Source organism: Nansenia antarctica (genome assembly GCF_963989245.1).
Source record: "Nansenia antarctica genome assembly, chromosome: 18".
NCBI lineage: Eukaryota > Metazoa > Chordata > Actinopteri > Argentiniformes > Microstomatidae > Nansenia > Nansenia antarctica.
In genome coordinates, this window is record NC_137691.1 from 13,915,222 (window position 1) to 14,059,400 (window position 144,179).

Consider the following 144,179-nt stretch of genomic DNA (forward strand, 5'->3'; position numbering starts at 1 on the left):
CTCTCTCTCTCTCTCTCTCTCTCTCTCTCTCTCTCTCTCTCTCTCTCTCTCTCTCTCTCTCTCTCTCTCTCTCTCTCTCTCTCTCTCTCTCTCTCTCTCTCTCTCTCTCTCTCTCTCTCTCTCTCTCTCTCTCTCTCTCTCTCTCTGAGAGATGGCCGTACTTTCCAGACAGCTGTACGGTGTACGCTTGCTCTTGACACACAATAGAGAGAGAGGGAACCGCACACCATTCACTTCACACACCGCACATCTGGTCCAGCCCTGCAGCCAGCCTTCCTTAAAACTGAGAACACATATGTTTCTCCATGGCCACAGGCCCAATCATGTCTTTTCCCTGACAGCCCCAGCTAAAAGCTCTTAAATTGTTTGGCACTGATGAAGTCCTAATTCACAACAGAGTGACAGGTAATGCATTTCTCAAGAGCGACGATTCTCTTTTTTGGGGGGGGGTGCTGTGGATTTTAGAAATTAGCATAAGCGTGACAGGTGGTGAATGAAGAAAATAATGAAGGGATTGAAGTCGCCGTTTTCACGGAAACAGGCTCGGTGAGGAACGGAAACAGGACAAAGGAGAGAAAGATGGCCGCCGACGTGGTGTTTTGAAGTGTTCTGAGAGCTTGTGTTCTGAGAGTGGGCTTTTGAGAAGAGCCCTCCAGCTAGCCAACATGAGTGGGACGCAATAAAAGTTCCACACGCTTCTTTTGTCAGCTGAAGGATTAGTTGTTGTGGGTTTCTAGATTTGCTAAGAAACCACAACTGGACAATGAAAAACACTGAACCGACATATTTTCCTGTCTCCTCACTCAGCGTGAGAACCATACTGTGGTATTTAATTTAATTTAATTTAATTTAATAGTTTTATTGCCATGCAATCAGCTTGTCAGTCAATTGTTGGAATTTGGTATTTTATGCTCTAGGCAAGTGGTTAGCCTTTGGTGGCGACCCTGGGGTTCAGTGCCTTGTTGAAGGACATCTCGACACATAGCCAGCCAGGGTTCGAACCGCCAAACTGCCAACCTTGCGATCTTTAGATGCCAGCTCTACAGTTTCTGGAGCCGTGAATGTTTCTGAGAGTCTATATCCAAACCTATTGGGTTGACTTTTTTTTATCTAAATTGATGTTATTTTCTCCGGGTGTTGCTGCTGTCAAAAGTGTCCATGTCAAGACACCTGAAATAAGCTGACATACAGTATCTACTCTAATCCCCATGAAAGGGAGCTTCCAGAAGCGAGCTTACAAAACAGGCTTGAGTGGGGTGGGCCGAGATGTCTGTCGAGACAACACTTTAGAATTAGCTTTTCAAAAGAGAGCTTTGAAACATCTGTCAAAGTGTCTGAATATCTGTCAGAGCTTTGAATATCTGTTAGTCCCTGAGTGCTAACCCTAAAAGCCAGCACAAGCCTTCCATCTGTATACTCGATATACGATTTATACTGCGATAAAGCCGCAGAATCATTATTGCCAAGTCTAATCAGGCGGGTCAACTTGACCCGGACTGTCGAGAAAGGCGATCTGACCACTAAGAGAGCTAGCTGCTGAATCACAGCCCTACTCTCTCTACTCCACCGTACACATATTGTGGTGGAGTTCCCTCCTCCATAAAAGCAATTTCCCCCCACCAAGTCGTGCTATCGTGCTATGTACTTCAATATTTCAGTAGTTCTGTTTCCCTCCATTTTCTATTCAACTATTCAGGAGAGCTCCCTGAGTCCTACAGTTGTGGGAGCACGCTAGGTCTGGTCTCCGAGAGAATATCAGCCACTTAAACTGTACGGTTACGACAGTACTTGTCTCAGACTATCAGGTCTCTTACATTGAGATGCATATGAGATGAGACACGCAATGTAATAAAGATGAAGTTGCACAGATCTGAATGGCATCACAGTGGGATAAACAAAGACGAGAATAGAAAAGCCAGATACCTGGAGGGGGAACATGTTCGTAGAACTACCATATCTAATCCTAACCATAATCTGTTAAATAATGATTAAGATGAGTAAATTCTGCATTTATCAGAATTATTCATTTGATGGCTTTGAAAAAGAGTGTGTGTGTGAGAGAGAGAGAGAGAGAGAGAGAGAGAGAGAGAGAGAGAGAGAGAGAGAAGGGTGGGGGTAGAGAGGGGAAAAGAGAGAGGGGAAGAGACAGTGGTGGTCTATGCCTGGTCTAAATTCCATGTATAACCCTAACCCTAAGCTGCAATGGAAATATGTTTAATTGAAAAAATTGTTGATGTGTGTTGAATACTTATTTCCCCTACTGTACATAATAGCAGCAGGACTTTAATGGCGTGCCGTTTGACTTTAAGTGAGAATGAGTTTGTCGTCAGGACTGACGTAAGTGTGGTGAGTAAGACATGCGGGTGTAAGCCTGCCTGGTTCAAAGGGCAACGTTGCCCTGACCCAGTGTTCACACCTCCCCGACACTAATCCAGCCCCAGGCCTCTGATTTCCATGCTAATGTCAGAAGGCCAAAAGAGCCTTGTAGACAAACCCTGCAGGTGCTGAGTTAGTCATACAAAATTATGAGTGTGTGTGTGTGTGTGTCTGTGTGTGTGTGTGTGTGTGTGTGCGTGCGTGTGCATGTGTGTGTGTGCGTGTGCGTGTGCGTGTGTGTGCGTGTACGTAGTGAATACTGAGCATGTGCACAAACCAGAAGCGTGTGCATGTGTGTGTGTGTGTGTGCGTGCAAGTGTGCGTGCACGTGTGCGTGTGTGCGTGTACGTAGTGAGTACTGAGCATGTGCACGAACCAGAAGCTTCTCTGTCAGCAGGACGAACAAAAACCACAGAAAGATTTAGATTTCTATTTCTGAAAAAGTAGGACAACTTACCATAAACACCAAGACTAAAAAGAACTCGCTTTGCATAATCCGCTGGTTTTGTTGGTTTATATTGTGAGAAGCACAAGCCAAATCACATCACAAACACTGTCCCCAGTGCTTTTCCATACTGTCCCCTGGGGTGAAATACTGTGTTAAAAGGGAGGTAGCATTACTGCCTAGAACACTTGATGGAAAAACAGTTGACTATGTCCAGGGAGGGTTCGCTGGAGCAAGGACTTTTACCGTAAGCCTGCGATTCTCTCGGTCTCCAGTCATTCCTCTTACCTGACAGCTGGAGTAGGTTTAGCCAGTGGTGGTGGGGTGGGGAAGGGAGGGAGGGGAGGGAGGGGGGGGTTAGTCCTACCTACAGTATGCCATCGCTCAACACAGTGGCAGGCGCACAGAGAGGTTAGAGAAAAATCCCCCCCCACCCTTCCATGCACAGGGGACAGTGGGGACGGACTGAAGGCTAATGCCAGGCATGTTTTTTCAATCACTCCAACAGGCAGTGCTTCTGACAGCCAGTCCATCAGGGGACCCATACAGTCTGGAACACCACGTGCACGCAACGTGCCTCGCTGCACACACTCCACTCCAACTGGCGCTAGGTTTGGACTTTTATTGCGAAAGGGTGCCGTATGGGTAGAGGTGTGGTGAAGTTGGGTGTATAGTGAAAGTAAAAGCCTTTTTAAGTAAGCTTGTAATGGGTTGGGAGTGCTATTAGTCATCATCATTATGTGTTCATGAACTATAATGGACACTAGGTAGGGAGGCCTCGGTTGAGACGTGAGATGTTGATTGATATCTAGGGAGTTAAAAGCATTTTTGAAATAGATTGCGGAGCTACAGTAAGTGTTACTGCTCTGAAACTGACAATATGCCTGAGAGAAGATGGGGGATATGAAGAGAAAGAAAATAGTCAAGGAAAAATAGGTTGTCAGTCTCTCTGCAGGAATCTGTCTTTGTTAACCAGCTTCAGCCACCCAACACATTGAAGCATGGCTCTTCTTATCTATGAAGAGTGTGTGATGGATTACGGGGGTATGTGTGAGTGTGAGTGTGTGTGTGTGTGTGTGTGTGTGTGTGTGTGTGTGTGTGTGTGTGTGTGTGTGTGTGTGTGTGTGTGTGTGTGTGTGTGTGTGTATGGGCTCGGGGTGTGAACCACAAAGAGGTTGTCTCTCTACCTCCGCCCGACATACATGTCAGCTTGCGTTATCTACAGATGAAAAAGCTATTTGGACCACGTGAATAATAACATTCTACACATTTAACCGTATCATATGACTTATTCATTTCGTTTAATGGTCTCGCGGCTGGATCTCTGCATTGATTTCACAGCCACTGCGTGTCTCCAGAGATGTGCTATGGATTTTCCAGCTGACCCCCCCCCCTCCCACCCCTTCCCCAAAGATCCACTGTGATTACAATCTGAAAAGTCCTGCCGGTGAAAGGTACGGAAAATAATCATCACTCCTCTTTATTCCGATTCCAACACTGTGCTCCTGTTTAGGGGGTTCAGCTGCCTGTGTTACCTCATGGTCACAGAGAGAGAGATCCCAGACCTGGTTTCGTTGCGGACGCCAAGGAGAGGCTGGTGGAGGTAGAAATCGGAGAACGGAGGCTCCATAATTCCATTCCATTCAATCCGTTTACAATGAGGCCGCGTCCCTTTCATTTCTACACGGCTCCAGCCACCCCCGCTGTGTGAACGCATACTTCTCTGTCTTTGGCAGCACACACACATCTTGGCTGTGTGTTTTAGGTGTCGGGTTTCCTGCTGAAAAGTCTTTACAGGATCAGGAATTAGGGTAAAATAACAATGAATAGGGGAGTTGGGACAAGAGCAAGACAGGATTTGACTGGCTGAATGGGAGCCGTTACTACTGATACAGGTCTGACAGATCCCCGCCGTCAACCGCCAAGCCCACCTGCTGGCGCTGGGTACCGAGAGGTGATTATGCAAATGCCAGGTGTGCTTACTCTGCCCAGATGAAGTATTTATCATAGGGAGCTATTATAAGAAAGAAAGTGTAATGACTCCTCGTTGATGTTCCGCTATAAAACGATCCTCGTGGTCTAATCTTCGCTAAGCTCCTGCGACTGATCAGGGTTGTAAACTGATCAGGATTGATGATAGGGGGGGTAGCTGGGCTGGGGAGGAACCCTCTGAGAATTCTAAAGGAGGCAATTGCCTTCTGTCAACCAGGAATAATGAGAATGCAAGAATAATTTGAACAAGAAACCTTGTTGTCTGAATTCGGCAGTTCCGATGAAAAAGAAACTCGAAATTGTCTGTCTGTTGTCTGTTGTTGTTGTCTGTTGTTGTTGTTGTTGTTGTTGTTGTTGTCTCCATCACAGATAAACAAAAAACCTCTCGAAGAAAAGAAAAACTCCCCAGAGGACTTTTTAAATCCTCAAAGCAAAAGCAACCGTAAAGTCCGTCACACCCCACCTGCCACCCCTTTGGTAATCTGGAACTCCGCCAGTGCTTACCAGGGCTAAGTCTGTGCAGAGAAGCAGACACTCTGGCCCAGGGCAGTTCTGAGTAATTGGACTACAGCCGATTAAGAAGACACGCAGTTTGCACCCTTCTGTTGGGGATGACCCGCTTGCCTTTGAGGTTGGTTATCTCTTAACCCTCCATTTTAGAACTTTATTTCTCTTCTTCTCCTCCTCCTGGCTAGTTGTCTCTTGTCTCTATCCACCATGCCAAGTTATCAAAATGGCCCCTGAGTAAAAAAAACACAGCGCGGCACGCCGATTTGGTCACATCTAACCCTGTGTAATTTCACCCCAGAGCTAATACCATACCCCTGCCGATGCTAAAGGTCCATGCCAGCCGGTCCTGGCTTTTCATGAAAGAAATACTCCAAAGATCGGAAGCACAGAGCGGTGACATTAGTCATTCACTACTGAGCTATTTGGGAAAGTAATGCCAGATACAGCTAGGAGCAATTCACAATAAAAATGTGTCGAGGGGCTGTTTGACTAAGTCTCAAAAAAGCTGGTGAAGTGGGTTCGGAGGATTATATTTGACTCTGGGCTCTATAACTCTACAACCAGGCTAGCCACGTCACACTTTTAGCTCCCTAGCTGAGCTCTATAGCTGTGTGAAATAGTTTTAGAAGGAGCTAAGAAAATAGCATGTATTGCTGCAAAAAAAAAATCCACATACTTTGACCATAATGGCAATTTTCGGACTTGAATCATTGTGCAATAACATTTAGTGGCACCAGGATGCCGTATATCATCTAAAAAAACGTCAACATGACGAATGTGAGCCTTTAAATCTCCCCACACTGCTCATGTTAAACCTCCCCACATTGCACATGTTAAATCTCCCCGCGCTGACTCAAGTGTAGCTACTTCTGAGCTCTTTCAGGGTCTGAGGGGTTTGGCCAATTGATTTATGCTGTATCTGAATTAATCTGGGAACAACAAAAGATTAGCTCCTGCTCTCTGGAAGCAAGTCAAGTCACCGCCACGGGCCAAATCAGTTAATGATCTGGTTTAATTCCCTCTGCACTAGGCTAATGCAATTAGATGCAAATAAATACCTCTATGCTATTTACACTTTGTACTTTGAAAGTGTTATTATTTTCGCTCTCTTTCTACGCCTTTTTAACCCCGTAAATGGCCGTGTCCTCAATCTACTGTACAAAGATTCGATCCTAATAGATTTCTCTATAATCGATAATAACTTTATTTCTCTGTGGTTTGATTTGAAGAAAAAAAAAAGTGTTTGTGTACGTCACATTTATGATGGGGAAATGTGTGCAAACATTATTAATGCAATAATGTTTTTTTTTTTTAATCTTCAGTATGCAAAGGCCTTTGTGGCCACATGTAACTTGCCGGGTCATTAGATTAAACTGTTGAACGGCTGGTTGTGTGTAGAGAGAAAACCACTGACTGAGGCGATTATTTACAGAATTCATGACTGACCCTCATTTCCATACTTCATATTCATAATTCACAAACACAGAACAACAGTCCGAATCTCTGCTTCTCTCTCTCGGGAACTACAGCCACATCCGTCCCGGAGGGCGACAGCAGCACGCGTGACAGGTAGCGGAAAGTGAGAAGTCAAACACTGAACAAAACACTCCGCTCACTGTATACGGTAGGGCTCTGTCACAAGTAACACACAACCCTCCGATAAGACGAAAAGGTCACTCCGAGCCCATGAAAAGAGGAGAGTGATAATCCCCCGAGAGGACACCCCTGACAGAGACCTCTGCTCTGTCCTACGATTGTATACGTGCCCCGTTGAACCCTCCCTGGCCGACACAACAGCCAGAAAACAGGCATCATCTGTTTCCAGGACACCGGGTTCTGCTCTCACACTAATCAGATAAAAACATGTCTGCTCCCCTGGCAGCCCCGGCCTGGGTGCGTCAGGGGCCAGGGTGCTCTCTGGCACTGACAGAGTGAGACAGAGAGACCCGGTATAGGCCTGGACAGGAGTAGAGGGGAGCCTTTTGTCTGTGTGTCTGTGTGTCTGTCTGTGTCTGTGTGTCTGCGTATTGGCGCGGAGCAGCAGCCCACCGTGGCTCACCAGCGAGAGAGAGAGAGAGAGAGAGAGAAAGAAAAAGAGGGACAGGGGTGGGGGGGGGGGGGGGGGGGATATAGAGTGTGTCAGTGTGTCTCTGCAGACGGAAACGATGAGCCATGCTGAGGCCATTACTACCGACGACGGGGGCTGGAATCGGTCAGATCTGCTGCAGCTTACATAAAGGTTGGGGGGGGGGGGGGGGGGGGGAGTCCCCGCTAAGGGAAGGGGCGTCACACTACTGCTATCGGGAGACCGCCGGAGAGACGGGGGGGGGGATAGAGAAAGACACAAAACAAAAACGAGAAAAAACTAAACAAAAGGCAGATGTCACGTGTGTGGCCAGGCAGACAGAGGGGCTGATAGACGGTGATCGGTGCAGCAGCAGACCGCCAGAGCGGAGGCAGAGGCAGTGTGGTTCAGGTAAAAAAAAAAAAGGCTTCCCTTTTGTGATGCAGATGACAACGCAATCAGCCCCTCTTTGTCTCGGCCCGATGGGCTTCTCCTCTCAGATGGGCTCTCTCTCTCAGAGGACACTGAGAGCCCAGACACTAATCCTCTGGGTTTGTGTTCTCCCCGGGTCTGCTCATAAAGGCACTGCCACAGTACCTGGGGTGTGTGTGGATGGGGGGGGGGGGGGGGGGGGCAGGGGAGGAAGGGGGGGGCTCGGAGACGAGGTCTGACCTCTCTCAGGGTATAGGCTGCGCCTCCTCCTCCTCCTCCTCCTCCCTTCTTCTTGGCTCAAAGGCTGGGTCTACCCGTTCGACGTTATAGAGGCTGCGGTTGTAACTGCAATGCTGTTTGAGGGCTTGAGAACACGCACGACGAAGACGTCGGAGGTTTTGAGGTTTTGATCCGAGCGTTAATCCACGTGACATGTGACATGCTGAGAGGGGTCGGAAGTTGTCGACGGAGAAAGATGTCATTAAGATATCTAAGCAAACGATCACATCTCGGGTCACGGTTACATCTAGGGTCCCCTAAAAAATGTCTGAAGGGTTACCTACAGTCATCTTAAGGCTAACATCAGGTTGCTGCTGTATGAAATCTATATGTGTTGTATGTAGTGGTGTTATACACAGTAAATATATATATATATATATATGCCATTTAGTTGACGCTTTTATCCAAAGCGACTTACATAGCAGTGAGTGCATACATTTTCAGTATATATGTTGTGTACACAGTACACACTGTTGTCGTAGATCAGCCCAATAAAACGGTGCAATACAATATCAACAATATCATCTGCAGAGGTGTAGCACTGGCTAGAAACTCTGGCTAAAAACTGATTAGATTATCCAGTTACGCTCATTGAATCACTCCTAACATCTGTCTGACAAACTTGATTAGCAAAACTGCTTACCAACCACATTCTGTGGATGTTGAGTTGTATACACCTTTAAGGGAAGATATCTTGCTATATACTGTATACACTATACCATAGAATTCAATAGGCAGTCTCTAAAATGTATGACACACGTTTCTTTAATGTTCAACACGAGCCATGAAAGCCATGCAATACGCTGATGGAAATGGACTTGGTCATTTGCCTCTTACATTTTGGGTCGCGCGTACAGACCAGCCACTTTGCCTGAGCACAGACTGAAACAATTATAGCCTTAGGATAGATCAACACACCTATCCTTCAACCGTTGCAAGAAAAACAAAACCCAAAACCCATAATTCAACTGATCCTGAGTAAAGAATACAATTTGATGTAATGCATAGGTCCTCAATTGTCCATTGCCACAGTACACAGTACCTCTAGTGTTAAAAAAAACTGGTTTGGTGAAACTCTACACCTTACCCCATAGAGAAATGGATATAGTATGTTCTGAACACAGCTTATGCTGTGCACACTCGACCCGTTCGAAGGCAACCCTTCACAGCATATTGGGTATAGACATGGCGTCTTTTCTTGATCACCAATTGTTTCAGAGATAACTTTGAATAACCGCTGTGCGAGTCAAATATGATGAAAATGCTTGTGAAGCCTACCAAACCACAGATGTTTACAAAAACGTTCCAGGAAAGAATAATCCTTCGATAAGCCATGTTAGAGCACCAAAACATTTCAAACAATATCCCAATCCAAAAATGACATAAATAAAAAACAAAAAACTTTAGAAAAACATGCCACGAAACTTGCCAAGTTACTTCCCAAAAAATGTCCTAATTCAACACTGACATTTTGCATACTGGACTGGTCTCTTTCAACATAAGCTCTATTATACAGAAGGGCCAAAACTACGGTAAGACTTTGAAGGGAGATCTGTTACAACAGCCTCAGCAGGGGCGCGAGGCGAGGGGGCCATGAGAGCCCCAGTCTGCCTGTTTGAGACACACTGCGCTCTCAGCCACGGCCCCACGGCCACGCCGGGGAACAGACATCAGACCGCTCAGATCTACTCACTCATTTATTTATTTATCTTTCATTATCCAAAATGGAAACATTCAGGGAGAATTATTCTCAAATCTTGATGACTAAATCATGACTAATAAAAAAATAAAACGGCAGAATACTAACACCTGTTAGTGTAAATGTTTCCTGACAATCTGTTCGTCATTTCGTACAAATAACCCCCCTTATTTATGTAACGTAATGTAAAAATCATGAATCATTGGTAACCGTAAATAAAAGCGCAGGGGGCAGGAGGGCGCTGTTCAGTGTTGCTCACCACTGCCTTCAGAATCCACCAGAAACCTCCTCCACTTGAAAGACAAGGCACGGCTTCAAAAGATAATATAACCTGCCTTTGCTACATATTTACTTCATCTCCTCCTATTCAAACTATATCTAGCCTATATCTCCTGCTTTACTAGTTGTTGATGTCTACGGATCATTTAATACTACTTTAGTGTAGTAATACAGTAGTAAGATAGTAGTAATACATTTTTACACACTAAGTACCCTTTTACACACTATTCAACGTTTAACAAGTATTATACCAAAAGGCGGGCTCTTGCTGACTGTTTTCTGGTGGACAAATGGTGGCCTGAACATGGGGGTGGGGGGGTGGGGGGGAGTGGGGTACCCAAACATGCCCCGTAACAAAAGACGGCAGCTCAAAATGCAGCGACAATGATGTCATGCCATGTCGAGAGAGAACTCGTGTTTTTTTGGGTGAAACTGGCATCCCCTCGCTATCAGCCAAACATCTCAGAGTTCCCCTGATACCCCGGCCCTTAATCTCATCCTCAAGGTAGGTAGTCCTAGATGTCCCAGAAACGTGACACCCAACCCTCAAGTGAAACAACTGGTACCAGCACTAATTGAAATTTTGCATGCAAAGTGCCAATGCCTGGGCCCTGGGCAGTGTGGATTAGGGGCTTGAATAGAGGCAGATTCTTTGTGCGAGCCCACTGTGGTGGTTGGCGTGCCGACCGGCTCCCTGCATCTGCTCATTGGGTGGACTGAGAACACACTGAAATGTGTACGGTCGCTCATTTTACCTTTTTACTTAATCCCATTTCGGAGCCCCCCTCTCTCTGCCTTTTGTTACTCTTCCAAAACCATCACGCCTCCATGTTGGGCTCACGCTTCTCCTCTAACACCCCACACACACACACACACACACACACAAGTACAGTTGAAATGGGTTTTTTGAATTAACATTTGAAAGCAGCTTAAACACCCCCTTGGCAGACTTTTCAAAACATGATAATACGCGCCTCGAACCACCATGTTAAAACAGGATGCTATGAAATAGAAATTCTGCAAAGCGATTCATAACCACACACATTGTACATTTGAAAGAATGTCCATAAAGGATTTCTTTGTAGTTATCACTGAGCTTAAAGTACACAAAAGCCAGGAGAGATTAAGTATTTTTGGGACCCAATAATTAAGCCACTCATGCAGATGAGCACAGAATTATAAATCAGTGGAAGAAAATGTTAAAATAAATCACGATTAATTCTTATTTACTTGAAACCCCAGCAGATATGGACAAAAGCAGTCGGACCAACATTACTTATTGTTAACTTAAATACTAAATCAATGTGTCCCTAGAATTTAAAGATGTGCCTGACTTTAAAGATGCGTCTGAAAAAGCGTAGACATGTAATCGTAATACATTGGTTTACGCTCAATATAGTGAGAGATTTGAAAACGTATTTTTTTTATTCTGCTTTTCTTAAGTACACCTGCGAATGCCACTGCAGCTGCAACTCAGGTAAACAAATAATGGGCTAAATACATGGAGGTGTGTGACACAGCTGGGTTAATAGGACATCTCTCACTGAGCTGTGATTCCATTAATTTATCTCGCAGGGCCTGTCTGTTCCTATTAATTATACCGAGAGGAACTCACATCAAGGGCCTGCATTAACACTGATCAAACAATTTAGAAGTACTTAGCAGTCAAGTCAAGTGAATGAACAGAATATCTATGAAGAAAAGGCACCGCCATCACAACAACGTTAACCATAAAACACACCGGGAAGCTGAAATGATTGTAGTCTATACGGACACGGTGTGGAGAACGGGTGTTCTCGTGAAGGACAATTAATTTGGACACTGTCAACACTCGATACAGTGACTTGACAAAGATAACATTGGACTAAAGAGGTACAGTAACCCAAGTGTAGGCCATTTTAAACCTCTTCGGCCTAGTACAAAATGGCGCATTTCGTGTCGTAGAGGAAGCTAGCAACTAAATTTCGCCCACATTTTTTTTTCAAAAGTTCAGGCATTAACACAAGACATTTAAATGTCACCGAGACGTTCCAGAGGTACTTCAAACACACTTGACTCCATTACAACTGGAAAATACCAAAATACTGATGGAAGGAAACCTCGCCGAGGCAGCCATGTTCTGTCGTCACACCATCAGAGCCGTCCATACGACTTAGTGTTATGTTCTTCTCTGAAGCGTGTTGTTTTTGGGATTAGGGCTGCAGTGACCTCTTTCTCAACTCTATGATTTTGTTCATTCATGGCCATCAGCTAGGGTGATACAGCTAGGGTGATACAGCTAGGGTGATACAGCTAGGGGGATACGGCTAGGGTGATACGGCTAGGGGGATACGGCTAGGGGGATACGGCTAGGGGGATACGGCTAGGGGGATACGGCTAGGGGGATACGGCTAGGGTGATACAGCTAGGGGGATACAGCTAGGGTGATACAGCTAGGGGGATACAGCTAGGGGGATATAGCTAGGGTGATACAGCTAGGGGGATACAGCTAGGGGGATACAGCTAGGGTGATACAGTTAGGGTGATACAGCTAGGGGGATACAGCTAGGGTGATACAGTGAGTAAGATGGGGGATTCGCAGGCTGGGGAAGAGACTAACCAGCCACCATACTGGAGTCTGGAAATGAATGTGAAATATGCGTAGCTTGAGGAATATGGGTCCAGAAATGTAATACTTTACTAGTTTACTTACTACTTACTACTACTACACTGCCTAATACATAGGATGATAATAAATAATAAATAATAACATATGAAATATGAAAAGGGGCTCCACACAGCCATTACTATGTCAAAATTGTTTATTGTCGTGTTAAAGAGCAGGAAATATACTATGCAACACATGCAATACTATGCAATACACCTTGATCAAACGCATTGTATAGGCCATAGCATATCATACAAAATATTTCCATTAATAGATCCCAGTGACCCTATAAGTGAAATAAAGTATTGTTTTTAATATATATTTTAAAAATACTTGAATATATTTTGCATATTTGTCTCAGGAGGAGAGCACGCCTTCTAGCCACGTTTGCATTTCAGAGAGGAAAAAATAGCGTGCCACTCTATACCATGTAATTGGTAGAAAGACATTGGTCTGTTATTATTTGTCAAGCAACAGCTTCTGTGTGGTTCTCTCCCCCTCAGCGTCCTTTGGCCTGGAAACTGTTGTTCACAGAGAGGAATCTGGTTCTAGTGCTAACCTTCGGCAAACAGCCCTAAGCTGATCCCATTCAAGCTTTTTTCTTTATTTCTTCCCAGAATGAATACAGATGACGCTCCATCACTATTTATTAGATAGCGGTTAACACATTTGAAGGGTGTAGACACAGCTGATTAATTTGCAGTTCATTATTGAATGATATCATCACTGAATTAATTTAATATTCACTTTTGACTAAGTAAACTAAATAAATCTAATGGGAAAAAACTCCATTAGAGGCCAATCATTTCCAGAATTATAATAATTTCCATAATAACAATACAAAATATTAGGAATAATCATGAGGAAGTTAGATTAAATTAAACAAACCTGATCAAGCTAATTTCTTAGAAAGATATTATGTTTGGTAAGTCTAAAAAAATTAACAAAAGTTAGGACTATAGAGCTTAACACTGTAAATACATTTTAACCGTCCTAATAGGAGTTATTGTATGTTTTGCAAATATAATTCCTCTTTAATTGATAGGGACAGGAAAGATATTTTCATGACACAAGTAATAGTATACTACTTGATTTCATTCAGAAATAAAATCTGGACAACTACAAAGTAATTAGTATTCAAAAAGTGCATTAATTATAGTTGCATATTGTCTAAAGATGTATGAATGAGACGGTAACTTATTCCAGGTCCAAGCCTGTTATCATGGCGATCAAAGGCCTACTTTGTTTATTCGAATTGTATAGTAGTTAGAACAAGAGTAAACTGACCATTTCATTTTTTTAAAACTGGCACATTTAAGTTGCCTGGCTGTCACAATTCAAGATGTATTATCCAATATATAAACGTAACTACCGGTATGCAGGTTTGATTGAATGTCATGTGATCACTGCTCACAAGGTCTTCATTGTATTGTATTGATCCAAACAGGGAATGTGCTATTCAACCTAGTCTAGCTGGCTCTTTGTTGAGGCTTACGTATGGGTAATAAAAGCAGCAATCAATGAAAACAAGACGATTATTACATGCAAAAGTGGGCATAGGGACAGGTTTACAGACAGGACAGGTTTGTTTAGTGTGAAAAGGCTCTCCTCATTTTAATCGACCATAACCAGGGCCGCATCCCTTCCTCAGTCTAAACCACTAGAGAGATGGGGGGCTGGTCACTGATAACGGACATGAGCTGCGGTACATTACTACATTATCCTCCTGCACTTTACATTCTCAAAAAAAAGTCCCTGCAAATAGAGAGACCATCGCGCTGTACTGGTGTGGACACAGTACCTGTTCCATTGTCCGTTACCGTTAGGAGCGCAGCCCTGTGTGCGCCCGGCGGCTGGATCGCACAATGACGCTTCGCACAACACAATGACACCAACACAGAGACCCCCTAAATAAAACATACTATCCTCCACACCGGGACCCGTCATCCTCATCGGGAAACGTTTGACAGATTGTTGGCCATGCATGCTGGTATTTCTCATCAACTGCTGACAATTGAGAGGGCATGCAGAAACGCCATGCTGCAATATTAAGTGGAACCCGTTTACTTTGGTGTTGCCTGCCTTTAATTGCATAGCCGAACAGTCACAAATACTGATTATAGTGTGTCTGTAAGTGACAATGTAACCCTATTGAGATGTACACCAGACACCAGATTTTGCACTTTTAAAACAGCACATTGTCAGTTATTCTGATGGCATCCCCTTCATGACTGCCTACCTACCTGCGCGGACGGACGCGGGCACGTTTGGTGCATTAATACACAACTCGTTCATGGATCTCAGTGCAGGAATCAAACGCATTGTTTCCATAATGCATGTCCCGTTTCTATAACTGCACACAAATTCTTCTGTTTCTGGTGAAAATCATCAGTCCAACCACTCAACATGCTTGTGCCTAATCAAAAACTCTAAACCCCGATTGATAGGCAAAATGCTATTCATTCAACCATCATTCTTACCTTCAACAGCTATTACGGTGGGTATTATCCATAAAATCCATAGAATATCCATTCTTGGTTTCTTCGGACCAAAGAAGTGTAAAAAGCCCATGCAGACATTCAATTAAAAATAAGTCCTGAAAGCCATTGACAGCGAATGCTGACGGGAGACAAGCGGACCTTCACCTTCTATGGAGTGAGAGAGATGCCATGGAACAGAACTCAAATCTGAACCGAGTTTGGGAGAAACCACCCGCGGCAGACAGAGGGGTGCGGTGCGCAACGCACACATGTTCGTGTCAGGCAAAGTGCTCCAGATTTGAAACTTTCTTAAAGGGTGTATAGACAAATCGATGTTACAACTATGAATCATAACGATAATAGCATAATATTGTTATAAATGCTTGCTGTTGTTTGTGCATAGCTTGCAATCGTTTGTGCTCACCCTTCTGAAACAAGTTGATATGTCCCAGCTGTCAATCATCCAGATAAAGAATCACTAAACTGCCTCATTCATGCATGTCTGATAATTCAACATTATTAGAATCACTTGCAAGTGTTACAAATTAGGCGGGAGTAGCTTTCTTTCTTCTCCAAGTGGTTTTAGTGATAGGAGGTCTACCAACCATGCAGCTCTGACCTCGACTGGGAAATTAGTTTTATTAGACTTTTAATTTACTTTAAAATTGTAAATGATCTGCCTCCCTTAGGGCAACACTAGAGTCCTCTTAACAGGTGGCAAGGAGCATGGACCTCATGAGTCATGAGCAACAAATAGTAAGTGATTGTTTGTCTATACTCTCTATACAATCATATCTGGTATGTGACCTTCCATCTCACAGACATCATAAGATAAAGTTCACTTACATTGATAAATTCTATAATAATTTGTGTGAATAATCATAACATTTAGAGATGAAGAGGGTTCAATTATTACTATGCACATGCTGTATACTAGGACTGGACGACTACTGCCTGTTAGCCTTCTTACTTACAGTACATCCCTGCATTTCACTGTGAACTAACTACTATATAGGCCTACTTTATACAATTCATATATTCAGTAAAGCGTACATCATATGCATCAGTGACACAGAATAATAATGTATATGATTATGTATTTTCTTTTACAGATACATCATATTTTCAAACCCGTAGCTTTGTAGTCCCTGCAGTACAGTAATAGTATGATGTGTCCATATCCAATCCTTGGAATATATGTTCCAAATGAAATCAAGCATAATAGGCTTTCACTGCGTTTCATTTCATTGTGTGGCACACAATGTTGGTGTGTTGCATTGTAGTTGAGGTAATAATGAAATCAACTCATCATAATTAAATTCAGCCAAATCTTGTGAACATAGTACAGTATGGTTGATGTAAATGATTTATCATATTCATAAAAGTCTATTTTCAAACATGTTTTAGCATCAAAACATTTGGGGGGGGGGATCTTAATTAAGTGGAAAAATAAAAAAATTGTTTGTTTTTTTACAAACGATTACACACTACTCTGTTTTACAAAGTAACGTAATCTTGTTTTGAAAACATCCTTAGATTAATGATGTTGTTGTGATCTTTGTTTATTACAGTTGCTGAATAGAATTCAAGCCAAATAATTACTTTTTAATTATAATTACAAACTGATGAAAGAGACTCAGTGTGAAGGCCCTTTACTGCTCTACAAAGCCAACGTAGAGGGACTGCCGAGATGATGAAACGGAGATAGTGTATCAGGGTTCATATGAATAAGGATTGTAACCACACAGTTAGACAGTACGCTACCACATCTGTAATAATCTGTACATTGTCTGTTTGGTTGGACAATTGAAAACTTTTTAGAGCTTTTTTTTCTCTCCATTAACTTTAAGTCTACAGTTACTGCTCTGCTTTGGCTTTGTAGGACAGTGTAGTTCCTCCCAGTGTCCCCCCGGTTCCCCCTGGTCTGCGTTCCTGCTGCCCTATACTGTTTCAGTTGTTAAACCTACCCACTATCACTATATGAATTAAGGGAACAACCCTGTCATCTGGTGTATACTCCTTGTGTATAAACACAAACAACTGTAAGATACACTATATTTGATTGCAGTTTCACTCGCAGAAATATGCAGATAAATAATAATTTGAATGCTATGATTAGTTTGAATTTCCAGTCCCTCGTATCAAGTAAATGTTTTGTTTTGTTTTCTTCAAATGGGTGGAACGATTGATATTCAGGTTATTAATGCCGATTGTTATGTAATAATACATTCTAGGATTTAGGGGGAGTGTAAGACCATAATGACAATCCATTAATTACCATTGAATAGAATTGACTGTCTAAGATAATCACATTTTAAACCTAGTTTTAGATGCAATATATGCCACTGTAGCTTACTAATATACTGTTCTATTATTTTCGAGATATTAGTATCAATTCATTCCAAAACGAGTCTATTACAGTACGTATGAGCTAAATTGTATCTTTTACACTTGAACAACTTAAGAAAATCAACCATGGGGTATACAAGTATTCACATTAACTGCTGTTGAAGGTAAAAGCTAATGTACATACTTTAAGGCAAGGTCAGGACCCTGAGGTAGTTGAGTAACAGCATGACCATGCTGATCAAACTAAGTATGCCAACTGTGCTGTTCAAAGTTCAGAAATCATGAAAAAATACCCGGCAGTGCATTGCCATTTTGACCCTCAATGAACAGTTCCAGAAACGTCCTGGGATTGTACCATGAGTAAAAAAGTGGTACAGGAGTAAAGGGGTACCGTTAGGTTTATCTAAAACGATGAATGAAGCAAAACATTGGAAAACTCTTTTAATTATACAATTAAGCAGAAAAGACACACACTTACAGCTGTTATGTGTAATTCATTTTCACGTGGTTGATTAGCTCAATAAGTATGCATGTATTTTGAAAACAAGCCACAATCACCTCAGGAACTCTCGCGCCCTGATGTTGGCATATCAAGTTGGCAAATTAAAGATGTCTGCCGGTGATAGCGTTGGCTTCCACTCTCCCACCTAGTCTGAATGAGTGGATTAAAGGACAGTTCCCATTATACAAATGTTAATACCATAATATCCTGCAGCCTTTCTTCAATACAAAAATGTTTTTGTCTAAGCAATCTTAAGATGTCATTTCTGGGTTGGTGGGAAAATGACATCTTAATTTATGTCACTGTGTGTGCCAAGCCACAAACAGAATCGAGGAATTTCCTTCAAGCAGTATAAAAGAGATTTCCTGCCTCAGCAGCTGGTAGTGTAATCCAAATGACTGTACCGACTCTGAGGCACGATGGGTACAAAAAAAAACTGTGAGATCAGTTTTATATATGAGGAGGTGATGGATACAGGAAAAGATGGTGTATTAAAATGGAGCATCAGCCTCTTACAGTATAGACAGGCCTTGGAGAAAATGTGCTTAATTGTGAACAGCAATACTTTCACATCAATATTGGAAACACATTATATCTTATACAACACATTTCATAAGAAGCTAGTTTAATCTATACAGCCTCTGTGTGCAGTATGCATGCATAACATGGATCATATTATCCAAATCCGGTTCGCAGCTTTTGCGGCATTTGATTGTGATGGTCATGATTTCCGGTGATTGCAGAGCACAAGATGGCAGCTTCACTGTATCATATCTCTGTGATGAATATCTGAGAGGCCTACCACATGATCAGTGGTGATATAACCTGGAACATTATGCAGTACAGTATTGTGTACATGTTAGCCATCACCATCTAAAAAGGATTAAGAATTAATCAAGGACTGAAATATTGTTTGGAAAATACAGTACTATATGAAGCTCTGTGAATCAGAGACTAGAAGGAGGAGTCAACCGTTTTCACTTTAATTGGTTAAAGTATGTATTTATAGATAATAATAATCTTTTACAGTTTACCCTGTTAAAGAAAATAGCAGTCGGTCTTATTCAATCTGGTCTTTTCTTTATCCCACACAACAGTTCATGGGTTAAACTGCTGTGTGTGATACACAGGGGAATAAAATGGTTATCCATGTCAAATATTATTTGTTTTCACATGCAAGAACGTCAACCAAAACCCAACGCTCCGAGTAGTGTAACTATACCATTATACTGTACCAGCCCACAGAGGATCACTGTACCCCTCAACAACATACTCAGCCTTAATAACCCATAAAGAAAGGGGATAACCTTTGGATCTTTTTAGAGGCAGAGTTTTATCCTATGTATGCTGGTACAATAGTATGCCAGCTCACTCACCCATAAGAAGATTCTGGTCAAAGCTAAACCCAAACTTAACACTGGAAATAGGAAACAAAAGCAGTCAAGAAAAATAGTCACTCATTGACCATCTGAGTTGTAACTAATATAGCGAAATGAATAATGTCCAATCCCATGTTTAGGGATATATATTATGACCTTTCTCTATGGTTGTGGTAAACACATTCAAAGTTTTATCTGAATAAATTTAATAAAATTAAATGTTATACTGTATACTCTAGACTTCTTCCCTTTCTTGAAAACAAAAGTCTGTGTTCATTATACTCAAGATAAGACGTACTTTTTAAACCCATAGTTGAAGCCGGTATAATTGAAACGCTATCTGGCCTGGACCAACAGTAAAGACTCTGACAGCAGTGTCAGTGAAGGAACTCAACAGTGAATAATTATTGTAACAATATTGTATTTTATGTCATAATGCCGCTTTATCAATCATGTATAGAAACTATTTATTCTGGATACGATATTTCATCACCTTTAGTAATGAAAGAAAATGTGTTTAAGTGCACATTGAATTGTTGCCTTTATTTTATTTTAATTTAATTCTTTCTTTAATGTATAATTTAATTATTCTGCATTACTGGAATAATAAAAACAGATGGAAAAGATAATATGACAGTAATAGTAATTGAATAATATAATTATTATTATCTGAGGAGATAATCATTATTATCTAAAAAATATTTAGGATGCTTGGGCTTACTGTAATTCTATTCTACTCTGTAGAAATCACATTTGTTCATAATAAACACTTTAATATCATTATCGTTGAAATAAACTAAAACATAGATTAAGTGTGATCAATAATAAAGTAAATAAGCATAAGCATAGTCCAAAATGGTATGTTACTTACAGTACATATACTGTAATTGTTGTAATTAATATAAAACACAGTATCATTTCAAATCTATTTCAATGCTATAATGATTTTACACACTGTATACAGTACGTACCAATTAAAAGAGAGATATACATCCAATGAATAAATTGGGCGTGTACAGTATCTGTTTCAATGAGTTGAAACACCGTTCGATTATTGGAATGGTCTTGTACAGTACAGTGCCCACAAGTTCAAAAAAGGGTCAGTAGAGCTAATCCTCACAGCAAGGACTCACTGGAGAGGTCTCTGTTAGCCGCTGGAGAGAGATTGATGGCGTGGAATAGCACCAACAACATGATCTATATTTCGTAGTGTAAATGTGAAAGATTTATCTCTGGATTTTAGGTGAGTTTATGGTTCAGAGTACTCTTGAAATGTTGTCTTAAATGAGAAAGTTGCAAATTAAGATTAAGTTGCAAAATGTAAGGTCTTAATGTTACTTATGGAAGGCATGAACAGGAACATGGGTCATGCTGGCATTAAAATGCCTCTCCTCAATGCTTCTAAGTTTGATTTACATAGGACACACTGGACATTTTCTCCCCCCGCCACGTTGCTTGATAATCCTTAGGGTGATTGCATCAACAGTGCCACCCAGAGTTGAGAGAAGGAAAAAACATTTACACACACACATACATATATATATATATATATAACCTACTTATTACCTATTTGTTACTTAACCTACATACATATATATATATATATATATATATATATATATACACCTATATATAGAGGTTATGTGTAGTTTAAGTTAACAGTTATAGATAGATAACTTATAGATTGCATGGCCGTGTAGGGAAATCATACTTCTTATGACAATCAGGTCAAGCCTCAGATGCGGAGAGATTAAGTACGGATTTCACGAAAGAAGGGCTCAATTGTTAGGCAACGGCTTCCTCAAAGGACGTCGTCGAATTACCCTATAGGATATTTTAAGTCAATAAAACTCTTGGATGTACGATTAACTCGAGTGAACAGTCCTGGAGATGAACTTGAGTGACTGGTTTTAGACTTCAGACTTGCGAACCTCCGTTTGAACCCTCCTGCTGGTGATGGCTCAACTCAGACACATTGAGTTACCTCTTCAAGTGAGGTGCTGACGAGGAGTGAAAGATGGGGTTGCAGGGTTAGGAGGAGTTCATACAGATCATAAGCCCTTCGTTATCCTTTAGAAATACTCTTGCTTTAACTTTATCCTTTTCATAAGTCTCTCTCTCTCGACTGGAATTGATTTCACCTTTAGCCTCGGAGGGTTTATGATGAGGTATTGCTCCTAGACAATATCAACAGCTGCGTCAAGAGAGACGACTGAGAAAACTGGCCTGCTCTGTGTCAAGTTAGTGCTTGACCCCCGACCCCCAAGGCAGAGCAGATCTAGACGGTCTAATCTACATAGACCCCCTCTTGCATGTGGATTAACCCACCTACTCAAGACCCTCACTTCCACTCCCTGGCTGGCCTTGATGAGACACAGAGACAGCTATAAAGGGAAAGACAGCCCTATAATGAACCTAGAACCCAAAAGGGTTCCTCGGCTGTCCCTGTGAAACCGTTTGGTTTATATGTCGAACCGGGAGGACCGGCTTGTTCAGGTTCCATGTAGAACTCTCTGGGAAGGGTGCATGTGAGATCGGTGAGAGAAACAAATATTGCAGTCAAACAATATGCATCAACCCATAAGAGTATATCCTTTATTTTAGTATTGTCTCCTATAAGCCTGATTGGTTCTAAATGGAATATACCGGTGGAGATATGGTAATGCTTGCTTACTATACCTGCCAAGTGTGTTGCTTTACTTCATGCCACAATCTCAATTCAACCTCAGATAAATCAGTCCAGCGAAACAAAACAAACAATAAAACTGGGGGGGTGTCTAACGAGGGTCTCCTCAACAGAATATAAAAAAACGACAATGCTGTGTAAAGAGCTCATACTTTAGTCAATATTTGTTCCTTTAACTTAACTGTGTCTTGTATTTTGCTGGGAACAAAATCAGTATTCACTGTGCGAGGGAGCACATTCACCCTGGGTGTTCTCAGCCCTCTTGTCCACACGAAAGGTAGAGAATGTAGCCTGTTGTTTATTGGTTTATTGGAAGAGGACAGGCTTGCATTAAACAGTTAGAGAGAGAGAGGCAGGCCTGGGAATGGCCGGAGCAGACGCACTTGGGAAACCAGGACGCACGTTTTATCACAATAATAAATCTAAATGCTTTGGCTGAGAAAACAGAGGCCGTAAAAATGATTCAAATGACAGTCACAGAGACGTGAATGCCTGGGTAGGATGGCTGTTATCAATCACGGCCTGCACTCAGAGCCTTAACATCCCCAATAAGCTTCATCCTAATTGATACAGCACCACTCACATAAATCGATGATGGCATGCTATTGCATTTCCAAAAGCTCTGGTGGTAATTCCTACAGCATAGAGTTGCAAGTTGAGCTCTGTGTTGCTCAAGACTTTTTCCTGCACAAAACTACAGGACACAACGGTGACCCCAGCCGTACACCGGCTTACCGGGGGTGCTGTAGTGGGCCAGGAGACTGTCCTTCACTTAAACGGTAAAAAAAAAAAGTAAATGGACTGCCTTATATAGCACCTTATTGCAAAGCCCTTTATAATGGCCTCTCATTCACCCATTCACACACACATTCACATCCCAATGGCGGCAAACTACCATGTAAGGCGCCAGCCCGCTCATTGGGAGCAATTTAGGGTTCAGTGTCTTGCCCAAGGACACCTTGACATGTGGCCAACCGTGGTTCGAACTGCCGACCCTTGCGATCATTAGACGCCGGCTCCACTTTCTGCGCCACTGCCGCCCAGCGTCCCCCCACCTCTTCCACCCTGACCTGCTAAGGACAGGGAGGGGTTAAGCAACCTGGTGAGATTAGATAGATCCCTAGATTAGATCCCAACGGGGCCTCGCGTTTCAAAGTTAGCAGGCGGCCAGGGGTCAAGTTAACTCACCCTGATGGAGAATTAACAGTCATGAAGGTGACACTTCCTAGGTCTGTAGGTTCTGAAGGGCAGTCCGCTCTGTAACGTGAACACGTTGTTCACTAATCATAGAACCTTCTTCAGGCATAAAGCAGACAAGTGAATGCAGTGGTATAAAGGGTTCACACAACATCACTTCATTAGTCAATGCACAACACCTGTGTCGAATATTTCCCCTAGTGACTATGGCATCAATGGAATTGTAGTCCTAGATTTAGTGGACTACAAAAAACATACACAAGTGTTTGTGAGACAGGAAACACCAAAATGCATAAAATATTTACAATATATATATATATATACATAGCAGAACAAAACATAATAGAGAAATGCTACAAACATGCAGACATCAGGCAGTAGCCATCATATAGCATAGAACATATAATATAGTGTCTAAAGTAATTTATTCATAGCACAACACTCATGTCGAAATCCTCATTCAAACCGAGGGGCTGTAGACTTTCTAGGGTATTATGGATTTAATACCAATTAAGATCATCATTTTAACATCTTCCCTGAATTTGAAAAAGTGGATCCTAAATTATGACAGCTGCAGTTAGTTTGACTGTACGTGCTTCTTACAGAGTAGCCCAACATCATGACTTGGAGGTAGGATGATTAATTGCATTGTCACAGCAGATAGTGACCAGAAACAGGAGAGGAGGAATAGTAGCTCTGCAGGAGAACTGAGGTACAACAATGGCAATGACATCGGTGGTGTGTGCGTGTGTGTGTGTGTGTGTGTGAGTGAGTGAGTGTGTGTGTGTGTGTGTGTGTATGTGTCTGTGTGTGTGTATGTGTCTGTGTCTGTGTCTGTGTGTGTGTGTGTGTGTGTGTGTCAGTGTGTGTGTGTGTGTGTGTGTGTGTGTGTGTGTGTGTGTGTGTGTGTGAGTGAGTGAGTGTGTGTGTGTGAGTGTGTGTGTGTGTGTGTGTGTGTGTGTGTGTGTCGGTGTGTGTGCTTGTGTGTGTGTATCAGTGTGTGAGTGTGTGTGTGTGTGTGTGTGTGTGTGAGTGAGTGTGTGTGTGTGAGTGTGTGTCAGTGTGTGTGTGTGTGTGTGTGTGTGTGTGTGTGTGAGTGTGTGTGTGTGTGTGTGTGTATGTGTGTGTGTGAGTGTGTGTCGGTGTGTGTGTGTGTGTGTGTGAGTGTGTGTGTCTGTGTGTGTGTGTGTGTGTGTGTGTGTGAGTGTTTGTGTGTGTATGTGTGTGTGTGAGTGTGTGTCGGTGTGTGTGTGTGTGTGTGTCTGTGTCTGTGTGTCTGTGTGTGTGTGTGTGTGTGTGTGTGAGAGTGTGTGTAGCAGAGGGAAGCAGAACAAACGGTAGAAGAGAAGAGTGGTGAAATAGAGCAGAAGAATACGAGTCTGACATAAAGGAATCCAGGAGAATTCTGCCTCAAGATGAGTGAGGGCTGTAAAACAGCATACTGGAGGACCCAGAGGTCGTTCCCATGGCAACCTTTGCCCAGAGAGATCGCTGACCCTCCCGGCTGCCAATATAAGCGGAGCACAGATTGTAGGTCACATATGGCACCAACCGCCCAATCAGGGACTAATCTGGCTCGACTTGTTGGGTCAGAAATTAAACTGCAAAGCTGGTTTCCACTCTGGCTTATCTCACCGGCCAACAAGGCTCAAGTCTCCGATAATGTGCGTGTTTATTATATGAATGTCAACAAATGTATTTCAATATACCCCCACACAGTAACAGACACGACTGTCGCGCCATATGGCCATTTTGTTTTGACCTCAGGTCAGGAGTAAAGGGTTCACAGGCCAAACGGATATTCATTCAAAACCAGACATTTGACAAATCAATTGATCATGTTTATTAGGAATAAATCAAACTTTCTGACAGGAACGTTTGTTCCTCGATGATTAGCCTGAGCCTTTTTGTAGCATCAATGCTTTATGATACATTGATTATACAAACATTAGTAATAGTAATGACATTTAGTAACGATTGCTAGTTTGCTAAAAAAAGTTGTAATAACCCATCTCTTGTACACTGGTCAAGGGGTGCAGGTGAGTGGGCAGGTCTTCTACGGCAAGCAGGAGCGGACAAAAACCGATGGAGAGCCTTCCTTATTACTTTTTATTACAACAAAATATCAATACAGAGTGTCTCACGTGTCTATAAACTGTAATAGTCCAATTAAGTTGACCGACTATGTAATTCACTGTCATCACAGAAACTCTATAAAAGATTTATTTTACAAGTTACACTCAATTACAAACAACCTCAATCTTTTTTTTTTATTCGTCTCGTTAGGAGGTCACGTTCTACACTGTTCGGTAGCGCTGATGTCCGGCCCAGGGGGGGAGGCTGATGGTGGAGGCAGACACCATTGATACCAGTCCTCATTTCATTCCATACATACAATACAATGAGCCTGTCCTCCGATTTCTACCTCCACCAGCCTATCCCCTGCATCCGGAGGCACTAGGTTTAGAGACTTAAAGCATAAGCCACTCTGTTCAGAATGAACGATTGACATTAAGAGTCAGGGGCAGGCAGCAGGAAAACAGATACGATTTTGAATGATTTATATGACATGTTTCTGGAACGGAATAGTCTTGGAAATAGCCAACCCTTCTGAGAGGCCTGGATTTTATATGAAGTATGCAAAGAGGTTCCTTATCCCCTCCCATGGCAGAGAGAGAGTTGGGAGTGACTGACAGACTGACTGACTGAACACAAGCTCCTATTCTCTATGGTTCACAGGGCTGTTAAATCTCTTTTTAAGGTCAAGCCAGCTTCATGGTCTGTGTCACCTAAGGTCTTAATTCTCAGCTATGCATGAATAGAACTGAGATCTGTATGTAGAAAGAGCATTAATTCGTTTCAGCCACAGGGTCAAGTGCCACTGGAGCGAAACACATGGTCACATGCACGCATGCTACACACAGATGCCCCATTCAGCTCCTATACAGTACCAGTGGAGGCTGGTGCGGAGGTAGGAATTAGAGGACGAGGTTGTTTTAATGCATGGAATGGAATAAGGATTGGCATGTTCAATATCATTCCTCATTCCATGTCATCCATTAGAATGAGTCCACCCTCTGATTCCTGCCTCCGCCAGCCTCCACTGTACAGTATAGCTTATGGGACATGTTCTAGTCTTTTGGTCCGCATATCGGCAACCAATACAAATGTTTTAACGTTGTTGAGAGTCACAACACAAACTCGCTAGTCAAGCCAAAAGTACTGCAACGCAATGGATTGGGTGAGTAATCCCCACTGCTACCTAGTTAACTATAACACTACTTTACATTGTTAGCAGGCTCACAAAACAAGCTGTGTCAGTTGACTAGCGATGTGTCATTGATTTTCAACAACGCAGAAATGTATTCACAATTTCGAATGAAAAGTTAGATCATTGCATCAGATCCGATATGCGGACCAAAGCATTAGAACGTGTCACATATTGTATATACCTCAAGAATACAGCGGAGATATCACAAGAGGAAATGGATCTCTCGGGAGGGTCAGGGGAATATGAATATTTAATAATAAATGAAAGAATATTAGTTCTGGGGGATAGGCAATGTTCAGCAACTCACTGTGTGGTGGAAAAGTGTTTTTCTTCTTCTTCGAATCTCCAAGCAACTAACTCTACATTGGCCAGATATTGGTCTGCTGTTCAAACCTAAACAAAGTGGCACTCTAGTAGGTGAGCTTCACTGAAATGAAAAAAAAGGTTCTAAAACTCTCTCTCTCCTCTCTCTTTCTCTCTCCTCTCTCTTTCTCTCTCCATCTCGGCCGCGTGGTCAGAGATTTCATGAGTGAGCTGGTAATAATCACGGGTGACTAGATTCTCACCTTCTCCTGAGAACTTCGCAGAGAATAAGAAATAAAACACAGAGACGACTGAAGGCTGCGATGGAGAACCTTTTAAAAGCCACATGTGAATGTCTATCTGGCAGAAGAGAAGGCTGGAGTCAGAAGTTACTCCAGCACCACCCCCACCCCACCCCAAACACACCCAGCCCCTCTCCCAGGTCCCCCTCAAGAATATATTACTACGCTTAGAGGAGAAGAGGGCATTGAATAAAAGTTAAATCTATCCAGCAGATTTTCAATCATTAGATTAAAATTTGGAGCAGTCTACTGGGTCATTCAACTGCCAGGACTAATCAGATTTACACATTTAAATGGTTATTACATTTTTTTCTGAGAGTGACAACTGTCTTACAGGATAAAAATATATAACCCAATCTTTGTATTTCTAATTCATAAATTAGGCAAACTCGATTAAGTGTTTAACACATTTCGTTTTCAGAGAAGTGAGGCGAGTGAGTGGGGAAAAAAAGAAAATAAAGAAAACAGTAATAAAGTGTGTCAAGTGTACGCTTAGACCAGAGTCATGAAATGTATGAGAAATGTTATGCTACCTTTCTGTTGTAAAAGCGCAGCATCTGCACAATTAATACACAATTAATTAATTAAAGTTTGTATGGCCTTATTGTACAATCTATAAATGTAGATATAGTGATCTTTGCACAAGGCTATTAAGTAAAACATTGTGTCCTGTTTTTAATATTTTACAGTACTTAATAAATGATAATAATGAAATATACGTAGCGATCTGGCAGTGCTCTGAATAAACCCAGGGTGAAAGAAGTGTTAAAGGAGCACTTATGACAACCACTATGTGCTTTCACTCGGTGGTGCCTCTTTGAACTGTGTCTTTAAAAAGTCTTCGAGGTTCATTGAACATGATGGAACTTTCTGGTACAGTCAAGTGCACCCAGCGTGAAAGATCAGAGTTGTTGTTTTTTCAGGGTTCCCCCCCCCCCCCCTGGTTTTTAACAGAATCATCCAATGTTTAACCTCTCAGACTCCCTGTTTTAGAAAGGCATCCCTGCAGAAGGCTATGGAGGAAGGAGGAGAGGTACAACTGACTTTGGGTAAAAAGGGGTGGCAAGAGAGAGGGGCTCTGAGACTAATGTGATCTGAAAGGCCCTGTAATGGCTGGCCTCTAAATTGGAGAAATTGACTCGGTGCGTTGGTGAGGTGACACAAGACTGCTCTCTGAGAGGTTTCAGGGGGCTAAGAGGCTTCTGAGCAAGCTGCAGTGGAGCCTGAAGGCCCAAGCAAATATTTCATGAGTAATTTAATATCTGGAACATGAGAGAGTCAGAGGAGCGCTGCCTGGCCCACTCAGGATACTAGCCCCGGAAACAGACAGTGATCCGGGAGGGGGCGGGGGGCGTGGGGGGTTGTGGGGGGCAAGGGTTGGTTTATACAACACTGTCGCACCCCTCCATCCTCCGTTCTACATCCTTCTCTGGCTCAGTACTCTGGGTCAATCTGTCTGCGTATCAGCACTCTCTCTCTGCAGGCCCGGGGCACACTAGGCCACTAGCTACCTGGTTCAGAGGAACTCCTTTTACGTTGTGACATCATGTGAACATGATGATGCCATTGCTGTATTACTTCTACATTGCTGTCTTACTTCTAATTTTTTAGCCCTTTTCAACCTTTTATTTCAAACTTTTATCTTTTATCTTTTAACCGGAGTGCTCAATATGTGCCTGATAAACGGAGGAGTGCGGGTGTATTCCAGAGAGGAGCTCATTGCCCTTAGGAGTCGAGCTACTGCTCCTCCAACAGGAATGCCCAGCGAAATAAAGACACGCAGACGAGGAACGAGGGCTGGAGCGTTCGTGAGGGCGAGGAGAGACAGACAAGCCAAGAGGACCTACCTGCCGTCTGTTCTTATGGGGAACGTCAGGTCGCTGGTCAACAAGGCTGATGAGCTCTCTGCTCTGATGAAGGGACAGGGGGAATATGGGAAATGTAGCCTGCTATTCCTGACTGAATCCTGGCTGAATCCTGGCATCCCAGACGGAGCGGTAGAGCAAGATGGTTTCACCATGGTCCGCGCGGACAGAACCAAAAATAGCGGTAAGAACAAAGGAGGCGGGATCGCTGTGTTTGTTAATTCCTAGTGGTGCAAGCCAGGTCATATCACAATCAAAGAGCAAGTCTGCACTCCAGACAGAACTGTTGGCGCTAGGTTTGAGGCCAGATCTCTGTCCGAGAGAGTTTTCCCATGTTGTGGCAGTGACTGTTTACATTCCCCCAAGCGCGACCCCGGCGCGCGCAAATGACGTCATCCATTCTTGCATCGCGGGATTACAGACTGCACACCCAAACGCATTTGTCATTGTGAATGGGGACTTCAACCACGTAAATATGGAAAAGACATTGACGGATTTTACCCAGTATGTCACATGTAAAACAAGGGAGAACAAAATACTAGACAAACTATATGCCAATGTGAAGGGAGCTTACACATCCACTGCCCTCCCGCCACTAGGGGCATCCGATCACAACATGGTCTGGATGGAACCAACATACACCCCTATCATAAAAAGGCTGCCTATCACCACCAGGACTGTCCAGCAATGGTCAGAAGACGTGGAGGAGGAGCTGAGGGCGTGTTTCGAAACAACCGACTGGGGGATGTTCCAGAGAGTCCACGGGGAGGACATAGATGGTCTGCTAGACTGTGTCACAGACTATATCAAGTTCTGCGAGGAGAGCATCGTCCCCATTAAAAAGGTACGGTGCTTTCCTAACAACAAGCCGTGGATAAATGGGAACATCAAGAACCTTCTGAAAAGGAAGAGGAGGCTGTTTAAGGCAGGGGACACTGAGGGAGCCAGGGCCGCTCAGAAGGAGGTGAAGAAGGAGCTGAGAGCAGCCAAAGAGGAATACAGGAGGAAATTGGAGGGCGGGCTAGTGGCCCACAGCTCCAAGGAGGTGTGGAAGGGCTTCAAGAAGATCACGGGCCACAAGCAGCCACATACTGTGGTGGAGGGGACCCGAGAGCAGGCGGATGACCTGAACTGCTTCTTTAACAGGTTTGACCAACCATCCCCCTGTCACCCCCCACAGCCCCCGACCCTCTCCTCCCCTCTCTAATGTACCGCACCCCTGGCAACAGTAGCCCCCACTCCCCCTGACCCCCTCACACCCCAGCAGCAATTGCCTCCCCTTACCAACACCAGGAGCCAGGGAGCATGCTTCACACCTGGAGACACCGGTACTCACAGCTTTATAACATCTGAGCAGGTGAGAAGGCAGCTCTCCAGGGTGAATGTGAACAAGTCCAGAGGTCCAGACAACATCAACCCCAGGGTTCTGAAGGTGTGTGCTGGAGAGCTGGCGGACACATTCCAACATCTCTTCAGTCTATCTCTATGACTGAGGAGGGTGCCACAGCTCTGGAAGACCTCTTGCATCGTCCCAGTGCCAAAGAATGGACGGCCCAGCACCCCAAACGACTACAGACCTGTCGCCCTGACACCACAGGTCATGAAGATCCTGGAGAGGCTAGTGCTGCAACACCTTAAGCCCCAGGTGAAGGACTTCCTGGACCCCCGGCAGTTTGCATACCAGGAGAGCATGGGGGTGGAGGATGCCATCATTTACATGCTGCACAGGGCCTACACACACCTGGAGAGGCCACAGAGCATGGTGAGGACCATGTTCTTCGACTTCTCCAGTGCATTTAACACTATCAAGCCATCACTGCTGGCTGACAAACTAGCAGTGATGTGTGTGGAGGACTCCCTGACGGCTTGGATCCACAACTACCTCACAGACAGGCGTCAGTATGTGAGACTGCAGGGCTGTCAGTCTGAGGTGGTGGTGTGCAACACCGGTGCCCCCCAGGGAACTGTTCTGTCACCCTTTCTCTTCACCCTCTATACCTCCGACTTCCAGTTTAGCTCCGACCAGTGCCACCTGCAGAAGTTTTCTGATGACTCCTCTATCGTCGGTTACATCACAGACGACAGGGATGAGGAGTACAGGGCCCTGGTGGAGAGTTTTGTGCAGTGGTGCGACACCAACTACCTTTTGCTTAACACCAGCAAAACAAAGGAGTTGGTGGTGGATTTTAGGAGGAAGAGAAGGACCCCAGCCCCCATCACCATCAAGGGGGTGGAAGTCGAGAGGGTGGACTCCTACAGGTACCTTGGAGTACAAATTAATAACAAACTGGACTGGACTGACAACACCGAGGCTCTTCTCAGGAAAGGGCAGAGCAGACTGTTTTTCCTGAGAAGGCTGAGGTCTTTCGGTGTCTGCAACAAGCTGCTGCAAATGTTTTATCAGTCGGTGGTTGCCAGCGTTCTGTTCTTCGCCGTGGCCTGCTGGGGTGGAAACATCTGTGCCAGGGATGCTGCGAAGCTAAACAAACTGGTGAAGAAGGCCAGCTCTGTGGTGGGGACCGGGCTGGACAGCCTAGAGGTGGTGGCAGAACAGAGGATGGGGAAAAAACTGGCGGCCATGCTGGCCAATCCCTCCCACCCGATGTACTGCTAGCTGGCGGGGATGAGGAGCAAGTTCAGCCACAGATTTGTTCTCCCCCGTCAAAGTACAAAAAGATTTGGACAGTCCTTTGTTCCAGCTGCACTCCGACTCTACAACCAGGCCCTGCAGGGTGGGGGAGACCTGGAGCTGGAACTTTGGAACTTGGAACTTTTTACTTATTGAGCCTGCACTGTTTTATGTATTTTATTGAATGTTTTTCTGTTTTCTGTATTGAATGTTTTCTGCCCTAACTGAGCTGTTTGACAACAAAATTTCCCCATTGGGGACAATAAAGGTTTTCAATCAATCAATCAAGTATCACAGTCGCATCAGTACTCTCAGAGGAAACTAGCTAGCCGTGACTTAGCTAGCTAGCTGCCTGCTGGATACAAGTACAACCGTAATACATTTTGAATGAAGACAGACAATGATTTTGAGTATACATTACATAATAATGATATGAATATGAATAATCATCATCATCATCATCATCATCATCATAATAATAATCATAATCCTGCTACCGTAGTTACATGAAAATACTTACATTTAAATCATCAACTTTAACTTGTTGCAAGCAACCACAATGCATTAACACGGTTGTTAATATCGCTCGGGTAATTGCATGGTAATGTCATTTGAGAGGGTTGCTTACTCAAAAGAGTGGTGGTTATTCCACTTGTGGTGTAACAGTACAAACCGTTCTACTCCCTTACTAAGGACATGTGCATTTACTAAGAACATGTGCAAAGGAACAGCGTGTTTTAAATCAACGTTGGTACTACATTAATTACAGAGCTTTACTACACATGTATAGATGGGCAGCCTTCTGTACATTGTGAGCTGACTGGTTTTCCAGGATAATGCAGCAGGCGATGGATGAATTACCTCTGAGAGTGGCACTTAACAAGCTGGGCTCATTGTCCCCCTGGCTAATGGGTCACTGCTGTCTGCAGGGTTGAAGAGAGTCAAACCACACTGATTACAGTCAAGGGTTCTCAGACCTGGACCAGCATCTGTTACAGGTAATCCACACGTGCACACACACACGCGCACGTGCGCACCCACGCACCCGCACACACACACACACACACACGCGTGCGCGCACCCACACACGCACCCGCGCACGCACACACACACACACACACACACACACACACGCGCGCGCGCACCCGCTCACGCACACACACACACACACACACATACACACACACACATGCACCCGCTCACGCACACAAACACACACACACACACACACACACACACACACACACTCATCAGCCCCAGGGACACTGCATATCACTTGTTTGCCATTTCAAAACACTGGCAATCAAAATGTCACACCCATGGACCAACTGGCCAATATACTTACCATCTGACCAAACACCTCGTTGCTTAATTGTCGACTCATCGATCAGGATGTATTCCATCCCATACATTACAACGATTCTCTGATTTCTACCTCCACAAGCCTCCCCTGATATAGAGTTCATGTTATCTTTTCTGTGTTGACCTTACTTCAACACTGTATTGAGATTGTTTCTGTGCCACAGTCAGTGTGATGCCAGTTCAGTACATGCATTTTGATGGGTCAAAGGCTTGTCATGACCCCAATGCTTGTCATGTCATTTGATCCGTTGAAGACGCTTGAAGACCCTTGAGAACCTATGAAAGCTACATGGATTGGTTTCATAGAACAAGTCCCAGGTTCTCCGGCTTGATTGCGGATTCTCCCAGGGTTGAATACAGTCCTACGTTTCCTACGTTTCCTCCTTTTCCACCTTTTCCTCCTTTTCCTCCTTTTCCACCTTTTCCATGCCCGACCTACAAACCGATTTTTTAACCTCACTTTAACCAATTTCCGAATTGGTTAAAGTGAGGTTAAGGTTATGGTTAATGAGATGCAGGTCGAATGTGTCCCCTCCGTGACCGTCTTCCCTCCACAGACAGGTAGTGATGAACCTGTGACTCTGCGGGAACAACGTGGTCTTCTCTCTCCTCACAGGAAGTGAAGCCGCTGACATTAAAATCAATGGCTGTCAACGGGCTGTCATCCGCAGTCCCACTAGGGACCTTGACGACTGGAGATGGAGGGAAGATACAGACCATGCGACACACACACACACACACACACAGAGGGAGAGAGAGAACGAGAGAGTCGAGTTAGTGGGGAGAGTTTGGGGATGGAGGAGGTGAAGATAGAGTGAGAGAATTCACAGATCATCTCACACTTCATTTCAAAGGACTTTTCATCTATGTGCAGTATGCATATTTTCTGATGATAGGGACAGCTATTGGTGACTGCAAGTATTTAGAGACATTACTGAAAAGGTGTCTCTCACTCTGCACCCTAAGTTTACATTTTTACATTTACATTTTTGGCATTTAGCAGACAAAGTAATCTTTAGCAGATAAAGTAATCTATTTTTTTTTATCATTATTATTATTTACAGTATAGAAACTCTACAGGGGGGTAGAGGAGACGAAGAGGTTTCAGGAGGGACAGTAAAGAGATGGAGGTCTTCAGTCTACGGTGGAAGACAGGGAGTGACTCTGCAGTAATGACAGTGGGAAGCTTGTTCCACCAGCGGGGCGCCAGGACGGTGAAAAATTGTGACCAGATAGCGCTGCTACATCCCTGTGCTGCTACATCCCTGTAGAGGCAGTGATTCTAGTCGGCCAGCAGAGGTGGAGGAGCGGAGTGAACGGGCAGGTGTTCGGGGGCTGACCATTGTTTGCATGTAGGAGGGGGCAGTTCCCTTTACTGCCTAGTAGGCGAGCACCAGGGTCTTGAATCTGATGCAAGCTGCTACTTGGGAGCCAGTGAAGGGTGCAAAAGAGAGGGGTAACATGGTAATTTGGGGATGTTGAACACCAGATGGGCGGCAGCATTCTGGATGAGCTGCAGAGGTCTGATGGAGGAGGCAGGGAGCCCGGCCAAGAGTGAGTTGCAGTAGTCATGGCAGGAGATGACCAGTGTTTGGAGTTAAACTGCTTCTCTGGTGAAGAATGGACGTATCCTTCTGATGTTGTAGAGGACGAATCTGCCGGAGCGTGCTGTTACTGTGTCGAGCATCACCCCGAGGTTCTTGGCTGTCAGGGAGGTCACCATAGAGTTCTCTGCTGTGATGGAGAAGTCCTGGAGAGGGCAGGCTTATCCAGGGAGGAAGAGTAGCTCAGTCTTGTTAAGGTTGAACTTGAGGTGGTGGGCTGACATCCAAGCAGAAATGTCTGCAAGACACGCAGAGACACTTGTTGCCATCTGTGAGTTAGAGGGGGGGAAAGACAGGAAGAGTTGAGTGTCTGCATAGCAGCGGTAGAAAAACATGTGAGGAAATTACAGAGCCAAGAGATTTGGTATAGAGGGAAAACAGTAACGGCCCTAGGACGGAGCCCTGGGGAACCCCAGTGGTGAGGGCTCGTGGGGAGTATAGCGATCCTCTCCACATCACCTGGTAAGAGTGATCAGCCAGTTAGGAGAGAAGGATCGGGTGTTTTCCTATGTTGAAGGCAGCAGACAGGTCTAGGAGAATGAGAATAGAGGAGAGGGAGGAAGCTCGAGCAGAGTGGAGGGCCTGTGTGACAGCAAGGAGAGCAGTCTCAGTAGAGTGCCCGGCCCTAAAGCCAGATTGGTGAGGATCAAGGTGGTTGTTCTGAAGGAGATAGTGAGACAGTTGGTTAGACACAGCGTGTTCAAGGATTTTAGATAAGAAGGAGAGAAGGTAATGCAATACAGTAATCGACAGTAACATTCAAATAGTAGAAATATCCAAGCAATAGCATGAATATACAGTAATCTATGCACATGATAAGTGCCAGGGACTGATCGTTCAATTGGAAAACAAATTGACATATTGACATTGAATAAAGAATAGACTCAATGACTGGTGCTACTGAATCAAATTCTAATGCTCACTATTGGGATGATCTATTGTTCTGAGCTTCTGTTAGAAATGTCGGTTTTGTTCTTGGAAACAATAGCAATTGGATTAGAGTTCAGATTGAATAACTGGTTAATTTTTGGTTAATTGTTTCCTCACCATGAGTTATGCCTGGGGAGCTGTGTTTGAGCCACAGTATAATAGCAAATCCCCATATTTGGGGAAAGACAGCTTCTCAATGACCCATATTAATTTCTGTAATAAATTACTTGCGTGCCCACCAGAGAGAGAGAACGTGTTAGTGTAAAAGCTGGGCTACATTTGCAAGACAAAAAAGCTACCCAGGCCATTTGACTTAATTTAAAACATTTCCCTTGAAAACAGTCTCATAATAATAGCAGCCACAATCGTCTATAATTCTGTTGTGCTGATTTTCAACACGAATGGCCTTTGTTTTTCCAGATAGCTGGATCCTAATTGTGAAGGCATGACTAATGTTGGGATTAACATTATAGAGGCATTTTGTTGTTATTTTCCGCGTCTAAAAAGTATATTTAATCCATTCTAAACAGCGCTGATGACATATCCTATTGTGTGTGTGTGTGTGTGTGTGTGTGTGTGTGTGTGTGTGTGTGTGTGTGGGGTGGGGGGTGTCTGCAACAGAACGCTTCACTAGCACCACAGTTGAGTTGACAACATTGACTAAAATATTGACCAGTGGTGATATCAATATCTATTGACTATTGATACAAGTGGTGTTCTCTCTCTCTCTCTCTCTCTCTCTCTCTCTCTCTCTCTCACTGACATAATCCTTTGAATCCTTCTGAAGAATCACAAAGCGCACGTTTAGCAAACGCAGAATATGATTCGAAATCCTTCATGGCTTAATTGGTATGAAGCATGAAGGAGCAGTGGATGGAATGTCCCCTATTTGCATGTCCTAAGGATCCTACATTGGTCGGCCATACAATTAGGGATTGAGCAATTAGTGATCCAACCGCACTCACACACTCACACGCACTCACACTCACACACACACACGCACACACACATGCACTCACACACACACACACACACACACACACACACACACACACACTCACACACACACACACACACACACACACACACACCCACACCCACATACGCTTCGTGGGAGAGTTTGAGGGGCCATGTGCGTGTCACTGACCTACATAGTCCCCAGTGTTGTATCATCTCCTAGAGGGCACGCCATGTCCATATGCCCCTCTCTATACCTCGCGGTGTAAATAGGTCAGAGGTCAGGGCAGACAAATGAAAAGGAGGCATCAGGACATGGACAACGGGCCGGTAGGAGGACAAAAAGCCGGCCTTGTGTTTACCCTACAGATGCAGCGGGGAGGTGGGGGCCCTTTTCATGCTGCCTCATTATCCTGCCTTCTGTGTCCATACATTACACACGATAGGCGACAATCCACTCCCAGAATGCACAGCATTCAACATTTTGGGAACAAGGGAGAGGGGAGCGGGAGGGGGGGGGGTTACACTTACACAAGAACACATTTACATTTTTGGCATTTAGCAGCAGACGCCTTATTCCAAAGCTTACAATCGATACATTTGACTAAGTAAGTGAATCATCGATCCAGCCATTGGCTGTCATCGTGCTAGAAGAAGAATGTTTTTTTATTTATTCTTTATTAACTATACTATTACTAAACTATTCGTTTTATTAGTAGGCACTGGAGAAACAGTACAAGGGGGGACAGAATGTTAAGACAGAATGTTCTAGACTTTGTCATTTGACACATCCTCATTGGGGCCGAGCTGTACAATTGATCATTAGGGAGTAATGTGTCTTAACCCCAACCGGTAGAGGTACAGTAGGTGACTGAGAAATCATGAAAACACCATCATCAATGTTCAAGATCAAATACTCGATGATATATTGGATAATATATTCTGCTCATGAATGGATCATGCTCATGAATGGAAATGTACTGTAGAACTTAGATCATTATATTCTACTCATAAACTGTGTCCAGTATGAATTGTGGGGGTCACAATTAATCAGACATTGATCTCCACCATGTCAGAATCCTAACCATAATTCATGTTTACAGTAGTCCTACAGTACACTGCATCCCTTTGATTTTTTTCCTGGAACGGTATCCCCCGTTGAACTGCTATCAAAGCGTTCCTAGCAGAAAACTATCAGTCTGTCTACACCGCCACCATCACGTGAAAGAATCTTCTGGCAACCGGTTCATTTTCCAGTTCCCCTCTCTACTACTACTCTTGACTTGTTAAGATGCTGGCATGCAGAACAAGGGTACTCTGCCCTCTGTGGAATGTCCCTAAATGAGGCACCGCATTCCCGGCTTCCCCCCAAGGATCTGTCTTGATTGCATTTTTACCATTTAAAAAAAAGAAAAAAAAGAAGAAGATATCTGGGATGGATGAAACCCCTCTGGGGTTCATGTTGGTGACAACTGCTGGTTGGGCAAGGCTGTAAAGACTTGGCATGTGAATGCCAAACACTGAAACAGTGGGAAGATGGCCAAGAGGCAAACAAGCAACCAGCGCTGGCTTAAATTGGGTTTTCCTATCTCAAGCGTAGCAGGCCCCGATGGCAGAGCATTGCATGAGTTTTTTTTGTTTTAAACACACTGAAATCCACTCATGTCAAAACACTACACTGGGTTCAAATAGTCATGTACATCGCTCAGCATGGGATCATTCTCTTCATTGGGTTTAGGATATGAAGAGCCTTGCTGTTAGTGCTAACTTCAATGGGGTCAGAGACATGTCATCTGATTGGCTAAAACTGTTTTCCAAGCCAGGCGCATTCATCTCTCTGACAATAGCTGTATTCCGAATGGCATTCTCTCCCGTGCTACAGGCGCTCAGGCTCTGGACTTTGTTCTTTGTGGCCTATTCTAGAGCTCCAACTCATGAGCATGGGAGCACGTAGCAGAAAGAAAAGGGCAAATTAATTCTGAACTGTCAAACTGAAAGGCTGTATAGGGGTCTTTCTAATTTAAACCACATTTTAAACCACATCATAATGCTCATCATCATTGGTCCACCCTACTATCTCACGTTCTTTCAACTACCCAGCAAAATCTACAAAATCTTTGTTTGTCTTTGTTTAAACTATTTCCACAAGCAAAATAAGACAAGTTAGTTCTTCTGGAACTTATTTTTCCAGTTACATGGCGTATTAACACTGCAGAATTCATCAGGGTCATAGAGTGTGTTCATCAACATGGATATCCACAGTTCTGCACACGTCATTTGCGGAGTCAACTTTTAACGCCTAAAATACCAAGTTTCAGGGTGGATCAAAGCAGCATGGGATCTGGTTTATAAACGCATTAATGCACTGGGTGTGTGCATTAACAGCTTACTGCACCAGTGCTTGCATGTCAGAAGGTGAACTGTTGAACAGGAATGGAACGCTGCCACTACCCCGCTCAAGGTGCATGAAAAGGCCAATGGAACTTGATGAACATGCTTATTTAAAATGCAAAAGAAGCATTTCTATCAAGTACCCATAGTCCTCCAAGTGCTTCTGAATTCACTTCACCCTAACCTTAACCCTCTTCACTTCAGAAACTGTTTAAAATGCTTGTGACCAGAACGTTGTCACTGAGAGATGATGAGATGATGATTTTATTCGGCTGGAGCATGGACGACATCTAGTGGCCATTGATGGAACAAACTCCCGTCCAACTCAGGGGTGAGACTAGACTCTAGACCGAACCGTAATGTTAACCAATTAGGGAATTAACATTCGTTTTCCGGTTAGTTTCCCTTAGCTTCTCCAGACTTGGCAACATTAAATCAGCTGACTCAGTTCTAGTGAACAAGCACCAGTAGACAGCGACCAGCCACAGAAAAACTGGCATTTCGCCCGTCAAAGTTTTCTCACTGGATGATGCATGTCTAGACCCTACTCATGCAATTAAGCTTTTGGACCACATTAGATTTTGCCCCAGATCCAATTTGGCGGCCAAAATCCAATTTAGCTGCCATAATACCATTATATTGTGGATCAATAAAGCATCACATCTTCTTTTTAAATAGTTTGGAACAGATTTGAAAAGTAAAAGGTATTTGTTTTCCTATCTGTTCCTTTAACATAGGTATTTTGTTTTATTCACATACTTTTGTCCACCTTCTATTCATGTTCATTGCATTAGTGTTTATGTAAACTTTAATTGAGGAGCATAGGTAAGCCATTCATGTTCTACAATATTTCGGATCTTATTTTATTCACTGCAAGTGCTTCATTTATTGGCATGACAAGGCTAGTTTCTTCAATAAACCAGTGAAACAAGCTGTGTTTAACCAGTTGTTTAATATAATAAAGTGTCTCAATTCTCAATGTATCATTTCCATCTATTATGTGGGGGTTAACATTGTATGATTCATTTAATATCTAAACACTGGCAGGCCTTGAATGGTCTACACCATGTCCAGTCATAATTTATTTATATATAGTGTAAACTTTAAAGTGTTGTTTTATAACATGTATTATTATTATTATTATTATTATTATTATATACAAATTAAGCTTTCTTAAATAAATAATTTTACTTTATGCAGTATACTGTATACACACCCATAGTCACGGGACAGAAATGCCTGTTTATCAGGGTTAGTCTTTATTATGACCTTTACAGGCAAAATAAACTCAACTGCATAGAGTCAAGACACTTGAATGTGACTGAACTTCAACATGGAGTAAAGAGCTCTACAGGATGTAGGCCTTGCGCCCATCGATGTCCCCTGAGGTGGAGTAACCCATGTCGTTGACGGGCCAGCTTCCTGGACTCGGGGCCAGGGAGCGGACGATGTGCTGGAAGTGGACTCCCTCGGGGGTGATCGCCACGCGGGACAAGTACACTCTGACGTGATTATCCTGACCCGGCCAGAATGCATTCGGGTCGGCACGGCGACAAGACGGCGCCTTCATGTCCCTACCCAAACACATACAAAGCACACATTTATGTAGCGGGGGTGATCGGTGGCTCAATCGGTAGAGCCGGTGTCTAATGATCGCAAAAGTCGGCAGCTTGCAGCGGTTCGAATCCCTGGTGGGCCGCGTGTCGAAGTGTCCCTGAGCAAGGCACTAAACCCCCTAATTGCTCCGGGGTCGCCTATAATGGCTGCGACCCGTTGCCTAGACGCCATAAATGCATTTCGTTGTACTCTGCAATGACAAACTTTGAATCCCATAATGCCTAAGACAGAATATTGAAAACCACAAATCCCAATGTGATGTTAGGTGGATGTTGCCAAGACTACTGTCGGTGGCCGCTTGCCATAGTAACAGAGGAGGATGTGACATCATTATCTGGGTGTACTCTGTCTTATGTCTGACCTCGGCGTGACCTGTCAACAACATGACCACCTTGGGCCCACGCCGCACAGGCCAAGCCAGTGGAGGACACACACACATGGTACATTAAAGTAACACACTGTATGTCAGGGGACTAATAATATGACCTGTATATCTGTACGTGGACGTGCCGATGAACGAAGCCGCTACTCACGTCTCCTTGCTAACTTGGCGTGGAGCAGCCTTCACCCCCCACGTAGGTCTGCTGTTGCTCAAGCTCATCCAGCCCCTGTGACGGCCGGACCCCAGCTGCCTCAGGACAGGACCCTCAGGATCGTCCAGGACATGGTCCCCAGGGTGCAGCAGCACTGAGGAGCAGGACAGACACACACACACACACACACACACATGAACAGACACACGCACGCACGCACGCACACTTTGTTTTGTTTGAATGGGTCAGAGTAATATAACACTCTATACTCTATAGGTCATTGCTTAGGTGCGTCTGTGCAGTCCGAGTGTTTATGCACGTGTATAGATAGCTGGTCTGTTTGCACATACTATTGGTACTATGTTTCACCTCTCTCCAGTGTGGACTGGTTGACCGTGACCCCCTTGATGTGACATCGGTCCAGTGAGTCCAGGTACTCTCTCAGACACTGCCTCCTGAACCTGTCCACGGCATGGCCCGTGGCCCCCCACAGAGAGGACGGGTGGGGGTGGGGGTGGGCTCACGTCCTGTAAACATAGGGTGACCAGGTCCCAACAACCCAAATGTGGGACAAGGAGTATGTTCGTGTGGGACAATGTGGGACACCCTCTCAACAGGCCCCGACCGAACTTTAGGTGCCCCTGGTACACCCAATGCTTTCAATTCTGCTGTACGTTTTGCAGATGATGAAAAGTGACTGAATGTTTTGTTCACTACAGACTCAATGTCAATGTTCAACCTGTCTCCAGCATGCTTTGCACTGTTGTGCACTATGTAGGCCATACAGTTAGCCTTTATGATGCAACTGTTGTCTGCTTTTAGCTTCTGGAAAACAGAATTTTTTCCCCCATAATTTACACTTGCATTGTCGGCAGTGTATGCTGAAATCAGATTGCAGGCCCTTTTCTTGTAGCTTGCTTGTAATCTGGCGGTGTATGGCAGCAGCTGACTCATCACTATCCTCATAGAAGTCAAGGATCTTACTTTTCAAACCCAACTCTGGGGTCCAATATCTCAGAGACAGTGGGAAGAGTTTTGTCGTGCCATGATTTGAAGCATCTGAAGCCACCGAAAAAAATGGTGTTGTCTTTAATTCTGTTGTATTTTGTAATTGTTACTATGGACGCTGCTTTAGTACGACCACATGACATTTGGTGCTGCTTGTGACCTTCTACCGCTGCACAGTGGAGAGCATCCTCACCTACTGCATCTGCGTGTGGTTCTCCTGCTGCACAGCCGCAGAGAGGAAAGCGCTACAGAGAGTCGTGAGATCGGCCCAGAAGATCATCGGCGCCCCCCTCCCCTCTCTGGAAGAGCTGTACAACACACGCTGCCTCAGGAAGGCCTCCAAGATCTCCAGAGACCCATCCCACCCTGGGAACGAACACTTTGTTCGGCTGCCCTCAGGCAGGCGGTTCAGGACCATGTCCGCAAGGACAAATAGACTGAAGCTCAGCTTCTACCCCAGGGCCATCCAGGCCCTGAACACAGCAAAGACCTAGGTTCTAGGCCCTGGACAATCTAGACAAATTGATGGCAGCTACTAGATTGAAATCAAGTGTAATACTGAAACACAACTGTGTACATTTCAAACCTGCAAACTGCGACACTTTAAATGAATGTGCAATAACACTATGTGCAATATGACAACCCTTGGGTACATAAGGTTCAGAGATAGGAAATGTTAGAATAGGTATAGCATAGCATAGAGTACAGCACAGTGTTTTATTTGTATAGTATAGTAGATAGTGTACATAGCCTTTATTTATGTAAACCAGCTCTTTTCCCTTCTTGTTTTAGTAATTTTTTTTCCTAGCACCAGGGGAGCCACCCCTCCTAAATTTCGTTGTTTGGTACCTGTACTATATCAATGACAATAAAGACCATTCATTCATTCATTCATTCATTCATTCATTCATTCATTTTCTTTGCTATCTCAGAGTCTGGAAAAATGGTCGGAGCTAGCTTGTTAACACAGTCAATTGAAAGGTATGATTGGGAGTGTTGCACTGTATGGTAAACATTAGTTATTTCTGCTGCTGTTACCTTATCAGAGTGGCCATCATTTTTCGGTTTGAGTAGGAATGTCTCCATAGAGTTGGATGTCTCTTTTTGAGCGACACGTTTCTTGTGAGAATCGCATTCTCGGTGTCTTTTGATGTCGTATTCACCGCCATGTGAAATTGAAAAAGAACTCTTGCAAAGATTGCAAAAAACTTTCTGAGAGTCGCCCTGCACTGGCTTCACCCACGTATAAGTGTTTTCCCAGTCTTTGTTGTAGGTGCATCTTCTTTTCTTGCTGACTGTGGTTTGAGTTTCCTCCATTTTCTATAACATGCTGCATTTGACTCGCGTTCGTTGTTGTTGTTTGGGGGGGACTTGCTTTCATTGGTTAACCTGGCTGCACTTGACCCCAGCACCTGACGTGTGCTACAGTTTGATTGACAGCAAACACAGCCCCGTGATGATAGCCTTCCCTTCTTTCTCCACAGCCATTGGATAAATCCGATTTTTTGTTTTTTTTGTTTTTTGCCAATAATAATTAAATATGCGGGACAGCGTCCCAATTTGCGGGACGCACTAAAAGTCGTGAAAATGCTGTGCACTGGCACTGAGTTGCTGTGCATATGAGACTGCAGTGTAGCTTTCATCCAGTAGAGGGTAATATATCCCAACCAGATGACTCTTTGGACATACTTCTTCTGCACCCTCTGGTGGTAATATTGTGCACTGCACATAGTGACCATTCATGACAAGCTATTATTCCATAGCTTTTATTCATTTATTACTATACAGTTATTTAATAACACATTCACCATGTTTGCAGATATGGTAACACTTAACATTGAGGTTATTAGGTAACACTTAACATTGAGGTTATTATTAACATGAGGTTTATTAAGGTGTTATAAGTAGTTTGTAGATAATCATCAATGTATTGATAGTCGATTGAATATAACTACATCATTGTTATAGAAGTATGAATGAATAAATGGTCTTTATTGTCATTGTTATAGTACAGCTACCAAACAACGACATTTGGGAGGGGGGGCTCCCCTGGTGCTAGGAAAGAAAAAAAACAAAACAAAAAAACAAGAAGGGAAAGGAGCTGGTTTACATAAATAAAGGCTATGTACACTATCCACTATACTATACTGTACAGATAAAACACTGTGCTGTACTCTATGCTATGCTATACCTATTCTAACATTTCCTATTTCTCTGCAACCTTATGTACCCTAGGGTTGTCATATTGCACATAGTGTTATTGCACATTCATTTAAAGTGTCGCAGTTTGCAGGCTTGAAATGTACACATTTGTGCCTCAGCACTACACCTGATTTTTCAATCCAGCAGCTGCCATCAATCCGTCCAGACTGTCCAGGGCCCAGAACCTAGGTCTTTGCTGTGTTCAGGGCCTGGATGGCCCTGGGGTAGAAGCTGAGCTTCAGTCTGTTTGTCCTTGCGAACATGGTCCTGTACCGCCTGTTCGAGGGCAGCCGAGCAAAGTGTTCGTACCCAGGGTGGGATGGGTCTCTGGAGATCTTGGAGGCCTTCCTGAGGCAGTGTGTGTTGTACAGCTCTTCCAGAGAGGGGAGTAGTAGTGGTAGTGGAAGTAGTGTGGAAGTCAATTAGTAATTTCCTTTGAGTGGTTTCAGCAGAAATAAACTATTATATATGGTCTTACTATAAAAACAAAAAAACCGTTGAACGAAAACAAAATCAAATAGAAATAGAATACTAACAACTCCCCTTGCTTTTTGGAAGAATACAACCTTGATATATCTGTCTGTATTTCTGTTAGGGTACTATTTTATTTTTTACAAATGGTATTATCTCCCAAACACAAAACATTGCCATAACATATTGTTGTATTGTTCATGCTTTCAACTTTCCTGAACAAGAACCAACATAAAATCAGGATGACTACGGTTTGTATACAATGATCCAAGTCTCAGGATTCCTTTGCTACATGAATGGCTATTTGCATGTGGAAATGTTGCACAATGTGTTTTGCATTGCATCGTATTAAAGCTCACAGGTAGACCTAACCCTAACACCAACATGAAACTTTATTAAAACAACAAAACCATAATATTCTGTCTGAGATTAATATATTTCCAAATGAAAAAAATCTGTAGCTCTTCCATAGGAACTGTGACTGTCTGCTTGGTACTGATAGTAACGATTGCTTAAGTGAGATACTAATTCCATTGAAACACTCACATAAAGTACCTTTATAATTATCTATTGATATGGTGCATTTCATGTATTACTCTTATACTAACTGTTTCAGAATACAGACTCAGAGAGTAGGTTTTCGCTAATGGGTTATGGCAATGAAATTAATTGTATTGTTATTATGGCTTCGTTTGTCTCCCCCAAAAGGATTAAATCAGTAGGAATTAAAATGAGGATGCATTAAATGTACATTTTCATTACGGTAAATTAATTACATTTAATAGGTCAGCCACAGATCAGATATATATGCCATATAATCATTGCTATGATGTATTTATCCTGTGGATAGGTTGATAGGAGAAAACCGACAAGCAAAACGTTTCTCCCCAAACACGTGTCTCTCAATACCCTAAGCATTCCTCACACTGACACAACCTTGAAACAAATAGTCTGTTATTATATTGGTTCCATGTCATACAAGATTGTGTTGAAGAACATGTTTTGTCATTCATGGTTTTATCTATATATTGTAGTGTATAGACTCGGACAGAGGCAGGTGATTTTAGGCCCAACGTTACACGCACCGTTCCCCTTCTGTACAATACACTTGTACGATTCATAGGCAAGGCCAGAAACGAGTTTGAAGCAGTGGCGCCCACCTTCACTTCCTAGTTGCGATTTGTAAAAGTTTTTTTTTTAAATAAACATTGTTTATTCACAAAATGCGGCTGATATTCTGTCGGCGCCTATCAGCATTCATTAAAAATCCTCCAATACAATAAACATTTTATCTGTGTGTGTGTGTGTAAAATTCACTGTTAAAATACATAGGGGGAGGAGTCGGGTCGCCGATCGAATGCAAGTCTATCGCAGGCCAAATACTTTTCGCTTACACGTGAGCTGTAGCAGCGCTCCAATTGGCTGTCTCTATTTCTCGGCCGGGGCGCAAAAAGTTGCGTCCTGAATATCCGGTTGTAATAGCAGACAATGCATTATGCTGAGGACTTCCGACTTCCGGGCTTCCGGACTTCCGGGCTTCCGGACTGCTCTCCTAACAAATTAAGTTGTTTACAATGTAAGGAGGATTTATTTCTGTAAACAAATTGAACAAATGGATTAGAAGGAGGCATCTTTTGTTCCCAACTTGAGGATATTGCAACTGGACCTATTACCGAAGTCAAACTTTGTTTGTGGTCGCAATCTCCGCACCAGCTGCTACTGTTGGTGTTTTGCGAAGCCAGAATACACAAACTCGACCTGAAGGTAAGAGAGTCAGCTAAGATAAAAGCTACTTCAAACATTTAGTAATATCGTCAGCATGGTACGTTTTATAATGTCGTCTTTTCGCTTGTTTGTTTATGTATTCACCCAGCACACGCACACACACACGCGCACACACACACACACACACACACACACACTCACACTCACACACTCACTAGAGGGGATGAAGAGGTCTGTACAGGGGGTAGAGGGGATGAAGAGCTCTGTTCAGGGGGGTAGAGGGGATGAAGAGGTCTGTACAGGGGGGTATAGGGGATGAAGAGGTCTGTACAGGGGGGTAGAGGGGATGGACAGGGTCTGTAGAGGAGGGTAGAGGGGATGAAGAGGTCTGTACAGGGGATGAAGAGGTCTGTACAGGGGGGTAGAGGGGATGAAGAGGTCTGTACAGGGGATGAAGAGGTCTGTACAGGGGGGTAGAGGGGATGAAGAGGTCTGTACAGGGGGGTAGAGGGGATGAAGTCTGTACAGGGGGGTGGGGGGGTGGAAGAGGTCTGTAGAGGAGGGTAGAGGGGATGGAGAGGTCTGTACAGGGGGGTAGAGGGGATGAAGAGGTCTGTACAGGGGGGTAGAGGGGATGGAGAGGTCTGTAGAGGTGGGTAGAGGGGATGAAGAGGTCTGTACAGGGGGGTAGAGGGGATGAAGAGGTCTGTACAGGGGGGTAGAGGGGATGGAGAGGTCTGTAGAGGTGGGTAGAGGGGATGAAGAGGTCTGTACAGGGGGGTAGAGGGGATGAAGAGGTCTGTACAGGGGGGTAGAGGGGATGAAGAGGTCTGTACAAGGGGGTAGAGGGGATGGCGAGGTCTGTAAAGGGGGGTAGAGCTATTCTCATGCTAAAATCGACTGTAAATCCAGATTTTAAAGTTGATATTCTTCCCCGTGGAGCATGCCCCCATAACCTGTGCCCCACCCAAAATGTTTAGCACCAGCCGCCACTGGTTTGAAGCCTATGAAGCAGAGATCAAAACTCTCACGGCAACCGAGGGATACAAGTAGGGATCGGAATCGAGAACCGGGTTGAGAACCGGTAACACATTCAGTTGGGAACCGGTAACATATTTTTCGATTCATCGGAATCGTACGCCTCCGAGGTTATCGATTCTCTTATCGATGCTGGCATGTGTTGCGCACGCACTGACAGTTGTGCGTCAAACTCTGAAACGAGAAGTCATAACGGCAGAGTCCTGTGGTGCTCTCTGGTCGTTCACGAAATTCACGTCCCTGTTCGAAAGCGTCTCCGTTCCAAAATCCATAGCACTATATTTTCATTCCTCAAACCACAGATGTAACGCTTTGCACAATCTGATCCTTATAGCTAGCTATCAGCTTCTCAAATAAGGATTACAAAGCTGGTCAAAGATGTGTGCGATACCACAGCTTGACACGCATTATGTCATCTGTGACTGCTTGCCACAGGAATTGCAAACGATGAAAAGGAGCATGCAAAAATGTGGAGAAGAAATGTGTTTCCTTACAAAAGCCAAATCGATGAACATTGGAGAAATGCGTGCAGTGCACTGAAGGAAATATACCCACATGATCTTCAGGAAGACTTTACAGCAGAGTTTTGCCAGTTCATCTCCATGGTGAAAAATGAACAATCAGCCATGGACATGTATAAGAAGCTCAGAGAGCTAGGCCTGAGAGAGCTAGGCCTGAGGGGTGCTTTCCCTAATGTGGACATTTGCCTTCATATGTGTCTGACATTACCTTCATATGTATCTGACATTACCTTCATATGTATCTGACATTACCTTCATATGTATCTGACATTACCTTCATATGTATCTGACATTACCTTCATATGTATCTGACATTACCTTCATATGTATCTGACATTTCCTTCATATGTATCTGACATTACCTTCATATGTATCTGATATTACCGAGGTCAAACTGTTCAGGAGAACGGTTGTTGTCTTTGTTGAAACATGTGAAACCGTACTTGAGATCAACAGTAATGGAAAAAAGAACACCTTTGCCCAGTTGGCAATTGAGAATGGATTTTGATGACATCATCGAGGACCTCATCGAAAGTCAAGAGAAAACATCTGTAAAACATCTGTAGCCTAAATGTAATTTAAATATCTAAATCTGAATAAGTAAAGACACATTAAAATGAAATGTAAAATGAATATGAAATGTATAAAATAGGGCTAAACTCCACTCCAAATAAACAATAAATAATTACAACAAACAACAAACAAATTGCGTATGAATACCGATAAGCTATTCAATGAATAGATAAGCTAAAATATATAACTAAATGAATGAGTCTAATAATCATTTGGCAGTTAAAAGTAATTTTGTTTGTATCTATCAAAGTAAATATTGAATACCTAATACCTATTATCTAGTAAATGTCATGTGTGTGTAGGCCCAAAATAATACAGTCTGCCTAGTCGTGACGTTAGAATTATAAGGTTCTATCTCCATTTTTGGTCAAAATTGAGTTATTTACATAATCTGATCCATTAGGTGTTTATTAATGCCTGTGTGGTGTTATTTTTTAAATGTTGACTTTTTAGTAAATAATCAAATACAAAGATTCCATCTCACAAAACATAATGGAATGTAAAAATGTTGACGCTCAATATCTCTGAACTACCCTAAACGGAGATAGAACCTTATCATTCTCAGCTCACGTAGTATAATCTATATTTTCTGCTTGTCCCTGTCTGTCAAAGTATGTGTCTGAAGCACTGCTGCAGCACGATGTGCATTTCCCCAGGGAGACCAATAAAGATGTTGATTCACGTTTTGAAGGGTGGTAAGTGAAGCTTGCAGGACCATGGGAAATCTCCCAAATCCTCTCTCACAGAACACACCCTCTCTGTCCCTGTCAAATAGAGTTTGCTCAGATACAATGCATTCGCAATGTATTCAGACCCCTTCACTTTTTTCCACATTTTATTATGTTACAGCCTTGTTCTAAAATGAATTTAATCCATTTTAGAATAAGGCTGTAATATAACAAAAGGTGGAAAAAGTGAAGGGGTCTGAACAGTTTCCGAATGCATTGTTTGTAGTAAATCCAGACATTGTTCCTGTGTAATGTGTAATGTCAAAAACATTATTGTCCATGTCAAAGACATTCCTTTTCGATGTCATAAACATATCATTTAATGTGTATCAGTGAGTAACTCAGATGATTAATGCATAGTATATTATAATTATAGTATAGTATACTATATACCGTATATCACTTCAATAACACACCAAGCAAACAGGTCTTCTGGCCTAGATCTTCGTCCAAATCCTCTCAATTTGATCAATCCCCGCATCATGACACTAATACCATATCTCCCGCCCACAAATCTCATCTTACAGTAATCATTTCATATATCTCTCTTATATCACCAGTGGTCTTGGAGATCAGAGAGCCCAGAGCAGGCGGACAGTGTAACTGTGGATTAGTCCCCCCGCCAGACCACGCCACTTCATCAGACCACGTGTGGTATTGCAAAGACTGAGGCCTTTGTATACACACTCCCTTAATTAGAAAACGTCCTCAGTGATTTGATTTGATTTGGGATATTAAAAAAATATACATCAAAGATGCATCTGATATCAGAGGAGAGCACATGAAAGCGTAACTGAAGACACTTATTTACAATATGGTCCTTGACCGTGACGGTGAAACAAAAGAAACATCCAATGACGTACAGCAACAACAGACAAGATAGAGATACACAACAATGAAATCAGATAGTGCCTTGAGAGTTTTCCATATAAATCAGAGGGACCTCATTATTTCCGAGAGATGTTGTTGTGCATTAGTCTAATGTTGTCATGGAAAAAGGTTCCTGATGTCAGTTCATTTCTCGGCCCCTGTCATGTTCCTCCTGATGTGTTATCTATCTGCCATCTGTGTCTGCGGCCAACTTATTAACATGCATTTGACCTGCACAACAGATGTCTTTATTTTTCTTATTCAACAGGAAATCATGGACACAGAGATGAATAGACCAGACCTTGCATATAAGCAACAATGTGAAACGTAATCTATAGGGTGAGATCTGGTTTCTCCAGCTGGGTGTGACCTTTGTGTATGTTGTTGTGTCTAAGACAACTCCGATCCACGTAAGCCTCAACATTTTGGAAACACTCCATGAAAAAGAAACTACCTGGCACCCAAACGACAACCGAACCTGTCAAGGAGAAGTACACTGGCATTTCAGGGGTCTGATGATTGTGACAAAAGGCTGTTTGTGTGTCCTTACTTTATAATTAACACTAGGACAGCTGTGCCTATTTCACCTGCTATTAGAGCCGCCTCTTTAGAATGGAAATCTGCTACTTACACACAAAGATCACAAGAGGGCGCTTCTTGTAAATTAGCCTGCCTCCTACACAGATAAACAGCAAAATAGCTTTATACTTGTCACACCCTCTACCTCGAGGTAGCGGGCAGTGCCTCTCTCTCTCTCTCTCTCTCTCCTTCTCCCTCTTTCCCCCTAATCAGCAGGAGTGTTGTCAGGTGTGCGGGCGCCAGGCTCAGCTGCTCTACATCTCAACTCACAAGTCCTCCATAAAGACCCGGTCCAGCCTCCACTACTCTGCCAGATCCTAGCTTCAGTTCCACTGTATTCTGTTCCGTCAGTCTGCTCAGTACCCTAACCCTTGTTCCCTGTGCCTGCAGTCCTTTCAGCCTGACTCCTGCCTACCTGCCCTACCAGTCCCCCTACCTGCCTGCCCTACCTGCCCTCTTGCCTGCCTGTCTGACCAGTCCTGTTACCCATCCTCCTGCCTGCCCTACCTGCCCTCCTGCTTGCCTGCCCTACCAGTCCCGTTGCCTGCCTGCCTGCCCTGCCTGCCCTCCTGCCTGCCTGCCTGCCCTACATGCCCGCCTGCCTGCCTGCCCTACCAGTCCTCCTACCTACTCCCCTGCCTGACTGCCCTACCGGCCTGACCCCTGTCTGCTTGCTGACTACCCCTCGTGCCTAGACCCCTGCCTGCCTGCCGACTACTTCTCCTGCCTGACCCCCCCGCTTGCCTAACGACCATCCTCTGCTACTCCCTTAAATAAATACACCCCATTGGGGTTTTACTTTCTAACTGTCTCTGGTCTGTGTCTGCGCTTGGGTTCTCTGTCTGATCATAACAATACTAGCTTATCCTGATGTGAATTTTAAAATGTAAGGATACTGGGTGGTAGAACGCACATATCTAGGAAAAGCCATGAAAGGAGGGTCCTGTAATGTGTTTGAGTGCGAAGGCATAAACCCCACCATGGCTGTTCTAGTGTTAACACATGAAATGTTTCCTGTTTTCAGAAATGTCTTGAGAATTTATTTTCGAGATGATCTATGCTGAGCCCCGAGGAGCTGCTAATAGAATGCCATTATCCACTCGGCCACCACTTAATAGAACCCTGTGTAATAGACCCCGTGCCTGTGAGTTATCAGAACCAGGACACAGCGGGACTCATCAGACCCTGTTACGGTAGAAGCTTTAGTCAGACCTGTCATTCCAGGACCCAGTGATGTGACATGAGTGTATTCACCTGTCAGTCACCAAACACACATTTACACACTTACACGAGCACACGTGTACACACACACACACACACACACACACACGTGCACACACACACACACACGTGCACACACACACACACACACACACACACACACACACACACACACATTCTCTTACTGCAGTGGCCCTTTATTCAACGTACCTGTCAGTCACCAAACACACACACACACACATGCACACACACACACACACACACACACACACTCACACACGCACACACACACGCACGCACACATTCTCCTACCGGGGTGGCTCCCTTTTCCTGGCCCTGGCAGATGTTGTGCACGGCTGCGCTAGTTAATCCAGGATCCTAGGTTTGATACAAGTTGGATTTAACTACAGCCATGATATCAACATCTGTCAGGACTCTGCAGTGAGGCTCCAAACACGGACACAGCCACAGCGGAATACTGTACATTTGTATCCAGGAAAAGAGGGGAAAGAGTGCTACGCACATTCAGGCCTTGGTAAGTTTATGGGAAATGGATAGATTTCAGGTGTTAGCATAGCATTTAAGGTGGCCTAGCATAGCATTTACTTTATATCAAAGTCATCATGTCTTTAGACATGTTGTTTTTGACGACGTCTGCTGCAAAAGCGCTTTTTGTGTGGGATGATTTACAAATACGGAATATAATGTGGTCATTGGTAGCGTACTTAGGGGTAACTGCAGTGACAATATCTAAGCAATACACATGAAGTTATGTTTTAAATACTATATGATATTCTGTAGGCTTTCTCTATCATTGGACAAGTGTGAGTCCTTTCATTCTCACTAAACTAACCAGGAAGGACAACATTGTACTGTCACACTGTACTGTCACACTGTACTGTCACAGCCAACTAGTGGAACAAGTCAAACGGTAGATCTGTTATTGATGGATAATAATCACAGAAAAATCATAATCGAAAACAAAGGTTATGACAGTAACAGTTATGATACTCTCTGAACATAATCAGCTGCATGGAAATGACAAAGCATTGCAAAGAAGACTAAAATCAAGAAAATGTCTTTATTTAAACAAATGTTATTCTCATGTTACAGTATCACTGGTATGGTAACAATAATAACATGTCATATTATTCAGCATACTTGTTATTCTCTAGTGAACTGTTTTGCAAAATGAACACCTTGGCAACTGTCCAACTTTTTAAAGCCTTGGTGGATGTTCTGAGATTATTTGCCTGCACAAGCAAAGTAATTACGTACCTGCTCTACGATCACATAAAGCACGGAGGCCTATTGTGTGTCAACAGAGAAAAATGATTCTTGAATATTCTAATTTAATCAGGTATAGGAGATCGTACAGAAGTAGATGTGTCTACAGTCAGTGAATCTGCTAATAGGCCAGGGAGAAAGCATGAGGTTGTTGTTCATGGGGTGAGAGTTGGGGGACGGTAAGACAGTTTGGTGGCTGTGGTGCAGGGGGTAGAACTGGCATCTAATGATCGCAAGCTCAGTAGATCAGTGGTTCGAACCCCGGCTGGCCACATGTCGAGGTGTCCTTGGGCAAGACACTGAACCCCAAATTGCTCCCAAAGAGTGGGCCGGTGCCTTGCATGGTAGCTTGCAGCCATTGGTGTGAGAATGGGTGAATGAGAGCCCATTGTAAAGATCTTTGGAATAAGACGCTATATAACTCATTTACCATTTGGTGGTATGCACATCCAATGACAACCACTTTGCTTCAGAAAACGAAAATCTATGGAGATTCTTCCCCTGTATACCTGGGGTCTCATGGCTCTTGCATGTGATTCACAATAGGTTGTGCTCTTTCTGCAAGACCATGCTGCCCATGTCACAATGTCTAACGTCCTTCTAGGAGCAAGCCTGTCATTGAGCTGGTTCTCCTCTCAATACAAAACATGATTTGTGAATGATACCAGGCAGTTGATTGAATAAGACAACGACATTGAGCTGCATGTAGTATGTCTTTCGATCGTAATTCGATTAATGTGTCTGGTGAAATAAGTCACATTATGATTTGAATTTTATGTTGATTAGCTGCTAAACATGACATAAGAGAAGTTCCTGCAATCCTGTCTGCATGATGATTGCATAAATATTATGCAACTTATGTACTGCGTATCTAACAAGATCTGCAAGAACACATTATTCCTTTGCATATGTGTAAGAGACAGAAGCAACAGCTATACATCAGGGGAACAGGGATTTTGCTCATCACCTAAATGGTGCTGACTATAAATCTCTGCAGAGGAAAATATTTCCGCCAGGCCTCCATGAGTGATTAAATCAGATGTGAGTCTATGTGGTTAAGTGGTGGCCGAGTGGATAATGAGTTGGACTGGTGATCCGAAGGTCATGAGTTCAAATCCAACCTGGGAACACCACCACTGGTGTGCCCAGGGTGAGTAAGGCACTTAGCCCTAAATTACTCCCTGTAATCTCTAAGTTAAATCGCTTTGGATGAAAGTGTCTGCTAAATGTAAAAAAAAAAAAAGAAGTCAGAAAATACAAAATGCTTTTTTTTTTAAATTCAAGTTTAATTACATGTTCAGTATACCATTTAATGACATGTTGTCAGAAAGATGTTTGATTGCTTGGACAATTCAATTAAATTCAAAAACTTTATTCGTCCCCTTTAGGGCAATTCCTATTAGGACTACAACCATACTTCAGACACATACAGTACGACAGAAATGCACAGAGACAATACATACTGTAGACAACTACATGAGAGACAACAACCTAAGTCTTTAGTGCTATGTAATAAAACAGATAATGAGTATAAAACATGTAAAAAAAAAAGGGGCACTTAGGTGGGGTAGTGGATTAAGCGCTGACCATGACCGCAGGGCTCCCGGTTCGATTCCAGCCGCGGACATATCCTGCATGTCATCCCTTCTCTCACCCATCCTTCCTGTCATAATCTCTACTATATCTGTCATTAAAAAGAAAAATATGAGTGGGACTGCCCCACTCAGAAAAAAAAACAAAAAAACAAAAAAGCAGGGAGGATTAGCTCAAGTCCAGTGTATCCTGTTGGCTGTTTGTTGGACAAGCAGATTGTCTCCGGCACTAATGAGGCTCTGCGCCTCTTGGTGGAGATAGTGCGTAGGTGCGTAGGTCAGTAGTGCATAGGTCAGTAGTGCGTAGGTCAGTAGCCAGTGCCCAAGTGGGAGCATTGCAAATTGTTCCCTTTTGGTATGTGTGAGTTTTGATTGTCTGATATGAATACAACTATGCAAGTGTGCCTATTTGTCTTTTTTGTTTTCATCTTTACAGTTTTTCTCTATCACTTTAACATGTTTTCTCAAAGCATAGCTCATTGTCTCTTAACTCTTAACACAAGTCCAAAAACTCACACACAAAACCCTAAACTCCACAAATCTCTTGCAAAAGCAAACACTGCAATCAAAATAATATTATGTCTTCTCAAAATGAAATTGTGTCGTCAAATGACAAACACAGACCATCAAATGAATAGACGCTTGTAACAACCAATATTATATATATATACTGTATATATATGTGTATATATATATATATATATATATACATATATATATATATGTATTCTGAAATGATTAATGATTGTAAATACATAAATGTAATGTTACAACTGTGTATTTATTTTTTATCTTATGTGGTGGCAGTTGTAGAAAAGCAATTTACCATTCGAGGGCTCTAGGGGAATGTTCTAGGGAGTGTTCTAGGGGAGTGTTCTAGTGGAGTGGACTAGGGAAGTGGACTCTAGGGGAGTGGACTAGGGGAGTGGACTAGGGGAGTGTTCTAGGGGAGTGTTCTAGGGGAGTGGAATCTAGGGGAGTGTTCTAGGGGAGTGTTCTAGGGGAGTGGACTCTAGGGGAGTGTTCTAGGGGAGTGGACTCTAGGGGAGTGTTCTAGGGGAGTGGACTCTAGGGGAGTGTTCTAGGGGAGTGTTCTAGGGGAGTGGACTAGGGGAGTGTTCTAGGGGAGTGGACTAGGGGAGTGTTCTAGGGGAGTGGACTCTAGGGGAGTGGACTCTAGGGGAGTGGACTCTAGGGGAGTGTTCTAGGGGAGTGTTCTAGGGGACTCTAGGGGAGTGTTCTAGGGGAGTGGACTCTAGGGGAGTGTTCTAGGGGAGTGTTCTAGGGGAGTGTTCTAGGGGAGTGGACTAGGGGAGTGTTCTAGGGGAGTGTTCTAGGGGAGTGTTCTAGGGGAGTGGACTCTAGGGGAGTGGACTCTAGGGGAGTGGACTCTAGGGGAGTGGACTAGGGGAGTGGACTAGGGGAGTGTTTTAGGGGAGTGGACTCTAGGGGAGTGGACTCTAGGGGAGTGTTCTAGGGGAGTGGACTCTAGGGGAGTGGACTCACCGATTTTGGCCTTTTTGTCTCTGCTGGCTGCCTCTTCAAATCATGTTTACATGCAGAACAGATAATGTTCGACACTGATAATGTTCGACACTGCAAGAGTGGCTTTGCAAGAGAGTCCACCTCTGGCCCTTTTTTTGCTAAAGTTATGATTGCTAATTCAAATGCAATAGGTCAGGGGTCGGCAATTAGGTTTGGCCTTGGGCCAACATTTTTTTGAGCCACTAGATGGCGGGCCAGAACATAATCAAAGGCTAATTTAAGTAATTGATTGTTAAAAAAATGTGACACGTTCTAATACTTTGACTTTTCTTTCGAAAAATGTACACATCGCTAGTCAACTAACACAGCTTGTTTTGTGAGCCTGCTAACAATGTAAAGTAGTGTTATTATAGTTAACTAGGTAGCAGTCCAATCCATTACGTTGCAGTATTTTGGCTTGACTAGCGAGTTTGTGTTGTGATTCTCAACAACGTTGAAACGTAGTTTCACCCTTTTCCATAGTTTTGAATAATAAATGTGTGGACTGACGATGTATCGCAGCCTAACTTATTCTAATAATTATTTAACATAGTTGTATTCAGATAATTATTCACCCCTCCTCCCAGACAAGGTCACATTATTTATTATTGGATTGGTTGTTTGCGTGTCGGGTGAAGTTAGCTAAACATTTAACCTGCTAGCTAGCAAGAGAAACATAATGTCACTCTCCAAAGGTGTAAAGAGGAAAGTTGACGGTGAAAACAGGGCAAACAGGAATGGACAGTGAACTATGCGTTCATCCTACCTGGTTTCATCAATGCAAAGCCGTTGTGAGAGACTCACATTTTCCGTGCTCACAATGAATGTTCCCTTTCTATACATGCGAGTCGTCCTTTTCGTCAATGAATGTGATAAAGACGCACGAGAGGAATCGATTGATGCATACAAAAAAAAAAAAAAAAAATGCCTGCGGATGGCGGTATACCCTTCAAATAACAAACAATCTCTGCATGTCTCGTGGACATCTCAACATGGATCCATGTCGTTATCATAATGGTCTTATTAATTAATCACTGAGTATGAAAGCATAGTGGGACTGTCAAATTACCGTAGTCCAGAAATCTCCTCAGTAAAGTTTTGTGTCAATCCAGGAGGAACTCCAGACAGCTCTGAACCCGTTGCATCGTAGAAAGAAGGTTGCGGCGGTGCATAAACTATAGAGTTGCGATAGTTGAGACTCTCTCTAATTAATTTGAAATACAGTGTCCGTTATTACAAACCTGCCTAAATGTCCCTTTGAAAACACTCAAGTTATCACTATTATCAATAATCAAATCAAGAATATTATTAGTTTTCAAAACAACCGCGGATTAAAGTGACGTCAATATCACCAGATATCAAGCAAATACTGACCGATGGGAGATGCCACTTTTCACATTACGTGAGTACCAAGCTTGTCGTTATTGTATTTAATAACCTAATTGTATTTTGTATATTTTGAATGAATGGCTTATGGCTCATTGTACTTATTATCCCTAATAGCGCGTTTGCTCTGTCGTTTCAGGAGCATAGGCCTACCACCACTTTTGCGCCGATTTTGTTGTCAATGTTTTTCAGAAAATTAAACAGAATTTGCTTTGTTACTGTTCATATGTGTGTTGCAGTCACATACGTAAACATTACGTTTGAATGATTTAATGAGCTGATGTTATTTTTTTCAAACCACACACGCTATTTCAGCACCACGCCTTGTCCACCTACTTATGATTCACTCTGAGGGGTTCAGCGTCAGTGCGCTTCGCTGCCTGATTGTCTGTCCCTGTGTCATTCACTCTCAACATGAATAAAAGTACAATACGCATTATTCAGGTGGAGGTAGATTCTCTATTCGGACATTATAGGCGTGGTGTGGGACTGTCGGTCCGATATTGTAAAAAAAAAAAAAAAAAACAAAAAAAAAAAAAGAGTGGATTCTCAAAATAATCTGCTGGGCCAAATATTATTGGTGACGGGCGAGCAATGGCCCACGGGCCGCCTATTGCCGACCCCTGCAATAGGTGTTAGCCCATATGAGGAGTGTGATTGTGTGATTGGTGGTTTGAGTGTAGCATTCTGAATGGTAGTGTTTTCCATGTGAACACAAGAGATTTTATCAAGGAAGACTGTGCCAAATGTAGAGAATTGTGTTTAGTGTTTTGTTAACTGTGTGGTTTAGAGTGGCAAAATGAGTGATAAGCAAGAAATGTGTTTGTCATTGTGAAGAATTGGTGTGAGATAAAACACACCAGTTTCAGGTTTTGGTCATTGTGTTTGAGGTTCCAATGTTAGTGTTAAAGCGATAGAGAAAAACTGTAATAGATCAACCTGTTCTACAAGGAATTTTATAGGAGATGTGTGTAAGTCTGTTGGAACACTGCCACCTATGGCCACTGAGGCTTGACGTTCCAAACAACAACATCCTCCCTAAGGACCCCCCCCCCCCTGAAATGGACTTGCAGTGTCGAACATTATCTGTTCTGCATGTGAACATGATTTGAAGAGGCAGCCAGCAGAGACAAAAAGGCCAAAATCGGTGAGTCCACTCCCCTAGAGTCCACTCCCCTAGAACACTCCCCTAGAGTCCACTCCCCTAGAGTCCACTCCCCTAGAACACTCCCCTAGAACACTCCCCTAGAACACTCCCTAGAGTCCACTCCCCTAGAACACTCCCTTAGAACACTCCCCTAGAACACTAGTTCACTCCCCTAGAACACTCCCCTAGAACACTCCCCTAGAACACTCCCCTAGAGTCCACTCCCCTAGAACACTCCCCTAGAGTCCACTCCCCTAGTCCACTCCCCTAGAACACTCCCCTAGAGTCCACTCCCCTAGAACACTCCCCTAGAGTCCACTCCCCTAGTCCACTCCCCTAGTCCACTCCCCTAGTCCACTCCCCTAGAGTTCACTCCCCGAGAACACTAGTTCACTCCCCTGGAACACTCCCCTAGAACACTCCCCTAGAACACTCCACTAGTCCACTCCCCTAGAACACTCCCCTAGTCCACTCCCCTAGAACACTCCACTAGAACACTCCCCTAGAACACTCCCCTAGAACACTCCACTAGTCCACTCCCCTAGAACACTCCCCTAGTCCACTCCCCTAGAACACTCCCCTAGAACACTCCACTAGTCCACTCCCCTAGAACACTCCCCTAGAACACTCCCCTAGAGTCCACTCCCCTAGAACACTCCCCTAGTCCACTCCCCTAGAACACTCCCCTAGAACACTCCCCTAGAACACTCCCCTAGAACACTCCCCTAGAGTCCACTCCCCTAGTCCACTCCCCTAGAACACTCCCCTAGAACACTCCCCTAGTCCACTCCCCTAGTCCACTCCCCTAGAACACTCCCCTAGTCCACTCCCCTAGTCCACTCCCCTAGAGTCCACTCCCCTAGAACACTCCCCTAGTCCACTCCCCTAGAACACTCCCCTAGAACACTCCCCTAGTCCACTCCCCTAGAACACTCCCCTAGTCCACTCCCCTAGAGTCCACTCCCCTAGAACACTCCCCTAGAACACTCCCCTAGAACACTCCCGTAGTCCACTCCCCTAGAGTCCATTCCCCTAGAACACTCCCCTAGAACACTCCCCTAGAGTCCACTCCCCTAGTCCACTCCCCTAGAACACTCCCCTAGAACACTCCCCTAGAACACTCCCGTAGTCCACTCCCCTAGAACACTCCCCTAGAGTCCATTCCCCTAGAACACTCCCCTAGAACACTCCCCTAGAGTCCACTCCCCTAGAACACTCCACTAGTCCACTCCCCTAGAGTCCACTCCCCTAGAACACTCCCCTAGAACACTCCCGTAGTCCACTCCCCTAGAACACTCCCCTAGAGTCCACTCCCCTAGAACACTCCCCTAGAACACTCCCCTAGTCCACTCCCCTAGAACACTCCCCTAGAACACTCCCCTAGTCCACTCCCCTAGAGTCCACTCCCCTAGAACACTCCCCTAGAACACTCCCGTAGTCCACTCCCCTAGAACACTCCCCTAGAACACTCCCCTAGTCCACTCCCCTAGAACACTCCCCTAGAACACTCCCCTAGTCCACTCCCCTAGAACGCTCCCCTAGAACACTCCCCTAGAGTCCACTCCCCTAGTCCACTCCCCTAGAGTCCACTCCCCTAGAACACTCCCCTAGAGTCCACTCCCCTAGAACACTCCCCTGGAACACTCCCCTAGTCCACTCCCCTAGAACACTCCCCTGGAACACTCCCCTAGTCCACTCCCCTAGTCCACTCCCCTAGTCCACTCCCCTAGAACACTCCCCTAGAACACTCCCCTAGTCCACTCCCCTAGAACGCCCCCCTAGAACACTCCCCTAGAGTCCACTCCCCTAGTCCACTCCCCTAGAGTCCACTCCCCTAGAACACTCCCCTAGAACACTCCCCTAGAACACTCCCCTAGAACACTAGAACACTCCCCTAGAACACTCCCCTAGAACACTCCCCTAGAACACTAGTCCACTCCCCTAGAACACTAGTTCACTCCCCTAGAACACTTCTGGCCAGTGGTAAACTAACCTGTGGCTTCCCAGACACTTAATTTTCACGCGGACCAAAACAGCGTTCATAATTAAAAAATATCTTAATGTCTGATCACTACCGATCAAACATAATCATTACAAACATTAGAGAGCATTTTTAAATTTGTTTCCGCACCGTTAAATTAATCTGTGCAATGTGAATCTGCTTTGGGAGCGCTTAATTTCAACTGCAAATACTGATACGGAGAAAAATCGTCCTGAAGAGACCGAGCTGCATCCCAAAGTGTGACCTTGGCTTTGGGTGACCTTTGGTATGACCTTTGAAGCTTTTGATAAAATCTTTAATCAACTGACTAATCAACCAATCAAAATCCATTAGAGGAAATGAAGGAGGGGGACTGGATGACCTGAGTGGATTCCTGAATTTGGATAACGTTGTTGTTTCTTTCTTGTCATTGGTGGAATCTGAGAGAGAGGTTGTTAGATGCTGAGACACAAATCCAAATATTTTTGTAAAGCTTGGCAGCAACTGACGAAAAATGTTTCTTTGTCAGGTTTAATGATAATCTTCTGGTGCCAGTCAGAGCAAGTGTTCCACTCCCAACAGTTCTCATGGCAGACTCGGTGCTGACTGACAGTCTGCATTGCGTTTGTGAAGTGCTTATCGGTTTGTTTTGATAGTTTAAGACATTTGGTATGCAGTGTGTGATCCTTCAACACACTCCAAATGCTGTTAAACTAGACACATAGGCCATAGTAGCCAAACTCCTCTATCATTATGTTTTATAGTGGGACATGATTGCTTTTATGGTGTTTGGTGTTTGTTTACAATCTAACGTATAGTAGCTTTCAAAAACTTGATGTTAATGTCAATACCATTTTATTCTAAATTTTAGAGTGTGCACTCTGAGCAATGGGGAAGACGGGGAGCAAAGTGCTTATAGAGACATCGATGGACGGGGTACATGCACAGGTAAACACACACACACACCCCCCCACACACACACATACAGTACACACAGGCACGTTCACACACACACACACACACACACACACGCACACACACACACACACACACACACATACAGTACACACAGGCACGTTCACACACACCACACACACACACACACACACACACATGAACACACACACACACACACACACATGAACACACACACACACACACATACAGTACACACAGGCACGTTCACACACACCACACACACACACACACACACACACATGAACACACACACACACACACACGCACACACACACACACACACACACATGAACACACACAAGCAGACACACACACACAGACACACACACACACACACACACACACACACATGAGTGTGAGTGTGAGTGAGTGTGAGTGTGTGTGTGTGTGTGTGTGTGTGTCAGCCTGCATTAGTCCTTATCACGCCTGTTCACCACAACTCCTGACTCCATCCAAATGGGACCAGCCAGCTGCTGTGTTGCATCGCTACACACAGTATCAGAGCTGGTTATGCAACCAGGATCAGATCCAGCTTACTTTCACACGTTATCATTAGTCCTCTGTGTGTCAGAATAGACCATGGCATTCCCCCATGGGTTAGATCACCATGCAGCGACTGATTCAACACCAGCAGGATGACACTCAGGAAGGAGATATATCCCCATATAAGGGCACTAGGGCTCTAACCGTTTCCTTAATTTCTCATTGATTTCTCTCAAGAGTCATCTTCATCTTCATGCAATGACATTCAATTAAATGAAAATCGAATTATCTCTAAAAAGTCATTATCAGTGTGAAAACACAATCTGATGTTTCAATCTGGGACAAAGACAATTTCTGAAACAAAATCGACCTATGCAAGGCACGTTTATTTGTATAGCACATTTCATACAACAGGGGCAATTCAAAGTGCTTTACATACATTCTTAAAAATACAGCAAGAGGAGCATAGTAAGAAAATAAAAATGACAATGAATAAAAGCAAATATAAGAAGTAAATGTGGTGTCAATCCTCCTGATCCCAGCCTACACTACCATGAGGAAAAGTGCTCCCATCACCACTAAGACTGTCAGAACCTGGCCAGCAGGGTCCGCTCCACTGCAGATCTCCCTAAATGACACCTCATGGCAGGAATATGAGCATGAGGACCTGGAACAGTTCACGTCGTCGGTTCTGAACCACATAGTGAACTGCACCAACTCAGTCACCGTGGACAAACGGGTCCGGGTCTACCCCAACACGAAGCCATGGATGACTGGGAAGGTCCAAAAACTGATCAATGAGAGGGACAACGCCTTCTTCGCAGGGAAGGGCACACTGCTGTACAGCACCACCAGGGCTAACCTAAAGCGCGGCATCCGGGAGGCCAAGGCAGACCACAGAGAGAAGATTGAGGAATGCTTCCTGAGCAACGACTCCAGGCGGGTGTGGCAGGGGGTTCAGCACATGACAAACTTCAGAGCCAACAGGCTCACAGCCGCAGAGGACGACCCCCTGCTGGCGGAAAAGCTGAACTCCTTCTACGCCCGGTTCGACGAGGGGCGAACGGAGGTAACCACAACACAAACACCACTCTCTCCAGCTCTCAGCAGCCTCACCCTCACAGAGCATGAAGTGAGACGCGTGCTGAAGGCGGTGGACCCCAGGAAAGCCTCAGGGCTGGATGGCGTCCTGGGACGGGTGCTGAGGGACTGCGCCGACCAGCTGGCCGGGGTTTTCACCAACATCTTCAACCAGTCCCTGTCCCAGGCCACCATCCCACCCTGCCTGAAAACCTCAACTATCATCCCAGTCCCGAAGAAAAGCACGGTGAGCTGCCTAAACGACTACCGCCCGGTGGCACTCACACCAATCATCATGAAGTGCTTCGAGAAACTAGTCCGGGCCCACATAGTCACACGCCTCCCGCCCAACCTGGATCCATACCAGTTCGCCTACAGAGCCCACAGGTCCACAGAGGACGCCATCGCGACGACTCTCCACTCCACTCTATCCCACCTGGAGAGGGGAAACAGCTACGCGAGACTGCTCTTTGTGGACTTCAGCTCTGCCTTCAACACCATCCTTCCAGACAGGCTAATGACCAAACTACTAGACCTGGGACTATCACACTCTATATGTGCATGGATCAAGGACTTCCTGTCCGACCGCCCCCAGAGGGTGCGGGTGGGCTCCCACACCTCCACAGCCCTCAGACTCAGCACTGGGTCCCCCCAGGGCTGCGTGCTAAGCCCCATCCTCTACAACCTCTACACCTACGACTTCACCCCCGTCCACCCCAGCAACTCCATCGTAAAGTTTGCAGACGACACCACCGTGGTGGGGTGCATCTCGGGGGGGGGACGAGGCGGCGTACAGGGATGAGGTAGAGCAGCTGAGCAAGCTGTGCAAGGTTAACAACCTGCTGCTGAACCAGTCAAAGACCCAGGAAATCATCGTGGACTTCAGGAGGAAAAAATCTGAGGTCCAGCCCCTGCTCATCGACGGAGAGAGCGTGGAGAGAGTCTCAACCCTCCGATTCCTGGGGGTGCACATACAGGATGACCTGTCCTGGAAGAACAACACAGCAGCCATCATCAAGAAGGCACAACACAGAGAGTCTCTTCTTCCTGAGAGTCCTCAGGAAGGACCACAACAAGCAGGAGATACTGGTGGCCTTCTACCGCTGCGCAGTGGAGAGCATCCTCACCTACTGCATCTGCAACTGGTTCTCCAGCTGCACAGCCGCAGAGAGAAATGCGCTACAGAGAGTCGTGAGAACAGCCCAGAAGATCACCGGCGCCCCCCTCCCCTCTCTGGAAGAGCTGTACAACACACGCTGCCTCAGGAAGGCCTCCAAGATCTCCAGAGACCCATCCCACCCTGGGTACGAACACTTTGCCCGGCTGCCCTCGAAAAGGCGGTACAGGACCATGGCCGCAAGGACAAACAGACTGAAGCTCAGCTTCTACCCCAGGGCCATCCAGGCCCTGAACACAGCAAAGACCTAGGTTCTGGGCCCTGGACAGTCTGGACGGATTGATGGCAGCTGCTGGATTGAAAAATCAGGTGTAGTGCTGAGGCACAAATGTGTACATTTCAAGCCTGCAAACTGCGACACTTTAAATGAATGTGCAATAACACTATGTGCAATATGACAACCCTAGTCGTTTTATCTGTACAGCATAGTATAGTGGATAGTGTACATAGCCTTTATTTATGTAAACCAGCTCCTTTCCCTTCTTGTTTTTTTAGTTTTTTTTTTTCTTTCCTAGCACCAGGGGAGCCACCCCTCCCACATTTCGTTGTTTGGTACCTGTACTATAGCAATGACAATAAAGACCATTCATTCATTCATTCATTCATTCATTCATTCATTCATTCATAATAGATAAAACATTCAATAAGAGGATAGTCAATTGATAAAAGACATTGATAGAAATGCTTGTGTTTAATCATAACTGCTGCAAAACATTAGCTTAGATTTAAATATGTTTAGGGTTTGGGGGGGATACAAACACAAGCTCCTTTAATTGATCAACTCAGGGAGTGTGTCCTTAGTTGATCTATAGAGGGGGGGGTTACCTCTCCCTGTAGCCAAGACTGACACTAATCCAAATAACTAGCCACACCCCTCTCTCTCCTCAGACACAACCTATTGGCCCATTAACACATGACCCCTGACCTACACAAAGCTACAGTATATCAACATAAGATGGATCACCAATGAATCAATAAACACCAGGCAAAATGTAAAAGAAATGCGATGAATGTCCAATGTAGTATGTACCCGGCAACTGTTTACTTGTGACTTTGTTGAATTCGAGAGAGAGGAATGGTGTTCTATCTCTGTCACAATTGTCTGTCAGCGCGTTAGTCCACTGGAGCGTCCTAACCGGGTGTGCTCATGTGGATTTAGTTGTCAACTCATGTTCTCACCAAGGTGCCCCTAGCAGGACCCCCCCCCACCCCCCACACCCTCCTGCTGTCTAGGCTGTGTTAGTCTGGGGTAGTCCTACGATGCCATGTTTCTTTCCAAGCAGAGACAACTTGGTAGGTTGGAAACAGAACTGAAGTGAATTGATTCACGGGGATTAGAGATTAAGATCCCCCTCTCCCGCTCAGCTGGGCTTTAGCGGAGTAAATCTCAAGGATTATGATGTCAGAGGCCCGTGGCTGCTGGAGAGGAAATTTAATTGTCAAGAGGAGAGCGCTGATGGCGAGGATTAGATTTATGGCATGGCCACTGAGAACATAGGGGATGAAGACACCATCTCGGTGCCATGTTCGTACCTCCCTCCTGTTTGGTTAACCCCACTGTGGAACAGCGTCAACCACTGAAGGAATCTGGAAGTTGGCCGTGCGAGATGCTGAGTGGATTGTTCATACGGTGATTCAGATAGAGAGAGAGAGAGAGAGAGAGAGAGAGAGAGAGAGAGAGAGAGAGAGAGAGAGAGAGAGAGAGAGAGAGAGAGAGATTGTTGATTCAGTTGCGTTCCACGATCTCTCTGACCGTCGAGCATCAGCATTAACATCGAGTGGTGAGTAGTCTTGAGAGAGATTGATATCTTGATTGTAGTGCAATGGGCTCTTTCACAGTGTATGTAGAACATCAACATCTCTGGTTGTAGTCGGTAGTCTTGCATCACTGAGAAGTGGGTTAGGGTTAGGAGTTAGGAGGAAATACACTGATGTATTTTGTTGTTGTAATTGCATCATGAATGACTTGTCCGTGTGTGTGTGTGTGTGTGTGTGTGTGTGTGCGTGTGTGTGTGTGTCTGTGTGTGTGTGTGTCTGTGTGTGTGTGTATATGTGCGTGTGCGTGTGCGCGTGCGTTCCAGCCTGTTCCTATTGCCCCCGCTGCTGTTGCTGCTGCTGCACTAGAGTCGCTCACCAAGACTAAACCCAGGAGTATGAAGGTGAAGTGGACCCACCTGGGCATGGTGTTCTTCCTCCTGCTCTCCCTGGTCATGACAGGGTGCTTCCTGTGGCAGTACCAGCTTCCAAAGCTCCTACCAGGTAAGAGCACCGTACAGTAGGTTCCACTTTGTTGAAGTCATGTATTTTATATTTACTCAAAAAATTGTGATTCAATGGTGAAATTGGTGTGTATAAATATAATAAACTTGAGTCACAATCCTTATACCGGTAGTGGTGTTTTGGAGTCATTTCTCTAGTGTGTGGACATCTCCCTGCTGTGGGGCGGTGGAGCACTCCGCCCCGTCGTTGCTAGGGGGGCGTGAGCGTGATTGGCGTAAACAGGGGGAATTACATTGGGTGATTGAGGCAGAAATGTGTCTGGCCAATGATTTCTGTCTAGAACACGTGGCCTGACGTGACGGATAATCACAAAGCAATTCAGTTGATCTACTGTACATGTACAATGAATCGTGTCGATTATTGACCGTGTGGAAGAGTTTGGAAGAGAAGTTGGAAATAAAACATTTAGGGCCACACAAAGCAGAAAGAAGACTTAAACACTCTACACACTTCCACCCACACTTCCACCCATCAATAAAAAATGGATCCAGGGACAGATGGCTTTCAACAGTAAAGTCATCGAGAGGTTTGCTCACACAAATAACTGCCGCGGTAACTTTCTATTCAAAGTGAGGTAGCCTATGTTTGGACATGTATGACAAATGGACATATTTGTCATACATGTGCGCCGTTCACTGTAGACTATATTGGTTTGGTTTTGTAGTCATTTTCAACATGTTATACTGGCTGTGATATAAAGTGGACTAAATGTTACATGTAGGGTTAATGCCTAGAGACCTTTGCACACTTGTTACTTGTCGCTTTCAGAACCCTGGACAGGGTGCGGGCTATATATTGATATAGCTCCGTTAATTAGCCTAGCCTAAATGTTAATGTGGCTTTTGTAGTGTGTTATAGCCTCTGCTTTGATGGTGCTTACTTTCCATTTAGAGAAATACAATTGATAAAACTTTCCTACAAGTTAGCAATGAGCCGCATGCTTGTTTTTTGATAAAGCATGCAAGTTATCGAAGACACATCTGTCTCATCTTTTTGTTGCAGTATAGGCAACCTCAATGTAGTGTTCTGTGTCGCGCTGAAGCGTATGAAGTGTATTCCGTTTTTTAAATCTTTCTGCTCCCTGGCACTCACAGCACAGCCCATAGCATAGCCTAGCATAGCCTACCAGAGACTACCTTTATTCTTTGTAATGGTGACGTGATACAAAACTGCCCCTCCAGAAATGCCATGCTAAAATCGGCACTGGTTGAAGTAGAAGACACATCCAAACTGAATACAAACAAACTGAATATCATTCTAAAACATGAAGCATGGCAACATACTATACCATTTGAGAAGACCATTTTTTACAACATTGTGTTTGAGGTAAATAGGTTAGAGGCAGTTGGTTCTGGCTTACTCTGCACTGTGAAACATTGTTACACACATTAGACAATGTTTCATACATCCAGTAGACTCCTTTGAGGATTGTTCAATATTCCAAGGGATGCAATTAGAGCACAGCTTGATTCATAATCAACAGTTTTGCCTCAGAGCTAAATGAGGACATAACGGAAGCCTCAATACCGGTCATTGCAGGGTGTCTCAGTCAGGTGCGACGGTGGAATCCAATTAGTTTGTGGGTTGGGAATGGATTAGAATTCTAAACACAGTGAGTCAGACTCTTTGGAGAACATCTAAATCCTAAATATGTGAGCAACATAACTTCAAATTAAGTTATGCTGCGTCTTCAGGAGAATAGATTTATTACAGAATTGCAGCATACAGACATAGTCTCTCGCAGCAAACTCCAACAACAAGATATTTTCACACAGACAGAAGCATAAAAGCACCCATGAGGGACCCTGACTAATTATTCCACCAGATTTCTAAGCTACACAAGGCATATACAATTATAAAATCTAACACAATGATGGTGTCCAACTATCGGCCCATACAATACAGAACGCCTCATCACACTTCTTGATTCACTGAATGATTTTCAGTTTAGGCATAACATTTTCACAAAAGGCATTTACAGTATTCAGCCTTCCTGAGTTTGAAAATCTGATGCAGCACAATGCATTTGTTTGGGTTAATTTTGGGGTGAAATTATTTATTAGTGAAGAAAGAATGCAGTACAAAACCTGTACCATAATGAATGGCCAAATGTGTCTAGTCTAGGTGCTTACTGTCGGTCTTACATGTCAACGACAGGTCATGGAAATACTTGCACACAAGGCTAACATTAAAGAAGAATGTCCTCTCACAGTATTTAAACAGGGCATCATAAAAAAGAGAAAGTAATTGCAATTCATGCTGTGATATGCTTGCTTGCCTTTATTGGCACATTCTATAACTATGTAAAGTATCAACAAATGGCACAGGATTATATCACACATAATTGCTGAATATTGATAGTTGTATTTTTTATTTTGTTGTCCATTGTGTAATGAGTTATTAAAATAATATATTAACTTGACCACAAGTTATGTTGCTCACATTTAGGATTTAGATTTGACTGTCTGATCAATAGAACTTTTCAGAGATTGAAAACCCTGATAGATTTCAAAACTGATCATTTAGCAAATGATACATTAAAAGTAGCACTGACTAATGCCAGTATAGGCTCAACGGGGTCATCCCTATGTTCCCCATGTCCTATAATAATAATAATAATAATAATAATAATAATAATAATAATACATTTATTTTATAAGGCGCCTTTCATGGCACTCAAGGTCGCCGTGCAACAACGTTTAAAAACAGTTACAAAATTCAAAATACAAAATACATAGAAATATACAGTATAAACATAGCTAGCAGCAGAGCAGCACGGGAACAGTAAATCAACAGGGATACGCCTGCGTAAACAGGTGAGTTTTGAGGTGGGTTTTGAATGAGGAGATTGAATCAATGTTCCTGATGTCGGGGGGGAGGGAGTTCCAGAGGCGAGGGGCGGAGCGGCTGAAGGCTCTAAACCCCATGGTGGACAGACGGGCTGGGGGGACGGTCAGGTTGATGGAGGAGGCAGACCTGAGGGACCGGGTGGGAATGTTGATGTGGAGGAGGTCGGACAGGTATGGAGGGGCGAGGTTATGGATGGCCTTGAAAGTATGGAGAAGGATTTTGTAATCGATGCAGTGTTTGATGGGGAGCAAGTGGAGTTGGTGTAGAATGGGGGTGATGTGACTGATGACAGGGGTTCTGGTGACAATACGGGCAGCAGCGTTCTGGACCAGTTGAAGCTTGTGGAGCAGTTTGTGGGGGAGACCAAAGAGAAGGGAGTTACAATAATCTAGGCGGGAAGTGACGAGGGAGTGGACCAGGATTGCGGCGCTGTTGGGAGTGAGTGAAGGGCGGAGGCGGTTGATATTACGAAGGTGGAAGTAAGCGGACCGGATGGTGTTGTTGACGTGAGAGTGGAATGAAAGGGTGCTGTCGAGGACGACACCCACTCTTAACCTGGGGGGAGGGGGAAACCAAGGAGTTGTCTATGGTGAAGGTGAAACTGGGGTGCTTGGTGAGTGTGGATTTGGAGCCAATGAGAATTACCTCTGTTTTATTACTGTTTAATTTAAGGAAATTTGAAGTGAACCAGGATTTGAGTTCATGTAAACAGGCACAGAGGGAGGAGGGAGGGAGGGTGGAAGTGGGTTTGGAGGAAACGTAGAGCTGGGTGTCGTCCGCATAACAGTGGAAATGGATGTTATATTTACGGAAAATCAGACCAAGTGGGAGGAGGTAGATGATGAAGAGGATAGGGCCAAGGACAGAGCCCTGGGGAACACCAGAGGAGAGGGGGGACGGATGGGATGTGAATGATTTTAACTGTATAAACTGAGTGCGGCCAGAGAGATAAGAATGAAACCAGTGTAGGGGGGTGTCAGATATACCAATGGAGGCTAAACGGTTAAGGCGGGTGGAGTGCGATATAGTATTAAAAGCGGCGCTCAGATCGAGTAGGATGAGGATGGATAAGAGTCCGGAGTCAGCTGCCATCAGGAGGTCATTAGTAATTTTGAGGAGGGCTGTTTCTGTTGCACCACATCGGACAGGAGATGCTGGTGGCCTTCTACCGCTGCGCAGTGAGAGCATCCTCACCTACTGCATCTGCAACTGGTTCTCCAGCTGCACAGCCGCAGAGAGGAATGCGCTACAGAGAGTCCTGAGATCGGCCCAGAAGATCACCGGCGCCCCCCTCCCCTCTCTGGAAGAGCTGTACAACACACGCTGCCTCAGGAAGGCCTCCAAGATCTCCAGAGACCCATCCCACCCTGGGTACGAACACTTTGCTCGGCTGCCCTCGAACAGGCGGTTCAGGACCATGTTCGCAAGGACAAACAGACTGAAGCTCAGCTTCTACCCCAGGGCCATTCAGGCCCTGAACACAGCAAAGACCTAGGTTCTGGGCCCTGGACAGTCTGGACGGATTGATGGCAGCTGCTGGATTGAAATCAGGTGTAGTGCTGAGGCACAAATGTGTACATTTCAAGCCTGCAAACTGCGACACTTTAAATGAATGTGCAATAACACTATGTGCAATATGACAACCCTAGGGTACATAAGGTTCAGAGAATAGGAAATGTTAGAATAGGTATAGCATAGCATAGAGTACAGCACAGTGTTTTATTTGTATAGTATAGTATAGTGGATAGTGTACATAGCCTTTATTTATGTAAACCAGCTCCTTCCCCTTCTTGTTTTTTAGTTTTTTTTTTCCCTAGCACCAGGGGAGCCCCCCCCCTCCCAAATGTCGTTGTTTGGTACCTGTACTATATCAATGACAATAAAGACCATTCATTCATTCATTCATTCATTCTGTTCTGTGAAGGGGGCGAAAGCCAGACTGGAACTGTTCATAGAGGTTATTGTTAGAGAGATGAGTATGAATCTGTAAAGCCACCACTTTTTCCAGGATTTTTAAAAGAAATGGCAGGTTGGAGATGGGACGGAGGTTATTGAAGATGTTGGGGTCTGAACCAGGTTTCTTCAGAATTGGTGTTACGGCTGCGGATTTGAGAGATGATGGGACAGAACCAGAGGTGAGGGAGGAATGGATGATTGCAGTTATCAGGGGCAGGAGAGAGGGGAGGGAGGCTATGACCAGGGAGGAGGGCAGGGGGTCAAGTTGGCACGTGGATGGCTTGGATTTACGGATGAGTTTAGATAAATCGGCAGCAGAGGGAAGATGGAAGCAGGACAGAGGTGCAGAGAGGGGGGGATGGGGAGATAGGGGAGATGGACAACTGGACATAAGAGGGGTCAGTTGCTGGTGGATATTGGCTATTTTTGAGTTGAAAAATGACATCAGGGAGTTACAGTGGTCAGTGGAGTAGAACTGTGGGGGAAGGGAATCGGGGGGGCGGAGTGAGTTGTTGACCACTGAGAACAGGGCCCTGGTGTTCCCAGCACCAGCAGTGATTTTGTCTGTAAGATATTGGGATTTGGCTGAGGAGAGGGCGTCTTTGTAAAGGAGGATGTGGGCATGGTGGATGCCCACATCCCAAAGGAGGATGTGGGCTATGTTCCCCGGTACCTTAGCTCCCTCCCGAAAAAGGGTCCTATGTTCCCCGGGTCCTATGTTCCCTGTCACTTCCAGGATTTTTGATATGAAATAATGTTTCGACCTAAAAGACTATTCTGACAGTTGACAAAGCGACGAGTGCGCAAGACCAAGGTGCAACATGTTGCTGGTCCCCTGTTTCGTCTTTACGTGCACAGCTATTACAAAAGTGCCTAATGCCAAGACCTTTGATGCGCACACTTGTTACTTGCCGCTTTCAAAATCTTATTCAGCCTATATAGCATATAAGTCATGCATTGAATGTAACCTCAAGTGCTGAACAGTATTAAGTAAACCACAATACATTTGTGCGTGTCCACGCCATCGTTAGCGTAAAAACACACCCAATCGCCGACCACACGACTTCCGAAAACGATACGGAAACACCCTCCCAGCGTTATCGTCTCCTCGCCGTCTCAGCTCACAAATTCGGCATAGTCGTGTAGCCGTGAGGTGCAAACCATAATCAGATCATTGCCGTTTCAGTCCATTGTGGCCAGCTCAGTGGGAATAACCTTAAAGTAGCCCTTATGTGCTGCCCCTGATGTGTGCCGCCTCATTAGGATGTTCAAAACATTGGCCTGATTTCTCTATGGATTGAGATCCATGCTTGATTCAATAACTTCCCAGGTGCAGTGGGTTGAATGAGTTTTCCACTCTCATTCTGAATTCATAGTAGGACTGACCTTTATGACTTTACACAAGTGAGTGTAACTTCTCAAATTGAATACTTTGGTGATGGACTGAAAACACAAGAGAGCATAGAGCAGAATAATTATGACAAGAACCAATCAATTAGAGAGTAATATGGGAGTCTGTTTATCATCTCATACATTATTCCATTGATATCTCGTTGGAATTTCAATGTCTACTCTTTTCTTTCTCTCTCTCTCCTCCCTCTCTCCCGCTCTCTCTCTCCCCCCCCCCCCCCTTCCCATCCTCTACCAGATGAGGGTTTGGGCGGTGATTCAAAGTCAGAGAGGATGTGCCCCCGCTTCCCCGAGCCCCTCCCTCTGGAGCACCCCATCCCCAGCCTGAAGGAGGCCCTGGAGAAGGTAAGAGCCTCAACTCCCACCCATATGAAACTGAATATTGCTGTCTAAAAAAAAAAAGGAGGGGGACGACGACGACGACACCCCATGTATGCCAGACATAAGTGATACCATTCCTCATTCCGTTCCATGCATTACAATGAGCCCATTCTCCAATGTCTGCTTCCACCGTCCTCCCCTGGATGGTGTAGTAGTGGATAGAGCATCTAGTGCCAAAGATCTATGGGACGTGCACAGCTCAAGTGCTCACTCTCTCACATTACACTAATGCTTTAGCAATCAGCCACAAAAATGGATAAGGAAGGAAAGTCTGTGTCCGTTTGCACAAAGCTTTCTGGCACTGACGTTGGCATGGCCACCAAGAGCTACATGAATTTAATTTAGACAGTGCATGTCATGTGATCGGAGAAGGAGATTGGAGTACGTACAGTACAGACATCTGTGCAGCAGTCTGTTTACACACCAGATTGTGGATAAGTGTTGATATCCCTTAACAGACCCTTCGGTGATCTTTTCAGTCTCAAAGGTATATCATTTCTGCAGCACTACCGGCATCTTCTATACTCTTGACATCCTCTTGATCTATGCACACGGAAAGACTTTGCTGCTTTGCGCCCTTTAGAAACAGAGTTGAAGTTGTTACTTAAAGACTGTCATAACACTAGAACAGCCGTGCCTTTTTTACCTACTAAAAGAGCCGCCTCGGGGGTCAAATGTCTTTACAATGCTCAAGCTGCTATTTACACACAACGACCACTAGTTGGCCACTTGTAAATTAGCCTGCAGAAAAATTGCAAAATAGCTTTATATTAGCTTATCCTGATGTGATTTTGAAAATGTAAGGATACTGGGTGGTAGAACGCACATACCTAGGAAAAGTCATGAAAGGAGGGTCCTGAAATTTCATCGAGTGCAAAGATATAACATTTTTCTTTACTCACTCGGCTGTTCTAGTTAAAGGCCATCATTTGTAGCAAGGCTTCTTCCTCGAGCCCACTCATTCTGCACAAGTACCCTTGAGTGTGAAGAATGACATTGCTACTTTAGGTTCAGTATCTCCCAGTCCTTGAAGGAAATACGCCCCGGAAGATGAAGGATCCTTAGATACTGTACATCTGGCTGCATACCAAATAAATGGAAAGTGGTTTATGTTGGTCGACAGGGATAAAAAGTCAAGCATAGAGTTGCCTTCATGTTTTTCGACCCACTGAAATGTTTGAACTCCATGTTTACTGAAATAACTATGTCCTTAAGGGGGGACCATTGAATCAATGCATTTCTTTGAGTTAGCATTTCTGTAATCGTGGCCATTTGCTATAATCTTTTCCAACAGCTAAGAGTGCTGGTTAATCTACTGTGGATATTTTCTCCTTACTATCTTTCGAGCTGGGCTGTTGCGCTTGGCACATTCTGATTCTAGTATTCTTATGATTATGCTCGAGTAAATAGATCAGGTCTCCCTCGAAAAAGAGATTTTCATCTCAAGGGACCTCCTGGTTAAATAAATAAATAAAATAACCAAAAATATATTGATCATAAACAGTACTATTGATTCTGTCTTCAACCAGGTGGATGCACTACTGCGTCAGACCGTCCACCCGGTCAGTCTTCCCTCCCTGTCGGCCATCGTGATATTCAACGACACGGTTCTGTGGACAGGTAACTTTGGCAAGAGGAATGGAAGCGACCCTCTCTCAGCTCCACCCAATGAGTACACCATCTACAGGTGAGTGCAAGTGTAAAACTGTCCCAGAGAGAGCAAGCATGATCAAGAAAGTTTTGAAATGCTGTGTTTTGAAGTATGAAGTAATGTCATCCTGGTTAATAATAAGTGGTTTTATATCATATACAGTAAATAAAGTGGTAATTATGCTCACAAGAGTGATTATAACTAACTAAGCAATGATGCTTTTATCCCCTGACCTACAAAGACATTCGACATGTTCATATACAATAACCTGATGATAAGTGGTCATCTCTATGCATGACTGATTTCTCAATACAGGCAAATAACTGTTATTAGCCGCAGCCTGGCAATGGCTTCCAATCAACCTCTTCTTTCTATTTAGCTCTAAATCTATGCCAGTGGAGGCTGGTGGATGTAGCAACTGAAGGACGGGCTCGTTGTAATGTGTGGAATGGAATGAAACACATTCATGTGATACCATTCCTCATTCCATCTCATGCAATACAATGAGGCCAGTCTCCGTTTTTTGCCTCCACCGCTGTACAGTGTGAGAGAGCGGGATACAGCTCCATGTCTGCTTGGGGGTTAGGGCTTTAACACTAGGACAGCCATGCCTATTTCACCTACTCTTAGCGCCGGTCAAATGACCATAGTCTTTAGAATGAGAAGCTGTGTGTCATCAGCATAGCTATGGCAGTTAACGCTGTGCCTCCTGATGACAGAGCTGAGGGGTAGCATGTATAGGCTAAAAAGCAACAGTCCTAGCATGGACCCCTGGGGAACTCCACAGGTTACGCTGTAATCTTTTGAGTTATGGTCACCAAGGGTCACAAATAAATCTCGGCCGGTTAGGCAAGTCCTGAACCAGTTTAAGACTGGACCAGAGAGGCCGACCCAGTTTTCAAGTCTCTCAATAATATCAAAAGCTGCACGCTGTCTAAAAGTACATGGATCAAGAGTTTTTTGGAGTCCGCATTCATTCTAAGATCATTAGTTACCGTGATCAATGCAGTTTCTGTTCTGCGGTACTTATTGAGCCTGCACTGTTTTATCTATTTATTTATTGAATGTTTTCTGTCTGCCCTAACTAAGCTGTTTGACAACAAAATTTCCCCATTGGGGACAATAAAGGTTTTCATCATCATCATCATCATCATCATCATCATGAGCGGAAGCCTGACTGGAATGGGTCATAGCTATCATTTAACACTAGAACATCTTTGCACTCGATCAGACCCTCCTTTCATGACTTTTCCTAGATATGTGCGTTCTACCACCAACTACGTCTCCTAAAGACACCCGCTTTCCCCTCTACTGTGTCCCTAAGAACTTCTATTGCCCCCCTTGTACTGTTTCTCAGTTTCTCCAGTAATATAAAAAAAAAAAAATTTGTAGAAGGCGATAATAGGGAGAAGGTTTTTCCTTCTATCAGTGGCCCCGGGCCCGAGCTAGATTACTCTTCATGCAACGAATAGTGGACTGCTGATTCACATGCTTAGTATTCAAATGTATTGATTGTAAGTCGCTTTGGAATAAGGCGTCTGCTAAATGCCAAAAATGTAAATGTTCTACCACCAAGTATCCTTACATTTTCAAAATCATATCAGGATAAGCTAATATAAAGCTATTTTGCCGTTTTCTGTGTAGGAAGCAGGCAAATTTACAAGCGGCCAACTAGTGGTCGTTGTGTGTAAATAGCAGCTTGAGCATTGTAAAGAGGGGGTCATTTGACTAGGGCAGTTTTAAGTGCCTGTAAGTAGGGAGTGAGTGATTGACAATGGCTAGTATGTCCTCAGATACAGAGTTGAACATTTCCTTAAAAAATGTGGTGGGAATAGGGTCAAGAGAACACGTAGACGGTCTGAGTTGTGACACCACTTTGCTTAACGTTTCGGTATCAACCACGGTAAACAAACTCATGGTCATGTTATGTGGTGGATTTTGTGGATGTTCAGTGCAACACAAACCTAGTCTTGCCTGAGTAATACACAGTCTAATCGTTGCTATCTTATCCCCAAAGTGGGCTGCGAATTCCTCGCATTTGGTGTCAGAGGCTGTACTGTCTAGTGTTCTAGGAGCACGGTTTACAAGGCTATCAATTGTTGAGAAAAGAACCCTGGGGTTATTATTTTTTCTAGCATTTCTCATTGCCATGTTAAAGGTAGAGAGATGTTCTTTAAAAATGACCCGGTCAACCTGTAATTTGTTCTTTCTCCATCTGCACTCAGCTTTCCTACATGTTCTCTTGAGTTGGTTCATTTCGCTGTTTCTCCATGGTGCTCTCCTCTTGGCTCCAACCTTTTTTAGTTTGGTAGTGCCAAGGAGTCTAGGGCCATTTTTACTTTAGTGTTAAAAGTAGTTACTAAATCATTCATGTGGGAGAATCATGTGTGGAGTGGGAGTTGTGTGATCAATGTTCATTAAAGCTTTGAGGTTCTAAGCCACTGCGGGGGTAAGATACATTTTTTAACAACACGTTCAGCGTTATTTTCAGCTTTACATATTACCATGGTAAGGAAAATACAGAAGTGGTCAGAGAGGGGAAGGTCACTGATATCTGATATTGAGACCTTAAGACCCTTTGTAATCACTAGATCGAGGGTATGGCCACGATTGTGAGTAGGTTCTTTGCCATGTTGGATAAAATCCATAGAGTTCAAGAGGTCAATAAAAATCCCTAGCCCACGAGTCAGCCTCATTATCAACATGTAAATTAAAATCTGCTGGTTGGCATTTCATAACTGTGGCATGATATTCAAAAGAGGAGAATATATCAAAGGATATGCTCCTGCAGTTTAGATTATATTTGACGCTATGGTAGCTGTTCCTCCCCCTTTTTTCCCATTTCTGGTTGATTGAAAAAAAAACTGTAGTTGGGGGGAGAAGCTTCAATAAGAACTGCTGATCCATTTGTGGAGTGCAAGTGTTCTCAAGTGCCTGCTGATATAAGAGTCAGAGTGATTTATACCTGGGATGGGGCTTTGATATTGTGGACTGCGTGCATTCTGTGTCTGTAACTATTGTGTCATGATAGTTCTCACCCTCTTTGATCTGGTAGACATCTGAGATCCCGACCCTTCATCTCCTCCACCTGGTGGCTAGGCTCCAGGCAACGGGAGCAAGCCATGGGAGAGGAGAGTAGTGCCACTGAGGAGAGAGAAAACCAATAAAGTTTTGGTGAGCTAGCAATATCACAGAAGCGTGTAGTATAGGAATATATAAGGCTGTTAGTAATCCGGGAGGGTGATTTCCCGATAAAAGACGTCCCATTCATAGATGTTTCGGTGGCTAGCTGGTTAGCCGCTGTGGCTAGCTAGTAGCGGTGGTAGTCGCGTCTCAGCCTCCTGGCATCGGATTTGGTGTCGTGTCAAGAGTTGTATAGGATAGGAGATTATTTAACTCCAGAGACGATTTATCGATAGAGCTTAGTTCAAACAGCAGATTTTTAGGAGCTGTCGGAGCAAAACAAACACACAGCGTGAGCCGGTCAGAGCTCTCCCTCAGGGACCAGTCATGGGCCGTGGGGGGGTAGAGAGGGAGATAACTCTGTCCAAAGTCACATAACATCCTCACAGATTCAATTTTGGATAAAAATGGTAAATGGTAAATGGACTGCACTTATCCTCCTTTATCCAAAGCACTTTACAATGGCCTCTCATTCACCCATTCACACACACCTTCACACACCAATGGCGTTAAGCTACCATGCAAGGAGCTGGCCCACTCTTTGGGAGCAATTTGAGGTTCAGAGTCTTGCCCAAGGACACCTCGACACATGGACAGGTAGACAGGAGGAGCCGGGGATTGAACCGTAAACCTTGCAATCATTAGACGCTGGCTCTACCCCCTGAGCTACAGCCGCTCCAATTCAGATAAAAATAGAGCCGTATTGAAATAGAGCCAATTCTATCAAATCCAATGTCCTTGTGAAGAGTGGTGTGATTTTATGATAACAGTCGTCAAGTCAGAGGGAAGTGTTATATTAGCGTGTGTGGTGGTCTCGAACCCCTGGACGAGAGAACTGCAGGGGGGTAAAGGCATTTCTTCCAGCCTAGAAACAAAACGCCTGACTCAAATAATCAACTAAAATGGTGTTCTTATTTTTATTTTCATTTATTAACCTTTATTTAACCAGGAATAAAAACTCATTGAGATTAAAAATATATTTTACAAGAGCGTCCTGGCCAAGACAGACAACAGCACAACTACAATGAATCCATGTCACTTAAGAGCGTTCTAAAAGCAGCCAGAGAAACCAGCTCCCGAAGGTTCTGGTCGTTTTGCAGCTGATTCCAGGTGGAGGGGGCAGCATACCTGAAATCCCTTTTCCCAGTTCAGTATGGACTCGAGGGACAGTTCAGTATGGACTCGAGGGACAGTTCAGTATGGACTCGAGGGACAGTTCAGTATGGACTCGAGGGACAGTTCAGTATGGACTCGAGGGACAGTTCAGTATGGACTCCAGGGACAGTTCAGTATGGACTCCAGGGACAGTTCAGTATGGACTCGAGGGACAGTTCAGTATCGTGGACTCGAGGGACAGTTCAGTATGGACTCGAGGGACAGTTCATAGGAACAGGTCCTGTGAGCGAAGTCCACAGTTGCCCGCACTTTTTTGCAGGATGTAGTTCCTCAGGTATAAGGAGAAGAGTGTGATCGTTACCATGTGGGGCTAGAACTAACAGAGGTCTCCTCTAACAGTCTTTGTATATCTGATATTTACATTGCATTTCTATTCATTACATTTTACAAATCGTTTTTTTCCAGTTTTAGTTTAGTTATATTACCTCAATCTCTTTGCCCTTTGCTCTTTGAAAAATGTATATCAAATGCCCATATGTTTAAATTGAAAAAGACAAAGGTCTGTGTGTGTCTGTGTCTGTGTCTGTGTCTGTGTCTGTGTGTGTGTGTGTGTGTGTGTGTGTGTGTGTGTGTGTGTGTGTGTGTGTGTGTGTGTGTGTGTGTGTGTGTGTGTGTGTGTGTGTGTGTGTGTGTGTGTGTGTGTGTGTGTGGGTGGGTGTGTGTACGGGTGCATGTCATGAATTTACTCTGCAACTGCAATGACCTTTTCAGTACCATTCAACTTGTATGGTGGGCAAGACTTTGATCTGGGCTACACTTTGATCTGAGTCACTCTACTCATGATAAACACCCTAACACAAAGGCTCTTTTCTATTTAAATTAAGCTGATTGCCTGCGGGTGCTCTTTCAAACTGTGACCAGACATCCAGTAGAGAGACCAGTTTAAAAATAACAGTACATACACAACCAAAGCTTGTGAATGTTTAAGTTTGACTTTGAGTTTTGACTTTGATCCCCTTAGGCTAGGGACCAATCAGAGGTCTGGAGAATTTTAGATTAGCTGATCTGGCTTGATCCTGGACGGAGCGATGCGAGAATGTGCTCGCAATAATTCTGTTTTGCCAGAGGTGTGCACAAAATTGAGTGGATGAGGTACTTGATTGCTCTGAGTTTTCAGTTCTCAGACAGGGCTACCACATCACAAAAGTGTGATTAATTTTTTAGAGGTTACCTTTTCTGAGTGGGGCAGCCCCACCCACATTTGTACATTTCACTAGACAGACACAGTGAAGACAGACAGGAAAGCAAGGAGAAGAAGGGAGAGAGGGCACGTCAGCAGGGCATGGGCCGGACTCGGAACCCATGCCGACATGGGCACGTGTGTGCACTGTAGACCGCGGTGCTCGACCACCGGACCACCCCAGGCCACAAAAGTGTGATTTCTAATCACCTCCGCTACATTAAGTTGTTTTTTGTCTCATTTCTAACCGGCAGGATCGCCAGCCTCTCCAAGATCTTCCCCACGCTGATGCTCTACCGTTTGTGGGAGGATGGGAAGGTGGCCTCCCTGGACGACCCTCTGGAGAAATACGTGGACAACTTCACCATAAAGAACCCCCTGGGCAAGACACGCGACTCAGAGCTTAAGTACGTGACGGACGGCCTGATCTTCCTGGACAGCGGAGAGGTCCAGATCCGCTCGTCCTCAGTCACCCTGCGCAGGATGGCTAGCCAGCTCTCTGGTAAGACCTGGCTGTACATTCGAGGACAACTAATTCTATCCACTACCCCCCTCCTTCCCTGTCTCCCTTTATGTCCCGTCTTCCCGTCTTCCCTCCCCAGCTCCCTCCTTCCCCCCCCCAGCTCCCTCCTTCCCCCCCCAGCTCCCTCCTTCCCCAATGTGTTCCATACATCACAATGAGCTTGTCTTGTCTCAGTTTCTATGATATTACGTCTACCTATAATACAACTGCGAGGTCAGTTTTGTGTCTAACTATGCCCAGCTGTATAGCATTGCTCTATCATGACCAAAGTGGCCACCTGAGTGGCATGTTTCATTCAATAACACAACTAGGTAAACACAACCATGCCGGGCCTGCTGGGGCCTCATTCTCATTCAGTGCAAATACTCAAGAACACCAAAGCCACCTTAAACCTCTAGAGCCACCTTAAACCTCTAGAGCCACCTTAAACCTCTAGTGCCACCTTAAACCTCTAGTGCCACCTTAAACCTCTAGTGCCACCTTAAACCAGTGTGCCAGATGCCTGTTGTGACCAACTGAGCGATACTTGTTTGGCATCAGAAATAGGAAGTGTTAATCACAGTCACTAACGAGTGAAACCTGGAGTGAAATAGAACTTGGTGGGAAAACCGGGAGCGTGTCTATGTTCCCACAGCCTGATGGTCCCACATTTCTAAGTAATCTAACGAACCCTAACCCTAGCCCTAACACTGACCCTAACCCTAACCCTAGTCCTAACCCTATCCCTAGTCCTAACCCTAACCCTAGTCCTAACCCTAACCCTAGTCCTAACCCTAACCCTAGCCCACCTATGAAATATTAGAAATATGGGACCATTGGGCTTTAGGACCACTGGCCTGTGGGAACATAGGGCCTAATTAAACAAAAAAAACAACAACAAAAAAAACATAGAAATGTGGAACCATTGGGCTGTGGCACCATTGGGCTGTGGGAACATAGGGATGACCCCAGAAAACCTACACGAAAATACATACAAAGGTGCCAGTGACGTCATCGTTTAGTATTCCCGATCACGTCTCTTCACAACACTGGCTCCCCGCTGGTGGAATGAGCTTCCCACGGCTGTCAGAACTGCAGAGTCACTGCCCATCTTCCGTCGTAGACTGAAGACCCATCTCTTCAGGTTACACCTTAACTGCTCCTCCTGAGACATCTTCCGCCCCTCAGCACTGCATCTCCTAAAGACACCCGCTTTCCCCTCTACTGTGTCCCTAAAAACTTCTATTCAGAGTGAGACTGAGTTCCTGTGTTAGAGTTTGAGTTGGACAGCATGTTGTGCTTCAGAATAAGTGGACAGATGTTTCTTTTCTTTATTTCCCTCCTACTGCACCAATGATTACTTACTGTCAGAGCAGATGAATGAGAATGCAGTACGAACCTCCATGATACAACTCAATTATACACTGCATATAAGCTGTTATGCAGCTAAAGTGGAAAGAAATACAGTGTACCATGGGTTATTATTATGGCATGAATACATATCATTCAGTAGGAGGGAAAAAGATCCTGGTTCTTTAAGAGTCATGAAGCTCTGATTAATTCATTCATGGGGAGTTTACTCAGCTGGCTGTTAGATTGAATTAACAGTGATTAAGCGTGAGAGTGAGCTATAATCTCAGACCCTGTTTGGCACACTACAAACATGGATTGAATTGGACAAAGTGTTATTATAGTGTTATACGTGATGAGTATGTGACTGTTACTGTTATTACATAAATACACTACTGCCTGGAAACAATCTCTCAAGACACTTGCTCAGTTTTGTGAAAATAAACTTTTTCTTCTTGCATCAAAAGTCAATGTATTTACTTTTCATTGGTGATGAGCACTAAAGCTGTACTACTGTTTGTCAACTCCAGGTCTACCCAGAAGGCTTAGAGCTACTAATCTGCTATGGAAGGGTAAAACGCAGGCTGCTGTCAACCTTCTGCAGGACGACGTCCTTGTTGCGGACCCTGGCACCAAGTAAGACTGTCTGTTGTTTGTCATTCATGGTCACATTCCAATAAAGTATTTCAAATTGTGCGTGTTGTGACAAGCCATGAGCACTTAAACTCTTGGTGCGTGTGTCATTTTTCCATTACCTATCCAATCTTTCTGTCAATACCTTCAAAGGGATCTCAAAGGGAAAGTAACCAGGTGATTGCTTCCGTCATTCCCAGTTTAGTAAATGCTGTCTGTTCCTCCACCGTAATGGCTTCCCTTCTCTACTGTCTTGTAGATGCCACTACAGCAACCTGGCCTTCTCCTTGCTGGCCCACGTCATGGCCGAGAGGGTGGTAGGGCTCGACTATCAGAAATGGGTCAACGACAACATCCTGGACCGCCTGGGCATGGAGGACACAGGTTTCGACATCACCCCGGCGGTCCAGAGCCAGATGGCCGTGGGGGTCTACTCCAGCGGCCAGCCGGCGCCGCTCTACGACCTGGGCTGGTACCGCCCCTCGGGCCAGATGTTCTCCACGGCCGCCGACCTGGCCAAGCTGGCGATGATGCTGCTGGGGGCCTACCACCGCAAGCTCCTGGAGCCCGACACGCTGAAGATCATGCTGACGCCGCTCTTCCGCTGCGACAAGGACTACTTCGCCAACCGCACGGGCACGCCCTGGGAGGTGAATGAGCAGCTGGGTTACGAGGTGGTGCGGAAGGACGGGGACCTGGACGGCTACTCCGCCACCTTCTCCTTGGTGCCTAAGATGAAGCTGGGTCTGGTGGTGCTGATGGCCGGGACCAGGCCCCAGAACCACGACGTGGTAGCCAAGGCCTACGGTCACATCATCCCGGCCATGGAGAGGGCCTTCAGGGAGGCTAAAAAGGTCCTCACTCCTCCCCCGAACCCAGCCCCTTACATAGGCTTCTTCACGTACAGCAATATCACCTTCTACGAGATCAGAGCCGGACCGGACGGGGTTTTAACTATGCAGCAGTTCGGACCTCAAATCGAGGACCTGATCCCGGAGAGGTACCGGACCATAAAGCTCAACTATCTGTTGGACCGAGTCTTCAAGGTGGTGTTTGAGAAGGAATACCCCTGCGTCTTGCGGGTCAGTACCGCCGCTGTGTCCCTCGAGGCCCAAGACGGGCAACTCTTTAACTTTTACCAGTTCAATAAGAAGGATTTGTCGCCAGGCTTCGACGCGCCAGGATTAAATACGTATAATGTGGTCAGGATTGCGCGCAGGCCAACCTTCTCGAACTGAACCCCCTGAAGCCGTGCTTCTGATGAAGGCCAGTCGACATACATTATGATAGTATCAAGTGTGGATAATTATGCTAAACTGAGAGAAACAAGATTACCGCAGCACAGAGCTCCGGTGGATGGTATGAAATTGGATTGCTAAAGGAATTGCATAGGCAGAATCAGTATGCTGTTCTCCCACCAATCTCAAATTAAATCACAGTATCAGGGGAGGCTGGTGGGGATAGAAATCGGAGGATGTGATCATTGGAATGGATGGAATGGAATTAGGAATGCATGCATTACAATGTGCCATTCTCTGATTTCTACCTCCACTAGCCTTCCCTACAATATATATAAGTTTCCTTTTTATACAGTCATTGACCTGGCCATGCTTTACTGTACTGTACTGTGATGCAGTACTTGTGTTTTATCCTGTATTATGCCCATTATAACTTACAGTTGTGTAAAGTTACATGTGGTGTTTGTCAGCTTGTTCCATCCTTATACCCCCTAGGAAGGAGTCAGAGATGACAAGCATGCTAGAACATTGCATGGAATTCTGTTAAACTGGTGGTAATCTGTTCCCAAACCTCAATTATTCATACCATTTGCATATCATTTGCATGTGGATATTCATGGCTTGTCTCTCTAAGATTTTCTTTCTGATTCTTCAGGTTACAGAGATATTTGCAATGCAACTTTCTATGTCAGGAAAAATGTGGATATACTGTATATTTTTGTTTGTATCGATGAATCTCCTGTTTATTTTTAGCCTGAGAAAACTCCATAAAATGTGTTGCTTGCCAAACACAAATAAAGTCCGGTTTTTAAAATAGTGATGTGGTATTCTGGTGGGAGGAGAGAGAGTTGACATAATGTCTCCAATTGTATACTCTATGTGACACAAGGCACAACAATATTTTGGCAGTCTAGCCAGAATGCACTTAAAAAAGGGGATTGGGGTCATGTGGTTGTACACGGTTCCTGGAATGACTGTACACTTAATAATCCCAAGTACTGACAGTTCCAATACTCCATCTCTACTGTAACCTCCATTTGCGGCCTCAAGGGCTCTGCACACAGCGTGCGATTTCTGTTGCGCATCAACGTTCCATTTTGAAGTTTGAATGGAAGTCTATGAGAACATCGCATTTACCCACACACGGCCCCGATTTTAATCGCACGGCGAACATTCGATTCCATTCATTTTGAATGGGACAAAGCAGTGCGACAAAACTCGCACGCCGTGTGCTTTGTCCCATTCAAAATGAATGGAATCGAATGTTCGCCGTGCGATTAAAATCGGGGCCGTGTGTGGGTAAATGCGATGTTCTCATAGACTTCCATTCAAACTTCAAAATGGAACGTTGATGCGCAACAGAAATCGCACGCTGTGTGCAGAGCCCTTCAGAGTGTTCCAGTAGTCTAGCACCATGGCCTACAGTGCACACATAATATTATGCCGATGTCGGCATGGGTTTGAATATGGCCCATGCCCTGCTGACATAGCCTACAATTTCCTGTTTTTCTCCACTGTTTAAATTAACTAAAAATATAAGAGGATCTGCCCCACTCAGAAAAGAACCTTAAAAAACAAAATAGATGTGTCCATGACGTAAGTGGCAAAGTGGGTAAACATCAGCAGTCCTGGCTCACAACAATTTTGAAAACCCCATGTTTTCTGCTTTCAAAGGGAATTGTCTGACAGAACACTGTTCTGCTGTTATTCAGTCAAATTGGAATTCACAACGAAAATATTGCTCGTCCCAGGAGGTGATGCCAGCTGCTGCGAGGTGCTGTATGGGATGCATTTATCATTTTATTTACTAAAGGAAACCTGGCTGAGACCAGAGTCACCTTCAGCAGGGCCCTGATTTACATAGATCAAGGTGAAACATAAGTCTTTCCAGTGCATAGAAAGTCAATATCCAAGTCAATTTGATAGGAAGAGAACCAACACGAGGGATGTAGTTTTGCAATAATATGCTACAGTATGCAATTGGTTACAGTCCTGTCCTCATTACACGTAGCTGAACATAGCTAGACAGCCAGCTAAACACCTTCCATCCTTAAGACAGTCTGGAGGCAGTAGGCTATGTTGGTTTGACTTCAAGTTTATTGAATTAAAAAGGGTGAAACTAAGAAAGAGAAGCAATAATCAAGTATATGGTTTCACATCCACACATTGCCTGGCCATACATCACAATAGAGAAATTAATCGATAGAAATAGATAGAAATAGATAGAAATAGATACAATAGCTAGAGCTATGTTGTATTAACATTGAAATAAAGTATCCCCTGTTAGCTAACATAACCAAGAATGCTTGATGTATTATTATATAATGCTAGTATGGCCTCACGCAAAGAAATACAGGGTAAGTTTACATAATCAATCACCATGAAAACACCATGAATATAGCTACAAGATAAACTAGCTTGACAACGATTTGTACAAACATAATGTATCTGTGTAATCTATACATTCAGGTAAGTAGTCAAAGAATGTGTTACATACCGACAATGCAACCAAAGGCATAACACGTTTGAAGATTGAACTGGATTAGAACCATTAATGAGCCTCTTCTTAGAAAACAACACACTTCCCCAACACCGAGGTCAGGTGACAGCTCAGGTCACGGGGTCACATTAATTAAGAGAGTAACAGGTTATAACCACTAGGGGGAGACAGAAACATCTAAAGGTAAGTGTCAATACTTAGTAAGCAGAACAGTTACCATCCTTCATGATCCTCTCTCCTTTAGATTCTGACAAAGACATGAGCAGGAAAGGTTATTTGTTTCAAACATTTCAATGACAGAAAGAATTGATAGTGACATTAACATTTGCAGTACATACAGCACACTCAACAATCGATTGCAAAGCAGTGTTCCTGATTAAATGGATAGTTGTTTTTTCTTCACTGTCATGTTAGGCACAACTAGTCAACGGCCATTACTCATAGCCAGTGATAAACACATAAAGCATGTTATATCAAATGGAGCAACTGAATGCAACTGAATGCAGCATAACAAAAAGCAATTACTGGCATATTCACAGTACAGACATCTGTTGTTTCCTGTGTTTACACAGCTATATTTTAATGCTGTAAAAAACTGTCTTAAAAGCGCGAATACGGGCACCATCGGGGGGATTGGAAGTGGTGGGTAGGAGGTGTGTGAAATGTGAAATATTAGTGCTATTCTCAAGGACAGATTCTTCAGCACACACACCTGAACACTTGCTGCTTATTGTCATGAACACACCTCTATCTACCACTACTCCCACATGAGTGCAACGCTACATCGCAGTGGTATTTTCACCTGTTACCACAAACACAAATGTGCCAATGTGCCTGCATTTCGGCTTGCATCCGGCTGAAAATAAAGCCCATAATGTCTTTGAAAATAGAGAACATGCACTTTAAATCGAACTAAAGCAGACAGTAGCCAATAATCCCAGTTCAGTACGAGTGCAAGTCCAATACCATAGCCTACAGTATCAGAAGATGACTCAAAATCACCGCCACCTCAAGCTGAAACTAATCCAGGTCTATTAAGCATGGTATAATCTTCTTACTAATAGCATCAAGTCCACTAAGAAGTCTGAGACCAGTTTAAAAAGCAGAAGTAAAGTCTGACTCTTTGCACATGCATGTATGGGTTGCTGTCTCTGTGCTCCTGCTTCCAGCCACTGTTGGAAACAGCAGAGGGGTGAGAGTGCTAGGGTCCCTGGTCTGGGGGCCAGGGATGGGGCCCAAGGGGACCCCGAGGAGGAAGTCAGACTCTCTGCACATGGACGCATGCGTAGACATCTCAGTACTGTCACTCCCAGAGACGGTTGGGAACAACAGAGGGGAGAGGGTGCTGAGGGTGCTGAGGCCCCTGGTCCGGAGGGGTCCGTGGCCAGAGGAGCGCTCCAGGAGGATGGCAGGGAAGGGCGGGGAGTCTTTCCCTGAGGTGCTGTCCTGCTGCTGGGTGAAGACCAGGTCCCTGAAGCACTCCCGGAACCTGGTGGAGAACAGGTTGTAGATGACGGGGTTGACGGCCGAGCTGAGGTAGAAGAGGATGCCGGAGAGGATGTGGACACACTGGAAGACGGAGTGGAGGAGGTCTGTCCACTGGGTGATGGAGCTGTAAAGGAGTCTGTCGATGTGGAAGGGAGCCCAGCAGAGGCCAAACACCAGCACCACCACAGCTACGTCACCACCAGTGGAAGAGGGGGAGAGGAGAGGAGGAAGAGAGGGGAAAGTGAGAGAGAGAGAGAGAGAGAGAGAGAGAGAGAGTGAGAGAGAGAGAGAGAGAGAGAGAGAGAGAGAGAGAGAGAGAGAGAGAGGGAGCGAGGGAGGGAGTAGAAGACAGAGAAAAAAGAACATGAGAGAGGAAGAATGAATTGATGGGGGGGAGAGAAAAAGTGAAGAGATGAAAAGAGATGAGATTATACTTTTATTAATCCTGCAGGGTAATCGTTTTGTCGATACAGACACATTAAGCCACCATAAAAACAACAGACAGACAAACACAGCATTCAAATACAGGGTGTTAAAAGAGAGATGAGGGAGGGGAGTAGATGAGTGAATAGCAGTCTCCTGTCTCTAAACTGCTGGAAAGGTACAGTACCAGTGAAAAGTTTGAAGTGCCATTGAAGTGTGTCCAAACTTTTGACTGGTACTGTAGTTCTACATTGAATTCATATTCCTTTTACTGCCAAAAACTGGCCACGTTAAGGGTCCCAGTGAGAGAATCGCAGAGAAAGAGGTAGATTCTTAACAGCCTCTAGATACTAGAGCGAGGAGAGATGATGCTTCAAAATGCTTAATCTCAATTATTAAGTGAATACAATGTATGTATATGATTGCTGGAGAGAAAACGAAAAAAGAACTGATACACTTAATGTGTTCTGCTACTCAGAGCTATGCCAAAGCTAAGAGATCTCATCCTCTGGGGAACCCAGAGGGGGATGGAGAAGAGAGGCACTTCATAGAATATCAATCTCCTGTAAGTATGGGACATGTGCAATCATAATCCGTTTCCTCATGTGTTTTTGTGTTTGGACCATGTCTTGGCATTTATACGGCAGATTAGATGTGACCTAGTTTCACACACCAAGAAATCAGTCAGGAAAAACACTGAGATATGACCGAGCAAAATATAATTATCAGCAGACTCAGTTAATGCCTGACGTCTGACTAAAGTTAAGTTAAGTTAATTCATTATTAATTTAAAGGTCTTCCTTATCACTTTTTATTGAACGTTTTTAATGACTTAAAGAACACATTTTTAGAATTCTTGACAAATGTTCAACCTTTAAAGTAGAAACTCAACTCACAGAGCATCTTGGTGACCTGCCTCCTGCGCCCGCACTCCTCATGGATCCTCCAGCTGGTTGAGGAGCTGCAGTTCTTCCCCAGCCTCCCCAGCCTCCCCAGGGGGTGTCTGCTCTCCCTGCCCAGCGTGAGACCCATCACCAGGTACAGCACGCTGATCACCATCATGGGCACGAAGAAGAAACACACCGTGGTGACCTGGATCACCAGGTTATAGATCCACATTGGCTTGAGGATGTGGCATATGGCCGACTCCTCCACCTTCTCCGGTTGGTATATGTACTGGACGCCGTGTAGGGAAGTGTTGGGGATGGCGCAGACCAGCGAGACCACCCACACGCAGGTGATGACACGCCTGGCGTGCTTGTTCGTGGAGACGTAGCGCGTCTTGAGCGGGTGGACCACGGCGATGTACCTCTCCACGCTCAGGGCCGTGACGTTGAGGATGGAGGCGAAGCAGACCGTCTCGAAGAGGAAGATCTTGAAGTAGCAGCCTCCTTCGCCGAAGGGGAACGGGTAGTTCTGCCACAGGTCGTAGATCTCCAGGGGCATCCCGAGGAGAAGCACCAGGAGGTCGGACACAGCCAGGCTGAACAGGTAGAGGTTGGTCGGGGTGTGCATCTTCTTGTGTTTGGTGATCACCGCACAGGTGAGCAGGTTGCCAGACAAGCCAACGAGGAAGATGAGGAGATAAACCAAGGTGACGGGGAGGAAGAAAGGGGAACGCCTCGGCCCTAGATGTTCCAGTAGAAAGTCTTCGATAGATCCGATCCCTGTGTCGTTCACTGTTGTGATGTTGAGCCAGGTGACGTTGCACATCATGCTCTGAGATTCTGAGCTGTTTGAAGGAGATTCTTCCAGGCAGTGTTTGGCCATTTCAAAGCAGAGGCTGTCACGTGTGTGAGGAAGAGGGTGACTAGAGTTGTCAGGGACATCTGCCGACCACTTTACTTGATGCTGTTGACCTAGAAACAGAAACGCAGAATGAATGAATGAATGAGTGATCTTCATTGTCATTGTAACAGGTACAACGAAATATAAACATCAAAAAATAAACTGAGAAGCAATTTTTCATTTCCAATCCTGTTTCGATTGCCAAAACACTTGACTAAAATGAACATTTTTCAGAAAGCAGTGAAAAACCACATCAAAGGGTTTTTAGTCAAATCACACTGTGTCTGAGACATCACAAGTAAACACGAGTAAAAAGCCACTAATTCACACTCTGAAGAATCATGTGTGTGTGTATGCGTGCTTGTGCGTGTGTGTGTGTGTGTGTGTGTGTGTGTGTGTGTGTGTGTGTGTGTGTGTGTGTCTGTGTGTGTCCCCTGGTATAACATTGTTAGTGTTAGTTTGTAGCTGCTGGGGTTGCTTTAAAGGTTGCTTTAAGCGTGAGAGGGACAGTTATATATAACATCAAATATCAAACTTTGAATTATTCATTTACTGGAACACAACTAACTACCCAGGGATCCATTATGAATTATATCTTTCAAATGAATAACAAAATAATTGCCTTTGATTCCCTTAAAGTCAGACCTCCGACTCTTAAAGGTCAGATGTCTGTTACACTAACAAGGAAATAATAATTGGCTAGTAAACCTAATTAAAAGTATCATTATTTAAAGAAAAACAATTCAATGTTTCTGTTGATTGAAACAAGCGATAAAACATATTTTTACATATATTTACATTTAAATGAGGAAAGACTAAATTATCTGGAAAATGGATAACCAGCTAGAAAGGTCACAGATCTAAAACACAATTATAAGAAAAAAAAACTATATTTAACACTGTAGGGACAATTGTACAACCTGTTGATATTTAAGTGGAATTATAATTCAAAGAAAGTATACTATTGTTTAGTTGTGTCTATGTATATATAGGTATTTACAGTACCAGTCAAAAGTCTGGACACACTTTCTCATGAATGAGAAGGTGTGTCCAAACCTTTGACTGGTACTGTCCACTCCTCTACATGGATGTAAAGGCAAATGATTGGAGTAAGAGCCAATGCTTACACCAATCCTACGCTTTTAAATCCATGAAGGTGACTGCACAAAAGCACACTCCAGGTGCAAAAGGGTGAAGATTCATATAACCTCCACACTGCAATGCACATTATGCTGCTGTCTGAGTTCAGGGCTTACTTAATAAGAGATGTGAATCTCAATGGGATATCACTGGTTAAATAAAGGATACATAAATAAAAAAATACACATCCAACCATGTCAATAAGACTAGACACAGCACACCCAACTCCCAGACGTCCTACCGTGTTCTATCTGCCAGATCCCCGTTCACTCCAGAACTGACAGCAGAAACACAACGTGAGGTTTGAATTATAAGGTTCTATCTCCATTTTTGTCAAATTTTAGTTTTTTTACATAATCTGATCCATTAGGTGTTTATTAATGCCTGTGTGGTGTTATTTTTAAAATGTTGACGTTTTTGAGTTAATTCATAAAATACAAAGGTTCCATCTCACAAAACATAATGGAATGTCAAAACTTTGACGCTCAATATCTCTGAACTGCCCTAAACGGAGATAGAACCTTATCATTCTAAACGGAGATAGAACCTTATCATTCTAAACGGAGATAGAACCTTATCATTCTAAACGGAGATAGAACCTTATCATTCTAAACGGAGATAGAACCTTATCATTCTAAACGGAGATAGAACCTTATCATTCTAAACGGAGATAGAACCTTATCATAAGCTCACGTTGGTAGCTGACTGACGCCTAACGGAGGGAGTGTTTAGAAGATAGCTGGAGTCCATCAAACCTCACTCATTTGAGCGAAACGATACTTCTTTACTCTCGCTCGCACTTTTCTAATAAATAACGGTCCCGGTGAATGTGTGCGCTAATTAATGGATTAATTAAGGACGCAACCTCAGCAAATATGTTCATGTCAAGACCTAAAAACCCATCTTTTTAATATTGCTTTTAAATGACTAAATTGTTACATGATGATTATATAATGATTAAAGCATTTTAAGCTGCAACGTTTGCAGGAAAAGTGCTATACAAATAAAGGCTATTATTATTATTATTATTATTATTATTATTATTATTATTATTATTATTATTATTATTATTATTATTATAGTAGGTAATAGCCAGGCTGATCAAGCTGATGACATGGTTCACTGCTTTCCACATGCATGTCTCTAAACAACAATCAATTTCTCACTTCTTCACTTCTCACCTTCTCCAGTTGTCGCACCGCGGCCGGCAGAGGATTAGAAAAGGAAGAATTTGCGCTAATTCCTTCAAACGGCTAAAGAACAGTGTTAGGCTACTCCCTTCATTGCGTCAGAAAATCACTGAAAATAGTTGCAAAAGTTGTTGAGATCAGATGAGATAAGTTCATCTCTTTACAAAGGCGGCTTCTGGGTGTCCATCTGAGACGGGGACTGAAGAACCCGCGGGAAGGGGAGGAAAGGGAGAGAGAGATTGGAGAGAGAGAGAGAGAAGAGAGAGAGAGAGAGAGAGAGAGAGAGAGAGAGAGAGAGAGAGAGAGAGAGAGAGAGAGAGAGAGAGAGAGAGAGAGAGAGAGAGAGAGAGAGAGAGAGAGAGAGAGGGGGGGCGACAGAGAGAGAGAGAGTGATTTTCAGGGAAGGTGAAAAACGAAGAAAAACACTTACACAACACTTACACTGACACTTAAGATTACTTCCTATGTCTTACAAGATGTGATTATTGTCTTACTATGTGTGTGTGTGTGTGTGTGTGTGTGTGTGTGTGTGTGTGTGTGTGTGTGTGTGTGTGTGTGTGTGTGTGTGTGTGTGTGTGCGTGTGTGAGTGTGTGTGTGTGTGTGTGTGTGTTTGTGTGTGTGTGTGTGTGTGTGTGTGTGTGTGTGTGTGTGTGTGTATGTGCGTGCTTGCGTGTGTGGGTGTGGTGAGAGCTTAATTAAGTTGTCAGCTTAATTAAGTTGTGCCGGTGACCATTCTGCATACGGTATGCCTGTGTCTGAATGACAGCTATGGTATTACTACTACTACTAATAATAATAATTCATAACATTTATATAGCGCTTTTCCGAGGCTCAAAGACGCTGACAATATGGGAGAAATGGAAAACACAGAAGGGAGATGGCTAGGGGTAGGGAAGGCTGTAAGCATGGGAGAACAGGTAGGTTTTGAGGTGGGATTTAAAAGTGAGTGTGAGTCACTGAGTGGTTGAGGGAGAGATTTCCAGAGGCGGGGTGCAGTTTGTGAAAAGGCACGGTGACCGAACACAGGCTTTCACACAGACTGACACAAAGACATGATAGTGGATCAGGACAGGGAGGGAGGGAGAGAGAGAGAGAGAGAGAGAGAGAGAGAGAGAGAGAGAGAGAGAGAGAGAGAGAGAGAGAGAGAGAGAGAGAGAGAGAGAGAGAGAGAGAGAGAGAATACGTTTTTCATTTATTTACTGTAATGCACCATGTCTTAAGAACAGAACAAGGAGTTCTTCAGTGGCTATCCCAGTCACAGGATCTGAATCCAATAGAACACCTTTGGGATGTGGTACAACGGGAGATTCGCAGCTTGAAAGTGCACTTGAAAAATCTGCAGGCGATGCAATCATATCATGGACAGGAATCGCAAAGGAATGTTTCTAACACCTCCTACCTTAAAGAGAGACGTTTCTCTGTGGCTGTCGGTCCTTTCAAATCTGACCCCACACCCCTTCCGTGTGGTGCCACAGGGATCTGTGCCAGCGCCACTCCTCTTCGCACTATACATGCTCCCCCTAGGCCTCCTCATCAGCGAGTTCAGGGGTATCTCTTATCACTTCTACGCAGACGACATCCAACTCTACTTCTCCTTTAAACCAGACAAACTGGAGAAACTCACCAACCTACAACAGTGTCTGTCCACCATTGAGAGCTGGATGGGCAACAACTTTCTCCAATTCAATGCAGCCAAAAGAGAAGTACTGATTGCAGCCACTGAAAACATTTCCTCTAGAGTAGCCACGCACTTAGGGTCCCTTAAAGACAATGTTCGCCCCCATCTAAGAAACCTGGGTGTTATTTTTGACCAGCCCATGCATTTGGATAAACATGTCAAATCCCTGACATGTACCATTTTTTCATCTCAGAAACATCGCTAAGCTCCGGTCCATTGTATCCCACTCTGAATTAGAACTGTCTGTTCGTGCCTTTATCTCATCTAGACTTGACTACTGTAACTCACTGTTTACCTGTCTCAACAAATCATCTGTAGAACAACTTCAACTGGTCCAGAACGCGGCTGCCAGGCTTCTCACCAGGTCCAAGAAATCATGCCACATCACCCCCATCCTAGCATCCCTGCACAGGCTCCCGGTACAGCTTAGAATTCATTTTAAAGTGCTGGTGTTTGCGTTTAGAGCCCTTCATGGCCAAGTCACTGAGGTCCTCCGACCAGGAGCCCCTGGCTGTACCCAGGACCAGACTAAGAACTAAAGGGGACAGAGCGTTTGAGGCGATGGCCCCAAGACTTTGGAACGCCCTCCTCCCTCCTGACCTAAGAGCCGCGCCCTCAGAACTAATCTTTAAGCGGCAACTAAAGACTCATCTGTTTAGGCAGGCCGGCAGTCACCTTTAGCCTTCTTTTTGTTTCTGTTTCTGTTTTGCTTATGTTGTCTCCTTTGTTGTTTTTAATCATTGATGTTTCGAAATTTGCACTTTTCGTATTTTGTTTTATTTATTCCTGTATGTAAAGCACCCTGTGCATCCAGGCTGAGAAGGGTTCTGTATAAATAAAGTTTTACTTACTTACTTACTTGTGGAATCAATGCCACAAAGGTTTGAGGCTGTTTTGAGAGCAAAGGAATTGTTTACACACTAACACTGGAACTTGAGCAAAACCTGAAAGTCGTAGGCCATCTTATTTTAAACCAATTCTGCACAAATATAAACACATTTGATTCTGATCCTGATTTCCTGCTTTTCACTCATTTTGCAGTTCTAAACCACATGTTTTGCAAAACACTACACACAATTCTCTAAATTTGGCACAATCTTTATTGATAAAATCTTTTGTCTTCACATGGAAAACACTGCCATTCAGAAATGTTAAACTCAAACCACCATTGACTCCTCATATGGGCAAACACCAGGGGCCTCATTAAAAAAGAACGTCATCTTTGACTTGCACGTAAGCACATTTTTCTAAACGGACGTAAGCATTATAAAACTGTCTGCGCTTGTTTAGAATTGCGTACGTATTAAAGTCTATAAATACCAAATATACTTGAGAATGAGCTTTGAATTTACGCCCTGTGACAGCGGCTCAATTATAGCGGCGGAATTAAGCCAAGTGAGCGGGAGAGGGCAGAGAAGGGTGGCTTCTCGGTAAGTTGCATTTATAAGTAAGTAAGTAAGTAAATGTTATTTATAAAGCACCTTTCAAAACGAAGTTACAAAGTGCTGTACAGTGGACATCACATAAAAACAATCAGGTAAAAACAAGTTCACATAGGGCACATAATGGCATAAGAGCAATAAAACAACAAGAGATAAAACAAAACAATGACCTATAGAAGTGGGTCAGGTGAAAATATCATAGAATAAAGTGCAAACAAAACAGGTGTGTTTTTAACAAGTTCTTAAAACAATTAACAGATCGAGCATTCTTTATCGACACTGGGAGGGCGTTCCACAGTGTGGGAGCCACTACTACAAAAGCTCGGTCACCCTTGGTTCTGAGGTTGGTCGAGGGTATGACCAGGAGGCCCTTGTCCGAGGACCTGAGAGATCTCACATTGGGCTTTGCCTGTAATAATTCCGAGATAAAGAGAGGGGCCAGCCCGTGTAATGCCTTATAAGTTATTAAAAGGATTTTAAAATCAATTCTGGATTTAACGGGTAGCCAGTGAAGAGCGGCCAAAACCGGGGTTATATGAGCTCTGCGATGTGTATTAGTGAGAATTCTGGCAGCTGTGTTTTGTACTAATTGTAGTCGGTTAATAGAAGAGCGGCTGAGGATTACAGTAGTCTAGACGTGAGGAGATAAATGCGTGCATAATTTTTTCGAGGTCTTGAGAAGTAAGGATTGGTTTGATTTTTGCGATATTGCGAAGATGGTAAAAACATGACTGTGTGACCTTTTTTACATGGTATTCAAAATTCAAGTGGCTATCAAAAAAGACTCCCAGATTTTTGGCGGTGTTACTTACATTGGATGCCAATGAACCGAGGGACCGCCGAATTTCATTCGAGGTACTCTCAGGGCCTATAACTAGTATCTCAGTTTTATCTGCATTTAACTGTAGGAAGTTTTGTGCCATCCAATTATTTATTCCAGCAATACAGTCATGTAAGATGGTGAGTTTGCTGAGATCACTTGGTTTAAAAGAACATTTGATCATGACAACCAGTACTCAAGTTGTAAAAAAAAATCAGGGGGGATGGTGGATTTTATCATAATGTGAGGACAATAGCATCTCCACAGCGTCAGTGACTTCAGTGTCAGTGACTTGGTAAAGATGTCAGTGCGTGCCCAGTATAATTTAGCGCATTAGGCATGTTGAAGGAGAGATGGCGTTGCCTTTGTGGCATAAGGCACTCAAGGCCCCGAATGGTTGCGGCTAAACAGTAGATGAATTCACTGCGAGACAACGCCACCTTTTTGTTACACAAGGTGAGGTCCTCGGGACTAAAGCAAAGCACTCAGGTGTATGAGGGAGGGAGACATGAAACCAATTTATCAAAAAGAGAAAAACGTTATTAATTACTTAAGATAAATGCTGTAAAGGAGAGAACCTAAAAGAGGGGTTATGATGTAATAGAAACATAGTTTATTTAACAGTTATGGTTTTAAAAGGTTTACTTTATTAACATACAATAGACTACAAAGGACTATACTTGCGTAAGACAACAAAACGAGGGTAGGACGACTGGCGGTAGAGAGGGATACTACTACCCCGACAGTCGCTGGACAGGCACACCAGAGAATCTGTGAAATGGACACACACACACACCACAAAGAAACCTGGGTGCTCACAGCATCCACACTACAAATGCACAGCAGACAGTGGGCTGGTGTTCCCCAGTGATTAATCACACCAAACACGACACGCACACACAACATGCAGTGCAAGGAGACTAAACCTGGGAACCCCGACTACCCTCTCCACGCCGGCGCCCCCCCGCCCTCCCCAAATGGCTAACCCGGCTAGTGTTACAAACAGAATTACCTGTGGGAACTTCAGAGCTCCGGGGGGGATAAACCAACCAGATCAAAATTTGATCCAAAGTACTTTCTATAAATGAGGCCCCTGTTGCTTTTCAATTAGCATAAGTTTAGCTTAGCAATAAAAGGGCCAACGGTGAGCTCACTTTTGTTGGAGAACAATAGATGCCAACTTTGCAGAGAGAGGTACAGTGAGAGTCGAGGAGGATGAATAGAAGGAGTGGGATAAGGAGAAGCACAAGGAGAAGGAGGAGGAGGATGAGGAGAATGAGGAAGAGCAAGAGGATGACCAAGACTACGACCTAGGAGAGTAATGATTGATAATGATTGATAATGACCTCTGATGAAGGTCATGGGCCACTTTGGTTGACCACGTTGATGAAGTGGGTTTCAACCTCGCAAAAAGGCAGCAACGTGAAAGGAACATCATCAGCTAGCATGTCATTGTTGAGATTCCTGGCCAGCGAGGGGGGGGAACATCACCATGTCCACCGCTATAAATCACCAAGGCGTCCTCCATCACCATTCAACCCTTGGCCCCTACAATAGTAATAATGGAAGGCCCAAAGCAGCCCAGGTCAATCAAGAGATTTTAGTTTAGGGTTTTGTTTATGTGTTTTTGGATTTGTGTTTAGAGTCAAGAGAAAATGAGCCATGCTTTCAGAAAAACGTGTGGAAGCGATAGAGAAAAACTGTATTATATTGCCTTACTGTTTTTCTTTATAACTATTGCAGTTATTACATTATTTTTTCTCTTATACTTATGTATACTTCTATACTTATATATGTATAATGGGATGTAACAAAAAACGTCTGATACCGTGTTCATAATAAAGTGTTTGTTGAGTGTATAATGTGCCCCTCATCAACTGTGAACTGTAAACTGCGCCCTGAAATATTAATTGATTCAATTGCTGACAGCCTAATAGCAGCTGTCATAGATCTCCAACTGTGCTTGTGACTTGAAAGCAAAATATATATACAAGAACATAGAAAATGTGCTTTTTGCTTTTTAGTCCTTTCTCTATTCATGCCAAATGGAAAACCACTTACCGTTCACATGGACCAAGATATCACATTTGAATACTTGATGTAGCCTTGGGAGGTGCTTTGAATAAGAATGTAATAGAATTGTATTGCCATGTCTGTGGTTCATTATTAGGTGTAATCTCAAGTCTCTCAGAAAAGTACTTTCTGTCAAATGTGTCTGCCTCTCATGTGACAGGTCCTACATGCCTGTACTGCAGCTCAGCATCCAGTGTACAACTTCCACATTACAAGATTAAAGATTAATTAATCTTAAATCTTAATTCTCAAATTCTCTTTTAAATCTCACAATCAAAGTTGGATGTATTATGGTTTGCGGTCCCATATGATGCTCTTTTTCAACAAGTGAATATAGGTCTCTGGGATCACTAAAACATGTCTTTGAAGTTTTTTGCTGAAAATAGCCTACCAGTCCGATTTTAATCTACAGGTATTCTAGCATCTCTGCCTCTGTTTCAGTCGTGCTTTTAACAGGTTGTTTCTGTGTGTTCAGCATTAAATGCAAATGAGCTGCAGCTCCCCAAGCCCCCCTGTAGACTCAGAAGACATAGATCAAACTAGTAAATACACTTTCCTAACTTAAATAGTTTTGCCTGTGAGAGGATGCCTTTTTCCAACCAATTTATTGAGTGCAAAGTTTACTAACGCAACAAATCATAGAGCATACAAGACTCGTGTTATTGATTGATTTTTTTCTCTGGGGCACCTCTCAGCATGCGTTCCATAAATTCCTCAGTTCGAACGGAAAGTCCTATCTAGTCCATTCAAAGTGTTTAGCCTTCCCTAAATATAAGTTTTAATAATGTACTAAAATGGATTTGCAGTGTCAGATATGAGCTGTTGTGTTTCTGCTCACACAATTCGAAGAGGCAGCCAACATAGACAGAAAGGCAAAAAATCTGGATAATCCGTAAATTAAATATTTCTCAATAGCAGCCTGTTGGTGAGTACGTGAGGATCGGTGTTCAACGGGATAGTTTATGACAGTCTTATGGTTGTGGTGTAGAAGCCAGACAGCCTGCCAAACAGGAGCAGGGGAAACAGTCCGTATTTGGGGTGTCTGGAGTCTTTGAGGATTTTGTTGGTCTTCCTCAGACATCTGTTGATGTAGATGTCTTTGAGGACAGGGAACGCTGCTCCGATGATGGACTGAGCTGTTCAACACCCTCTGTAGAGCCTTACAGTCTATTGTGCGGCTGTGGCTCAGGAGGAAGAGCGGTGTCTAATGATCGCAAGGTTGGCAGAACCCCACCCCAGGTAGCTTGTGAATGTGTGTCTGAGGGTGAATGAGAGGCCCTTGTAAAGCGCTTAGGAATAAGTTTGAAGTTCATCATTAGAGGTCGATCGTCATTAGAAGGAGATCGTATTGTGTAAGTGGAGGGTTGCTATTTTACATTATACAACAGTTAGTTTCGACCAAGTCATTTGATTGGATTTGATTGGACAAGAGGCATTCCATGACTGCTGATATACAGTATAACAGCACTGGGACTTTTAAGGGTTAGGGTTAGTATGTATCACTCCGCCGCACAGATGTTCTACTAAACCATTCAATTAAGCAATATCACACGAGAGGGAGTGCTGTTATACTGAATATCAGCACGGCTGTGATTGTCTTCGGTACTCGGCCTGCGGCTTCGTACCTACGAACGAATCACAGCTGTGCTGATATTCAGTATAACAGCACTCCTTCTCGTGTGATATTGCTTAATTGAATGGTTGAAATGACACAACGCCTGACCTGTGACCTCCTCCACCTCATCTCCCTCTGCATAATACCAACTATACTAATTAAAAGTTTGAATGTTTACTCATTAACACTAGAACAGCCATGCCTTTTTAATCTACTATAAGAGCCGCCTCTGGGGTCAAATGACCATAGTCTTTACAATGGTAAGCTGCTTTTTACACACAATGACCACTAGTTGGCCACCTGTAAATTAGCCTGCCTACTACACAGAAAAACTGCAAAATAGCGTTATACTAGCTTACCCTGATGTGTTCTTCATACAGAACAAAAAATAGAAAAAGAAAATATATGCATATACTCTACACAAAGGCCACAAGACCTTGTCAACCTCACAGGCAATGTTCTCCCTGGCCAAGCAGAGGGGAAAGTATTGCCAGGCAGGACGAATCCAGCCCTGATATACCCTGATATATTTCAACACAGGAGAGCTCACCTTTGGCCCTTTATTGCTAAAATTATGATTGCTAATTCAAATGCAAGAGGTGTTTGCCCATATGAGGAGTGTGATTGTGTGATTGGTGGTTTGAGTTTAGCATTCTAAGGTGTTTTCCATGTGAAGATTTGATCAAGATTTGATCAAGGAAGATTGTGCCAAATGGAGAGAATTGTGTTTAGTGTTTTGTTAACTGTGTGGTTTAGAGCTGCAAAATATGTGATAAGCAAGAAATGTGTTTCTGTGTCATTGTGAAGATGGTGTGAGATAAAATACACCAGTTTCAGGTTTTGGTTATTGTGTTTGAGGTTCAAATGAAACCGCTTTGCTTAAGGTAACTAATGACCTTAGGATAAATGCAGACTCGAAAAAACTCTAGATTCTTGTACTCTTAGACTTAAGTGCAGCCTTTGTTAGACCATTCCATACTTATTGAGAGACTTGAAAACTGGGTTGGCCTCTCAGGTCCGGTCTTAAACTGGTTCAGGACTTACCTGGCTGACCGAGACTACTTTGTAGCCCTTGGTGACCATAAGTCAAAAAATTATAGCGCAACCTGTGGAGTTCACCAGGGGTCCATTTTAGGACCGTTGCTTTTTAGCCTATACATGCTACCCCTCAGTTCTGTTATCAAGAGGCGTAGCGTTAACTACCACAGCTACGCTGACGACACTCAGCTTTATATCTCAGTAACTCCCAACGACTACAAGATGATTGACCACCTGATAGATTGTATTGCTGATATTAATATTTGGATGACACAAAATGTTCTCCAACTCAATCAAGAAAAAACATAGGTATTGATCATCGGCGAGAAAACTGGGGGAGAGAAATTATCTGCACACTTGAAAACACTAGCTCTTAACACTAAGTGTCAGGCTAGGAATCTTGGTGTCATAATTGACCCAGATCTAAATTTTGAAACTCATATAAATAATACTATTAAAACATCCTTCTACCATTTAAGAAACATCACTAAGGTACAATCATTTCTCTCCCAGGCAGACACCGAAAAATGTATGCATGCGTTTGTTACTAGTAGGCTAGATTACTGTAATGCTCTCCTGACAGGTCTCCCCCCAAAAAACATTAATAGACTACAAATGGTTCAGAAGGCTGCTGCTCGTGTCCTTACTAGGACCAAACGAAGAGCGCACATCACACCTGTCTTGAGATCACTACACTGGCTCCCTGTCAGTTATAGAATAGACTTTAAGATCCTTTTACTAGTCTATAAATCACTCCACTGCGATGCGCCCAATTACATGGTGGACATGCTCATAAGATACACACCAGCTAGACCCCTAAGGTCTAGTGGCACGGAACTTCTAATAGTGCCAGAGGCTAGGACTAAGAGATCTGGAGGATCAACTTTTAGCATATATGCTCCTAGATTGTGGAACACCCTACCTGAGGGCCTGAGGTTGTCTAAAACACAGAAGACCTCAAAACCTACTTATTCAATGTCGCCTTTTGCTACTAAGGGAGACATTGGACATTATAGAACTAGGATCACTAGGCCATTACACCATACTCGTGTTTTGAGATTTGTGTTGACAGGAAAAAGGACCTGGGTGCTGATGAGGCACTGTCAGCTCCCAGTAGCACCTAGAGCAGTACTGGAACCGGTACCAGGATGTAGCTGGACCACCATCAGGTTGTATTGCTGTCATCTTTATTGTGTTGTTGCATCATAACTGCGCTTAAGGTTCTCTTTTGGCAGGACCTGTGCCCATGCTGGATGCAGAACGATGCAGATATAACACTAAATTTATGGACAGTGTGTACGCCAATAATATGCAAGGAACTTTTCCTGGATACATGGTGTACAGGTTCTTCGCCCTTGCTTGCTTTCTTTTGCGCCGGTGGTCCTTGGGCCTCCCCTTGGGGGCCCCCGGCTGCCCCGTGTGCTTGGTCTGTTCCACCGCCGGGGCACCTGCTTGGCCGTCCTTGTGCGGGGCCTTTTGTGGTCTGTGCTTGCTTGGCTGGGCTGGGTGTGCTGGTGGTGGGGCGGGCTGGGTGTGTGGGGCGGCGGGGGCTCCCCGGGGGGGGGAGGCAAACTGGTGAGTAGTCGCTCCGCTGGGTGCTGGTAGGCAAACTGGTGAGTAGTCGCTCTATGTGTAGAGGGCTGCAAGGGAATTTTCCTGGCTACAAAGTGTACAGGTTTTTACTTTTCCCTGCTTGCGGCTCTGTCAGTATTGATTGATTGATTGATTGATTGATTGATTGATTGACTGAGAATGTTCATTATGTGAAGCGCATTGAGTTGCTGCTGGACTGAAAAAATCAGGTGTAGTGCTGAGGCACAAATATGTACATTTCTAGCCTGCAAACTGCGACACTTCAAATGAATGTGCAATAACACTATGTGCAATATGACAACCCTAGTCGTCTATCTGTACAGTATAGTATAGTGGATAGTGTACATAGCCTTTATTTATGTAAACCAGCTCCTTCCCTTCTTGTGTTTTTTTTAGTTTTGTTTTTTTTCCTAGCACCAGGGGAGCCACCCCTCCTAAAATTCGTTGTTTGGTACCTGTACTATAGCAATGACAATAAAGACCATTCATTCATTCATTCATTCATTCATTCATCTTGTAAGAAATGCGCTATACAAATAACATTTGATTTGCTTTGATTTGAAATGTAAGTGTTAAAGCGGTAGAGAAAAACTTTTCTTAACCTGACGCCACAGGGGAGGTCTACGCATACAGAGATGCAATAGTCAGGGCCGGATATAAAAACAAACATGCAGTGGTATTCTTTACTGTCTATGTGTATCATAATCATCATTATTCTGCTCGTCAAACTTGCCTCTTGAGGCTGATGTTCTTCAGAAGATCACACACGTTTTTTATTTCATTTGAATTGTTTGTGCTTGCAAGTATTATTTCTTGTTGGGAAAAGCATGTCCTCTGAAGTACTGGTTCAATATCACAGTAAGAAACTGAGGTGCTGCAGTGGCAACATGGTCCAAGTCCAGCGTTTACCAACAGAGGGCAGACTAAGTTCAGATTGTGTTCAATGTCACTTGACACTTGGCCCCAGTGGTGATGATGTAAGGTTTAGAGGCACATGGATCTGTGTGTTGAGCCACACAAGTTTTACTCGACTCCACACCTTCCCTCACAGCTGCCATCCTCAGACAGCCTACATGCAGAGTGTGAGGAGTAATTCAGAGGCGAACACAGACAGTACCATTGATCTTGCATAAAGTCCTATTGACAAGCCCTAAGGGATAGCACATTTCTGTTCTCTTTTGAATGGAGACATCATAGGTCTCTCAAATATGCAATCAATGTACTCTATTTTAGTTTCAGTTTATTTGAGTGCAGGCACGTACACAGGTAGGGGTGAAAGGGGCAACGGCCCCTGCCCCTTTACCGTGCCACTCACTAAGTGCCCTCCTGGATGGTATTTATATATATGTATATATATATATATATACAGTACCAGTCAAAAGTGTGTGTCCAAACTTTTGACTGGTACTGTATCTATACACAGTGGGGGAAGTATTCGATCCCCTGCTGATTTTGAAAGGTTGCCCACTTACAAAGAAATGAACGGTCTATAATTGTAATGGTAGGTTTATTTTAACAGTGAAAGACTGAATATCAACCACATTATATAAAAGTTATAAATTGATTTGCATTTGATCGATGTGGAAACTTTGGGGTTGTTTCTCTGCTAAGGGTACAGGACGACTTCACCGCATCGAGGGGATGATGGACGGGGCCATGTACTGTGAAATCTTGGGCGAGAACCTCCTTCCCTCAGCCAGGACACTGAAAATGGGTCGTGGATGGGTCTTTCAGCATGACAATGACTCAAAACATACGGCCAATGCAACAAAGGAGTGGCTGAAGAAGATGCACATTAAGGTCTTGGAGTGGCCTAGCCAGTCTCCGGACTTTAATCCTATAGAAAATCTGTGGAGGGAGCTGAAGCTTTGAGTTGCCAAGCGACAGCCTCGAAACCTGAAGGATTTGGAGAGGATCTGCAAAGAGAACTGGACCAAAATCCTATCTGAGATCTGCGCAAACCTGGTGACCAACTACAAGAAACGTCTCACCTCCATGCTGGCCAACAAGGGTTTCTCCACCAAGTTCTAAAAATAAAAATAATAAAAAAATAAAATAATAAATAACTTTTATATAATGTGTTTTTCTGGATTTTTTTTGTTGATATTCAGTATCTCACTGTTAAAATAAACCTACCATTAAAATGATATACCGTTCATTTCTTTGTAAGTGGGCAAACTTACAAAATCGGCAGGGGATCAAATACTTATTTTTTACTTATATTTCCCCCACTGTATATAATAATAACTTTTATTTGTATAGCACTTTTCCTGCAAACGTTGCAGCTCAAAGTGCTTTATATATATATATATTTTAAAATATTGTCAGTGCAGCATAGGAGTTGTTGACCCCCCCCCCCCCCCCCCCCCCCTGTGTGCACAGTACACATCAATCAACGTCTCTGTAAATGTGGCAGATCTTCTCAGAAGGCTAGTCTAATTTGTATCTGTCATCCCTGTAGAAATCACTGCTTAAGGATGCCCTTGGAAAGTCTCAAAACACTTAAAAAACGTCATGTGAGGGTGTGTATACAATGCAGTTTGTGAAGAGTGACGGTGCAATTTGCTCAAGTCAAGCTCAAGGCTGAAAGATGAAAAAAAAAAAAAAATCCTGAAAAGATTCAGATCAGCTTGGCAACTTTGGTTCATTCAAACACCATGAGGCCTCTCCATTCAAGATTCAAGATTCAAGATTCAATATTCAAGATTGCTTTATTGTCTGTCACACAGTGACAGAAATTCTCCTTTGACAGGCAGAAGTGCAGTTCAAGAATACAGTTTCCACATTAAAAAAACACATAGACATAGGTCACATACATACAATAAAAACAGACAGACATAACAGTGCTTATAAAACACTGACATAGGACAGGTTCACTGGAATGAGGAATGGTGTCAAACACGTGTGTCTGGTGTCAGACAAATTCCATGCATTACACTGAGTCCGTCCTCCAATAAGATTAGATTAGATTAGATTAGATTCAACTTTATTGCGCCAACTGGGTGTTGAGGGCACCGCCCTGGACTGGCTCACCTCCTACCTCACCAACAGACACCAGTTCATCTCCCTCTCCGGTCACACCTCCTCCTCCTCCTCTGTCACACAGGGGGTCCCACAAGGCTCAGTCCTCGGCCCCCTGCTCTTCCTCTGCTACACACTCCCCCTCGGTCACATCATCCGCCAATTCAACCTGGACTTCCACTGCTACGCTGATGACACACAGATTTACATCACCACAAACTCCACCCAGAACCCACCCCTCACTCACATCGAAACCTGCATCTCCGCAATAAAAACCTGGCTCACACACAACTTCCTCAAACTGAACAGTGAAAAGACCGAAGTCATCCTCATCGGCACCAAATCCACCCTCAATAAAACCGGACCCATCACACTCACCATTGACGACACTACCATCACCCCCTCCCCCCTGGCTCGCAACCTCGGCTTCATCCTGGACCCCACCCTCTCATTCGATCCCCACGTCAGTTCCATTGTCAAGACATCCTACTTCCACCTCCGAAACATTGCAAAAATCAGACACTGCCTCTCCCCCCCCGCTGCTGAATCCCTCATCCACGCCTTCATCTCCTCCCGCCTCGACTACTGCAACTCCCTACTCACCGGCATCACCTCCCGCTCCCTCCACAGACTCCAGATGGTCCAAAACTCTGCTGCACGCCTCCTCTCAAACACCCGCTCCCGTGACCACATCACTCCTGTCCTCCACTCTCTCCACTGGCTCCCCATCAAAGAACGTATTCAATTCAAAGTCCTCATCCTCACATACAAAGCCCTCCATAGCCTGGCCCCCCCTTACCTGACTGACCTCCTTCTCCCCCACCGCCCTACCCGTACCCTCCGATCCTCATCCATTGTTCCCCTCACTGTCCCACCCTCAAAACTCAAAGGCTTCGGTCACCGTGCCTTTTCACGAGCCGCACCCCGCCTCTGGAACTCTCTCCCTCAACCACTCAGAGACTCACCCTCACTCCTCACTTTTAAATCCCACCTCAAAACCTACCTGTTCTCCCACGCCTACAGCCTCCCCTACCCCTAGCCATCTCCCCCATCCCTGCCACCCCCGCCCCCCCCCTGGACATGCATACAACCTTCCCCGTTCGTTAACTCTGTGTTCTATGTGCTCATGTTCTTGTTCTTCCCATATTGTCAGCGTCTTTGAGCCTCGGAAAAGCGCTATATAAATCCAATGAATTATTATTATTATTATTATTATTGTCAATAAACACACTCACTCACTCACTCTAGGCCCGATCACAATTCACCCCCAATTCATATTTCATTGAGGGCTAGGGAGAAGGGGGAGGGCTATCCACGGCTCCGTTTGGAGATTTTCGGGGACCACGTTTGATTCGGAGCCATAACCCTACCACCCAGGATGCATTGTGAATCATCTACAGAAATCAGATTTTGCTCTAGGCAATGCGGAAGACACTCACAAATGTAATTACGTTTTCTTTGTTACAGTTTTTCTCTATCGCTTTAACACGTTTTCTCTAAGCATAGCTCATTTCTCTCAACTCTTAACACAAATCCAAAAACTCACACGCAAAAACCAAAACTCCACAAATCTCTTGCAAAAGCAAACACTGCATTAAAAATAATGTTATGTCTTCTCAAAATGAAATGTTGTCGTCAAAACACACACCAAATGAATAGACACTTGTAACAACCAATTGAACACTGATGTGCACATTGGAAAACACTATGATCAGTGGAAAACATTACTATGATAAGATTATCAGTAGGACTTTTGCATTTTCAGTGTTACACTACATACATACAGTAGCCTGTTATAAACTGTTTGTCATGTTTTCATGCTCAAATATAAAACACACAAATACAAGAATAGAACAGTTTATTTTATTTTATTTGTTAAGTGTTCTTCATACAGAACAAACAACAGAAAAAATAAAATAAGCCTTCTGCATATACTCTACACAAAGGCCACAAGACCTTGTTGACATCAAAGGCAATGTTCTCCCTGGCCAAGCAGATGGGAAGGTATCACCTGGCATGACAAATCCAGCCCTGATATACTTCAGATACTGTATATTTCAACACAGGAGAGCTCACCTTTGGCCCTTTATTGCTAAAGCTATGATTGCTAATTCAAATGCAATAGGTGCCCATATGAGGAGTGTGATTGTGTGATTTAGTTTAGCATTCTGAATGGTAGTGTTTTCCATGTGAACACAAGAGATTTTATCAAGGAAGTGTGTGCCAAATGTAGAGAATTGTATTTAGTGTTTTGTTAACTGTGTGGTTTAGAGTGGCAAAATGAGTGATAAGCAAGAAATGTGTTTGTCATTGTGAAGAATTGGTGTGAGATAAAATACACCAGTTTCAGGTTTTGGTCATTGTGTTTGAGGTTCGGATGTTAGTGTTAAAGTGGTAGAGAAAAACTGTAATAAAGATTAGAAAAATTATGATAACCATCTTATTATCTTAGTTTAATGTAATTTCAATGCATTATAAACCTTTTCTTTATAACAAGCATAACAAAAAAATGCTATTATGCAGATGTGCTGTGCCTATGCCGTTCCACCGTAGTCCAGCGCGCTTCAGCCAAGTTTAGGATCCGAGGGTTTTGGTGCTCAGCAGTAGAGGACAATAATAGCAAAACTATTACCTGGGCACTTCCATTAGACTACCCAAAGCAAGACACCGGAGCACTCATATCTGCACGTTTGTCACCCTGTTCTTCTGCAACAAACGTGGAGGTTGTATGAGCGTCCCAGTCCAATGGAAGCGTTGGGATCGGGCCTATGTCTCTGTAGCAATGATTTGGAATCACGCTAGCCCTGACTGCAACTTCTAAGCTCAGATATAGCTCTCATATGTCATATCACAGGGATATCCTCTCGGTATAACACTTTACGTCTGTGGCGTCCATGCAGGACGTCACCAGTTCAGACCCCCGGCCGGTAACATCTATAGCAGTATCTGTTTGCAAACGGAGGGAGTTAGGGTTAGGGTTAGGAGAACCAAAAACAATTGAGTTGGATAATGAGTTACCTCACAGAGATAGTTAATGACTGCTGTGATTATTTGGTGCTAGGTGTATGCTGGTACAAGCCTTTGCCAACTTCGTTCTTGGGTGATTAGATAACATGTACCAGGCTTGGATAACCAAACCTGCAGCAAGCAGGCACTAGTGGTCTGTGTCAACATTCACTTCAAAACCAACCATCGTAGGACAGTATACAATGTTTATTATTTATGAATTAAGTTTATCTCACATTATTTTTCTTAAGTTAGAGTAATAACATGACATACAGTACCAGTCAATTTAATATAATTGATAAATACAACTTATAAGAGACTTCATTGAAGGTGATTACATAAGCAAGGAGCCAAGGACATAATCAGTCGGATGTTGCATAATAATAATAATAATAACTTTTTATTTGTATAGCACTTTTCCTGCAAACGCTGCAGCTCAAAGTGCTCCAATCATTATATAATCATAATAAAGTATTGAGTTAATTTAGGCAATATTAAAAAGATGGATTTTTTGTTTAGACTTGAACATATTTGCTGAGGTTGTATCCCTAATGCCTAACCCTAAAACTGGCAGTGCATTCCGCAATTTGGGTGCATAAAATGAGAATGCAGCCTCACCAAATCTCTTCTTTTGTAGGCCTACATGTGGTACACAGAGAAAACCAGCGTCATAAGACCTGAGAGCTCTATTGGGCTGATATGCTAGCAGAAGACCTGAGAGCTCTATTGGGCTGATATGCTAGCAAAAGGTCTTTCAGATGTTCTGGTGCTGTGCCAGTGAGAGCTTTATAAAAAAGCAGAAGGATCTTGAAATCTATTCTGAATTTAACAGGAAGCCAGTGTATAGTCTCTAAAATAGGAGTTATATGAGCTTGTCTGCTTGTTTTGGTTAAAACTCTCGCTGCAGCTGGCCAATAGCTTTCTTCGGAAGACCAGAAAGGAGACTGTTACAATAGTCCAAACGGGTAATAACAAAAGCATGGATTAACACTTCTGCATCAGCTTGCCAGAGAAAATGTCTAACTTTTGCAATATTCCATAGATGATAAAAAGCATTTCTAGTGATAGATTTGATGTGAGGCTCAAAGCGCAAGTCAACATCTATAATCACACCTAGATTCTTAGCGTCATGTTTGCAGTTTGAAAGCAAGGTTCCCATGGTATTCGACAATTTGTCTTTTTGTGGTTTATGGTTAATAATCACTGGTATCTTTCAGTCCGCACGTTAAAGAAGGACTATTTCATTCACATCACCTGACTGAGAGAGAGAGGCATGTCACATCTATGTGAACAGGAAATCTAATGGAAAAAGTTAGTAATTCTGACTTCTAGCCTTTATTAATAAAAATATCAATAGAAAAGATATAAACTACAAATGAATGTGATACAGAAGCGGTTGCCTGTCAGACAGGGTGTGTTCAAGATGTGGACAGATTCCTTATTGTAGTCCACAACTCCACACACCACTCATTACCGGGAGCAACTAACCTGAACCATAACCCTAACCCTATTACTCTTGAACAGCATCCCATTAACCCTAACCCTAACCCAGAGGTTCTCAACCCTCTCCTCTGGGACCCCCAGCCGCTCCACATATTTGATCTGTTCCACCACCAGCACACCTGATTCAACTGATCAAGTATAAAGCAATTATGGTTTGTACTTGATCAGTTGAATCAGGTGTGCTGGTGGTGGAACAGATCAAACATGTGGAGCGGCTGGGGGTCCCCGAGGAGAGGGTTGAGAACCACTGGGTTAGGGTTAGGGTTAGGGTTAGGCCCTATGAGCCAAACCGAGGGAACGGATTCACACATCAAATATTGTTTTTCTACCATGTGACCCCAGGGGGGCTCCATACTTAGCCTTTCCCCTCACTGGGAAGCATTCATTACGTTTCATATCCATGAATGGGACTTTCTCACTCATTGGCTGCTCCCACTCCTGAGAAGAGGATGGATGAAAATGTTATGGACCCCGTATAGTCACCTTCTCTGTGCAATCTCACGATAACATTAATTTATGATAACAATAATTTCATAATAAAACTATATGACATGAACCATTTCACGTGAATCCAAAAACAACAACACAGATTTATTACCTGGGAGTAGCAAAGAAATTACGTTTACAGCGGTCGGCTTTGAGTCGTTTTATCTATAAAACGCCTGGCTTTATAGCTTTGTAGTAAAGACTCAGACTCACACCTGTCAACCCATGTACGCAGCAGCCAGACTGAGCAATCTCAACGTGATGTTTATACTGCTATGAAATCGCATGTCTTACGCACACCTAGCTCGAAAAACTATTTGAATAAACGTTCAAATACTTTGAGTGCGTTTGCTTGATCCTGCCTCGAGTGCCCAATTGGTGGGCTTACACGAGCGCATCTAGACATGGAGAGATTCCCCAAGGTTGCCAAGATACCGAAATACCTTTGATCATTCATTCATTGATTCATCCATTCTTTGATCTGAAAAATGAGGGGCAGCTACCTGTGTTACCTGTGGGGTGTCTGATTTGATGTGATTTAACTTCATTTGGGATACAAAATGAAACATACATCAAAGATGCATCTGATCCTAGACGGTAGCAGATGAAAGCATTACAGAAAAACTTAATTCCAACGTAGTCAGCAGTGGTGAAACAAACAATAATGTACAACAGCAGACAAGACAGAGATTAAGTTGACTGAGATTAAGATTGTAGTTTACCTAATTGAAAGCATCCTTCATAGACCACCATAGACCACCATAGACCACCATAGACCACCATAGACTACCATAGACTACCATAGACCACCATAGACTACCATAGACCACCATAGACTACCATAGACCACCATAGACTACCATAGACCACCATAGACTACCATAGACCACCATAGACCACCATAGACCACCATAGACCACCATAGACTACCATAGACTACCATAGACCACCATAGACCACCATAGACTACCATAGACCACCATAGACCACCATAGACCACCATAGACCACCATAGACCACCATAGACTACCATAGACCACCATAGACCACCATAGACCACCATAGACCACCATAGACTACCATAGACCACCATAGACCACCATAGACTACCATAGACCACCATAGACCACCATAGACTACCATAGACCACCATAGACTACCATAGACTACCATAGACTACCATAGACCACCATAGACCACCATAGACCACCATCATACACACACTACTACGTCTTGAAATACCATCCTGTCCAAAATTCACATACAACATTAATATATCTAACTGACCTCTCCACCCACAAGAGAGAGAGAGAGAGAGAGAGAGAGAGAGAGAGAGAGAGAGAGAGAGAGAGAGAGAGAGAGAGAGAGAGAGAGAGAGAGAGAGAGAGAGAGAGAGAGAGAGAGAGCGAGAGAGAGAGAGAGCGAGCGAGAGAGAGAGAGCGAGAGGGGGCATTTAATGACATTTTCTCCCAATGACGTACATATGTACTGTACATAATTAGTATCAGCTCTTTTGTTAGTTGAGTAAATCTCCACTTTGGCTTGAGAGGAGTGACAGCAGACGTAGCTGGAGGGTTATTGATCTTAGGGTTATTGATCTTAGGGTTATTGATCTTGGTTATTGATCTTGCTAAACCATTGTTGCCTCACTGTCGTCACCCTGAGATCCTCCTCCCTCTCCCTCTGCTGCAGTAAAAATCTTCCAAAAACGTTTTCAGTGGTTTTCAGTACGCCCTCAACACCCCCTCACTGACTCACACTGCTGGCCTCGAAGCTTCAAACTGGGCTCTGTTAGACCCATAAACAGCAAGAACAAATGTGCTGGTGCCAATATATTTCTTTACCTATTCAATTGAATGATGGGGAAGTGTATCCAAACTTTTGACTGGTACTGTAAGACATGGTGGTCCGCCCACTAATAACACACACACACACACACACACACACACACACACACACACACACACACACACAATATGATAGTGTTGCACACATGCAAACCCACGTGTAAGCAAAGTGCACTAAACACTGATGTTCCAATTACTGTCCAACTACTGTACTCCTACTGTAGGCCTACCAGTCTCAGGAAGAAGGCATCCTTTGAACTTGATATCCTGGTTGCATCGTATTCAATAACTGGCTGTTATTGACTTCAATAAATTGGCTGTTAGATTTCAGAACCTGAACAATACTCGTTTCTCAGTGTTGATATAACAACATCAGAGGTGTCACAGGCAAGCTCCCTTTATGATTCATAATTTGACAGAGATTATTTGCTCAGTTTACAGCCTAGCCATGACGATACTGTATAGTGAGTTCAATAAGACCATAGGCTACAATAAGCAGAAGGTTAAACACGTGGAAATTAGCTACAGTATGAATCAGAATCACTTTTGGAATTGTAACCCCCCAATGTAATAAAAAAGTACACAAGAGTACCGTATTTTCCGCCCTATAAGGCGCACCGGGGTATAAGGCGCACCTTCAATGAATGGCCTATTTTAGAAATTTTTCCATATACAAGGCGCACCGGCTTATAAGGCGCACCGGCTTATAAGGCGCATAGAATAGATACCGCAGTCAAACGTTTGACTGGGGTTGCGTTACGCCCAAGCTCCACCTACTGCGTTGCGTCACCTCTCCATCGGTGTTGTGTCAACTTCCCGTTGTCCAAGCTCCACCTGAGCGTTGTCACCATCAACGTTCTACCTGCTCCACTGTCAAAAATATATATTTTTCCACCTCAAGTATCAGCCGTTCGTCATCCATTTTTGCAACAAGCGTCAAGGACCTGCGGTGATTCACAGCTGACTCGCGTGAATAGCAATTCGCAATAGCTGCAACCACGAGATATAGAGTAGTTAGCTACAAGCATTTTCAATCTGCTATTATCTCTATTAGTGGATTAACCGCTGTGGTGATTTAACAGCTGATAAAAATACATCAAGTAGACTACAAACAGAGCAAAACAACACCAGAAAACAACCAATAGGCTATACAATTATAACCAACAACCAATATGTGACAGCTCCTGGTGAAATGTGCAACGTACTTTTTCAGTTTTTACACATGCTTAAACTACAGATTGTAAGCTTTCAAATGATGTGTCATACATTCAAATCAGAGAAAGATTGAACACGACAGGCGTATTTGAATGTTGGTTCATCTCAAACACTGAATGGGAGAAAAGTTAATCTGACCAAACCACAACAAACGCTGCTAGCGGCTAACAGCTAACAAAACACATCGCTACGAAGGTCTAAACTGTATTTTAATAACATGACAACATACTGGGAGAACATCGACATGCTAAAAACACATAACTACACATAACTAGATGAACACACAGTTCTTGCTTTTGAACACGAGCTAAAACGAAAGTATGTTTACAAATCAACCCTCCCTTACCGGTAGCCTCCGGCAAACGAGAATAATGAATCCAATACACAAATGAGTGTTTTGGATTACACAAAAAAAAAGTGTTTAGTGATCGTTAAACTGTTGTTTATTATATCGAGTGGGTACTTTAAAACTTCAAGTTGAAAGCACCAAGAATCTCACTTTGTTCCCTCGGAAACTCTGTTTAGTCTTCTTTACACAGCTAGACGTTTATTGACAGACATGAACCAGTTGTTATCACACACTTAAAACAGGAACTAAAACTCAGTACCACCCACTTAACCCTCCGTACGGAACAATACTCCCAACTATTAGTTCCGGGGGTGAATTATGTTAACCCACCACAAGCATAGCATTCGCGGAGATTCCAAGATGGCGGCCGTCGTTTACTGATTACCGTAATGCTGCAAGCGGTGCGGCTTTGTAGTTTACCAGTCGTACTGAAACATTTTATTATTATTAAAAAAAAAATATTGGTCATGTAATTTTTACATTTTGATCCATATATAAGGCGCACCGGCTTATAAGGCGCACTGCCGTTTTTTTTTTTTTTTTGGACTTTTAAGTGCGCCTTATAGGGCGGAAAATACGGTACACTTTTTTTGGCTTTGGTTCCTCAACATTGGCATTGCAATGCTGTTGCAAAGTACAATAAGATGAAATGCAATATAGTACACTAGTTAAGTATTCAAGTAATGTACAAGTAATCCAGTATACAAATATGAAGATCTTTTATAAAAAATATTATGAAGAAGGTTTGGGGGTGTCTTTTGATTTTTTTCCAGTGCATTTCTCCGGGAGCCTGTAAGTAGCTGTTTGACAGCCTCTGGGTTTTAGCCTAGAGGCTTCGGTACCGTTTCCCCAATGGCAGTAGCTCCCTAATGACCCTGAGGGCGTTTCTGACACACCGGTCCTTGTAGGTGTCCTGGATGAAGGGAAGCTCACATCCACTGATCCTCTCAGTGACACTACCCTTTGGAGCGTTTTGTGATTTTGGCGCAGTGCAGTTCCTGAACCAGGCAGTGATGCATCCCGTCAGGATGCTCTCTGTTGTGCCTCTGAAGAAGGCCTCCTAGGATCTTAGGCCCTAAGCCCAGCTTTTTCAGCCACCTAAGGAAAAAGAGGCGACGTTGTGCTTTTTTTCACCACCTGGTTGGTATGCTCGTCCCAGGTGAGGTCGTCGGTGATGTGGACCCCCCAGGAACTTAATGCCGTTGACCCTCTCCAAAGCAGACCCATTGACGGTGATGGGATCTTCCTTGCCTCTTCTTCCTGAAGTCCACCAGCAGCTCCTTGGTCTTGAGAGCGAGGTTATTGTCCTGGCTGTACTGAGCCAGGCGGTCGACCTCGCTCCTATAGGCCCGTCTCATCGCCGTCTGTGATCAGATCCAATCACCGGATTAATTTTAATTAATTTTGCCATTTAGCAGACGCTTTTAATCCAAAGCGATTTACAATTACGAATTACAGGGACATTCCCCCTGGAGTAACTGAGGGCTAAGTGCCTTACTCAAGGGCACACTAGTAGTGGTATGGTTTCAGGCGGGATTTGAACTCACAACCTTCCGATCACAAGTCCATCTCACTATCCACTAGACCACCACTACCCCACCATTGGATCTAGGGTGAGTGGCAGCATTCTGCATAGCAGGACCTTAACGAGCTTCTCAAAGCATTCGCTCACTATGGGTGTGAGAGCAACAGGGCGCCAGTCGTTTTGGCATGTTACCTAGCACAGGTTCCTACCGTCTGCTCTTTGTACCGCACCTGGGTCCATACACCACACCATACACCACACCGTTACAGCTGTTGTTCAATCAACGCACACCCACGTGCAACCAACGTGCACACATCAACAACAGACAGGTAAAGCTTATTATGACTTTGGTCTATGACTATGGTCAGCGGGAATCGTTTTCTTTTTTCATTCTTTTATCACCTTTAATAAGTTTACAAAGTTTCTTTATCAATTTCTTTATCAGAAAAATAGCTAATTAAAGTAATCAATATCATTTGTTATGGCCACGTGTGCTGGGTGTGTCTATGAAAACATGTGCAGTTGCTTGTAGCACAGCAGTGATAACTAACCCTTAGGATAAATATAGCACCACGTAACAAGGAAGAGGACTTCCAGGAACAGGCCAGCCGCAATGATGAATAATTAATTAATAATAATAACACTCACAGGTGTTCATTCATTCACACAACAACAACAATTTAGTATCTATACACACTGTACTCCCATTCTGATAAAAGGGTTTTGGCATTGTAGTATATTTTGAACATGACTATCAATGCATATGCATATTCCATTTGAGGCCTAGGAGCTTTTTGAACCAGCCATAGTTAGTTAGGAGAGATTTCCACCATAGGTTGAGTCCCAGCCTATTGTGAAATTACTATGATATGAACAGAACATGTGGTTTAGATTTAGAAACTATAGAAAGACCCCCTAGAAAATTATATAAAACTGAATCTCGTGTAACATGGGCTGATAGAAGGCCAGGCTAGACCAATCAAATAAGAGATGTATGCAGCATCACATGAGACATAAAGCACTATAAGAGACAATGTTCTTAGTTCAGACGGCAGAATTTGGATCGTTAGCATTTGGATGGTTGGATAATGTAATGTTACTTGGTATCAATAAAGAGATTCAATTGTGTTCAATTAACATCGGACCTGGTTCAAGTATTTCTTCACCATTCATAATTAAGATGACCATTTTAAACAATAGCATGTCAAAGATAGTGAAGAGGAGTGGACCGAGTACAGAGCCCTGAGGAACACCATGGATGACTGGGACCGGGGGTGAGCTGGAACCATTGATGGTGACAAACTGTTTCCGGTTGGTGAGATATGACTGAAACCTGGAAAGGACCGTACCGGTGAGGCCTAGATGGTCAGATAGGCGGTTGAGGAGGATTGAGTGGGAGATGGTGTCGAAGGCTGCTGAAAGGTCAAGGAGGATGAGTAGGCTGATGCGGCAGGCGTCTGCAGCAATGAGGAGATCGTTGGTGACCTTGATGAGGGCGGTCTCTGTGCTGTGACGTGTTCTGAAGCCGGACTGAAGGATCTCAAAGAGCTCATGGTTGGACATCCATCTTTCCAGGATTTTGCTAAGAAAAGTAAGGTTGGAGATCGGCCGGTGGTTGTTATGATCATTGGGGTTCAGTCTGGTTTTTTGAGAATGGGGGTTACTGAGGCAGTTTTGAAGCAGTTTTGAGGTGCTGATGATATCAACACATAAGGGGGCAGAGGGTGGGTAGGCAGGCCTTGACTAGAGCAGTTGGCATGGGGTCCAGGGAGCAGGTGGAGGCCTTGGCCTTAGAGGCCAACTTAGCAACATGATGGGCAGGGGAGGGGGAGGGTCAGGTGCATGTGCATGTGCCAGGAGCTGCTGATGGATAGAGTCCACTTTACTCTGGAAAAAGTCCAGGAACTCAGAGCAGAGGTTAGAGGCACCTGCGGGTTGGGAGATGTCAGGTGGGGGGAGGAGGCAGTCGATGGTGGTGAACAGTAACCTGGGATGGTTTTGCTGGGAGCCGATGAGAGTTGAGTAGTACTGCACCTTGGCCTGGGAGAGGGCTTCACGGTAGGACTTCACATGTTCTTCATAGGCCAGAAGATGGATGGTGAGGCACCTCTGAGGCACCGCTGAGGCACCTCTGCTAGGTGATGATTCATTCATTGGACCAACGACCCACATCTACACCTAGTATTGAATAAGGGTGTGAACCTGTCTAGACCTGCCGATGTTGTCATCACCCGGAGATCCCTCTCCGCTCCCTCAGCAGTAAAAAGCTTCAGTTTATAGGTTCTATGATAGGATGCCACCCGTAAGTCTAATCAGGAAATATACAGTACCAGTCAAAAGTGTGGACACACTTGAATGGGAAAGTGTGTCCAAACCTTTGACTGGTACTGTAACTACCTAAGTATCTAGCAAGCCAACTATTGTTATCCATCATTTAGTGGGCTTACTAAATCCAATAGTTCTTAATATTACTTATATGTGGGCTTACTTCAGCAAATTCAACTAATGTTCTTCCTAATACTTTAACGTTATTAGTAGCCTTGTTTCAGCAAGTCCAACTATTGTTCTTCCTCATTAGTGGACTTGCTTCACAGAAATAATGTTCATACCTTTTTACTGTTTGTCCCTGTCTACCTCTAACTTTCTCTGTCTTCAACAACTTCTGTATAGAAATGACGTTTACTGTTGACTTGGTTAGGTTTAATTGACTTGTAGTAGATTGAAGACTCCCCTCTCTCTATTCCACTGAATTACCCCCAGGCTGTTTGCAATTCTGAGAGCCCCACAGCTTAGGTTTTTTTCAGAGTGGGGCAGTCCCACCCATATTTTCCATTTTATTGGATAGAGATAGTGAAGACAGACAGGAAAGTAAGGAGAAGAAGGGAGAGAGGGCATGTCAGCAGGGCATGGGCCAGATGCGAACCCATGCCGACATGGGCATATGTGTGCACTGTAGACCACGGTGCTAGACCACTGGACCACCCCATGCCACACAACTCAACATTTTTAATGGTCATAACATGTTGATCTTACAGTACTTGAAGATATCGAAAATAATTATCTCACTATGTAAAAAACTTCTTCCACTACCATACTTTTACCCAGCTGATCAAGCACACATTGCTACTGAAACGTCCCTTTCTAGTTTGAACTTAATATCCTAGTTGCATGGTATTCAATAATAATTGATTTCAAACCCTGAACAATACTCATGGTTAGTCATACCAACGTCATTTCCACGGAAACAGGAGAAACTATGGGCAATTAGGCTCGAGAACCGTAGATTAGTTAGTCATGTTAGTCGGTTAGTCATGGACACAGAATATCATCTTAGGTGTATTTGATTCTTTCAACCCCCACACATCCTGCGTACACGGTCCCTCCCCTGCGTCTATCCTGCCTCATTGCCAAGCTATCTGACGAGGCCCAGGCTAGCCAAAGCAAAGGTCAGTGTTTTACAGCACACTTGAAAAGTTGTAAACAATAAATATGAGTGATTTAAAACAAGGGAGTCGCTCCTAACTGTCCAGGCATGATGCAACAGTATTCATAGATAAACAGCAAGGAGTTCTTTATGGCCAGCATGACATCTATATGGAGTGTGAACAAGGTGTGTCAATAAAGGATAATGATAAGCGTAACACCTTACTTAAAGAATAATGCATGCATAGAGCATTATAAGACATGTTATAAACATGTATGATTGCATTATGTCTTATATCATCTCATAATGATCCTGAGCTATTTATTAGCCTTTTTCACTTCAGTTAAGAAAAAGTATTATAGACAGACAAACCATATTATTATTAGCTATTATGGTAAAATACGTGTTGTTCATGAAATCGGCAGAATTTCAATTCTGACCCAATCTTCTTAAGTTGACCATCCCTCGAAAGAAAAAAGTCTGTGAGCTCCATGGAATGTCTTGAGGAGTCAAAGCCGTGATTATAGCCGAGTCATTGTAATAAGATTGATTGTGGTTGGGTTTCCTTATCATCAGGTTCTTCTAGTTTAGTTCTAGTTTATACTCTGTTTTTTACGGTGATATAAAAAGCAGAGGTTCAGGGAAAAGCTCTCTCTCTTTCCTGTGTCCTGTTGTGAGGTTATCATTATGTTGTGAGTAGCATTGTTTTGAATGGCGGGGGGGCAGGCGAGCATACCAATATGCAATACCTGGGACAGGCATACCAAACAGGTGGTGAAAAAGGCACAGCAGCGCCTCTTTTAGCTCAGGTGGCTGAAGAAGTTTGGCATGGGGTCCAAGACCCTGCGGGCCTTATACAGAGGCACAACCAAGAGCATTCTGACAGGGTGCATCACTGACTGGCACGGCAACTGCACGGCCCTCGACCGCAGAGTGCTACAGAGGATGGTGCGGACAGCCGAGCTCATCAGTGGATGTGAGCGTCTCTCCATCCAGGATAACAAACGGTGTGTCAGCAAAGCTGATCATCAAAGAGCCAAAAGCCACAACCACAACCACAGTCTGTTAGACCCCAGCCACCCCAACCACAGTCTGTTTGAACCGATGCCGTCCAAAAGGCGAAACCTCTTCCGGAGCCTCAGGGCTAAAACTCAGAGGCTAATCAACAGCTACTTCCCCCAGGCCATCAGGCTCATGAACAAGCCTACTGTAGCCTGCCGATTGACTATCTTCCCCAAGCACACCCCATGTATACGGACTACCTAAACCTTAAGCTCACAGTCACTTTACTACTTGAACTATCTATTTAATTACTAGTTGTACTGCTAATTATATCACATAATTGTATGTGTCTTATTTGTCACTTATGTCCTGTACTATTGTCACTTTTTTTTATCTTGAATTATGCCTATTGTCTTGTGCTGCAATGTCAGGAACCGAAGCCCCTAGACCAGTGGTTCTCAAACCTCTCGTCGGGGACCCCAAAGCAATTATGATTAGTATTTGATTAGTGGAATCAGGTGTGCTGGTGGTGGAACAGATCAAATATGTGGAGCGGCTGGGGGTCCCTGAGGAGAGGTTTGAGAGCCACTGCCCTAGACCACCAATCCCCCACATGCATGCAACAGAATGAGGAGTGCTATCAAACACATATTCTTTACACCAAATCCCATTCCATGCATTACTTTGCATTATCAGCTTGCTTCTGATTTCCGCCTCCACCAGCCTCCCTGATGTACTTGCAAGATTGTAGTGATAGAGCATGCCTCTCCCTTCCTTTTTACGTGTAATCTAGACCCTTTACACAGAGAGGATACTGACTAATACACCTACCTATTAGGGATGATCATATCTCAAACCCTGTGTGTGCTACAACCATTCTCCTCCCTCGCACTGAACGTTATCTCCCGGCAGAGTTCTGGACCTTGATATGGTTGACTCGTAGGATGCAAATATCACACACCCATGTGGTGACAAGTGACGTAAGGTAGCTACGTCATTAGGAGATGTCATAACCTCGCCTTTCTTTACCCTCACGTCAAAGCGAAGAGTGAGTAAAACATGTTTAGGATGCATCATAGGGACTCCATCTACACAGATAGGACAATAGATTGATATGTCTGATACGAGACAGGTGAATCTGTACCTATCCCTCATGTTTCACTTTAATGAACTTATGAATGAACAATGTATTATTAGCAGTGTTATGACTTCATCTTTGATTAAACTGTTGTTATTATTATTAAAGGATTAAGACCTCAATGACAACATTTAGTATAATGTCATTCTAATGGAGTATACAGTACGTTCAAATGGTAAGTGTGTAAAGGCCTCATGGATATATCAGGTTGCTTTTTACTGATAAATTGGGCTCCCAAAATAGTTCATTGAATTATTATCAGGCCATGGCTTAAAATAGACAGCAGTTTTCTATAAATGAGTCAAAAGTATTATATTCTTGCTCAAATGACAATTGGTTGTTATTTTACCATCCAAAAACGTGTTTTCTGTTTTTTTGCATATTAAGCAAGTTGAAGTGTTGAAGAGCCCACTCGATATAACAAACAACAGTTTTACGATCACTAAATACTTATAATTTGTGAATTGGATTCACTGTATCTGCCGTAGGCTACTGGGTTAGTGATACATGGCTTGTAAACAAACCTAAGTTTTAGGACGTGTTCAAAAGCACGGACTGTGCGACCATCTAATTATGTGCAGTTATGTGTTTTTAGCATGTTGATGTTCTTTCAGCATGTTGTGATGTACTAAACATGCAGTTAGACGTTCATAGCTTGAAAGCTTGCACTTTCATAATATGGAAAAAATTAATTAAAATGACTTTGTCCTACTTGGGGACTTTTTCACCAGACCCTGTCACAAACTAAAAAGAAATGCTTGCTTGGACAATAAAGTGCCATCCAATGTGCATAAAAGTGTGAGAAGAAGCGTATCTTTGTTCTAACTCCACTGATAGATACTCTTTAACCAGTTTGCTCGCTGGAGGTGCCCTGGAGTCAGACTCCTGTGAGACAAAGTCAAGTGTCCATAAAAGTAGTAGATGATGTCAGAGTGGATTTATGAATCTCCCCTTTATGACATAGTAAAAATCGACCATCACTACTGATTAACCTGTGAGAAAAACTTTGCTTTGCTTACTTTCCCATTCGCCGCACAGCTCGGCGCAGCGCAGCCAATCATATGACTGCAGGGTAGCAGAGAGAAATGCTTTAAAAGGAAGGAGGGAGACGGAGGAAAGGCAGAGACCTGAGCTGATCACCTCCTGAACACACACACACAACCGACCCTGTCACCAGTACAAGATGAAGACCATGTTCACCAGCGCTCTCCTCATCCTGACTTTCTGCCTGCTCTCCGAAACCGTCCAGGTCAAAGTAAGATACCTCTCTTTATCTTCCTGCTTCAGACAGACAAGCAAACATGCTCTGCTACACCCTACTTTGTAATTAGTGCAGACCATGCATTGTAACATTTAGGCAACGAAGCACATGTACTGTGCAGAGTGGCATAGCATAACATTTAGAAGTTCATGATTGTTATGCTTTAATTCTATTTCATTCTATTGTCCATTCAAAGAATGCCCAGAATAGCTGGCAGGGTCTGCGGCCATGGCCTATGGGGTTATGATATAGTACTTTTCATCTTTAACATTGTCCTCTCTCTCTCTCTCTCTCTCTCTCTCTCTCTCTCTCTCTCTCTCTCTCTCTCTCTCTCTCACTCTCTCTCTCTCTCTCTCTCTCTCTCTCTCTCTCTCTCTCTCTCTCTCTCTCTCTCTCTCTCTCTCTCTCTCTCTCTCTCCAGGAGGGTAACTTTGTCATCTCTCTGGAGTCGGTGAGGAAGCTCCAAGAGTTGACAGACAGTGCCGGTATGAGAGGGAACGTGAACCATCGCCTGGCCATGACCGGCTTCAACTCTGTCTGTTCCAACCCCACCCTGCCCCAGGAGCTCATGCCCCTGTGTCTGCAGCAAGGAGCCAGCATGTCTCTCTCCAGGCTAGGTAAACAACCACGAATTCCAGCTCGTGACCCCCAACAGATGGTGATAAGACTATGTACCTGTTGATATGTGGGTCACTTCACAGTAATCTGATGTGGCTGTGGTTGCGAAACATCTTTCTAAATGCTATTCCTATTCTTCTCATCCTTCCAGCTGCGGTGCCAATGGACGTCTGTGAGATCTGTGCTTTCGCTGCCTGCACTGGTTGCTAGTCGAACTAGCCTCTTCCCTGAAGAAAACAAAGAGATGGTTTTGACCCGAGAATTCATTTTTCCTGCTTTTGTTTTTCATCACTTTTTTGTCATTGTTAGATTATTTTGGTTGGGTTAACCATTTCCAAGGATTTCCTTGGAACCCAAAATTTGTGAATTAATGTTCAATTATATGCATGTCATTTTTTTTAAATTGTCCTCACACACAACTGGCCTTAACATCGCTGGTCTAAGAATAAGAAAATTGAGCAACATTTTCTAGAAAACTGTTACTTTTGAGCATATTTTATTTGTTACAGTTCTCGCCAAGCTTTGTACCTGTAGAGAAGTCTTTTTCACATTTGTAGACGGTAGCCTATGGGGGTTTTGTATTCTTGTTTATGAATGCCTCATGTTTAATAAAAAAGTCTAAATTAAAACACCTCATTGTGTTTATGTGCCTAAAGCCAACTGAATGCAGTGCAGCTGACACATCATTCATCTTATTGCCAAACCAGACATCAAAGGTCTCATGCTTTTTAATTGCTTTTGTGAGCCATACAATATATCATATTCAACATCCCACAGGGTATTTTCATCATGTGTTATTCTCATCAAATGTTATTGTCCCAGTCTTGGTCAATGTGCTTATTGCACACAAATATATAAACACACAATCTAATTAGCAGATATACAAACATAATAATTGTTATGTAGGCCTGTGGGTAATTGGACTGCACTTATATAGCACCTTATTCCAAAGCACTTAACAATGGCCTCTCATTCACCCATTCACACACACACACACACACACACACACACACACACACACACACACACACACACACACACACACACACACACACCAATGGCGGCAAGCTACCATGCAAGGCCCACTCATTGGGAGCAATTTGGGGTTCAGTGTCTTGCCCAAGGACACCTCAACACGATATTAAGTTTGATGATTCAGTTATAGAAGGTACAGTACAGCATACCTCTTTCAAGGAGAGTATACTCTCATGCATCTTATTCATCTATCCTATACCTTAATACTTAAATAATAATATAGAAATAATAGCAATATTATCAATAATGTATATCTTATAATATAATATATAATTATATAATAATAATAATATATACCTTAATATACCTTAATTAAAGAAGAGTCAATGATCATTACCTCATAATGCAACTCCCAATCTCTTGTTGTATTTGTTTGTTTACTATTGTTTTCTTAACGCTGTAATGGTGACAAGTGGGGTGGATTAGCACTGACACCAAAATAAAGTGACTGTAATGTATTGTAATCAAACCAGGGGAGGCTAGTGGAGGTAGTAGTCGGAGGAGGAGGGGCTCATTGTAATGCATGGAACGGAATGAGGAATTGTATCAAACACACTGATACCATTCCTCATTACGGTACATTCCATGTAATGCAATGAGCCCCATCCTCCGACTTCTACCTCCACCAACCTTGGCTGAATCAAACACAGAGGAGTCATATAAGTTGGTCCTCATATTAATTTGGAAATATGCATACTATGCACAGTTGTACTGTATCTGCCAGTAAGATCACATCAGCCAACAGTCGGTGGCAGAGTAAGATACACTCCAAACGTTAGCTTTCACTATCATATTCACGTTCCATTAGATAGTGTTGCTTGCATCATTCTTTTTTATAATCTGGAAAAAAAAGAACAGCATTATAGCAATGACTATATTACCTGTGGTTGTTGTTGGGTTGAAGTGTTGTCTGACCATATCAATAGCCTACTGTGTGACACGATCAATTAGCTACAAAATCAGTTAGTGTCTAGTCTAGTCTGTATAGGCCAATGCACACGGCGTGCGATTTTGTCGCACGACAACATTCGATTCTCAATTCACACCAATGAATGAATGAATGTGAATGGAGAATCGAATGTTGTCGTGCGACAGCATCGCACACTGTGTGCATTGTCTCATTGGGTCTCATTCAAAACAATGGAATCGAATTCGGCGGTGCGGCCGTGTGCATTGGCCTTATCGATTATAATTCTTATTGTAAAGGTATGTTATCTTTGAACAAAGTCGATGTACAGTAAGATCTGCACAAACACAACTCCTGTCCTTGAACCTCTGCTAAAACCAGCTATCTAATGTTTGCTAATATCAATGACCCATTTAATACACTGTCCTCTATACGTATTGGAAAGAGGAAGCATTTCATTTTCTTTTACCTTCATACACCCACAGTTTAACATCAAACAATTACTACAATATTAAACCAATCTCAAAGTAGAGCTTGAAATCAGCTTGAAATGACAACCCATTGTTTTTTTTACTTAGTACACCAGAGTATTGGAAAATTTACTATGCAGGCTTCATGTCTGATAAATGTTAAACTGTAATATAAATTGTAATATTATCAAAGCACAACCACTTCCACAGATTGACTGCATCTCAACTTGTGTCACTCACTCCCTGAATGATGTCACAGATAAGCACCAGAGAGGGGACAACATTGTCAATCTTTAGTAAGTACGTCTGTGAAAATGAACTGAAGTAGTCTTCCCATGTGAACCTCATCAGCAATTACAAATATCCCAAACATTTTGACAAAGACTATTGATCAGACACACACACACATACGTATAGCTTCTCTGTGTATCCCCTACTGTACGTCTGACACCTGTGAAGATTACAGTATGTCAATTACATTTTTCTGACACGACTGTAATTTAGTGGTCCCTCTCTATGGTTGTATCCCTTATACAGTCCATTTGTATACAATGTCTATCATTACGTTATCAGAGAGATTGTGGGAGAGAGAGATGGCGGGTGAGATTTATAGGTGGACATATCAGAGTGTGTAAATCTGCAACAAAAATGTCAACAGTGATATCACGCAAACGACACAGTGACGGTGGAATCCAAAAGAGGATCCCGTGTAGCCCCCCCTCGGCCTCGTGTTATCTGTGTCTGTGATAGACAGCCAGGAGCGAGGGGGCCCGTCACGTTAATAAGTTACCTTATCATCTATCCGGCGGTGGCTTTAAAAGCTACAGGAGAGACACACCGGACCTCAGACAAAACCGGCTCGGTTTCCTGCAGCATTGTGAAGTTTTTTCAGACTGAGAAAGATCCACCCACCCACCCAGCAAGCTGAAGATGAGAGCACTGAGTGTTGTCCTGGTGTCGGCCTTCTGTGTCCTGCAGAGCTGTTTGTGTGTGGAGGTTAGGGTGAGTGTCACACGTTTCTGTTGATTCCACTGGAATACATGTTTGATTTGAAGATTTCAGTTGGCCAGGTTTAGATTAGATTCTACTTTATTGTCATGGCAGAGTACAAGTACTATACAACGAAATGCAGTTTAGTATCCAACCAAAGGTGCAAGCAGAGATATACATTGGCCAGTTGTTGGGTTAGGGTTAGGGTTATGATACAGCATATTACTCTTTGCTGTCTTTGATGAGGGAAAAGGACTCCTTTCCTTTTCACCTTTTCCTTGAGGCACTTTGATTTGTTATTTGATATGGGTTCATCTTTGTCGTGTGTCAGTTGAAGTGTCAGTTAGCCTATACAGTGTTTGCTATGAGTTTAGGGCAGGTGGGCAGGCAGACATTATGACGTTATACTAAAGGTTGACATTGAGGTCTTGGTCCTTTAATAAAACCGTTTTTTATCAAAGATGACGTCATAACACTGCTAATAATAAAGTGTTCACTCATAAGTTCATGGAAGTGAAACATGAGGAATAGGACACTGTTAGTCATATCTATTGTCTCTGTGTAGCACATAGCTTATCGTACCTAATAGATAAGTGTATTAGTCAGTATCCTCTATGTGAAAAGGGTCGAGATGACTTGTAAAAGGGAAGGGAGTGACCTGCTCCATCACTACAATCCTTCTACTACATCAGGGAGGCTGGTGGAGGCAGAAGCACGCTCATTTTAATGCATGGAATGGAATTTGGAATGGTGTCAAAAATGTGTGTTTGATAACATTCCTTATTCCGTCCCATGCATTACAATGAGCCTCTCCTCCGTTTTTCTATCTCCACCAGGCTCCCCTGGTTTAAGGGTGCTAATTAACTAAGTACAATAGCAAGACCCCAACATCACACACACAGGCTACTTGCTTCCACCCTGTTTGTGCAGAGATGTTAAACATTATTCTCATTGATTGATCAACTTTTATTTACAATAATAATTCACTCAATTGGGATTGCATTTGTTCTGATTTGAAAGATATGTGACCCTCACATTTAAGATGTTATTAAGTCAATAACACCAATATAACAGTGGTTCATCTGCAAGATAATCTGATTAGAGACACATAATGATAATAACGTCTATAAACCTGTCAACTTATTTGTATTTGTTGTATAAATTGATCCTCTTATCGTGGAATATCCTGCAGTTATGCAAGAGGTTAATGAGTATGTGTGTATGTGTGTGTGAGTGTGTGTGTGTGTGTGTGTGTGTGTGTGTGTTTGTGTGTGTGTGTGTGTGTGTGTGAGTGTGTGTGTGTGTGTGTGTGTGTGTGTGTGTGTGAGTGTGTGTGTGTGTGTGTGTGTGTGTGTGTGCGCCTGCGTGTGTGCGTGCGTGTGCGCGTGTGTGTGTGTGCGTGCGTGCGTGTGTGTGTGTGCGTGCGTTTATCTAAATATAAAGTGTGTTGTGACCCTGGGTAAAATGCACTTTGAAAACTCAAATAAAGTTCAACTTAACGTGTGTCCCTGCAGTATGGCGAAAGCAGCTATCCCTTAGAGGCGGTCAAAGTGTTGAAGGAGCTGATGGATGTTGATGCTGATGCTAACTGGAGTACCATCGAGGTCTGTGCCAACCCTACCCTGCCACAAGTCTTCGTGCCAGTGTGCCAGAGCGACATGGCAGCCCTTGTCATCGCCATGCTGGGTAAGGAATACTACCCCCCTGCACTGTGTCTCCAGAGACACCTGCTCCCCCCCCCTACTGTTTCACCTGAGATTTCTACTTCCCCCTTGTACTTGTACTTTTTGTCCAGTGTCTACTATTTAAAAAAAATAAAAAATAAAAATAAATAAGGGATGACCCAGACATACAGTAAACCTTTATACCGAGAGGACGTCCTTGTGGTACGAGGGCTATATTTGGGCTTAGAAGTCGTAAACGGGGCTATTACTCATCACAAGAACATGATTCTAAATCACTTCCACTACACAGCAATCTACACTCTGAGGTTGACTGAAATATTGGCAAGTTGGCCAAAAGATATTGCCTGATTTCCAACTTATAAGACAAGCTAAATATTTGATTTGATTTGGGATAAAAAAAATAAACATACATAAAAACATCCATCTGATCCCAGAGTATATGGCACATGAAAGCATTACTGAAAGCACTCATTTTCTGCTATGAGCTGTATTGGAAATATGCAGATTGACAAATATCATGCTGTATCATAGCATGATAGCATCAAGCTGATCATCTTTGTCTTGTTGTGAGGCGACGTGACTTCCAATCCCAAAAAGAGGGGGGCTTAAGTGCTCTGCAGTGTTATGTTGTGATAGACAAACTGTTTCCACATCATTCTTAATACTGGAACAACATCCTGGTCTCCCAGGACGGCTCCAGTAAAGCTGTGAGATCAGAGAGCACAATCCCCAACTGCCACGGTATTGATGACGCTTTTCGTTGGCATCTATAATTAATGACCGCGGTGAACTCCTCAAAGACGCTGTTTAATCCACATCCTGTGGCCTGGGGGGGTGGTCCAGTGGTCTAGCACCGAGGTCTACAGATAGCACAGATATGCCCATGTCGGCATGGGTTCGAATCTGGCCCATGCCCCTTCTGACATGGCCCATGCCCTTCTGACATATCTCCTTTACTTTCCTGTCTGTCTTCACGTCCAATAAAATGAAAAAAATGAGCCCCATGCACTCAGAAAAAATAACGTAACAAAATCCACATCCTCATCTCTCTGCCACTCACTTTCCCGCCACCTGTTGTTATCAGTGACCACACACTGGGGCCCTCAGTCCCTCTGGGGATTTTATGGTTTCTTAGTAAGATAATTAAAGTGGTGTTTACACGACATCCTGCTACGGCAGAACAGAGACATGATTTATGTCTGCTGCTCTCGAGTTATACAGTAGTCCATTGTTACAGAGAAGAGACCAATGAAATCGGAGCAAATGGAGTTTAAGTGCCATAAAGGACCACTCACATGGCCCTGTATTTGTTCTATGAGCCCGTTAACCAGGCCGCTTCACTTCCTCTCGTACGTTCAATTGAATGGGGAAGTGTATCCAAACTTTTGACTGGTTCTGTAGTCAATATTAGCATTGTAGCAATGTGACTGTTACATCTCTGCTGTTACATATTGGTAACCTTGTGTGTTTTTTTTCTCTCTCTGTCTCTCTCTCTTTCTCTCTCTCTCCCTCTAGTGGATGTGATCACTCCACTAATAGATCCTTGTGAAATCTGTGTCAACCCTGCCTGTTATGGGTGTCTGTAAGACGACCATCTGTCACACCCAAACACACACACACACACACACACACACACACACACACACACACACACACTTGCCAGTCTTGCCAACATATCTGCCAGTCTCTGAGGCTGTTTAAAGGCTGTCTCATCATCTTGTCTTACATGTTCTACTAGACAACATTCATCTACAGTATAAGCAAAGTGGACTGGAAAATGGTTGATTCTGTAGGATCAGTGGATGAAGGATTCTGTATCATTCTGTTTGTTTAAAATAAAGGTAATTGTTACTCTAGAGATGCTAATCGTTGTTCATTCCAGTTTGAGATATTACTGTACAGTTGCTGCTAATACACGTTTTTGAAAACAAGGCTCATTTTCTCAAAACATTTAACACAATTCACAAAGTCACACACCCAAAGTGCAAAACGCCTCATATAATCTGCAAAATGAAGCACGACATTAAAAACGACATAAATACTTATCAAACTCAAACATGCACCAAATGGCACACACTTGTTAATGTTAATGTTAATGTTAATTTTATTTATAATGCACCCCCTATCCACTTTTACATCGGCCCGGGGCGCAGCCCGGGTAAAGGAACAGATAAAGACAAGGACAAGGACAAGGAACACAGAAAGCAAACAGACACAGACTACTTAAACGAACATCTCAAGGGATACAATTTACAACAAATAGGGAGTAGACTTAGGGAACATCATTGACGAAGAGGTGGGTTTTTAACTTGGCTCTAAAGGAGTCCAGAGTGGGGCCAGACTTGATGGCGGAAGGGAGCGCGTTCCACAGGGTCGGTGCTATCACCGCAAAGGCACGGTCACCCTTCCTCTTGAGGTTGGTGCGGGGGACCCTCAGGCTGAGTTGGGCGTCGGACCTGAGCCTGGGCCTTGAGGTGGAAGACAGGTCCAGGAGGTCCTTGATGTAGGGTGGGGCGAGACTGTTGAGAGCTTTGTAGACAAAGGTGCAGATCTTGAACTTCACTCTCTTCTTTACTGGGAGCCAGTGAAGGGAGATGAGGACAGGGGAGATGTGGTCCCTCATTTTAGTGCCTGACACCAGCCTGGCAGCGGCATTTTGGACTAGCTGCAGGCGGTAGATAGTCTTATCAGGAAGTCCAGCATAGAGTGAGTTGCAGTAGTCGAGCCTAGATGAAATTAGCATGAGGACGACCCTCCTCAGGTCACTGGGGGTGAGGAAGGACTTGATCTTGGCTATGATACGTAGTTGGTAGAAACATGACTTCACGACGGAGCTCACTTGTCGGTTAAGGTTGGCCACTTCATTCATATTACCAGATTTTTGTCTAACCAATTACACACTGTTGTGCTCAATCAAAAGCACTTTAATCTTTGGTGGGCTTTGTAATAAAATAAAGTTCTGTATGTAGAGAACTCTGCAGCAAGAAATTGAAGTCTACAGAAATATGCAGAAACATATATATATATATATACTGTTGAAACAAAACTTTTTATTTTTCTCTACAACAAATCAGTTCCACATATGCAACCTACAGTATACATTACAGTTGTGTGAACAAAAAAATATGCTTTCTATTGAATTGAGGAAAAGATATACAGATATATTTTTTTAAAAAGTGTATAAAAAAGTATTTTAAAAAATCTTCTCTGGCGAGACATGGAAGGAAGAAGGGCGTTGAGTGTTGTGTCCAGCCCTAGACAGCACCACATCAACATCATCACATGCCTCTTCCATCACCTGCAGAGGAGCATAGTGTAGTCCAGGACACTGGGGAGAGATGCTGTACTCTCTGTAGTGAACTGTAGTCAATCTTGTACTTACATCCACACATTCATGTCTCAGCTTTGATTCTTTCAGAATTTCTCTCAAAATTGACTGCACTTCTATAGCGCCTTTATCCAAAGCACTTTACAATGGCCTCTCATTCACATATTCACACACACATTCACACACCAATGGCGGCAAGCTACCATGCAAGGCGCCGGCCTGCTCACTGGGAGCAATTTGGGGTTTAGTGTCTTGCCCAAGGACACTTCGACATGTGGCCAGCCGGGGCTCGAACCGCCGATCTAGACGGCGGCTCTACCTCCTGCGCCACAGCCACCCCACAGGCATCATGTAAAGCTGCTTCATGTGCACCTGGTTTCCATTGACAATACGGGCCAATGTGGACAGGCTGACTTGCCAGATGTTGTTGAAAATGGTGTTGTCCCTTATGATGTGACTTTGAATCTCTCAGAGTCATAATTGCATTATTTGCCAAAACCAAGTTGATTATTGCTGCTTCCTGTGTCTTATTGAACATTCAACAATTCCACCATTATATCTTTGTCTTTCTGTTCTTCTAAAAAATATAGTGATTGGTCAGTGTAGCCTAAAGAACTTTTGGTTTTCCACAATAAATGTTGCAGGACTTGTTCAGTTATGGAGTGTATGACATGGCAGTCATTCATGAAGTAATGTTTCCAGTACAATTTGTTGATTGATTTTCACCTGTGGTCTTTTTTATAGTGCTTCCATCCTGATCGATAAGTCGACAGTTAAGCAACAAGGGGTTTGACCAGATGCCACGTGTATTGGCCAATTGGTCCATGGGGGCGGCATTTTGATAGGCAGTGTTTTGAAATGGCAAGGAAAGTGACTTTATGTTGGATTCTTGCGTCTTATGTAGAGAACTGTGTGCAGTGTGTTGCAAAAAGTGCCATGTTGAATTGCAAATTGGGTGCAAAGCAGAACATGTGTTTGAGTTTTAAAGACTTGAGCTGGGTTTTGCTTTCTGAGTGTCAATTTCAATAATTGTGCTTTATGTGTCATTTTAGCGTGTTAGCATTGAAAAAAAAAACTGTAATAAAAATGAAGCATATCCTACATCATTTCCATACTAAATTGACATGGTAGTATTCGTTTTACACCAGCAGAGGGCAGGCTTGACCATGCTAAATAACCTGGCGCACGCTATTGAATAACTCACGCCCACCTCACCTTGCACTTGCACTAACCAACACACTGTAAAACGCCTACACCTCAACCTCTGGTTCTTACTCACATATTCAGAAGATGTTGAACTATGACTGTGTGCTTCGGTTGTCCACAGGGGAGGCTGGTGGAGGCAGATATCAGAGGTCGGGCTCATAGTAATGCATGGAACGTCATTGGAATGGTATCAAACACGTGGAGGGCCGAAGCACACACGTTTGATACCATTTGACATTCCATTCCATGCATTACAATGAGCCTGTCCTCTGATTTCTACCTCCACCAGCCTCCCCTGAAGCGTCACTATCATGTTATGTGATTTATGTTACCACTGATCCCGTTGGCAGGAGGAAGGGCATTGACGCATAGTGGAAGCAATTGCATAGAGCTTCTCTTACAGGCTTACTGTAGAGAGATGCTAGCTGAACACATAACAAACAGCAGTCAAATTTAGTAGCCTCGTACTTTGAAGGCCACTCTTCTAAAAAGCACTTTCCACATAGTCTCAAGAAGTCTGTCTCTCCGTAAATGGAGATGAGGAGAGTGGAGTTCCAGGGATTACTTTCTACACAGAATTGTACTAATCAATGTTTTACTTGTTACATAAGATGACATGCAAGGGGGGAGGGGAGGGTGGTCAACTCAACCCTGTGCTGTGAAGAGGGCATGAGAACTGCCAGTGGACAGAGTGTCGCCACTGTCATGACCTCCATCTTCTGAACAACAATATCCTCCTCTGCGGTTGTTTTCACGGAAGAGAGGCGGAACACCGAACACAAACATGTCAGTGTTGCTTTGACTCCTCTCCTATTGACATTGATCACAGCAGGCAGAGAGAGATCTCATCTCTCCTTCCCGGAGCACACAGGATTGGGGAGACAGCAGGAGGGTTCGATAAAGGTCACAGACCCGAATGTCTACATGAAGTCTGTGTGGGAGTATAGTGTGTGTGTGTGTGTGTGTGTGTGTGTGTGTGTGTGTGTGTGTGTGTGTGTGTGTGTGTGTGTGTATGTGCGTGCGTGCATGCGTGTGTGCGCGTGTGTGTGCGTGCGTGTGTGTGTGTGTGTGTGTGTGTGTGTGTGTGTGTGTGTGTGCGTGCGTGCGTGTGTGCGTGCGTGCGTGTGTGTGTGTGGAAGTACAGCGTGTGTGTGTGTGGAAGTACAGCATGTGCGGTGCATGTGTGTGTGTGTGTGTGTGTGTGTGTGGAAGTATAGCGTGTGTGTGTGTGTATGTGTGTGTGTGTGTGTGTGTGTGTGTGCGTGTGCGTGCGTGTGTGTGTGTGTGTGTGTGTGTGTGTGTGGGAGCCCAGTATTTATTTTTTATCTGTGGGGTTTGTATTCCCAGCACCATGAACAGAGACAGCATTATGGTGGTGTGTCTGTATGTGTGAGTGTGTGTGTGTGTGTGTGTGTGTGTGTGTGTGTGTGTGTGTGTGTGTGTGTGTCCAGAGATCCTCCAGAGATCCTCCAGGTCTGTCCCAGTCTGTCCTCTGTTCAACACATCCTCTCCCATTGATTCCTTCTGAAAACACGGCGAAGGAGAGATCTAACATTCCTGGCCCTTTGATATTTTCAATTCTCCATGCGTTTTATTTTTATTTATTTTATTTATTGGAGAATAGAAGCATATAAGTCAGGTATAAGAATATACAAATGTCAAATACAAAGTATACAATTGACTTCAAAATAAGTAAATTCTTCAAAAGAATTATTCTAAGGGCAGGGTTCTACTGTAACCTTGAGGGCATCGCTTAGTGTCTTAGAGAAACCAGACCAGAAATCTGCTTTCGGACAAGAAAAAAACATATGAGTGTGATTGGCCGGAGATGAGTCGGTGATGAGCCACACCTATCACAGGTGTCACCTGTACCCGGAAACAATTTACTGAGCCTGGCTTTTGTAAAATGGACCCTATGTAGGACCTTAAACTGATTTAAGCTTAGACAGGCACATGAAGATGTTGAGTTGACCCTGATTAGGGCCTCCTCCCACCAAAAGTTCCTCTTCCCATTTATCCCTAACCCCCGCAAGAGAGGCCACATGTGAGGATGATATACGGTCATATAAAACTGAGATCATAGCGCGTGCCACAGGGAGAGAGAGCACCTCAGAGACAAGCGAGCCCACTGGAAGGTGAGGGAACAACACCAAGACAGTGGAGGTGATTATGGACTTCCGGAAAAAGGCCCCAACTCACTCTCCACTGGTCATCAATAACTCCCCTGTCACAATAATGGATGAATTCAAGTTTCTGGGCACTACCATCTCCAACAAACTAAAATGGGATAACAACATCATTCATTTAGTTAAAAAAAGGCCAGCAGCGCTTGTTCTTCCTCCGTCAGCTGAAGAGACTCCACATCAGTCGTCACATCATGGTCCAGTTCTACAGGGCCGTCATAGAGAGCATCCTAACATCCTCCATCACTGTCTGGTACGACTCTGCGTCTGCCCGATCCAAGGCCAAGCTACAAAGAGTCGTATGGACAGCTGAGCGGATCACCGGCTGCCCCCTGTCTCCCATCACAGACCTCCATAGCTCCAGATCACTGAAGAGAGCACGCCAGATTGTGGCTGACCCCTCACATCACATCCAGCTCACAGCTTGTTTACATTACTCCCTTCTGGACAGCACTACAGGGCCACCAGGACAAAAACATCAAGACACCTGAACAGTTTTTTCCCCAAAGCCATAGCCCTTCTCAATAATTGCTCATTGTGCTCATTGTACCTTGCACTTTACATGTTCTTGCACTTAGTTGTACAGTATTTATTCATAATATCCACTCATATTGGTACTGTATATTTTGCTTGAGTATTGTCGTGTTGTCGTCTTGTTGTTGTATGTACTGTAGCTTGTTTAGTATGGTTGAATACCAAATCATGTTCCTAGTGCACTGCACATGGCGAATAAAGTTGAATTGAATTGATGTGAAAAGGGTGCGATCAGAATTACAGGCCTGAAAATATCGCAACAGGTGAGAGTGGGGCGAATTATATTTAACACGGAGATCAGTAAAGGCGGCAAATGAGCCTTCTAAATATAAATCATTGAAACAAGTCAGGCCTCTCTCCTTCCACAAATTGAAAACGGTATCTAACCTAGAAAGCGGAAACAAGTGGTTATTACTAATAATTACATGGCTGCAGGATTTGAGAGCAATGGAGAGAGGTTCCATCGCAACCGCAAAGATCAGGGGTGAGATTGGGCAACCTTGATGGGTGCCTCTCGAGGGAAATAATCAGACCTTTGAGAGTTAGTTGTCACACAGGCAGTAGGGGCAGAGTATACAAGTTGTAGCCAAGAAATAAATTTAGACCCAAAGCCAAATTTCCCCAAAGCAGAAAACAAATATACCCACTAAACCCAGATGAAGGCCTCCTCCGCGTCTAGCGGTATGACCGTTTCAGCTTGAGAGGTGCCAGGAGAAAGCACAATATTTAAAAGTCTTCTAATGTTACGATAATTTTCGTCCTCTGACAAACCCTGTTTGATCTTCCGAAATTATGTCTGGCAAACAAGGATCCAAACGGGAATTAAGCTAGTAGCTTAATTTCTGAATCGAGCAAAGTTATTGGTCTCCAGCTGCCGCACTCTTCAGGGTGTTTGCCTGTCTTGAGTATAAGCGAAATTTAAGCTTGATTTAAGGTTGGGGGGAGAAATCCTTATTCCAGTGAGTCATGAAACATATTTAATAATAAAGGGGCGAGTACGTGAGAAAACTTCTTCTAAAAATCTATCTGGAATCCGTTTGGGCCTGGCCTCCATGCTTTTTGAGGAGGAAGTAAGGATAGGGGATGGGAGGAATAGAGGAACGGCTATTGGGGCGCACTGAAAGACTCCATGCCCAATGAAGTGTGTTTGTGTGTGTGTGTGTGTGTGTGTGTGTGTGTGTGTGTGTCCATGTGACTGGGAGGTCCACCTCAAGCCTGGCGTTCCCTTCCTTCTCTACTCTCCCTACTCCGACAGTGCTGAGGTCTACTTTATGTAAACGATGGGAGGGTTGAACCTGGGAATCTGGTTCGCACGGATTCCACATCTTTGTGGTACGAGGGCTATATGTGGGCTTAGTCGCAGGCAGGGCTACCTCATCACGCGCGTGAGATTCCAAATCACTTCTGCTATACACTCACCGGCCACTTTATTAGGTACACCTTTTCAACTGCTCGTTATATCTAATCTATTATATCTACTGCTCAAATATCTAATCAGCCAATCATGTGGCAGAAACTCAATGCATTAAGGCATGTAGACATGGTCAAGACGATTTGCTGAAGTTCAAACCAAGCATCAGAATGGGAAAGAAAGGTGACTTTGAACGTGGCGTGGGTGTTGGTGCCAGATGGGCTGGTTTGAGTATTTCAGAAAGCGAAATCTAGGGGTGACAGAGAATGGTGAGAAAAAGAGAAAATTATTCCAGTGAGCGGCAGTACTCTGGGCGAAAATGGTGGTGGTGGTGTAATGGTGTGGGGAATATTTTCTTGGCACAAATCTTCAACAACTGCGTGATGTTATAATGTCAATAAAGACCAAAATCTCTGAGGAATGTTTCCAGCAGTTTACTTGTTAAATCTATGCCACGAATAATTCAGGCAGTTCTGAAGGCAAAAGAAGGGGTCCAACTCAGTACTAGCAAGGTGTGCCTAATAAAGAGACCTAATAAAGAGGCCGGTGAGTGTGTACCTATAGTCAGTACAGCAGGGGAGGCTGGTGGAGGTAGAAAACGGAGGACGTGCTCATTGTCATGCATGAAATCGAACGAAAGACGCTATCAAACACACTCCTCATTCTATTTCATGCATTACAATGAGGCCCTTCCTCCGATGTCTACCTCCACCAGCCTGCCCTGCAGCAGTTCCAGCTCACTAGTGGCAAACTGTGGAAACGAGGAGTGTATTAATGGAACCTTCTATTAGTTCCGGCTTTATTGACATTGTTCTGCTTTTAACACACCTCACCCAGGTCAGTATACTGAGCCAAGAGAAGATTCCCAGGTCCACAAGCAGGCCAAGGATAACACTGCCATGGAAACAGCAGCAGAGAGATATTTCAGTAGGAGACTGTAAACGGTACACAAGTGCAATAGGGCACTTTTACATCCAAACACCCCAATGAATCCACCGGCATGGAACACAAACACTCACACGCACACAAATAAACATCCCCAGTGTTTTCTCCTTTTATCCGTTTTTCTGTTTATTTTGGCTAATTGAGATGAGCTGATACTTAGGGACCGTCTCCACAACACAGGGAAAGTTTGTCCTCTGTACAAACATCATATTTACGGAAGAAACTACCACCCAGCTTCTCTGCATATAACCTTTTCAATGTCTCTCTCTGGGACTTCAAAACAAATCTCCTCTATAACCTCCCATGTGAGGTTCTGGGTTAGTAACAGATGTTTACTGGAAGTGTGTGTGTATGTGTGTGTGTGTGTGTGTGTGTGTGTGTGTGTGTGTGTGTGTGTGTGTGTGTGCGTGCGAGTGTGTGCGCGTGTGTGTGTGAGTGCGAGTGTGTGTGTGTGTGTGTGCGTGTGTGTACGTGTGTGTGCGTGCGTGCGAGCCTGCATGCGTGCAAGTGTGCGCGCGTGCGTGTGTGTGTGCGTCTGGGTGCGTGTGCGTGCGTGTGTGTGTGTGTGTGAGTGTGTGTGAACTTGAGGGTGTTTGACCTGAGCTGAACCGAGGCCGTGGCTGTGAAGGGAAGGAGGGGCTCATTAGCAGAGCTGCTGTGTTTCCTTGAAGGTGAGCCTCTCCCTCGTCCCTCACTCTCCGAAATCAATGAATAATCCCATTTCACAGCCAGATGGACAGATAGGAGGGGTGCAAAGCAGGGATTAGATGCTCTTAATTACCAACTGATTAATTAACAAACATGTTTGTTTGAAGGCATACTTCACTCACAACACTCCCTTGAAATAAGCTCTTGGAGGGAGTCCATCTAAAGTCCTTGATATGAGTCCTCTCTGATAAGCGAGCTGCATGGGAAAGCAGCAGAGAAGCCTAATGAACCGTGCAGTATGTAACTTCATCTAACTTTGTTCAGCTGGAAAACATGATGAGGGGGTTAGAACTGAGAGTTACCGTGGAAACGGTAATATGTTAATATGGCGGTACACAGTAAACGTAGTAAAACTTTATTTTAATCAAACATGATGAATCTTTTCTTCCTCCCAAAGTAGTCCATTCAAGTGTGGAGAAAGAGGGGATGCAGGTCCTTGCAGGCCCACATACCGGTAGGCCCATCACATGTACTGTATGCTGTATTGTGTATAAATGTACTGTTTCCCATACCTTTGAATAGGAAGGGCGGGCTCACCTGCCTGGATCTGTTTTGCCCTGCCTTAAAGATTTCGGTATGCAAATTAGAAAATGTAGAACTCTTGGATGCTCACTTACTGACCTCTTTATCCTGCCTACGAAAATCGTTTGTGAGGGAAACGTTGTAACATGTACTGCATGTTGTTTGATGTTTGATGAATTTGACAGGATCCCCGAAACACTCTCCTCTCACTGAGACTGATCAAAGAGCTCTCTCTTCCCCAGAATTCCCAAACTGTCACTCACACGTTGTCATCTCGAATGAGAAAATGAGAGCCTTTTACACTAACGAGCAGTCTAACCAGCCCGTCTTTGATAATTGCAATATAACGACGCAAAGGCCTTTTTAATATGGGCAGTAATTGGGCACATTATGAAGAGTGGCAGGCCAGGCAGGCAAGGCTTTGGGAGGAGTAGATTCAGGTTCAGCGGTCAGGTTAATTGGATATTAACTGTACTTGGCAAGTCATGCTCTTTAGGACTGATCAGGTGAATATGCCGTCTATGAGGCTATTATACCCAGATGCGATCAGCTTGCGGAGAGAGATGGTCTGTATGGCAACATTGGAGATAATAACTCAAGTGAAATATCACATGGCCCTAAGGATTATCAAGGACAACCAGCCACCCAATTTGGAAATTGTTCGAACTACTGCCGTCGGGGAAACGGTATCATAGCCTCGGGGCAAAAAAAACAGAGATTGTCTAACAGCTATTTCCCACAAGCAATCAGGCTCCTAGGGAAATGCACTGGCATACGGCAATCCCCCACTGCATCCCCACTGCATTAACCATACATATTATGACTACCTGTCTACTTGGTCACTACCTACTTGAACTCTACACTGCTCCATTTGTGCACCATATTGTCACACCGTATGACAGTGTGTCACTGCAACCTGCACAGCCTTTTTGTACAACCTGATATGAATTGAACCTGAAACTTCCCATAATGTTGTTTACATTAAGAATGTTGATATGCTGACTTGCTGCTATCCCCTATTCTATTATTGACGCTATTGAATATACAGCTATTGTTGTTGGTTGACTGTTGTTTATATCCTGCTTATTCTTTTACTGATTTTGCTGTTTATGTCCTGCTCATTCGAATTACTTTATGATTTCTGCTGCAATGCCAATGCCTAATGAACCTGAACCCAAGAAGTGTACTCTTTGTATCCGTACATTGATGTCATAAAAGCAATTCTGAATCTGAATCTGAATCTGAATCTGAATCTGAATGTTCAGCACGACCGACGGTTGGATGATGGGTCTGTCCTTGCCCCACTACAGAGAATTGTTCCACTTTTTCGGTCCATAAAACTGATCAATATGTCACCTTGATGAGAACAGCTCCATCTGCTGCCGTCACCATGATGTGTCTCTTTTCTCTCCTGTCAGGACAAGGTCTGGTGAAAACATCCTCAAGTAAGGGCACGGTCTGGGCAAGTGCAGATTGTAAGATTTCAAATTATCAAATAGTGAAAAGATAGTTGAAGAAGATATGCTTATTTGAATGTTGGTGCACCTCAAACCAAACCGGAGAAACTCGTTCTGAATCAAAACACATGCAAAACAGCTGATAGCGGCTAAGAAGGAACATCGCTATGAACATCTAACTGCATGTTTAGCAAATCACAACATGCTGAGAGAACATCGACATGCTAAAAACACATCATTAGATGATCACACAGTCCTTGCTTTTGAACACATCCTAAAACGTAAGTTTGTTTACAAGCCATGTACTGTATAGGGATGGGAATCGAGAACCGGTTCTAGTTGAAAACCGGTAACAAATTGTTTGATGCATCGATGATCGTATGCCTCTAAGGTTATCGATTCCTCTTATTCGGTTGTTAAGTCGTGACGTGTTTCCGGGTCCAACGTTGGCTGAGGTGCTCTCTTCGAAATGCCGCACTGCTGTGTCCCTTGTTGTATGAAGAGATCTGAGTCTAAAAACTATTGAATGTTATTCTACCGCTTTAGTACACTGGTACTCTGGTGCGGGGAAGTTTTTATTTGGACCTGGAAATTGCTAAACAACCAAATTGATGCCGGCATGTTGTGCCGGCATGTTTTGCGCATACCCTAACCCTAACCCTATTTATTAACATATTTATGAATATGTGTCTTTTGATGTGCTTACTGATTAAAGTACTGCAACTGTTTATGCTTGTCAACAGATGCTAACTGCATATACGCTATTGTTTCTAAGAAGAAAACACTGAGTTTTCAGCAGTAAGTGTAATGATAATTTGTAACCTCAGACTCAGCACTGGGTCCCCCCAGGGCTGCGTGCTAAGCCCCATCCTCTACAACCTCTACACCTACGACTTCACCCCCGTCCACCCCAGCAACTCCATCGTAAAGTTTGCAGACGACACCACCGTGGTGGGCTGCATCTCGGGGGGGGACGAGGCGGCATACAGGGATGAGGTAGAGCAGCTGAGCAAGCTGTGCAAGGTTAACAACCTGCTGCTGAACAAGTCAAAGACCCAGGAAATCATTGTGGACTTCAGGAGGAAAAAATCGGAGATCCAGCCCCTGCTCATCGACGGAGAGAGCGTGGAGAGAGTCTCAACCCTCCGATTCCTGGGGGTGCACATACAGGATGACCTGTCCTGGAAGAACAACACAGCAGCCACCATCAAGAAGGCACAACAGCGGCTCTACTTCCTGAGAGTCCTCAGGAAGGAACACAACAAGCAGGAGATACTGGTGGCCTTCTACCGCGGCGCAGTGGAGAGCATCCTCACCTACGGCATCTGCAACTGGTTCTCCAGCTGCACAACCGCGGAGAGAAATGCGCTACAGAGAGTCGTGAGAACAGCCCAGAAGATCACCGGCGCCCCCCTCCCCTCTCTGGAAGAGCTGTACAACCAGGGATGCAAACTCCTGAGCTTAGAATGACAAGGTTCTATCTCCATTTTGGTCCAAATTGATTTTTCTACATAATCTGATCCATTAGGTGTTTATTAATGCCTGTGTGGTGTTATTTTTAAAATGTTGAAATGTTTTAGTTAGTAATTAATCAAATACAAAGGTCCCATCTCACAAAACATAATGGAATGTAAAAACTTTGACGCTCAATATCTCTGAACTACCCTAAACGGAGATAGAACCTTATCATTCTAAGCTCACGAACTGGTGATAGCCCAAAAAGGTCACAACATTTTTTTGGGCCTGAAAACAAAGAACATTTATGAAAATTGTTGACCTATTTTGAGGTAAAAACAGCTAAAACGGCTAAAAGGTGACAAGTTTGCACCCCTGACAACACACGCTATCTCAGGAAGGCCTCCAAGATCTCCAGAGACCCAACCCACCCTGGGTACGAACACTTTGCCCGGCTGCCCTCGAAAAGGCGGTACAGGACCATGGCCGCAAGGACAAACAGACTGAAGCACAGCTTCTACCCCAGGGCCATCCAGGCCCTGAACACAGCAAAGACCTAGGTTCTGGGCCCTGGACAGTCTGGACGGATTGATGGCAGCTGCTGGATTGAAAAAATCAGGTGTAGTGCTGAGGCACAAATGTGTACATTTCAAGCCTGCAAACTGCGACACTTTAAATGAATGTGCAATAACACTATGTGCAATATGACAACCCTAGTCGTCTTATCTGTACAGTATAGTATAGTGGATAGTGTACATAGCCTTTATTTATGTAAACCAGCTCCTTTCCCTTCCTGTTTTTTTTTTTTTTTTTTTCCTAGCACCAGGGGAGCCACCCCTCCCAAATTTCGTTGTTTGGTACCTGTACTATAACAATGACAATAAAGACTATTCATTCATAACATGAATTAACAGGTAAATCTACACTATTTCACATTATTTGGGATATTCTGACCAGTGTAAAAAGTCCCGACACGCTATTTTGCCAGACAGAGGACTGAACTTTCAACTCCTTCCCAACATACTATCCCAGGTATTATATATATATATATATACGTATATATATATATACTATCCCAGGTATTACAGCCAGAACATTTGACCACGCTTCCATTACTGAGGGTAAATATCCTATGCTAATAATTAGCACCACGCAGGCAGGCTTAGCAGATTTTTTCTTTGTCTAAGAAACCCTAAATGAAAACGAATGCTGTACTGCTGAAATATTCTCCCATTTCATCCATTTTAGATGATGACAGACAGACTGTTGTCATTTCAGTTAGGGTTGTTTGTCTTGGTTTCGCCAAGTTATGGTAAATAAAGTAAATTGAGTTAAGGTGCCCATCAAAGTCAAGATACTGTTGACCATGCTGGAGTTGTTAACAATGTTATGCCTATTAATATCTGTCATTGAAGTACACACATACACACACACACACACACACACACACACACACACACTCACACACACACAGTAGCTTGAATAAAGTGCAAAGCAAATGTGTTGCTTGCTTCTACTAGGTTCTAAATGGGTTGTTTCTACCAACGTTACATCTAGCTTTTAAGAATGGCTCATTGCTCTCGAGGGGAAAAATGTTGGTGGAAATGGCTTTGAAATGCAGCCAACAAGACAATCTACTAACTGCTCCCGATGCGATCAGAATGCAAACAACACATTGGAAACAAAGAATAACTACATGTCTTGCCAGCTGTAAGTA

At 43.8% G+C, this 144,179-nt stretch overlaps 3 protein-coding genes across 4 annotated transcripts in view; 1 reads left to right on the plus strand and 2 right to left on the minus strand.

The window, feature by feature from the left end:
* ephb2b (eph receptor B2b) overlaps positions 1–15,265 on the minus strand; it is a gene marked incomplete at both ends in the record, with an annotated part of 167,951 nt that extends 152,686 nt beyond the window's left edge. The window contains one exon of one of the 2 annotated variants that reach the window (XM_080548372.1): positions 15,205–15,265. In XM_080548372.1, the coding sequence (XP_080404498.1) occupies positions 15,205–15,256 (52 nt within the window). The remainder of the gene's footprint in view (positions 1–15,204) is intronic. The other variant, XM_080548371.1, reaches the window with a different exon arrangement.
* Positions 15,266–61,822: 46,557 nt separating this feature from the next.
* On the plus strand, positions 61,823–84,442 carry lactbl1b (lactamase, beta-like 1b; the record flags this gene model as incomplete). The annotated part of the gene is made up of 7 exons (XM_080548092.1): positions 61,823–61,882; positions 66,734–66,911; positions 73,387–73,493; positions 75,059–75,216; positions 80,974–81,221; positions 83,102–83,207; positions 83,464–84,442. 7 exons carry the CDS (start codon positions 61,823–61,825, stop codon positions 84,440–84,442), a joined length of 1,836 nt encoding a protein of 611 aa, XP_080404218.1.
* Positions 84,443–88,037: 3,595 nt separating this feature from the next.
* Positions 88,038–117,746, minus strand: nmur3 (neuromedin U receptor 3; the record flags this gene model as incomplete). The annotated part of the gene is made up of 5 exons (XM_080547938.1): positions 88,038–88,618; positions 89,750–90,636; positions 115,910–116,022; positions 116,393–116,413; positions 117,420–117,746. 5 exons carry the CDS (start codon positions 117,744–117,746, stop codon positions 88,038–88,040), a joined length of 1,929 nt encoding a protein of 642 aa, XP_080404064.1.
* Between the last annotated feature and the right edge of the window lie 26,433 nt (positions 117,747–144,179).